The sequence below is a fragment of the Aquila chrysaetos genome, chromosome 8 (assembly GCF_900496995.4).
Source record: "Aquila chrysaetos chrysaetos chromosome 8, bAquChr1.4, whole genome shotgun sequence".
Lineage (NCBI taxonomy): Eukaryota > Metazoa > Chordata > Aves > Accipitriformes > Accipitridae > Aquila > Aquila chrysaetos.
In genome coordinates, this window is record NC_044011.1 from 27,655,867 (window position 1) to 27,800,045 (window position 144,179).

Below are 144,179 nucleotides of genomic sequence, written 5' to 3' on the forward strand. Positions count from 1 at the left end.
AAACATCCCCGTGGCGCATTTAGCCCAGCCCAAAGCAGCGCATGAGGGCCCAGGGAGAAAAGAAGGGAGAGCAAGAGGGACATCTTGGCCACTGTCATGGCCGCTGGGGCCTCCTGGTGCCGGCACAGTGCCACCAGGCCAGGCTGCCCCCAGGAGTGTCTTCCCCCAGAAATGTGTGAAACACCTGAAAACCACCTAAAAAACACTTGAAGAAACACCTGCCCCCATGCTCCCTGCTACATCTGGGCAAGTATGGCCCATGCCTGAGGCTAGCAGCATTCGCCACTGAAAAACGTAAAATAAATCCATTTTTTTCCTCAGAAACCCCCGAGGTTGCAGGGAGGCGGCTCCGGCAATGGCCCCGTGTTTCCTGGCACCGTTTATTTTTCCCCTCCTTTTCCAGCCAGCTGAATAACAATAAACAGTGTCATTTTGATATGATGTATTTATATTTACATGGTACATTTTAAAGCAATAGCTACACTGATCATACATATTAGAAACAATAAAAAAAGAAGTTAAGAACTAAAATGTACATCATACACTTGTATATATATTTTTTTTTTTTTACACAGAGGTAAAAAGGCTTATAAAAATCAATACAACAGGGTTTTAACTTTTAGTATATAGATACAATAATGATGAGGCTTCAGGCACTTTAATTTGTTAACGTGAGCGATAGCTTGGAAAAAAACAAACCAAAAAACCTTTCCACAACAGAAAAAAAAAAAAATTGGTTAATGTTTTGTTACCACAGATACAAAAATAAAATCTGAATAATTTCTCTCAAATGATTGATGTCAGTATTGCAAAGCTGACTGGGAGAACGCTACACACTGTTCAGCAGCAGTGTGGAAATTAAGGAGAAATATTTACAAAAAACACCCATTTCTATCATTGTGCCCTTACACCACTGCCTTCACAAACCAAATAACACACGCAGCAAAATCTACAAGTATTACAAAAACCCAAGAGAAGAGGGAGGAAGGAGGAGGGGAAGAAAAAGGAAAAAAAAAAAAAGAGGGATTTTTTTTTTTTTTTTAAACTTTTATTTCCAGACATACAGAAAGGCTTGGAGTATGTCTACTTTACTTAAATAAATAGGGGCACTTCAAGACCAGACAAAAAGCCGTAAGATCTTTTTGTAGTGTTGTGCTTTATAGAGAGAAGATCTTACAGATGTTTGTTTACATGAAACAACTTTGAGAACAGAAATAAAAGGAAAAGGTTGTTCCATTATTATTTTTTTTTTCCGAGGCTGGCTTGATGTTTACTAGACACCATTGAGAGATTTGTCAACTGCTATTAGGCACAAAATATTTATATTTCATTCAGCAAACCCAGACACATCACCCAGAGTGTAACACTCCATCCCTTTTCCACTATCATTCTTTTCTTTTTTTTTTTTCCCAACCGAAAAAATCCCCAGCAACTGCTACGAATTAAGCCTACCAAACTCTATAGTGTATAAGCACATTGCATACTTAATTCATGGTTGACTAAAAAGCTGTGATTAACTCTCAGAGGAACCGTTGGGACATTCCACCAAGAAAGAATGGCAAGCATTCCTTTTACATTTATTTGGCAAATTAATTAAAAAAAAAAAAAAATTCCTCTCTTTTAAGACTGATGTCAATGTGCAATAGAGGGAGGGAAAGGACATGCGCCCACTGGCAATTTACTGCAGAAAGAAATTATGGCAGGAACAGCAGTGCCAGCTTTGACAAGCCAATCCCTAGCTGCCTCAAAGTATTCAGATTGTACTATGCTAGTTAGAGCTCACTGCGCTAAATTTTTTTTTTTTTAATAAAAATTATTTGGCTATTCCTTGTAATATATTAGAAAAATACTCTTTTTCCAAGCTAATTACAAGCCTTGTACACAAGACAACATGACATTTAAAAAAAAAATAAAAAATTAAAGTAATCTTATCCTGCTGTATGCACCTTATGCATCCACTTGATAAATCTGGGTGGTGAACTGGGGAGGGGAAAGCCAGGGAGACGCTTCGGTCTGGCTCCTGCAAAGACTCACATGCTTAATCCTACACACAGACTCACAGAAATGCTGGATGCATGCACAATACATCAAAACATGTGTAAGCATCTGGAGGATTGGGACCGCAGGTCAGGAAATGGAAGTGGTAGTTAACATCCTGGCTTTTGACTTTAAATACCTGTTTAGATTGCTAAATGTAGTTTCTACTGTGGACGCGTATGTTCTCATGCTCATGTATTATACAGAAAACAAACAAACAAACACAATTTTCCATATAATCCACCACTTAATGCAGCATTTCCCCAGAATTGCCATAATAGTGCTTTTGACATTGCATTGTTAGTAATTCTTTGCATAACAATTTTCCTCATCTGGAACCTTAGTGTTTCATTCACAGATCATTACATGGCTGGCTAATGAAGAAGTTCCCTTTCTTTTGGGCAGAACTCTGAAAACACAGTTTTATTTTTCCAATGTTATTTAGGGAAAAAAGAAAACCCTAAAATTTAAGTTTCCCTTTCAAGTAGTGGTCTGAAATGATTACAGGTAAGGAGAACTACCAGATTCTCAATGGTTATGTGACTATGGTAACTGAACCTTGCTTTCTGTTCACGGAGCTTTATGAACAGAGAAATAATTTAAGATGTTTGCTAAAGGAAATGATGATGGACTCTAGAAGAGAAACTGCAGCTTAGATGGCTATTTTTGCTTTGGAAAACAGAACAAAAACCCCAAAGAAAACTAGTGACAGAAATACTGTGTTGTGGTACAAGTTTGTTACTAGCACACCTTCTATACACACACAATAACTTGATGGCAAGTTAAAATATCTTCCAAGTGATATTTCATTCACTACACCACCAAGTGATATTTCATTCACTACACCACCCCGTTTCTAGAAATGCCAAAGCTTGCTAACATGCTGATGGTACCACACAAGCAGAGGCAAGACGGACACAACCTGGAGATGTTCTACAATCCACCACCTTTTAAAGCAGTTCTTTTCTCAAACTCTTTTTAACTGAAAAAAAAAAAACAAAACAAAAAAACCAAACATGTACAAGACAGTCTTGTTTTGATTACAGATTAATAATACAAAAGTCTATGCTGTAGGTTAGTTAGTTAGAACACTTGATGAGCAAATCAATGCAGTGTGAGCCCCAGACGACCGAATGTAAAGTGATCCAAACTGGATGCTGTTGGGCACAGTGGCTGCATCAAAATAAGAGATCTCAATGCTCCAAAACCAACGTGTTCCTTGAACTACAGGAAAAACGTAACACTTTGAATGCATCTGTAGTCATCCAGCAGCTTTGTGTTTTCCACCACAGCACCTGCACATGACCCCACAGTGGTAACAAGCCCGAAGCGGCAAGTAACAGCACATACATGGAGCAATGAAAGACAAGGCGATAAGGGCCATCCACCGGAGGCAAAACATTTCATCACTGGTGTCACACGAGCAAGGATCTGTATAGTCTCCTTCTGGATCGGACATACAGTGATAGAGCATAGTGTCTGCGCACCACATACAGCTCACTCGATGGATGCAAGTCTTGACACGGTCTGGAGCATCCTGGCATTGACCCCGTTTGTTCTCCTCATGGTTGAACATGTCCCTGCAGTACACGCACCGTGACCTCTCACCATCTTCCTTCCGCCTGGGCTTGAATTTGACAGGTTGAGTCTTTATCACAGCACCCTTGATATCTTCACCCAGGTCGAAGTCCGAGTTGTCTACATAAGGATAAGTGTATTCGTGTTTTGAGGCCTCACTTTTGGCAAAACGTACGTAGGAGTCCATGTCGTCAGGATCAAAGTTCTTTCCTCGTGCTGGGGCATGGCGATAGTCCTCATATCCAGTCATCCAAATCTTTTCCCGAGGATTGATGCGCACTATCTCCTCATCATCGTCCGGAAAGTTGACGTGCCGGTAGGATCGCGGTACTGACTGTGGAAGTAGGGATGGAGACGAAGAGGGAGAAAAGATAAATAAGCTCACTTTGCTATCAGCAATCACTGTTTCCTAAGCAGAGAAAAGCCCTTCACTGTGACCCATCACAGAGTTTCAGCCTTTGGCTCAGGAATGAGTACAACTGTCACAGACCTACAATGGTCTGTGTGCACATGGTACAACATAACACATTAAATCACATTAAATCACAGTGTAAAACCTTTTTTTTTTTATAATTGGAAGCCATTTAAAGCTAACTGAGAAGGAAAGGGAGAGAAAGGAAGGGGGGTCTTTCAAGGATGTGGGGGGAAAACCAAACACCAGTCTTAGCTATGGCAGACACAGCCCTTTAGGTGGCCACACTGGGAAGAAATCTTACTTGTTCTAGATGGTAGTGGTCAGAGCTATAATGGTCGTGAAGGTGTCCACGAGTGCAAATTCTTCGATGTTCGCAGGATGCAGGAGAAGCCAGACTTCGCACAGGCTGTTCCCTTTTTTGAGAGGAGTTAGAGGAGCTATCTGTAGCATTCTGTTTTAAATGGAAAGGGGGGAAAAAAATCATCATACATTCAGCTGTTACTGCACATGGTATTAAAAGAGATGTTTTGCCACTCACTGACTTTACGCACACCTGCAATATTGGCAACACCTGACAGCAGGCAGCTTCATAAAGTTTCACATAAAATACTTGAAAGAGGCAGATCTGTTGCCAGGCCATAAAAGCTGTCGCCACACACATGGAAAAATAATATGCCACAGCCTACCCGTGACATATTCACCAACACCACTCCTATTCACTTGGCATGTTATTTGTTATACTGGGCATTGCAGGATGATGAGCGTTCACACTAGAAGCTAACTCTGAAGAGCAAAGTTAAACTCCGTCAAATGATGCAATCATGTAAGTCCCATGGGCAGACTCAGACAAAGCATCAGTGTGTCCAGGCTGTACCCCACTAGTTACCCAGGCTACAAAAATACTGGCAATTTTGTTAACCTGTAGGCGTCCCATTAAGCCAAAAACTCCTTTACACGTTCTTCTCCAAACACTCACCGAATTCCAGTTCATCACAGGCTACTTGAATAATCAGCTTTCCTTTAAAAACTTCAGGGTTTTTTTTTTTTTTCCTCAGTTTGTCACTAATCTCTAATGTGCAATGAATGTTGCTTGTGTTTCTATACATTCCTGGCTCATGGTGAGCACTTTCTTTAGGTTAATTAGTTACATCATTACACAACAATGATCATGAAAGGGTGAAATATCACACAATAACATGCTGTTGTCAATACCCGCAGCTTCTTAATATATGTATTTCACCTCCTGGAGAAACACAGTGGTGTACCAGTCTTAGGCATCCTCTCACCATAGCCCTTCCTTGGCTAAAATAGTTTCCATACAATTTCTAGACATTCAGGATTTTGCTGATTAATTCTTTTCATAGATTGCTTGGGCTTTTTCATATTACCATGAATATCAGAGGACAGCTGTTAAGTGCACTAACAGATCAGGAGCAGGAAAAATGAGCCTCCATGCACAACGATCAGAAGAGCTGTAACACTGCACGTGCCAAAAATATTGGTGCTTTGAACTAAGAAAAATCTCCATCCCCCCCGCAACTAACAAGCTGTGCTGCACCTATGACAAGTCCAAGGGAAAGGTTTCCATTTGCCACAACAGTTAGCTAGAGACACAACCTCAAGAGTGGAGGAAAAAAGTTGTATCGATAGCGGGAGAAGACTGGTTTTACTTGAAAAGCCTTCTCTCCTTGTCAAGAATGCACTCTTTAAATATTATTTTCCAATGAATCGTACTAGACACGTCTCTTACTCCAAGAATACAAGAACACTCATTGTGGGTATTTGTTTATTCTGAAAACAGTGCTCTGCAAGACTCTGTCCAAAGGTGAGCACACCTTAAAGTATTACAACACAAAATAGGTGTTGATCCTCTTCAACCTGTATAGCACTTAAAAGCCCTGAACGCCCAACTTACTTTGTTGAAAGCAAATATACAGATCTCTTTGCAGTGTGATGTAAAGCCAGGCTGGGTTATCTGAGAGGTACAACAAGCAGGATGAGTTTTGAAGGGCTGACCCACCCATTAGGAACAGAGTTTTAATGGCATGAGTTTGTTTTGGTTGGTTTTTTTTAAACAAGTACCTAGAAGCAGAACAACTCTTAAGATGGTTAACACCACCTCTAAAATGTAACTGCACGGATATTCAGGCTCTTTTTAAAAAGTGGTTTCTTCAGCCCAGTCTTCGTAACTTACTAGACAAAGGCACTTCAAATCTGGGGTTTAAACCCTTCAAAGCTAATTCTCGTGCCTGTAACTTCAGGTCCTACCATATCTAGCATGTTTTGGGGAGATTTCAAAAGAAAAGGAGCAGCTTCTACAAGCAAGTACTTTGTAACAACATTGAGCTTCCAATCTATTTGGAAAACCTGAGAAAAATTAGGATTTAGTTACAACAGCCGCCTCATACGAGTACCTTTTTGCAGTGCTGTATGCGGTGCAGGCCCAGATGCCAAGCTGTAATTTAAGCTTCTCAGAACAACAACAGAAAGGCACACACCCCATGGTCTGGGCAGCTTCAGCCTGCAGCATGCTCTCAAAGTTAAACTTTGACTGACATGAACCAAAAAGAAGGCAGGGCGTTAACATGGTGCCGTGCCAGCCAGCAGGACCCTTCACCTTCACTGGAACCACAGCCAAGCCCTGCTGGGGCAAGCCTTTCGTGTATTATGCTCCGAAAACGTCATGGGTGCTCATGGTCAAAATAACAAAGCCTGGGAAAACTACCCAACTGGAGGAGTTTGCACATACTGGCTTGCAACCCCCTTACCCTCCTAGATGAAAATAAAAATCCCAAACTGGATATAACTGCTAGATAATCTCGGTGGGGCAGCTGGGAGCTATAACCAGCCCTCCAAGCAGCATGCTATTTGCTGCCTTTCGGGGAAGGCAGTATTTCTGCAATAGGCAATTGGAAAAGAGGCTGTAGTGATTTTTATCTTGCCTGATTCTTATCTACCCTTGCTTTCCTCCACACCTTATTCTCCTTCAGACCCAGCAGGGCAACTGAGCCTCTCTTCCACATGTGTTGACATGGCTACAAAACCTGTTTGCAGCATACCAGAAAGGCTGTGGCTCTGGCCTTTGCTTTCACCTTATTAAAAATTGCTGCATTTCCACGTTCAATGTCCTCAGATTAGAGGGGCGGTTTGCCAACACAAACACTTAACCTAAGCGCCCAGAAAGGGAGAAAGCAAGCTATCCGAGACTAGGTCTCTGCTCACTCATCTGTAAAAAAAGTTCATGCTGCCTCCTGGTTGGTGACGCTGGTTGACAAACGCAGCGTCTGCAGGGTTACCTTGCTGACCATTGGCTGGGATAAGCACTGTTACTTTCCAACAAGGTCCCCCATCAAAGCTTCAAACTTCTGTAGAAGAGAGAAGGCTCTTGACACATAGGAATGAATGGTTTGAAGATTGGGAAAAAAGGTAGGAAATACCCCCCTCCTGAGCAGAAGGTCACCAATGAACCCCACAGACTCCACCTGTGCTGGTGAGTGTAGTCATCAATGATCTGAAGAGAGAGGTGAACAAGATGACACAGTTTTCTGATGAAACTTAAGTTATTCAAGGGAGTAAAAATGAAAGCTGATCCTGAAAACTTGCTTAAGAATCTCATAAGGCTGAGAGACTGGATGAATAAAAAAAAACAAACAAAAAAAACTACATAAAATTTTATCCCTAAAGTGGAAAGTGACAGAGACACCTTGATCTGACATGTACAATGATGCACTCTGAGCCAGCTATTGCTGCTCAAGAAAGAGGTCTTGGGGTTAAAACAGACAGCCCTGTGACAGTGTCAGCTTGGTGGCTCAGCAACAGATAAAAAAAAAAAAAGCAGCAGCAACAAAGATGATCATCAAGGCATTGCATGTATCTGCTGTGCTTTCCCAGTCTGTCTGCAGTTCTGGCCTCCCCTCCACCCTGTGTCCATAAGGGTACTGTCACCATGGCAAGCTCACAGAGCCACGGTCAGGACAATCGAGGACACGGGTTGGTTTCTCAACAACAACTAACTAAATAGCCTGGGTCTCTCCATTCTGGAAAAGAGATGATGGAAGGGACCGTGAACATGGGAAGAGAAGTAGTATTGAATTGTGAGTCCCATGGGAACATGAGTAGGAAAAGATTACTCTTCTGGTATCCCTCAGAAGAGAAGATCGCAAGGCATTCACTGGAATAGGCTTAGGTAAGATTCAAACAGAAAGAGGTACTTCTGACAGAGCCCATAGTTAAAACGTGGTTCAAAAAGCCATATGGAAACCCTCAGAGGAAACTAAGTGATCGAGGATCAAAGGCATGATGATGCTCAGGCCTTCAAAAGCATACTGTTCTCTTAGTACCACTCCACTGGGAGTGAACCTGGACTTGGTGACTGGCAAAAATCAGGCACGTTCTCAAAGAAAAGGCATTCTCATCTTCAGCCAAATGCCACTACAAACAAATGATGGCAAGACTTTGTCAGTGATGGAAGCAGGGAACAACTTATGTCCCCCATGACAAGACTGGGTCTTGGCTGGGATTTTCTACCACCAACATAGCAGTGAAAATTTTGGGGAGGATAGTGGAGGGGGGAAACATGAGAGGGTTGTTGCCGGTCACCCAAATACAACACACTTGCCTACAGGAATGTATCTAGAAAGGACATAGTGTCCAGAGTCAGGCTATTTCACTGATGGAAAAACATGTCCCAAACCATTGAGTCACTGGTCTGTCAGAGAAACACTGTCTTTCTCTAAAGCCTGTTGAAACCAGTCCAGCTCCAGTATTTGTTTCTGAGGGGAAACTATTGAAAACATGCCCAGTAGCCACATAAGAGAAATGAACCCAAAATTGAAGTTATTGGAACAGGGAGTCTGCTAAGAAACTCTGTTTCAACACGCCCTCAAATACTTAATTAGAGAAATTTGTACCACACGTACTAGAGCTTTGCTATTGCTATGGCGGTCGCAAAGTCTTGTGGTTTCACTGCCTGGATAACAAAATCATTAATCATGACCATAATAGTAATTTTATAAAACCTGTGCAACACATTTCCTTTTGCAAGTGAGCACACATATTGCATGTTTGATATGGCTGTTTTGAGAAACAACACCAGGCTTCTACATGCTGTGATCATCTAAAAAAAAAAAAAAAAAAAAAAGTGTCCCTGTTTCCCCCCTCAGACTTTCAGAAGTGACTCATTAAATTAAAAAAACCCTGGTAATTAGTAAAGAAGATTATGTTAATCATTTACTGCAGTTTACTTCTCATTGAAATGGATTTGTTACACAAGAATGGCCAGCTAATCAGGTGCCTAAGTAATATTGTGAGATAAGCATCTATTATCAAAAACAATGAGAAAAAGAAGCCTTCTCCGGCTCCTGAACTGGACTGATCACCTTGCCTTTAATGGCTTTACAGAATAGGTTCACCCCATGTGATGCAACATCCAAGGGTGACTACAAAACAGAAGATTTGTCTCAAAATTATGAAGCAATACAATCTGTGGCAGCTTGTCAGAAATCGGTTGTCAGAGGGAAATTATGGAACTCTGTCACTTGTAACTTCCAGAAGTGCTCTCAGCTAGCTAAAGCATTTGCAAGTTTGCTGTCAAAAATAACTGTGGGTCAAGCAAGACAATGTTTTTTTTCTCCCTCTAGGATTTTAATGGTTACATGAGGTGGTAAGGACAAGGGGGAATAGAAGTATCATGATGTTAACAAGTACTTTTGCAAGTAATGGTCCTAAAGGAATCGAAACCCCATGTCAGCCTGGCCTTTGCAAAGCACAAGCCCTCTACAAACCAATCTGCTCTCTACTGCCACGCTCCTCTTTGCTCAGCTGCCATGGCTGTGCAAGCCCGCTCACTGCATCACCCATATTTGAGGGGGACTGTCAACATGCAGCATGGAAACACAAAACTCAATGGGGGCTCAAGGTCTCATCTTTACCAAGGCAGCCTTCTGCAACAGCCAAGCCTCCTCGCAGTGGCTCCTGTGTTCACTTCAGGAAGCCTAGACATGTTAAAGAGGAGCTCATCACCATCTCGTCATCTGAAAAGACGTGCCCATCGTCCCCAGGAGAAGAAACCCAGCACCCTCACCAATTCATGGCTTGAGGATAAGCCTGGAAAAATGACAGCCAGAAAGCTGCATCCTCCCGCCACAGCCTGACCACCTCCGGCTGAGACCCGCACAATGAGCTCCCTGCAGGCAGCCAGAGCCCTTTGTTTGTGTGCTCTGCCCAGGTGCGATCCCTTGGGAGACCTGGCACAAGCCAGGTCTTCTTCACTTGGCCCTTTTCATTCACTGGAATAAGGGAAAACACAGCTGTGCTATCAATACGGAAAGGAAAAATGATAAAGTCGGCGAAACGGCACAGCAAGCAAGCAATACTGAGCTAAGCGTCAATCTGAAGTGTATCTGCAGAGCCTCCGCTGTTTATGAACTTCACAAAGAGGAAGTCTGAGAGTTATTTCGGACACATGGCAAAGAAACTTCCACCTCTCCAAAGAAATTAAGATAAAATATAGTCTCCCAGAACTCCCTCAGCTTAATCTTGCCATAACAAGTCCTTCTTTTCCCATCCAACTTTTTTTTTTTAAAAGCCTAAAGAGATATAGCACTTTTGAATTTCACAAAAAGGGGAACAGCAAAAATCCTAATTTTTGTCTCAAAACGCCTTTTTCTCTCTTTTCAAGAAAATTAGAAGAGGAAACAGTTGACATTTTCCATCCACCTCTAAGTGTGCCCTGTATACACAGGACAGCCCACTTCAAAGGGGGCTTAGATTATCTAAGTATTAAGAAAAAGGTTCAGTGTGAAAAATCTCTTAAGATTTGAGACTCCTGTCTCCCGAGCACAAGCTTTTAATTTGTCATGGCAAGATAAAGCCACAGAAGAAAATGCTTTTGTCAAATTTCTGTTTGTTTCCTATCACTGAAGACAAGACAAAAATTCTATTGAAAAAAATTGCTTCTGTACATTTTTGAAACTTTTTGACACTCTCATCCGCTGAGGACTGCTGGAGCTGAATCTACTTCTATTCCCTAGCAGAGAGTCTGAAGGAAAAGCTTCATGTTAGATCATACTCTAGTACAGTTCAAAGACAAATTGGCTGCACACAACCATAACAATAAGCATGGATTCAGATTTTTCTAAAACCAGAACAGGGCTATAATTTCTCAAATGTTTGGACTGTTTCCTAGTCACCACTTACACAAATACCAATATAAAGTACAGAAAGCTAGCTAGTTTTACTGCCACCTTTTTTATTTTTAAGTTTTGTGGTTATAGCTTTTAGTGCCAGAAGGATGCTGGTAGCTCTGCTGTCTTAAGTCAGCAAAACTTAGGCAATATTTACAAGGATTTGGTGCACAAGATCATCTCTGTAAAGCTAATGCTAAACCTGCTTCTGGCATCATCGGTCAGTTCTGCATGGACCACAGATGTGGCTTAACAGCTCACTTTGAGGAGTAAAAAGAATATATGAGAATCAGACATGGTTAAATGATACAGCAAAGACTCAGATGTGGTAAGGGGGAAACCTCAGTGAGACTTCCCTGTTTCACTACTTGCCAGTGATACAAGGTGTCAGACACAGCTCTGCAAAAGCAGGCATCTGCACAGATACAAAGAGAAATGCCTGCAAAAGTCAGAGGAGGACTGAAGTAAGACAGTACCCCATTTTGCTTGGACTCAGCCCAGGACCAGAGGCTGTGAGTGGGTCCACGCAACATTTCCTTCCCATATGACATCCCTCACCTTGCCTGTACTGCACCACTGGGCTACAGCACCGCTTCAATGGAAGGAAAAATCTGTGCATCAGGGTCTTATAAGGGAAAACAACGTCAAACCACAAGCCCCAGTTACTGCGGCTGCTCCCCAGGCAGCACAGCAATCCCACTGTAGGTAGAGTGGCAAGAGTGGGATGGCTCTGCCTACTCATGAGGCACTCGTGTCCTCATCGATCTGGAGAGTGTCTCCTTACCAGGACTCCTAGGTTTCCTTCTTCATTCCTGTAACTCCTCCTGCCTGTAGCCTGACTGGATTTCTCCATGCTGAGATGAGCTACATCGCTTCAGCAGGATCTTTTTACCTAAACCTGGGAACTGTTTAAACCAACCAATTGCTTAAAACCATCTAGGGACAGAGGCAGGCTTTTCCTTTTTGCATAAAGGGCTCCGTTAATCTGTTTATGCCTTGGAAATGACATCTTGGTACAGACTACAGGATTGTCAGGATGATCAGCTGCCCAATATTTGTGTTCGTACAGCTCTGCGAAGATTAGCAAAGCCTCCCTCCTCTAACAAGTAATATTAGCCACGTTACCACAGCTGTCCTCTGCTAAAGCCATGAGAGACAGCCACCAAGGTCCGTACTGCTGCGGGGAGGCGATGGTCCCTGCTTCTCCCTCCCGCCGGTCCCATCACCTGCTCTGTGCACATGCTTGAGTGGAGAACCACAGGAATCCAGCCCAAAATCATTTTTGTATCAGCTCCCTGATGCCAGCTGACCACCCGTAGAAGGTTGTGCCTTGATGGCACAGGAGGGTCTCCAAGCAAAGCAGGGGGCAGAGACAGTGGGGTCTGGAGAGGGAGGTGGTTGCCAGCTCCACTTTTAAAGTCTGTCTTTGACCTGCTTGTCATCAGCATAGTCACAATTAATTTGGAAAGCGCTAGCTCCTAATTTTAAGATGCTAACAGGGAATTTAGCACATCCAATGCTGCTGAAAAGCTTTCCTTTCAGAAGACGGGTAGGGATGCTAGGAACTAAAGGAGCGAAGCTCAGCTGGGGGTTGTTAAACACTGGACACGCACGGGGATGGGAAGAGCCTGCGCTGCTGCTGAGCACAGCTGGGAACACATGGCTCCACATAACTCACCACTGAATCTCAGCTCTTCTATATAGAAGTTTTCAAGGGCGAGGGGGGAGAAAAAATGCTAATGAAAATTAGATTAGCTAAGCTAAAAGAATCGGTGCACTCAATCAATCATTAATGTCTTTGCTATGTACAAATTCAACACTTCAGCCTCTAAATTCAGCAGTGCGCTCCTCCTATATAATACACCAGGTTACAAATAGAGGGGAAAAAAGTTAAATGCAAACTTCCTACAGCAGGCTGACAGCATATTTTAAAAAGTCAGTTAGGGGTCATTTATTCACACAGTTATGAGCATCCACGTTATTTTAGCTGGAATTCATCACCAAAATAGAATCCAACAGCTGATACAAACTTTTAAAATACCCTCTTCACATGCACTGCAAATATGTCAGGGTCTGCTTAAAAATGCAATGGTACTCATTTACTTCTGTCTTCCCTTCTCCTTTTGCAGACAGAACCAGAGACAGATGAACTGCTTCCTATAATCACTTCTGATTTAATTTTCATAAAATATTTACGAGATAAGAGGCGAGCAGACCTTTGGCAAAACACATCAGGCAGGTGAGGGAAGGAAACAGGGCTATTTAGATGCAGTTTTTTATAATGCATTTCTGTACTGGGCAGAGGTCCATTTTGACTCTGGACGCTTGTATTCTGTTGTTCATCCTCAGTTACTACCAAACACATGCCTGGGGGTAGAGGGAACATCATCCTGCAGTATTTTGTCAGTCAGAAGGTTGGTTTTCTTTTTTTCTTTAAAGGGGTGAAAGGGGGAGCCTGCCACTTTAAAGAAAAATCATTCTTGAAGCCTCATGTAAAAGCACGTTTCATTGTTTAGCTTTACCAAACTCCTCCTTTTCCTTTCCAAACTCTCCAAAAAAAGAACTGCCCCCCCCCCCAGCCTAAAAACCCCAACATCTAAGAGGATGCAACCAAATTATGGTTAGATTGGCAAAACTCGGGTGCACACTCCAAGCGGCCTGAACTCTTTGTGTTTTGGTTTTTTTCTTTTCTTTTCTACCTGTTACATGAGACAACAGATTCAAACCAGACTTGCCAGTGTTTAAACAGCACGTGGAAATTACAGGGTCTCTCATGAACAGCACGGCAACATAGTCATTTACCCTGCAGTTCCGACTCAGCCCCCTTCACATCACTGCCAAGACGGATGCTCCAGCTCGGCACCAGGAGCCAAATGCTTTCCCCCCTCTAAATTATGCAGAGGCTGGGATGCTGGGGCCGAGCACAGCTTTGCCGGCTCACTCCAGACCCACATCCCTCTGGCCCCACCAGCGCTGCCGGGTCATGTGCCGGGCGGCAATTCCCTAATCCTTTCTGCCACAGCACGGGAAGTTGTCAATCATCACTCTGTCCCCCTGGCCAAGGCTGCCTCTTTCCAACTGTGTTTACACCCCACGCGGGGTCTGCTCCGCCTGTCACCTTCAGAGGTGGCGTCCAGGGCTGGGCGAGACACCTCAAATCCAGCCCACGTCCCCGGTGCCTCCTCCCATGAGTGCCCCAGCACAAAGCATTTTGTTCGAACACAGCAGGCAGACAGGTTGCAGATTACAAATAGAGCTGCTTGCTGAAAGTGACTTCCTTAGGTTGCATATTAAAATAATGGAAAAGGCCATTTTCTGTCTTTGTGAAATTTTCAAGCACCCCACGGCCAAATGAAAGGACTATACGCTTCAAAGGCTAACTACATAGCCCAGATTAAAGAAGGAACCTAATGGAAAACCATAGTAATATCAACTATGTATTTTCAAGGTAAAAGCATAACATTTGGCCATAACACACCCCCATTGACACTGCCTCAGCTATCTTGTCGTCTCCTTGTCTCAACTGAAGGATAAATTTCGCAGTAGCAACGTGAACGAGGAAAATGCCATAAATACTAAGCCTGGCTCAGCCCGAGTGCAAGAACCACCTTACTTGTACCACTGGCACAAGCACAGCAAAGGTCTCCAGTGAAGCTGTCTTGCAGAAGGTGGCATGATGAATATTAGCAGAGTGGCTGAGGTTTTTTGCCACCCGCTTAGCCAGCCATGCTTACGGTTTCCCTTGAGCCAGCACTTCTGCTTCTCCAGCCCTACACTGAGCTGGCTCAAGGAGCTAAACCACCGGAAAAGTATTTGCTTTCTTTTATAGGGCTAGTTTTTGGTTCACTTCCCCAGGCTGGCTCAGCGCGGGGTCAGCTGTGCTGGTAAAAGGGTGACGGCAGGAGCCCCTCTCCGCTCTGCTGGCTCTCAGCGGCTTTGACGCTAACGATGCATCAGTCAAGTTGCATCCCTCGGCTGTGGTTTCATATATGGTGTTAAAATAACCCCTGCAACCCCATTCCTGCTCCCCCACGCCAGCTCTGCTCTTGGCATGGCTATGCTGCAAAAGCAAGGTAGGGAGAACCGAGCTGGCTGGAAAATAACTTGCTTTTCACAGGCATCTTGCCTCAAATCAGGTCCCCCTTACATAATGCCGAAGAAATGCCCAGGGAACCACAGCTGAACAAAAGCAAGGCCAAAATGAGAAGGCCACAAACCCAGCCTGCAAAGCTCTGTTGACAAGCTGAGGTAGGCAAAACCGCCACACTGCAAACACAGAAAAGACGAGCTGTACTTGCAAACGCTCCTCCTGGCTGAGGGCAAGGGATCAGAGCTACGCAAGGGAAACAGCAAGGGGCACAGTGACTGCTTTTGGGAAGGAATAGCAAAGCCCACCTTCAGCAAGGGGTCCCAGGGATGGCTTCGTTGGCTGCCAGCAATTCCAGCTCCACCTCTGGATGCTCACCCTGCTGCATCCCCCCTTTATCTGGGCTGCTGCTATTGCCTGCAGGGCCATGCACTAAGTCCAACCAGTAACCTGATCCAGGTTAAAAAATAATCCTTAAAAAAAAGTGAAAGAAGAAGAAAAAATCTCTTCCCCCCCATTTTACTGTACATTAAGAAAGGGCAATTTCATCTTGGCTATGTTTTGTTTCTGACACATTTGTGCCTTAAAACACACAAATGCACTAAAGCATTGAGCTCCAGACGAATTAAAAGGGAACACACTTATAAACAGCTTCATGCTTTAACTCATCACATAGTTTAAGTACATTACTACACAGCCACATTCTTTTTTTCAGAAGACAAACACGCAGCTAGCTGATTGCAAGTAAGAAATGGTGCTACAATGCACTCAGATCACGAATTCATCAGCTAGAAACTACAGCTAGGGAAGCAGCAGTCAATTCACCTTTGGACAAGGAATCCTACAGGCAGGTTTGCTGGTGACACTTCTCATCCCAAAGCCTCAGGTGACTGTGTATTACAAGAAAACAGGCTTTCAGTCATCTGAAGATTACTTAAATGAATGCAAGTGTGATTATACATAACAAAATAATTAAAGACAATATGAAACCAAAAGAGCTGGCACACTAAAATATGCTACCATATCATCATTTAAGCACAGGGAAAGGGGAAAACAGGTGTTAAAAAGAGAAAGAAAGAAAAAAAACCTAACAAAAATCTCCTTTGTACTGCTGGGGCAAACCGAACAAAACTCGATACTTAACTGGTGCACAAATTACAACACTTACAAGTTCTGGCAAGATACAGCTATAAGGAAACTTCCATCACAGCAGAAGATCAAATTTCAGTTTCCTGCAGGATATATCCCAATCCCAGCACAGGGCCAACTGTATTTGTATGTGGGAACAGTACAGAGCCAGAAAATACACTACAAAAACGGTCTTGAGAGGAAGAATTGTGACAAGAGAAATTGCTTACCCTCAGCAAAGTAGCTCAACACATGCAAGTCGTTGCTATAATTAGCTACATAAAAACCACATGACAGCGAGACTTGGATGATCTGATAGCAATACAGGTATTTTCTGCTTAATAATTTGTTACTGAATGACAGATGCTCCTCGCCTTGTCTTCACACAGACGCCCCAAACGCCCCAAGCTCTTAGGAGGCTGATATTTGCAGGAAAGGACCGCTTCCCATATTTGGGCTAATGTGAACAAATTAAAAAAATCACATCCTTTCTTTTGGGTCTTGTTTTGTGACAGCAAACACTTTTCTGCCTCCTCCACAAAGTGCACATGGGTACCCGTGACTGACCAAATTTCCGACCATGTTCCCATCGTCTCCCTGCCAGCGCAGCGGTGACTGCCGGACCCTTGGGAAGTGCTGCAGTACTGGTTGGGTGATCCTGTCCTTGCCAGGGACTCAGGATTTTGAAGACTGTGTGGTAAGACAACCAGACTGATAGTTTGGTTTAAAAAAGGGGAAAGAAAAAAAAAAAAAAACAAAAGAGAGAAGGTTTTACTGTTTGAAAGCTTTAGACTGAAACAGTGCCAAAGCAACTGAAGTTCAGTGCATTTGGGAATTCTGTTAAACTGTATATTCCTGATCTGCAGCAAGAAAAGCCTGCTTTGCCCACCAGAGATTGACCCAAAAGCAAAAAAAATAATGATAAATACAACAAAGCAATACATAAATTGTGCAAGACCTCTACTTCCCCCTCCTTTCTTTTAAAGAAAGCAAATAAACCTTCAAATCTACCCCATGGTTCTCTCTCCTATCAGTTCCCCTTAGCTCTGCACTTCACTTACATCTTGTGAATCTGTGATATACACAAGAATAAATAGATTTTATGTTCTGTGCACCTCCACACCACAGTAATTTTCATATTTCCTCCTGTCCAGATGACAGGCTGTGAGCAAGCAAGGGCAATCTATAGGCTGAAGTAGACAGTAATTGCTGCTACAGTTTTGAAGGACTTAAAGAAAAGAGGAGCTGACATCCCAGATGACAGCAGTGATACCTCTGTCTCAGTGACAACTGTATTAAATTATCAGTGAGTATAGCTTGCTCGTATTGGTAGAAAGAGTAAGAAAATAAATGGGTTAATTTCCAGCATCACTTAAAAGAAACAGGAGGTCCTGAAGGAAAGGGAGAAACGCAACACTATAAAAAAACCTGACAGCCAGAGGAAAACTTTCCACTTCACTTTCCCTACTGAAAAATCTCTTTGAGCATCATTATCCATTCCCACTGAGTGGCATAAATTTGTTGTGGGCAGAGTTAACCTGAAGAAAGACAAGGAATAAAAGGAATAAAAAGAAGATAGCCTTAAAATAGCTGGATATTCAGGACCTTTTCACTGTTGCAGCATCATCTCTCCTGCCTCCTGAACCGTGGCATAAAAGCAGGAAGAATGTCACCAAGAAGCTTATACACCCTGGTATTAATGGGAGGAAGGAAAAAAAAAACCAAAACAAACTACAGGTAAACCAGTGACTTCAGACTCCAGGACTACCTCGGTAGTCAGTCTGCTGGAACAAATCAAGGCAAATTTCACAGCACTGAAGTGCAAAGAGCAAAAGCCATGTTCAGACATGACAAGCAATTGCTAAGTTGGTGTTGCAGTGACTGTTGAAGTGTAGGACGGGGATGCCCAGAGCACTGCGTATAACTTGAGACACCCAACTATAAAAAAACATGAATAAATCTTAGTCCAGTTCATTACTCAAAGCCAGGAAAGGCTTTTTTTTTTTTTTTTTTTTTTTTTTTTTTTTTTTTTTTTTTTTTTTTTGAGGGAGGGATTTGAGCCTGCTGGTTTCTGTGTGTGAATTTCTCTCTTCTTGGCAAGTACTTTTTTTTCTTTTAAAATCTGAATTAGAATAGCTGTGGTTTACAATGCAAGCCCAAAATCCAGACATCAGAGGATGTGGCTAGCAGCAGTGAACCCTTTGACTGTACATGCACAGCACAGCTGGCTGCTGAGCAAGAAGAATAACATAGGTAAGGCCATCTAGTCCTATCACTGTGACAATCCTCTAATTGCTTTGCTCAGCCTCAGAGAGCAAACAAGGTGGATTTGCTTGCGGTGACAACCTAAGCACCGCACCCCACCACCCCCATAAAGAGCTCTGCTCCTCCAAAAGGCGTTTTTCCTTTCTGTTACTTTATCTTAGCTTTAAGAGAAAGGAAATTGCAGGCTCTTGCTGCTCCTCAATCCCTGAGCACAACTTGTGAAAGAAATAAATCTTGCAACTCAGTGCTTCTCTACTCTCGGCAACATCATTTTCCATGGAGGGGTGGGACGAGAGATGCTCCAGCATCACACGGAACTTACAAATATATTCCAAAGGAATTGGACTGGGTTTCTACATGTCTACTTTAAAGAAAAAGAGCTACAGTCATTCTTTAAAAGAACTATCTGAACGTGAAATGACCAAGCCAGCAAGAAAAATTAGATTTAGTGTTTATCTAACTAACATAAATCTTATAAATTTTAATAGTGAGGCTGTAACACGCTTGAGGCCCACATGGGAGATAAAAGTAGGGAAAAGGTTTCATGAAAAGGCAGCAGGGAGAAATCTGGTTTTTTAATTAGGAAACCAGAAGAGATGCAAGGAGGACTGTAACATTAACATCTGCCACAATCTGCACTGCTACAGCACAGAATGGGTAATTGTGTCTGTCTCAAACGACTGTGAGCAGCGTCCAAGCCACATAACAAAGTTCCCAACTCGAACATCCCCAAGCACAGGAGTACATGTTCATACTGAGAAAAAGGCACGAGTGGTGCAAGATCACTCGAAACACACAACTTTGTAGTGAAAACATGAGTCTGAAGACTTCTGCTGGAAGCCCAGTGTGAATCCTAGCACCAGGACCCTGCACAGAGAAGAAAAGTGGCAGCAGCAAGATCTGTCCACATCACCTTAGTGAAGCTGGAGAATATTTTCCCTGTCTTGTCATTGAGGAACCAAGGCAAGCAGGCTTTTAGCCAGGAGTCTGCAAGAGAAGCAATGGATTGAGTCTAGGTGTCTTGAAATGCAACCCTGTAGCTTGGCCGTGCACCTACAGATCGTGCCTGCTCTACCTGCAAAATTCTGCAGGTTTCATTTTGAACAAAACCTAGGATTTTTTAAAATTATTATTGATTACATGAAACAGCTATGATTGTAACATGCATATAAAACTTAGTAAGGTTGGGTTTTGTTGTTTTCTCCCTCATATTCCCACTAACCCAGAAGGGGACTGCAGTCCATTTTTAGGTTCACAAACCAGAACTAACACAGGAGCTGTTGCTCCTCCTGCCAGTGGGTGTCTTTTCTTTAGCACTAAAGCAGGCACAGGTCTGTGGATTTATCTGAAAAACACATGCGCAGCATTTCAGCTGAACCAGTCATAAGGTTTCAGCACGAACACCTCTGCTTTTTCAGATGGGTTGCTAAAAGAGACCATTTCAGGCACTCTGCAGACTCTGGAAGACATTGACCTTTCTTTCCTTGGACTCAATTCACATTTTTCACTTCATGGTCATGTGGGATTGTTATCTGCAATTGAAAGTAAAAGTGTAGATTAAGGAAAAAATTTTGCACAAGAACTCAATTATATGGCAAAATCTGTGGCTGAGGAATTACAGAACATATTCGGTCCTTATTAAACATTATTTCTGAAATGAATCTTAATTAAAGAAGGCTGAAGATGCAGGATGGATGGATGAAGACAAACAGAGCAATCTCAGACCGTTGCAAAGACAATGTTTCCCCCAGTGGAGACAGAACGGATGGCTAGTCTTACTCAGATTGCATCTCTTGAGAGGACGATTTATAATGTACAAGACAGGAGAAATTTATTTGCTAACATATGGAAAACATTTATGGGCTCTACTGAGAATCTGGAATTAAAGAAACACAACTACATATTGTTAAAACTTCTAAATGGAGATTTCATTTAAGAAATAAGCATATTCCCCTCAAGTCAGTGACATTTATTTCTATATACTTTTGCTTTCTGCCCTGTTAGGTATGCATTTCAGAACAGAGGTTTGTATTGATTTGTCTAGTTGCTGTAGGTCTAATCCACAGGAAAATTATTAGATGGCAAAGTCCCGTTTTTAAAGATACAACCCATGCTTCAGAACAATGGATGAAGAGCATACGCCGTAGGGATGGCGCAAGGTACTGCTTCCCAAGTTATGGTCTTGGCACTGCAAGTTACAGTGATGGGAGGAGATAAGGCTACTGACACCAGCAATGCTTCCCAAGCAAATGTTCACGTGTCCGCAGCTGCAGATAATTCACCCCCTTAAAAACAAAAACCCCCACCTTCTAGTACAAGAAAATGATCCTCCATTAAGACACGCAAGATCGTAGCCTGAGGGAGAGCTCTACCTCTGGGGCAAACCTTCTCTTCCCCATGTAAATAATTTGCTGGATGCCCAGAAGGGTTGCATGCTGGCTGATGAATAAACAGAATGGATGATGTATGAGTTGCACACACAAAAACATGCCCAAAGTCATCATCCCATGGAGCAGTACTGAAGTTAACAAGATCAGGGACAGTATAAAAGCCCTGTGTCAATCAATATCCAACAGTTGTTATCAGGGTCAATGCTTGTATGTAAGGAGGGTGGCTGTTTTAAAGCCGGTACCATTACATCGGTGCAAACATCAGTGCTGACGTGCAAGATAAAGTTGGGGTGGCTGCCTACAAAGCAGCGTAAGAAATGTGAACTTTTGGACCACTGTGGTTGAACAGATTGAAACATCTTCAAGGAGAGGCAGGACCTTGGGCCAAATATTTGAGGCAGCAGTGTAGCAGCGACGGCTGGGATTTTCAGAGACGGGTAAATGACTGATTAAATGACTCAATCATGCAGATGCTTTTGAAAATTCTGCCACACGCAGTTAAGTTTATTCATGCATGTGTGGGAGAGGGGGAGTACTGTGAAGATTTTAATAACTACCTTAGGAAATAAAAAAGAACAAATGTACTTTCTCTTTAAAACAGAGCGGAAAAAAAAAAAAAAAAAAAACCAAACCCAAAAAATCCACTGCCGTGGCTAGGGAAAAGAGTTTACAGGAAAGTTGTAAAGAAGTTTTGTGTGCAAGGATGACCAAATGGACTATGATACACAAGTCAAAAAGAACTGCAAAGAAAGAATGAAACAGAAGGTTAATAATAAAACATATCACAGCCCTATCAATTTCTCCCAGACTAAAACCCCTCCATGCTTCAGTCTGTTATTTCTGCCTTATGCAGACTTCATACTCCACCATCACCTACCAGATAAACGGGAAGTTGAGAGCTTCAAAGAGCTTAAGGACTGCATGAGAAGGACAGACTTCATCCCATGAAAGCAAAAAAGAAGTAATGGGGAGGAAGATGCTCCTAAAGCCTTATTTTTGGAGTATGACAACACACCTGCCCTGATGTGACAGCTTGACCAACAGCACCATGCAAGCTACCACCATCAGTGAAGTCCCTCTCACACTCTGGAGATCACACAACATGTGGAGAGCGCTGCCAGGCAGGGCACAACTTGAGGTGTGAATGTCTCCCTGGATCCCAACAAGGTGCCGACTGCAGCTGAGGTTTCCCTCCTTGCTAATGCTATCAAGTAGCTTGTTCCTCCTTTTCCGCCAAGCACCCTAACCATAAATATCTGTATGGCAGGGGGTTATCTGTCACCTCCCTGGGGTCAAGTAGGGGGGAAAATCTCTTGCAGTTTTGGCTCTTCCCTTTGAATGCAGGAGTTTGAGTGATTTTGATGCAGCTGGGGCACCATTCATCCAACTTTCCCAATGTAAAGCAACACCCACTTAAAGGCACAACTTCTTCCTCCCAGTAAAAAGCACCCTACGAGTTTAAAAATCAACACTCAACCACAAGACTGAGCTTGTGGAGAAATGCAGGAGCACTCCCAGGTCCCTAAATGTCAGCCAGTTGGCTTTTAGCAAAAATGTCCTTTCCCATTTCCACAGGCTACTTTTCACTGCTTTAACACTGAGTATTTCCATGTCTAACCCAGCGAGAGCTGGCACACATCCGCCCAAGGTACATTTTGATGGCCATCCCCTTTCTGACAAGCACAGAAGAGCCACACGCATGTCCAGCATGACCATCCATCCCAGCAAGGCTCACCTGGTGAATTTGGGGACAAAACAGCACAAATCAGGAAACGGCTCTGGCTCCAGCAGTGCCTCCCCCTGGGTCCATCCCATCCCAGTGCCTATAAATCACTTCTGGCAGGTAGTTGGGAAGCAGCTGCTAATGATAGTTTTGCTGCGGAGCGCAGGAAGTCACCTTTTAACCCTGCCTGCTGTTGTTTGTCTCCCGGAGCCGTGACAAAAGGACAGATGCGGACAACATGCCAGCCGTCGGGAGGATCTGGTCAAAACACAGCAGGGAACCTGCCCTGGTCCCATACCAGCAAAACATCACCCTCAAAAACATGTTTTGGCTTTGCATGCTTCCCGGTGCCCATTTTCAAACAGCTTGATGCCTGCCCTCAGTTTTTCCTCATTCACCCTAAAGATGCAGTGAAGTATCTCAAAGATGACTTTGAGTTTGCCGCTGCTGCGCTGAGGACATCCCACCTTCCGCCCTTCTGCCATCCAGGCCCCACCTGCACCGCGGGACAAGCAGGGCATTTATAATACAACTAACGCATGTATGCATGTGCGTGGGGGTTCGCGATTGGAGCTAAGCAAATAAATTTAATAAAGTATTCGTTGTGAGCATCTTGTTTTCAGTCCATGGAATATCCATGACTGGATTAAAATTTCATGTGACAATTATTTTTTTTCCCTTCTCTTTTAAAATGCGTAAGTATAGCAAGGACAGCAGCTTCTTCTGCTTCAGAAAAGCTCCAAAACACATTTTAGACATTACCACAAATTAAATACAAGCAACTCACTCCTACTTAAGTCACTGCTGGTTAGGTAGATGGCATGCTACTGTGCCTTCCTCCAGCTGAAAAACACTTGTTTGAACTTTCTACATTTCTTGCATAAGCAAAACACTTAAAAGTTGGCTTTTGTTAACAACTGCAATTCAAAATCTTATTTCCTTGAGTATGCACCTGAGTAGCAGCCACCCACTTGAGTCTGTGGGAAGCTTCTTAAGGACAGAAAGAGAGGTATTAAGAGGCATGTGCACCACTCAGGCCAAGACATAGGAAATTTGAGAGTTATTATTCACTCACTTCTAGCCCTGACAACACCTGCTCTGCCATGCTTTTCACATGGCGACAGGAGGCCAATAGAAACCCAAAGCTTTACCTTCTGTAGAGGATATACTTCCACCAAATAAAACACACCCACTGGCCAAACATGGAGATGGCTGGAAGCCAACCCCGAGGCATAAAAAGAAAACCCTTTCCAACTTGACCATGTAAACCGGAGCATAAAGGAGAACAACCTCAGGCGACATGTACTTACAGTGAAGACATCATCATCGCCGACCTCAGCCTCATTGTGAAGCGTTGACGAGGATGTTGTAGACCCTAGGAAAAAAAAACCAAACCAACAGCTTTTTAAACACATGACATTTCTATACAACTTTTTTTTTTATTAGGCTGGTAAACATTTGGATTCTCACAACTTCATGTTGTACATGTGTAAAAGAGGGGCTCAAATTAAGGAAGAAAAAATCATCTCCTGGTAGCTGGGTTGGAAAGGTAAAATCTGAAAGTGTTTCTTGACACGCAACTGCATGGCTGCCAATGCTAATTAACTATGTTAAAAATAGCAGTTAACATTTCCAATTACAGAAGACTTTCATTTCTGAAGAACGGTAAAACTACATACTAATCAGTACTCAAGACCAGATCCTCAGCTGTCAAGAAACCCTATATGAGTTATTCTTCATGTATTTCCTAAATCTGGGGGGGAAATTACTTTTTATTTAAAAAAAAATAAACATCACTTTGACAATGAAGAATTAGATTGGGTTTTTTTCTTCTTCTAGCTTCAGAAGTTGTTATATATTGTAGAGGTCTTCTCTGTTATCAGCTGTTTCTCAGAGAATCACCTTGCCTGATGTAAGCAAAGTATTTGAAAGGAGCTGAAATGTGTAAATACCATGGACAAGAGCAAAATACTGGGGTGCAGTTCTCATTAATTACATGGTAATCATCTGGAAAAGTGGGAAATCACATTGAAAAAAAAAATTTCCTCCAACCTCTTTCCCCACCCTGTGGGTGTCCCCCTCCAGAGCCGCTTGAGAGCCTGGTCAGCACCTGACATCGCAGAGGGGCAGCGGGGAGCGTGGCACACGTCACTGCTGGACTTGGCAGTAAATTCATGCTGTGGCTAAAAGGGGGTGACCCCTTTCCCTATCCCCAGCCAAGGATCCCGGACCCCCTTCCCAGGTGGCTTCACCTACCATGAGGCTGCCAAAGAGGGTGGGTGCAGAAAGGTGCTCTGGTGGGGGGAGAAACCCCAAGCCAAAGGCATTTTTTTTTTTTGATGTAAGCCCACTGTTATACTGAATTAGGGCCACATCACATCCCTAACTAAAATAGTTGAAGGGTTTGTACCACCTTCATTCTGGAAATTTTTAAAAATAATGTGCTTTATATAATGCTATCCGCACCAGCCCTGGCTGCTCTCAGTTGCCTCATCACGAAGATGTGCAGAGCTAAGTGTGAAAGCCCACTTAAAACATTAAGTAACATGAAAACATTTGTGCCATTTGCTACATTAGCTTTAAAAGTAAAAAATCTAGACGCTCTACAGAGCTGCATAGGATTGCCATACTTGTGCACAAGACTTCTATACTTCTGATGCTACAAGGAACAAAGTATCGGTTAAATATTAATAATAAAGCTGCAATTTCACGAAGTGAAGTTTCGAATGCACATAGTTGTGCTTAATATTACCTGCTAAATTTGATCAACTATGTGAACAAAAAATGTATGATAAATGAAATCCACTGCCCAACGCTGTGTGTGCACGAGCCAGTTACTGCTTTTCTTTCAGAAAGCCTTATTTGGAAGTTGAGGAACACATTCATGAGGATCAGTCTGTGCTGTTAATGGGGTAAACGTAGATTTGCTGATTTTGAAGTATCTGAGATACAGCAGAACTTGATTTTAAATACCTCCACTGTAAAATGGATCAGAAAGAGCAGAACAGGAGTTGCCACATACCAGCATCTCCAAAGTACTACTCAATACAGCCGAGTTATTATCTCTTGAAAGTTTGCACAATCCCATGCCACTTATATAAAACATCACTTTTATGACTCAAAATGCTTCCCAGTTTTAGCAAGCAAGAAGAAGAAAAAGGAAGGCCTAGCTGTAACTTGTTCACATTAATGGCACAGGAAAAAGCAAATGAATAACTAGTTGAGAAGATCCTTCCTCTAACTGATGAGGTATTTACCAGGAGAGAACCCTGGGGGATTAATTCTCCCCCAGTATCTACCATTTCCATGTTAATGCAAGGACAGGGCATCCAGAACGTTAAGCTGTCTTATGGAGCTAATGTCCTCAAAAAGAATACACATATGTATATATATTTGAGCTAGTAACCTCAAAAAAAATAATACCATGTGTATATAAAAACATCCCAGTCACAGCAGGTGAGAAGGAGAAAGGCTTTGGACCACTATGTCCCTACATAAAGTGGCATGGTTAAAAAAAATTAAGCAAAAAACCCATGAGTAATCAAATTTCATTAAAATAAAGTACTATTGAATTCTAGCTGTATTATGATTGCCTGATTGCAATGAAACGCAAAAAGGAAAAATTTATGACAACTTCAAAGCACAGGCAATTCAAATGCATTTTTTACAGTATTAAAAAAAAAACAAGAAACACAACAAAGTCTTCAAGAACTACCATTCAACTATGCGGACGCAGACAAAACTAATTACTGCAAAAAAACCAAAAACAAAACTAAGTTTTATTCAACTCCAGGCAGAAATTTGTACTATGATTTAACAAAGACTCAGTAAGATGAGATTCGGCTGCATATAAAGAAGAGCCTGGGCTGTTTGAATTACTATTGCTAGCGTGAAACCAAAGCCTATCAAAAAAAGCAGTAATAACAGACTCAATGATAATTAAAGGGGGGAAGTCTGGACAGACCAGGTCAGATAGGATTGGAACATACTTGGACTGAAATCCCTTCTTGCCTTAACAGATGAGAAAACTCAGTTCTTAAAAGCTGAGGCTTGCTCAGCACAGGGAAAGCACCCGGCTACACTTGGACACGTGCACAAGAGATGTCCAAGCCCAAGAATTGATTTTAAACCCATCCCTCTTCCCAGCTCCATGACTCAAAACCCGTTCCCAACTCTTCCAAGGGTTGGAGTGACTGCCACCACGCGTTGCGGTACCTTCAATGAGGTCCTCGATGGCTTTCCTCACTCCTCTGTCGAAGGCTCGAGCATCGGCAGGGCTTTGAAAAGTGAGCCCGAACTTTCTGTTGTCGACTTTCCAGTGGTGAAAGGTGGGGTTTGCCTTCGTGTACACCAGGTCCTTCTTCACAAAGCACTCCAGCACCACCTGGGAGGGCGCAAGCCCCAGAAGAGGAGCAAAGTCACTTTTCCCACCCCAAGGACACAGACGGCACCGTCTCAGCCCAGACCCAAAAGCAAGCCAAGTCATGTCTCGTGTAGGGAAACATCCTTCCCTACCAAACTATGACTAATAAACACCAGACACTGTAATTGTTCTCATAACCACTGCACATTCATCTTTTGGTTGTGCTTTGAGTAGGCGCTTGCTTCCTACCCCAGGAGCCTATTTCGGACCCAGATCCAGCATAGCACAGGTTACAGATAGCAGGGGCTCAGGTGGAGGGAGAACCTCTTCCCTCAATAATTTTGCTCAACAGAAATTTTATCCACCAGCAGCAGATTTAGGAGGTGCTGTAACACTCCCCTCACCTTTTTTTTCCTCCCTCATACCCAGCCAGGCACTCATCTCAAGCTCTCCTGTGCCAAAAACCATCTCTAGAGTGATGCTCAGGGAGAACAGGAATGGCTTGTTAGTCTTACTCCGTCCCCCAACACCATAAGCACAGCTCCCAAATAGTGTCAAAAAAACCATCCTAAGCAAAATAGTATTGCAAAAGAAAAACTGTACTTGAAACAGCTTTAAAATACCAGTCTTCTTGAAAGCAAGATAATTTCTGACTCAATGTTGCCCAAATACTGAGTTAGCAGAGCCTGTGCAGGTAGCATTATTTTTAAGCTAGCCCATCTCTTCACAAGAGTGAATATCACAAGAATCAAATATATAGAAACAACATAAAATATAACACCTAAAACAGACCCTAGAAATAGGGAAAAGGGTTTATTAATTTGATTTGTGCAGGTAAAGAGAGTTCCTTTTTAGATAAACAGCTACCAGGAGAAACTGAGTGCGTCAATTCATAAGAGACAACTTGTCTTCATATTCTCACCCTGCTTGTTCAAACCTTGAACGGCACGCAGCATAAATAATTCATGGCCGTTTTAAAGGCTTGCACTCCATTACTCAGTGCAATGTGACTGGCTTCATGGGTTCTTTACACTTCAATTCACTTCTCACTCTGCCAGGTCTTAGAAAAAAACCACAGGCCCTTTTTCAATCATCAAAGGGGGTCTTTGCACATGGATGTTGAAAATTTACCTGCTCCTTCCAGGTGGCAGCACGCCAATCTAGATAGCAAAAGATGGCAATTCTAGATGAGGATGGGTTTGATTTTTCCATTCTGGTACTATCTGCACATGCCTGTTTTTTATGTTTTAAAAAAAACTTGCACAAGAATACAATAGCAATAGATTTGGGATAATTCTCATTATAAGAACAGACAAAAGTTGAATTAGGGTCTATTACCAGTTTGTCTTTCTGCCTTTCACCATGGATTAGAAATCCACTTCTTCCATTGCCCTCTGGGTACGTGACCTTGCAGACGCCAACTCTACTGAGACCGCCTCCTTCTTGCGGCAACCATCCCCCACTGGAGTCATCTCGGGTCATAACCACAGCTTTGACTCGCACAATGTAGCTGTCACTGCAATGGTAACAAAACAAAAACAAAACCTTTTGTGAGCATCACACAGTCTCATCAGAGCATTTTCCTTGAGGGCGGTATTTAGACAGCTCTGATCTGGCCCCAACACAGTTTCTGCCCAGGATGGCAGTCCATCTCCGTGACGGATAGCCTTGACCACTCAAGCCACCACAGGAAAGAGACCCATCAAAGAGCAAGGAATGAACCCATTGGGTTTCCAGATTTCAACATACAGAACAACAACCCATGGTCTCGGACACTCTTTCCCTCGTGCAGCTGAGGACAGGGAGCAAGAGAGCGGGGTGAGCCAAGCAGCACCCCAAGGCCACCAACCACAGGGGATGCATTGGGGCATCAGGTCTCCAAAGTGTTGGAAGAACATGTGGAGCTCAAATAACCCATGAACAAGGTGGTTTAAGGTTTTTGTGATCAAATTAGTGAAGTGGGCTTTGGAAGATGACACTCAAATTCCTTCGTAACTGGGACACCCTTATGGGAAAAAAAAACACAAGCGTGGCTCCAGATGGTACCTCAGACAAAAGGAGATGGGGACCACCTCAGCTCAGGTCATCAGGACCACACCATGTCCTTAAAACAGCTCCACCAGCATTTCAAGGGGCGTTCAAAGGCGTCACATCATAACCTCACAAGAAGCTATTCTGGAAGTGCCTGAGATTTGGGGATAATCCAGGTGCCCATTGCAAGGGGTCAAAAAAAGAGCCCCACAGCAGGAGACTCTGCTCACCCAGGCCTCATCCCAGGGTTTCCACAGAGCTGCTGCTCCAGGATTTGCTGAGGACATCACCAGGGAGGGTGTCATTAGGGAGCAGAAAGGCCACTACAGGATGTAGGCAAAAGCCATGCACCTTGCATGGGACACACAACAGACTCCAACCTAAAACAGGTTATCCCCACCCCGGAGCTGCTGGGCAATACCCAAGTTAGCTTTTCTGTCCTCACGCTGCTGCTGAGTCCTGGCTCAGTGCAACCCATCATGTGTTAGACATCGATTAACCCAGGGACTGCTCAGGAACAGCGCTGACAGCCGTGACGCCCTCACAGGGAGGTCACCAAGGCACAGCTACACGTCAACCACGCATGACCATGGCACTGTCGGCTGCAGAGCTGCTGAGACACCCGCCAGTGCCCGCAAAGGTGCCGCAGGACACTCAAACCTGGACAAAACTGGGAACATCAACAGGGGCCAAGAAAAAGGATGCGCAAAGAAAATCGCCCAGGAATTGTCCATCTCCAGGCCACCAGGTGAGCTCACCAGGAGGAGGAAGCTGAACCCGCAGAGGGCTCCAAGAGGAGGCCTTTCAAAGTGACAGGTATCATCCTTTAGAGAAAGAAATTCCTCCTGAAGGAAAGCTCTGTATCTGGACATTTTCCCAGCACTCTGTACAACATGACAAGAGAACAGGCCCTTTCTATCCAAAATTACAAGCAGTGGTAGTTTTCTTCATCGTGCACCACCTAAAACTACCTCTTGTTTTCAGGCATAATTTTTGCATCACTTTTGTAATCCAACTGCTAATACTTGAAGTCTGAGTTCCCCTTTTTCTAATACAACCAGATTTTATTTAATACCTAAGTGAGCAGACTCACAGATCCTACTTGAAGGCAGTTTTGAGGACAGACCAAGGAAGGCATCGAGCATCTTCTGGACAGAGGTGCCTGGGACCAGCTAATCTCTTCTGCAGCTAGACATATCTTGCAAAACACACACTGCGATTTTTCTGTTCACTGGCTTTATTTTATGGATACACCAGCTTTCCCACTGGACCTGCACGATGAAGGCAGTACACAGACACTTAACGTTCATCCCCTATTGCTCTGAGGACTTTGCACTAGCTGATAAAAAGCTTTTCAGCATACTTAGATACATGGCCTGTACCACAGCTGACACATGCAAAGCATTCACAGAACTGAGAAACAACATTTTTAAGAATATTTTCGCTTGTCCTTAAAGCAGCATCCTGGTACAGGAAACAGGGCAAGCGTGTCTATAAACAGATCCAGTTACCTTTTTATCTTTTGATGAAAATGCATTTCTAGATTTTACCAGTAACAACTTCAACCTCTCAGCTTCCTGACAGTCAGAATTAAGCAAAATACTTCAGCTAATTTCCTACTGTGCAAAAATTAAGCTGCTTCCATCCAAGACAATTTAGTTTTCTCCTTTGTAACTTTCCCATATGGGCTATAAGGATTAGCAATTGACAGATAAAGAAAAGGATCCTTTCTGGACTTCTTTTTAACTCTTCTCACTTCTGGGGAACTCCCATTAAATTTCAAGCTCTCTTCTGAAGTCAGAACTGCTCAATAAGACCTTCCTTCCTATCCTCCCGCAAAAGTCAACCACACAAACTACTGCTTCTCCTTCCACACTTGGAATTGCCGCTGGAAATACAGCTCCCTGAGGGATTTACTGTTTACTTTTATGGCAGCAGCCTAAGCCTTCAGCTGTCCCAAAAGTACTGTCGTCTTCAGTTACTTTCCTGCAGGAATCATCAAGTTAAAGGAAAATTAAGAAAGCAGCTACTACTCAGTACTTTGTGATTTCTACCAATTATCTGTGTGTTTCCATCACCTCTTGGTGATTTCTCTAGGCTTATAATTACATTTGAATACTAGTGGATGCCTACACATTAAATTTAGGTCCCCTGACTACTATCCCTGCCCATTATACTCACATTCTGGTGGGACACAGAGCCGTACAATTTTCATCTTTATATCCACACTGATACTGTGACCTATGGCGCTTACAACCTCTGCTGCCACAGCCACTGATTTCACCCACGTGCCAAGAGAACACCACATAAACTTCATTTTTCCCATCTTGAAGAGCTACCTCCTTAAATATATCAAGCCAGAAAACCTAGTTTCCACCCCACTACCATGGCAAGAAGACCTCTGCTCCGCTATTAGAAAAGGGCCTTGTCCAGCAGAAGGGTTCACCTTTGGCAAGGTAGGCAGGCCTCTGGCTTCGTTAATGTAATCCCTTGGCACGCTTTCCTGCACGATCAAAAGTCTCCAGTGACACTGCAGTTCCTGGAGAGCCCTGTCTCCATTCCCACTGAGCTCCAGCCACAGGTGCATGTTTCCCAACATGCAACCTATGCCAAGGGACATAGGAAAAAGAAAGAAAAGAAATAAGGAAAGGAGGTGGTTAAGGGTTTTTAGGGCTTGACATCTTGGTTTAGTCACTAGACTAGGACTCAGAAGCTGCACATTGAATTTTCAAGGCTACATACTGCTTCCTTCAGTTTTCTGTCAAAATCTTGCCTGCCATTTCCATCCACAAGCCTAGAATAGGCAATGCTTCTTTCCCTCATGCCAGTGTTGATAAATGCTTGGGAGGTACTCAAATATTTCTGGTCCGTATAAGGACCTTGCTTCCTTAGTATAAAAGCTGTTTATTTTCTTTGCTATTTAATTTTACGCGACTGCACCGAGGCTCCGGCTGGTTGCAAGCATTCAAAATCCTCAGGAGCAAAGGAGAGATCTGCAAATCACATGTGCACATCACTGCTGAAACCTTGGTGCACTGAAGCAGCAAAACAACCATGTTCAAGTCATGCACCTGCAATTTTATCATGGCAACTGTGCAATTTGACTATTCCAGGAGAAATGGTTAATAAGGTATGTGAAAATATTTAGTCCATTCCCATTAATGAGATACTGATTGCCACTGAGATTAGATTACGCATGCCTTTCATATAGTTAAAAAAGAAACAGCTAAAAAAACACCCCTGCACTAAGCCTTAGTTCCCTCATTTTGTTGGCTTCTTAAAACTTTAAGACCACTCTAATTGTTGGGTTTACAGCCTACGCGCTACGTGTTTCATGCAAACTATTCTTAATTATGTTCTTAAATGGAATACTTTTCTGTCTTAACCCTACAGATTTGTCTTCAACAGCCTTAAAAGCTTGAGAAGAAAGTATCTGCAGGGATTACCCAGCTGCATGGCAGCCAGCCAGCATGTTCGAGGGCTGCTTCAGGTTGTTCGCCTGCCCCACCCTGAGCAAAAAACCATAATGAACTTGGGGAGTAAAGGTAGCGCAGAAAACCACGTGCTGTTTTTATTGGAAGGAAGAGAGCCATTTAAAAATTGTAGCTTGTGGGTGTGCATACATATCTTTATAAAAAAAAAAATTTAAAAAGTGTGTGTGTGTGTGTATAATTGCTACTCTGAAGGATATTGAGAATTTTTCTAAACAAGAAGTGACTGCACGATTACCTTTGCAATAACTGAACCATGGTTGCATTACCTATAGCCTAACTTTTACAAAGCATTTGTGTCTAAGAGAAAAGTGACATTTAAGGTGGATAAAAAAGTGCTTTCTTCCAGCATGCACAAGCCGCATCGTTATGCCCAGCCAACACCATCCAGCCACATCACTTACAGCAACCGCACCACAGTGAAACCAGTGGGGAACAAAGCCCTGAGTTGTCTTGTATGCCTGGTGTGGGCTTACAGCTGCAATCCCGCATCCAGGACTAAACAGCAAATAATTCCTTTGTTAGTTAAGGCTTTAATTTTTCCAGTGTCTTTGTAAAAGGAGGGTCGAAGTACACAGCTCCCTTCCACTAGCCGCTCTTCTTTTCCACTTTGTTTAAAACGCAGCAACTGCAAATACCATGAGATGTTTAAAAATCCCAAGGGGTGGTGGTGGGGAAAGTAGTCCAACCCACCACATTTACTCCTTTCTTTTGAGTCACATTTAGCATCTAAAACACTTTCCAGACACGTTCCATAATTCAGTAATACTTCTTCCTCTAGCCAGCCTAGTTGACCATAATATAAACTTACAAACTTCCATGCTAATGCAGCCATACAGCACTTCAGTATTTTCCTCCCTTCTCGACCTTGCAGCTTACAGGGCCAGGAGAGATTCACATCTCAGACAGAAAGGTAATTGCATATAACAGGTTTCAAAATTATGGACTTCTGTTTTTAACGCATTGACATTCCCAGATCCCAGATTTCAGGGAAGAGCCAAAAGGACAGCAGGAGGCTACAAATGCAACAGCAGCAGAGGTCGGGCTGTTTAGCACGGATCCATGCAAATTTAACTTTACACTTACTGGGGCATAACCTGTCTTTAGCTGAGCTGGATGTATTTCACTGTGCTCTTACTTCGTCCGACAGCTGGAGTTTTAAAGCCATCCTGTTCTGCCCAGGTGATCGCTGGAAATTACATTGCAAGGATCCTTGCTCGAGTTCATCCCACAGTGCCAGAAAGCAGTGGCAGTTTAATGGAAGTCATGAAAAACTGCTATTTTTGAAGTCCCACTTTCTTGATCTGATGCTTGGTTCGCGAACCTTCTAGCAAGGGTGAAGTACCTGCAGATTATAACCAGTATTCTTCAAAACCCTAACTTTTCACTTTGTTAGAAAGAAAACTTCTGCGTGCACAGAGTCACAGCAAAATAAAGTTGATATTTTGATACCATTTAGATTTCCAGTAGGTTTGATGCTTTTTCATTAAATATAAGCAAGAAAAAATACCCATCTGCACCCCCCTGGTCAGAGCCAACGTTAAAATGGAGCCTGTAGAAAATCATGGAATACCTCGCAAAAGTTTTCCTTGCCCTCACCTCTGCATCACACCAGGAACACAGAACCACTGGACCTGTAACCCATCTCTAATATATCAAATTTGCAACCTATATTCTTCTGTCTTTCAAATCCAATACTGCCAGAATAAAGGCATCTGGGAAATTTTGGTTTCCACCCAGTCGGAGTAACTACAAGACAGTTCTATCTCCACATGCCTTGCTCCAGAGATGCTGGCCAAGTCCTGCAATATCCCTGTCCTGGAGCACTTAATCTTAAACCATTATTAACCTTACAAGCTCAGTTTCAGGACATTTCTCTCTGTCTCAACAAAATGAGATAACTTTGTTGGCATTTAGCGTTTCCTCCCAGCTTCCCCCTGAAAACGGAAAGGAGTTTTCTCTTCCAACTCCCTAGTTCATGCCTGGCTGCTGAACTGAGTTTGGCAGCGTGTGTTCAGCTTGTATGCTGACCATTTCAGGGAAAAAAAGGGGGGAAAAAAAAAAATTAACTCCAAGAACACTGTTAGCCACAGCAACACAGAAGGTGGAAAAGGAAAATCCTGCCCCAAAGGAAGCGCTCATGCAGGATTTGGAAATCACTGCCAGTAAGTTATAAGACATGCACAGTCCTACCTGCACATCCCATAAAGCACCCCAGAGAAGTAGTTTTGCACGAAGGTTATTCAATGCTGGGGATTTTCCTGCTGGCTGAGTGCTGCCCAAAATCTTGTGTGCAGTAAAAAAACCCAATCCAGCAGGGTGATCACTCCGATGGACTGTGAGGGTCCTAGATGCAGCAGGGATGCTCAAAGGCTCAAGTGCCTTCAACCCTCAAAAGCTTGTCTTCCTATACGACACATGGCGTCACGCAAGGAACACAGCTCCAGGAGGCTGGAGCAAACCCCAAGTACCATCTTTTGATTTTATTTTTCGTTCCTTGATGCCCTTCTGGGTCTAGAGTAGCCCCAAAGGCAGAATAAAGAAGGGCCAGGTCCTCCACAGCCGGTGCCCAGCCAGCCTGGGTTTGTTTCCAGCGTTGCAGCTCATCTGAAAATCCTCCACAGGAAAGATTAATAGCAGTTTTGTTTGTTTGTTTTTTCAGAAGGAAAGGGACTTCTGAAAAAACCAAGACACCTGCAACAATCCAGCCAGCCGCCTCCACATCTCCCTTGAACGCCGAGGCAATGATGAACAAAGGAACCCTTTCAACAAAATGTTTGTTAAACATTTAAAGCTGATTTTATTGAGTTTACGAGAAACAGCTCTATCCTAACTTGCTCAAATGGGATTTCATAATCCTGTAATTATTTCAAATCCTTCCAGGAAGTACACGGAAAACTAATTTTTTAATATATATATATATTTATATATAAAAATATACATACATAATATATATGATGTAGATATGAAATTTTTTCTGTATATTCATATCTTTTATACATGTATGATTTTTTCTTTTTTTAAATGACACACAGAAAAGCATCAGCTTCTGCTGTGAGAGTAACTCTCGCAGTGCATTTTTACAATGCAACATGCCAACTAATTTGGATGCACCAAACTAGGGGACAAGAGCAATTTTCTGCTGCAGATCTGGCCCTTGGCCCTCACTCCTTATGGATCTGGTGTTAAAAACCATCAGGGTTTGGCGCAGGCAGGGTAACACAAGTGCTATTCACACAGCTATAGGGTTGGGTGTTTTAGCCCTGCACAAGCTAAACCCGTTTTTTCAGCCAGCATAACCTCTCCTCTTGTGCCAGCCTTGCCCAGCTATCCCCAGAAAGTGCCATACACATGAGCAAAACCCCAAATGAACCAGCAAGCGGCTTTTTAGGGGAAAAAAATCAGGCTTGCAAACATGCTGATGTGCAAGTGAAGATCCACTGAGACAGCTCAAGTGCACGGATTTTAAGGGCTATCCCCAGAAATTAGCTTACTACACAAACAATATTGAATTAAAATGAAAGTCTAACTGCATCAGGGACATATTAATTTACTACTCATGGCCATATTGAAGAATCTGTGTAAAATATATTGTTGAAGCTGTGTTAAAGCTATCGAAACCCACAGCAAAAGTTGTTACAAAGACACCCCCAAAATCACTTTTTTCTACAAGACAGCCATGACACCACTGGGATGCATGCTTACGACAAAACTTTTAATGAGCAACCATTTAATAAAACCTCTTCAAAAAAATCAGTGAACCTCCTTCTCACTGGCGAATTGAATTACCTCAGGACCAGCCTCCTTGCAGCTTTCCATTGTGACTGCTTTCTCAGTGATTGCAAATTACAGGTTTGGTGTTTATTAAAAAAAAAAAAAAAAAACAAACCAACAAAACCCAAACCAGAACAACCCCCCCCCCCCCCGCCCCAGCCAAAAAACTTGTATTCAAAATTGTTTAATGGATCAATTCTGCAACAAATCGTTATAGCTGCACATGTCAGTATGTCTTGGAAAGTTGTAAGGAACACCAAAACAAAAAATTCAGTTTAATAAGATAATGCATTTAAATAATTTACCCTGCAGGTCATGAAGCTAGCATGCAGTACAGGCAAGAGTTGCACACTCAAGTCCTCCTATTTTTGTGCAAGGGTACAAAATATTAACAGATCTCAAGGAAAGCTAATTAATACTATCATTTACTGTAATGAGAAAGGAACTTGTTATTGCATGACAGATGGTATTTGTTTTATATCACATGCAAGAGATAAGCAAAAATCACATAAAAGCTTAGCCAGCCAAACAGGTAGTTACTTGAGATCTGCATCCTGAATTGATTTCCACTTCCTCCCTGCCCCCCCCGCCTCCCCCAAAAGCCACAATCAAGTTCTATGTTAATTTTTTTCTAACATACTTACCATAAACGCTGTTACTGTTATCCTATGTTAGCTAATGAATGGTGGTATTTAGCAAAAATAAGAAAACTAAAAAGCACAGGAATGGTATTCCAGCTTTCTAAGTTTTATCGCCCTCCTTATTTTGTAAAATGAAACTAGAGATTTTATACCACTCGCCAAAAATTAGAGAGGAATGTAATGGAGAAATCTATTCAATTCACAAGACGACGCTGTTTCCACATGACTCTCTTCTCCCTCCAATGAGTTTCTGCTGTCACGTCGTAGACCGCTGTGATGCCCATGATGACACCAAATGCGCTGGCCAGACGAGGTATCCCATTACTCCCATATAACATCACGTTTTGCAGATTAAGTGCTACCCGTCCTAATGCAGCCGTATTATGGTGGGAGTGAAAATAACGCAAGGTGTGCTTATCTTCAGCTACAGAATCAATGATATTCCGGACATAAAAATAAATTATTATGTATATGCATACGCAATATTTCTGACAAAAATGAAATTTACGAAGCAAAGAAAAAAACCCCAACACCAAAACCCCTTGCTCACCCTAAGCAATTTGCATTTTCCCCCACTCTCCTCCATTCTGATGAGTGTAGAATGCAACTATATTTATCCCCCTGTAAACAACCTCCGTGACACCTACGATACAACTACAAAGGCTAGACAGTATTTTGAAAACATAAAATAAAAATTCTGTGAGTCAATTCAAGCTGAATCTATTTCAGTGGAGGGGCGAGAGAATAAGCAGGGTAACTGTGGTCTAAATCTAAAATGTTTTTATCTTTTGCCAGGTAAATGCATTAAAAAAAAAACAAACCAGAATAAAAGACGACATTCTTAACTACATCAAAACCAGCATGCACATTGAGTTTGCCTTCCACCTCTCTTTAACACCCCCCACCCCAAAAAGTGTCCATGGAGAGGGACATCAAGGGAAGCAGCTTCCCAAGCAGCATCTATTTTCCTCTCAGTATTTAAGAGAGGGTGCACGTTAAACCATTACTTCTGAAAAAAATAATATGTAACCATAAAAGAAAGCCTGTGTTTCACAGAAGTCATACATATTCACTGATAAATTATATGCTGATTTAGAAAAGATTCAGAAGAGCTCTGGGGGCAGATGGGGGGAGGCGAAAGAAAAAAAAAACAACCAAGAGTAAAAAATAGGAAATTATACACAGCGAGAGCACACACACATACCTGCTGGGGGATGCCATTTCCTCTACATTTTACACCCCGATTGCTCCGTTTTACCATCATTGCCACCACGAGCCTCCCGATCGGCGTTGGCTGCCCCGCGTCCCAGCTGGCTGCTGCCGAGCGGCTTCCCCCCATGCGTGATTCAGTCTCCTTGAGGGATGTGCTGCATTGTACCGGGTGAGTCATCCCAGAGGTATTCTGCATATTACAGCCCTGGCCGGACCATTACTCATTCCCAACATCCTCCCGGCTCGCAGAGCACCAGCGCACGCACGGACCAAAGATCCTTGCTTCCCCACCCCGGTTATAGGCTGGAAAAAAATTAAAATAATTACAATACAACCACCGTAAACTAATAACGGGGGTGTTTAGCAGCGGCTGACGGAGCAAACGAGCTGCCGAGAGGTTGCACCAGACCGGCGGGCACGTCACCTGCTCACCCAGGACTGCAAACAGGTCCAAAGTTGAAAGCGGGCGTCATCTTCTCCGGTAACACTGACTGCACTTTATTCCCCAAAAGCTGCTAACGCAGCGCTGGGACCAAGGGTCCAAACAACTCAACAGGCTTGGGGGAAGCACTCACCCTCCAGACGTGCCTGCCTCCATCGCAGCTTTTAACAGGATTTTAAATACTTCCCGTTTGCAACAAGTTGGTATTTATAAATATCAGCTATAGGTCCTTGTATACCATAGCTTTGCAGGCAGCCCATGCAACTGAAGTGCCAACACAGCAACATCCCTACACAGGAGCTTAGTTTCGGGCAGTTGGTTTCAAGTGCTCCCTTGCTGCTCGAAAACTTGCATAACCACTTTAACTCCTTACTCAGCCAGTGTGTCCCCTCCCCAAAGTTATATGATCATCCCTAAATGCCCTTTCATTTTTTTAAAAGCTGAAATGTTGCTCAAGAACTGCCTCAGCACCAACAAGAATAAAAATTGTGACATTGGGGCTCTGAAAGCAGCTTCTAAAAATACTTGCCCAGTTTCTGAACTAATCTACGCTGATGATTAGGCAGAAGGGGGGAAGAAAGCTAATTTAAGTGTTTCCAGGCTCAGCTGCTTCTGCCTTCCTTAAATCCATACTGTTTTAACCTCGGTTTGGGGCAAAAATCCCTTTTTCCCAGGACAGAGAACGGTGGCTGAGGTGATGCTGCCTGAAAGCATCCTTTAGGAAAGCTGCGTCCCCATTTTACAGACATAATAACGTAAAATCACACACACTCTTGAAAACTTCAAGCTTAGACCATGGAAACACCGAGCTCAAGACCACCAAGGCTTGAATGCAGCTTCAGTGTGTAGACACCAGGCTTCACGGAGGATGCTGAGGACATCCTGAGTTGCCAGGACAGAAGCATTTGTTCCTTGCTTCTCTCCAGCATCCAGCGAGCACGTGTGCAGGTGTAGCTGCAGGCACCTTTTTGCAGCTTGGCTGGATTTTGTCACGACAATGGAATCAAGCTACACTCCAAAGCCACGCTGAAGGTAACAGACAGCATTTTAAGTTTGTTACAGTGGGATCATGTGACAGCTGCTTTTACCCTATTTCAATATACAACATAAAAAGGTCCTTAATTTAATGGGCAAAGGGTATTCTGTTTTGGTAGAAGTGCATTTGCGAGCACTGGGTAACTCACTAGCCAGTCAGAGCATCGTGCTATCCAAGTAATTAATTTTTTCTTTTTAATTTTAATTGCACATCCCCAGTCCACAACTCATCCTCCCAGATGCACCAGGATTTGCTGCCTTGCTTTCCTCTTCAAGCTCTGCAGCAGCGCTGCTTTTACCCTCAAATGCTTAACACAGCGCCCATCAGCTTTGTCCTCAGCTGTCTCCAGCAAGAAGTCAGCACACAAGTCCAAAGCAACGTCAGCCAGAAAAATTAAAGAAAGATGCCTGGCCCTTTTTGCGGCAAGTCCAGTTTCTAAAGTTTTTCTCCCAAGGGACAGAGGAAGATGAAATTAACCTCCCAGTGTAAAACAAAACTATCTTTGAATAAGCTGTGTTGTAATCATGTTTTTGAAACAACAACTTGAGCGGTTACATCTCCCCAAAGCTTCCCTGTTTTCTTGCCTTCCCACTGCTCCGCAGACCAGCCTGCCACTGGTCCTCTTAGAAACTCAAAGCACAGCACATGGCGAGACTTGGGACTGAGCACCAACATAAGGTGGCTTACGGAGGAGCAGCATTAACAAACATGATTACAGCATTACACATCAAAAGATGGGTTTACACGGAAAAGCCATCACACTGTAAAGCTAACACAATTTTGCAGCTGCCGCAGGGTAGCTCTCGGCTCACGTTGCTGGGTTGAGGAATGACTTGGGTATTTTCTGCAAAGTCACCTGTCTGCTGGTGTGCCAGGATCAGGGGCAGGTAGGGAGAAACACTCCACGTGTGAAAATCCAAGACACAGAAAAGCCCTCTGTTATAAATGTTACAGCATGCTCAGTCTATATGGATGCAAATAAAGCCCTGGCTGCCTGTCTACACCGAGAAGTTGTTGCATCAGTCAAGAAGAACCACCACCACCTAATTCAGTTCGCTTCAAGCCCTGCTCCCAAGGGTTTTCTCCAAAGGGAAGCGGATATCAAGTCACCGGATAGTTCTGAGCATCAGCTGAATCACTGGTTGGGTTCTCGCTTTTGCAAATGTTCTTTAAACTTAAGGCTAAGCTAACAAACCTCAGTGCCTGGGTTGGCAATGCTGCCACGCTTTTTTGTTTTTTTTAATCATTATTATTTTTCCCCTTACATGCTGCCCGGTCCAGTACACCTTAGCACACCCATCCCTACTAACTTGGTGCTACAGTGAAATATCCTCCAACGCTTTTGTGCATTTCCTAGCTTGGACTGGTGAGCGGCTGCTCTAATACACAAACGTTTTCCCCAGTTTCCAGTGGGATGCACGCTGCTACAGGGTTTTGCTATTAGAAATCTAAAGTAAACATTGCAACTGGAGAGCCAACAAGGCAGTGGATCTGCTTTCCGCTGCCTGCTGGCCAATTACAAGCACGGTTCAAAGAGCCGAGGCTGTGGTCAGAGCAAGAGGAGCCCTTTTTCACTGTAGCTGCTGGAGTATTTGTGATTAACAGAATGAAATTCAGTCACCTTGTTAATGCCAGTCATATTAATGGACGGAACTTCTGCAGCAAATATTAACACAGCGCACAGGACCAAGCGCTGACAGCTTGTGAACCAGGCTAAAAGATGTTTCAGCACATAATTTTTGTGCAGCAAAGGCTTCCAAGTATCTGCAGCCCCAGGTCCATATAGGACACTCTGAAACTTGTAATGTCTCATCATCTGGGAATGCCAGCCAACCTACCTTAGGTGTACCATTCAGGATTTGCTATAGCAATATTACCTAAACATTGCTTACTGTGCCTTGTGAGGGGTAAAGAAGGTTGCTTTTCCCCATTTTTGTTTTAATTAAAAAAACAAAACAAAACAAAACCCCAACCCAAACAAAAGACTTTATAGACATGGTCAGTGTAGCTTTTTGTCCAACACTTCAGAGACACCCATTTCATTCATGCTGCCCTTGTTGCCCATAAAGTTTTCTTGAATACAGCATTCATTCAAGTGGCGCTGTAGGGAAGAGCTGGAAGTATAGCAGAAATAGGAAAAAGGGCAGAAAAGCTGATCCTTAGGAATGACTTCAAACCTTTTATGATGTGCTTGGCACTGCTGAATATTCAGGAACACTGAAATGCTCCTCCCTACCTACCATTAACATGCTTTCCCTATTTTCGAGGAAACTGGAATAAGGCTCTGCCATGCTGCACACCTCTGCCAGCACAAAAGCAAGGTATTATTAAAAGTACAGCTGAATAGCCCTTCAGCTGTTGAGGAGTCTGCTGGGGGATAGATGGTGCATAAAAGCCCACGTGGGAGCAGTTCTGGTCACGGCACAGCTAGACTCTGCTTATGCATTTCTCAACATTGACTTCACCCAGATCTTAAGCATCACTGAGCATGATGCTTTCCTAACACAAATGCACCCCAAGTACTCCAGTAAAACTAAGGAAAGAGGAAAGCTGCAGTATTTAATCTCTCATAGACATCATCTGATCTGAAACAGAGAGGATCCATCACTTTTTCTTTTTGCAGTTGGCTCCGGCAAGCTGCAAGCCACCAGCATGGTGGGAGCATCTTGCCATTAACGCCCAGCAGCAATTGCTTTGCAGCTCAGGGCCCAGGCTGGAAGGCCATCGTCCCAGCTGGACTAGTGCAGGCGTCCCTTTGGCACCAGATCATTACATATAGTACAATCCCAGGTCCTAGCGAAGGCACAAACTATTTATACATTACAGAGATGTTAAACGAGCATGGCAAGTTGGAGGCAGCATTTTTTGCCATTTCAAAGCATGCAAACCAAGGCAACTCTTTATGTATCAGTTTAAAAAATTCATCTCTAGGTGACTGACAGCTTGCAACAACCATTTTTCTTTTCTGGGTGTTTTAAAGCTTAGGCCTTGGACAGACATGTCATTCTCATAGATGAATGGACCTTTGTACATATGGATGACAATAAAAAACGACCCCAGCATAGATGGGTATTTCCATCCAGGATACAGAAAGGTTCTGGGTGGAGGCCATGTGGATTTAATTTTCCTGCAGACAGATCAAAGGAAAGCTGCTGAGAGCATCTTACTTGACTCCAAATAAACATCCATGACCAGAAAAGAGGTTACACAAATGACATGCACCAAGCTCCTCTGCGCCAGAAAAGCCTCATATGCTCTTCTTCTAATTAAACCCTTCCTCCATAGCTCCTAATTGATACCTGGACAAACAGCTGTAATAATACTCCAGGAAGTCTAACCCTGTACTTTGCTTTACTTGTGTGACATGGACTTGATCATCACAGGGCAGCCGCAAATTTTCATTTTCTTGATAAAAAAACGGTAACAAAAAAGCTAGTAAAAACTCAAGACCTTCCTCCTCCCTTTTTTCAAGCTTAGATACTTAGCTCAAAGGAGAGGTGCATTTGATGTCCTGCCTCTCACGGTTTGCATCTGAATTCGTGTTTTTCTTGCGCCAGTATTGGTATCTCCTAGACTGGCCAGACAGCAGAGCTCAACTGCTTTTTTCCAAGTGGTCTGTCCAAAGAACTCGCCTCTACGAGCCAAAATCAATCACTGCCACAGATGGATTCATACCTCTGACCCCCTGAGAAAACTGATCACTCACAACACAGCTTGAAGAACTTGACTTGGCTGGTTGTTCCTAAATCAAACTTTTGTTTCATTTCAGCTTTAATCTAGATTGCCTGGTCTAACAGAGGCTTTATTCCAGTTTATCTGCAAAAGATCTCAAGTGATGAAGAATCCACAACATCCCTAAAAAAATATATAATTTTTTTTTTTAAGTGTGAATCTGCTTTTAACTTCTAACAACTGCATCTTTGCTTTCCCCTTCTGTAGGATAAAATTTTTTCCCATGCACGTATTCTCAGACAAATTATGTGTACCCCAGACCGCATATATCCAGTTTCTCATCCCTAATTTCTTCTTTCTAGATTTCAAATCATCTTTGCTGCTCTTTCTGAGGGTTGGCGCTATCTTTCGCAAAGCCCTCATGCCAGGACTCAATACTGCATGCTAAAAGCACCTGCAAAGGCAGCAAGATACAGCAGACCAAGAGGCAAGCACCACGATACGATAAACTTTAGCCACCTATGTTTCTAAATCCACTGAAAACTTCCCATTTTGCTGGGGACTGACTTAAGCTAACCAGCTTAAATTTTCAAAATCACTTTGCTTCTCCTGCATGTGTTAGTAAAACATTATCTTGCCCTTAAAATGTATCTTGTCCAGCACTTTCCAGTGCTCTTGGGAACAAGCTGCTATTTTATAGACTTAAAAGGAAGATGGTTAATGCTTATGATGCTGCTTTCGTTTTCAGTAGTGTGGGAATTACTTTATTGTTAATTTAGGATAGTGACCCTCACAGTCTGCCTCTTTTGGAACACAGAAATGATACGGGGCAGGCTTCCCCCCTTGCATAGAGTACTGCAAGCTTCGCCATGCCTGCCCTGTATTAGGACATCCAGCATTCAGCTTCCTGATGTTATTATTTAAGTCCTATAGCAGTCAGAGATTTCTCACCAATACCTTTGGTTTCCTCCAGCCAACTGTGCGCATCTCCCGACCTCTACTTTGTTCTCTCTGCAGCCAGGTTTCCTGTTTACATCTTTGCCATCGCTTCCCTTGCAAAGCCGAAGGGCTTTGGAAAAAGCACAAACAAACAAGCGTTTCCTCAAGCTGCAGGCAGTTGCATGCCTCTCTTCCTGCCACGGTCCTTCACCCGGTCACAAAAGTGTCACTTGCATTTAATGGCTTATATTTCCTGCGCTCTGTTTTAATAGGCAGATCTTTTAAATGCTAGAAGATACGGTGGTGTGAAGTGCGTGCTGAATACATTGCTGGCAAGAGCAATTTTGTTCACATACGGCAGAGAAGTCGATCAGGGGAGATCACCTCAGGGTCATCCTATATTCTTATTCTGACAGGTAAGGACAAGTTGTTCAACACACTGCACTTTCGTGTTTTCATGCCAATTCCTTCCAAAAAGCTTAAGTTTTGGGTACATCTGCCTAGGGACAGGTGGAGTCGTCTGGCATATCTGAAGTGGACTGAAGCCTCCCACGGTCTTTCCTTTTAGCAGCAAAGATGGTGAAGGAGCTTCTCATCCTGTTCCCATCAGAGTTTTTGGTGCACTCAGTATCAACTGGGAGCTATAATCTCAAATATTCCAGGTTCGTCAGGGAATACCAGAACATCAATGCCTCACACAAGACCAAAAAAACTGCCAAGCTTAGAAAATATCTAGTAAGAGCTTATGCAAGTCTATTCATTTGACAGGCCACAACACTGCTTAAAAACATCAAAAAACAAATACTGAAGAACAGCAACATTATCTTCTTGCTGAAGATCTGTGTGAAGAAAGGATTTACCTTTTACCTATGGGCAAAGCCCCGTCTATTCTGTACGTTGCCCACCTCCAATAAATTAAGGTAATGTCTAGAAGGGAGGAAGAAGATATACTCTGATTTTTTTTTTCCCAACTTCCCACTTGTTTTTCACTGTTTCAAGCTGTGTTACAACCACTCTACGCACGTTCAGCGAATGATAGTGGAACCGCAAGTGTTTATCTCAATCCAAAATGGCTTTTTTTTTCCCCCTCCCCTTAAACTCAGATTTAACCAGGGTTTTAATTCCTGCTTACCAAGGATGAAAAATCGACAGGAGGTACACACTTATCCTTCGACGCCCCATCTACGAACTTGGTTTTCTTTTTCCTTAAGGTGGTTTCATTCAGTTATGAGTCTCTGACTTCCTTCCTTCGGATTTACCTGCCTCTGCTGCTATGTCCACTAGTGTCTTGGAGCAAGAGAAATTTTGGAAAGGAAGAGCCTTGGTCTGAAGACGGGTCTCCACTGCATTTGTGCAAAGGGAGGGGAGCTCCGTGCCCAGCACTCCAGTGGGATGTTTTGGCTCCCAGACAAGACGGCAGCAGAAGTGCAATATGCCAAGACTGCCCTGCAAGGCCTTGTTGTCCACTAGAAATTAATATTCAGAGAAAAAAGTGATGGCATTTCAGCATGCTAAGGGAAAGAAATATGCACGTGTTGCCCAAAAGCAAGCTGAATATGAGCTTTGCTAAACAATTTGCACCATGATGGGAAATCACAAGCTGTCAAGTCCAAAAAAAACCCCCAAACCAAACCCAATACCCCCCCAAGCCTTTCTGAGTCTGATCAAGTGCTATTTCCAATATTAATTTGCAAGGTGGGGCAAGGAGCAATTAAAAATTTTATGCCTTGAAGGACCCACAAGCTATTTCTTTGTCCAGGGATGTCTTTTTATTAATTCTAGCACCACGATGAGCCAGGTGCCCAACCCATGTCTCCTCCACCATGGGGACAGCCCTGGAGGAGCCACCAGGTCAAGACTGTGAAGAATGCTGTGGATATCGATGCAATCCACCACGTGCCGCGGAAACCCATGGTGGTGCCAGCACGAGCATTGAATTACAGGCAGTGTAACAGACCCAGCTTCAGTGGATTCAGTGATGGAATCAGATGATGACAGCTCCATCCAAAATAGAAAGCCAAGGTGGAAAGCCAGCTACTCGTCCCAATCCAGCGCTCTCCCTTGGAGAGCATACCATCAGTTCTGAGGTAGAAGGGAGAAATCATATCCTCACTTCAGCCAGTCCAGATGTGCTTTGGCTGTAATGACTCCATGGAGAACCTGGGAGTTGAGTCCCCATCCACCATCCACATGCATGCACGTTTTAGGAGGAATATATTTAAATTCATGTATTTAATGCATGTATTTAAAAACCAAGCTGAGATTAGCTAAAAGTAACAGAAGTTAGTAACGTAGTGGCTGAAAAGATTGCATTCATCCTGTTATAACAAGGCATCACAAGAGCTGGACATAGAAAACAGGCACTTCTCTGCTGACTAATGGCCAATGCTCACCTTGCCAATAAATTAGGTGGAAATCTGCGGCCGTCTCAAAATGAGCTCTAGACATAGCAGCATCCCTCTTCTAGAAGTCTAGGTAACACTTGGACAGGAGACCTCCAGATGCACTTACAAGCAAATAAGTGAAGTTTAGCTGAAACAATGCCTTGCCAAAACCAACATAAAGACAGTGACCTCTGGAATTTAGGGCTACTTGCAGATGTCCTAAAGGATGCCATCGACTAAGTCATACAAAAGGTACTTTAACCCCTGGCAGTGATTCATCTAGATATTTTTTTCTAGCAAAAAGCCTTATTACTGAGGGAGAGTTTCCTATTATTTGCAGGAAAATTCAGAAGAGAACAAGTAGATACTAATTTGTTAAAGAGACAGATAAACATGTACAGGAAATACTTCTATGAAGGTCCTGATCCTCTGAAGATTAATAATCTACAGTACTGGAGACAAAACCATGACACTGAGGAAATAAGCGAACTATAAAAACAGGAAGAAGTGGAAGTTTATTTTTTTTATGTTATTTTGAGGGAATATTTGTTTTTCTAAAGCCTAAGATACCAGCAAAAGCCTCCATCTGCAGGTCACACTATTCTCTATACAAAAACAGCTGCAGAGAGTTTCCTCATTCAGGTCCCCAGAGCTGTCAGCCCAGGGAGGCCATCCTGCACATTACAGGTTAGCTGCCTCCCTAGCCAACATTGTTACTTGGCTTTCACCTCATTTAAAGTCATTACAAGTCCCTGAAAGGGCTGTCACAGCGTGGACAATGTTCTGTAGGTGATACCAGTAAATCAAGTTATTTTGCTGCATTTCCCCCCACAGCCACAGGATGAAGGCACTCCCTCCAGATAGGTATTTCAGTATATTTACTGTAATACTTGATATTAAGGTAGTACTTGTTGGAAATGAAGGGTTTTGCCACAAACAGAAACTATCAAGAAAAGCTGTTCTGGACTCTCCTGCCTTAGTTTTTGTTCAAATGAAAATAAAACTACCACCGCTGTGAATTACAGACCCTCCAAGGATGCAGCAGGGATGTGCTGAGGCCAACCACCGCTTCTGCAGCGACTTGGTGGCACAGCTATTTTCAGATCTTTGTAAGTCACCAAAGCTGAACAGACACCGGAGGCACTAACCTCTTCTTCCATCTCAGAAACGTCTATTGCTAGCTCACGGTGGCATCACAAGGAGCCGTCAGACTCATGTCATCTCTTACACATAAGTTAGCTTACTTAAGTGAGTCAGTCTGAGGCTCAGTGCTGCCCAGGGGTCTTCTGCTATTAAAGGAAGTGGGGAGAGTAGGGGACAGGGACACCACATCAATTTGTCCTCATCCAGGAACTTTTTGAAGCAACTTCTCCACCCCCTTCTCGCAAAAGCCTGCAAGAAATTTAGATCATTCCCATTGCAACCAATGCTACGTACGTGTAGTAAATGCCACCCTAAGAGCTGAATTAGGCTTACAACTCTCTGCAGAATTCCCAGAGCACGGAAACCCATCAGTACAGAAATTAACCTGAAAAAAGGTTTAAATATTTATGCTTCTAGTATGTTCTCATCACTTCGCTCTTTAGTACCATATATAGTTGTATTGTTTTTGTCCACTGGAAGTGATGCCTTCGAACTAGGGCATTCATCGCTTAGGAAATACAATTAAATTTCCACGTTAGTTAGCAGATGTTAGTTAACTGGGGGGGGGGGGGGGGGGGGGGGGAAATGATCTACATTAAAAAAAAAACCAAGTGCAATACTATCAACCCAGCTTTCCACTTGGATTTGACCTCTACCACAACTACAATTAAGACCTAGATGCTATTTGCACACTTACTGCATGAACATTTGTATATATATACACAAATATCTATATATTGTATTAAATACTAAGCATTTGCTATTTGTCTGACACAGAATATACCAAGCCACATGTTTTCTTGTTTTGTATGAGGACAGCAACCGACTGTAACAACAATATGGTCAATTACATTGCAGTAAAATCAGACAAGCAAAGATCTCAGACTGAAACAATTTAAAATTTCAGTTCACACAAATTATTCCTGTTTAGAGAAATGCCGATGCTGCTGCACTGGCATAGTGCACATGGACGTGCTCCCTGATGACAAGGGATAAGCAAAGGTCTATGCTCAAATGCCCACCTGAGCCAGCCAGGCTAGCTAGTGGGTATCTGCCTTATGCCAATTCACATTCCCTTTTCAAGTGATTACTTACATTAAAATCATACTGAATTGCTGCAGATCTAAGTAGACCAGCTGTTAATCTTTTCTTATTTTTCTTTTTGTCTCCCACGTGTGTTAGTGTACAAGAGTTTGCGTGACAAAATGTTTTACGCCACCTCGTAGCTCCTCGCATTAACTGATGTTATTGGTAATTAAAAAACTCGCAACAATTACAAGCAGAAATTGCAAAATAATTAACAGACACAGACGGAGCCCTTGAGCACCGGCTTCTAGGAAATCACTATCAAGAGCACTGTTACAGTTCACGCTCTCCAGCTAACTAAGTATTTGAGGCAGCAATGACAAGCTGCACCCATATACAGCTCTCACCAAGGTTCCCCATGCTTCACACCCTGAAATGTCACCCTGAAATGACATGCATATATTCTGGCTTCACCCCTTCTTTGCTCTAGACAAAGATGAACGAACAAGCTACCAAAAAACCCTGGACAATACTTCCAGAAAAATACCAAACTTTCACTCCCACCATTAAGGTAGTTCATCAAGTGTGAGCCAATTAGCAAAATACAACAGTCTATTTTTCTCCACTGTCTGCCAATAGCCAACAGATAGCTTCAAAAGTCATTCATTGGCTCTTCAAGTCCCTTTCTTGAAAGTGTAAAAATAGTATGAAGTAACAAAAAAGCACAGTAAAATGATGGGTGCCTTGTCCGAAGCAGCCTTCCAAGCATTGGCAGCCCTGGTTACAGAGCACACAGTGCACAAGGACATCTGCAAGCCAGCTGATGCTGAAAGCGTTGGACCTCTCTTCTTCTGGGGCATCTCATGGCTTCTTGGCTTTGCAGAGCCCTGGCTGCATGGGGCGTTTTTGCCTTATCCATTAAAACAACCAGTGTCTGAGGTCCATGGGTAGGTACTTCAACAAGTCAGAGACGCATGCCAATGACATCAGAAATAAAATAAAAAATAATAATAAAAAAATCAAGCAGCTTTAAAAATTTCCATGGCGCTTACAGACTGTGGAGTCTCCTGCCAACCAAGGTAGCAATGGGGAGGGCTGGGCTTTGGTGCCAGGGCCCCTAGATGCCCATCATGCCTATGATGAGCAGCTGTTGCCAGTATGGAGGATGGTACGGGGACTATTCCAAAAATCCCACTCCTGGATAGCACTCAGACTTCCTCGTGACCCTCTGCCAAGCAAGTGGCATTGCAAGCTCAAAGTGGCTCCTCACTTGCTTTCCTGAAACACTGCTATGAAATCGGCACGGACGGCTCCTATGAGGCCGTTTCGAAATAGCAGATTTTATTAACTTTAACCTGCTAACAGCTGACAACGCAATAACCCACATCCATAGGCTACTGAAGGTGCTACATCCCATTTAGATTTGTAGGGCTAAAATTAAGCTTTTCCTTTGATATGGAATAATTTTTGCTCAGTGCCCCAATGCTTGTTTGAGCAGGCTTTCTATTTACCTGGGGCAAGCATGCTCTTCAAGTTTAATTAGGTCATATCCCAGGCTGAAGAATTTAATAGTTAATTGAACCATCATGCCAACCTATAGTGTGCTCTGCATGTGTCTCATGCCTCGTGTAGTGGAAGGCCATGGGTGGGAGAGTAGCTTGGGGTGGGGAGAAGGTTTAATTTTAGCCAAAAGGAAGAACACATTCAGCACACTGTCTAGCTAAAGAAATAAAATAAAAATCCACTCTGCCACAGTCCTGCTCCATGACATGGGCAGACTAATTTATGCACGAGCCATAACACAGAGGAGTGCTAAATGGCAAAAAAGCGTTCACAAAACTACAGCTACAGCCATAGACAACGTAAGCCAAGAGTGGTTTGCTACGCAACACAGGAAGAAAGCCTGAACAATGCTTGAAGCTACCAAAGCCTTGAAGCTACCATGCATGTCTGCACTGACACGCTGAGGGAACACATCGCAAACTTCATCCTTGAGCCGTTGTGACCGAAGTCATGGCCTTGCAGAGGCTCCTGGTTGCGCTCAGGCAGGAGACTGTATCTTCAAGCTACCTCCCAGTTACCAAACACATGGGAAATACCTTCTTATATAAACAGGTTTCTTGGAAGCTTACACATCCCCGTGCCAGGTTGTTGTGTGTTTTTGTAAAAAAAACCCACAAAGACCAATCTCAGAGAGACTTTTTCCACATCTGTCAGCACATAGTTGATCGGAGGGAAGACAGTAACCGTCTTCTGACCTTTACAACAAAGAACTCTTGACAAAATTAAGGTTATCCTGCAGAGGGAAGTTACCACATACAGAAGCAAATATCTTCCTTAAGCACAAAAGAGGTTATTATATTTAGCATTTTAATTAGATCATGAATGACAAAGCTCCATTGCTACAAAAGTAGTTCCCGTCTTTGGGATGTTCCAAAATAAAATGAATATACAGAAACTGGATTTTAGCCTTTTAGGTACTTCCTTCCCCATATTTCAGGTCTACAGTTTTCAGAAGTTAAATATAAAACAGCAAAAAACTGCACAACCTGTGAACACGCACAACCCTTTCCATTTCTTTTATTCAATTAAGCAAAGAAACTCTTGCACAGGAGCAGTCGTGTTCCCTGCAACGCAGCACCTTCCAATGAACCACATCTTCCCCTCTCTCCAGTGTTAAGTTTTCTCTGGGTTTTAAAAATTAACCTTTGCTGTCAAGGGAGTTTCTAAATCCCCTTTATGAATTATACAGCAAGAAAAGCTTGAACCAGGTGCTCAACAAGGCACATTCCTATTGGAGCCATCCAAGGAAAACCCTGCTTGGTTTTCTGCCATCTCACCAACCTAGGGAGCTGCAAGGGCAGCTCAGGCAATCTATAGGTAGGACCTTCCTGGACCTTTTATTATGCATCCTCTAGAAAAGGATTTTAAACTTCTGGAGGTTTTTTCTGTCCAAAATTTGAAGCTAAACATCAAATCAGCAAAACACCCCAATGGATTACTTCCTTTCATTGATGAAGACTCACCATTTTCAAGTGTCTTGAAATGCATGACATAACAGGAAAATTTACTGATGGATTGAAAAAAACCTTTCTGCATTTTCTGTACTTGTTGCAAGAGACCTTGAGCACAGCTTTAGGCACCGCACAGTTTTCTCCTAACACAACACCACTTCTGTAAAATGCAGCACAGCTCCCTTAATCATTTGCTTTGCACCGTGGACTTCCACGCCGCGCACCTTTCCTTGCCAACCACAGCCATCCGTCATGCTTCAGTCACCCCTCCCTGGCTATTTACTTAAGGCTGGGTACAGCCAGGAATTCCTTCGCGTGACAAAGCGTCCAAACATGCTTTTACATGGTGCATTTTGATGCTGGAGAGTGCACTCAAGGAGTTTCCCTTTTCTATCCTGAGGAGCTGGTTTTACTCAGAAGTTCAGGGAACAGCAGAAGTTTCTTGCTGACAAGTCACATGCAGAATTACAGGAACAAGCATGAGCATTTATTCCTTCCACCTAAGAAAACAACAGCTTAAAAGAGTGGTTGGGTACTAGTTGTTGGGAGCCTCTTTCAATTAAAGAACATGCAAAACCCAGAGCATCCCTCTCTCTTAGGCTATTTTGCAAACAGGGGCTCGGTGTGACCTTGTGCTCCCCACCACTTCACAGAAGAAAGCAGAATCGTGTTTTCCTCTGCAAACATCACAGCAACTCAGCACTGCCAAGCAAATGCATACAACTGCTGTTGTTGTACCTCCAGAGTCACCTGAAGCTGCACTGGCTTCATGTATCTGGGTGACGTGGAGCGAGCAAGGCAAGGAGGATGAACCTTCGGCACGCACACTTAAACTAGCGGTTGGGGTTGAAGCCAAAAGCACATCCCCTGCTACCCTGTCACGCTGCTGGGCATCTGCACTCTGCCAGAATCCAGAAAGTAGATGTGATGCTAGGCTTAATGGGTGAGAAAAAAAGCCAGGTGCTCCGTACCTGATTAGAAACACAGCTCTGAACAATAAGCCAAGGAAGATGCACACCATCTGACAGTGAAAGACGCTGTCTGCAGACACGAAGAAGACTCAGTTCTACTGGTCTAAGAAGAATACAGTCACCACCTTCCTGTGCCCCTTGTATGAAGGGGTGACCCAACTGGCCCAGGTTCATGTTGTGGCAGTTTATAAAACCACAAACTGGAATGAACCAGTACAAAAAAGTAAGTATTTTTTCTGCTGACCCATCACCAATTAAGTCAACAAATTTCTCTGCCACCCCATCCTTCCCTTCTCTCCCCACTGCTCCTATTACACGCAGGGATGCTTACTTCCATATACACTGCAAAAAAATCCAGTACTAACTGTACTCAAAAACAATGTTGGTAGCTATTTACCAAGTATATTTTAATGCATCCTAATATTTGGACTGTCACTTTCATAAAAAGATGAGAGAGGATGTGAAGCATCTCTCTTTGATTCTCGGTTTACAGCTGAAGGCCAGCTAACATTAACCATCTGAAGAGACAACCTCTTTCAGCACAGGCATGTTCCCTGCAACCACCAGTAGCAGTTTTCAGCTAGATCCCTGGAAGTCCATTGAATGAGTCCTTTATAACATTAATTGCAACAAACAGTGTATGTTACATATTGTCTCCAACTGTTCCACAGGCAACTGGTCAGACACGGCAGATCCAGAAGCCTCATGCAAAGCAGCTGGGGTTTTCCACCCTTGCTTACAGGGCAGGGGTTGGACAAATGCAGCACCTGGCTGCTTTAAACATCTACACCATGAGTAGGTAGCCAGGGCTCACCACCGGTGACCCAAGGAGGACGATCATCTGGAGAAGGTCCAACTGAGGATGCTCATTTCTAGTCCCACCAGTCTTAAGCTTTCTTTAACTTCTAATTAACTTCTTTCTCTACCATTCATACCCCAAGCACAGAAATCAGAGCAAATTTTTCCTTCTTAAAACATGTATAGTGAAGAACTACTTGCAGTTGAGTATTTTCAGAAGGGTACCAGACTCACGTAGAACCACAACCTGGTAAATGGTCTTGTGAAAAATTATTCCTCCTATTCCTGCAGCAGAGAGGAAGCAGAAGAGGGAAATAGTCTAGTAATATTTAACTGTTTTTTCTTGATGCAAAGTTTGCACAAAAGTTGTCTTTTACTGAAATCTCAAAATTCAAGTGCTGGAACAAAGGACACATTTTCCTCTGTATCATCTTATCCCAAATCAACACACAAACCTTAGATACATTTGTAATCCAAAGAGAACTCAATTGCAAAAGCACCTAGTGATTTTATTGCTTAAATCACTGCAGAACTTGTAGTGTGTTTTGTCCAACACAGGCAAAACCAAAGCAGCAAGTGCTTTCCTGCTCACTGCTATTCCCCTTTGGTTTTGTTTTTTTTAAGTCAGCGCTGAGAAAGCAAATTAAGCTTCCGACTCTCAACTGCTATAATCGCATGAGTTACACAGCACTGACTCCAGAAGTTTATATATTTTCTTTTTAAAACATGAATGGGAAAGCATACACAAACACCCTTCTTTCCCCATCCCTTCCTTCCCATAAAGAGGAGTGTTTGTTTTTTTATTCGACCTTATGAAAGGTTGGGGAAGCTATTCCACCAATATTCTGATAAAGGTAGCCCACACTTCCTCAGAGACATAGTAAAGGGAAGGAGGAAAAAAAAAACCCACACCCAAACACCCCCACCAGCAACAAAGCTGCTAGAAATATTTTTAAATGACTTTTGTATAGAACAGCCAATTATATCAACAAATTAACCCAGTTTACAGTTCACCTAGAGCTCTCCTGAACAAGAGAATACAGAGCTACATGGATGCAGAGGCACTGAACACCACAGAATTTGGGTGCTCCATAGCCAAACCCTCGCATCCGAGATAAAAACGCCTCAGATGGAGCTTTTTGTGTTTCAATTTATAGATCTTTATGATCACCATTTCTAAAATAATCCATGCAGCTGCTAACTTTAGGGAAGTCTTTTTTGTTGCTTATGGGGGTTTGGGGTGGGGGCTTTTCCGCATGCCCTGGAAATTTATTTCAGGGATTTTGTTTAAAGGCATGCATGCAGAACCAAATCAAATGAGTGGCTGGTGGCAGACTTCATTAAGCCATAATTTTTTTTTCATTCATAGGCTGTGATTTTGAAGGGCTCCTTAACCGCTTGCTGGGGGAGGATCGGCACAGCTGAGGTCAACAGGCGCACCAACCGCTAGCTCCACACCCCAAAACTGGGAGACCCCAGCTAGATCTTGGCCTCTGGGTACACAAGCATTTCTGGGACCTAATAATAAAACTGGGAGAGAAACAAGAAGATTTTTAACATGCAAACACAGGAGAGAAGTTGTGTAAAAACATCACTGTACCACAAGCACACATATTTTAACATCATCCAGCCCAGCATCATGCAAGATGGTCATGGCATTCCCAGGACCAACAAACTCTTTTGGAGTTCAATCCAAGGCATCAAAATAAGCCTACTTTTGCCTCCCCTTTATCTGCTGTCTGTTAATCATTTCTATACATACCACATATGTATAAGCACAACTTTTAGGTGGGGGAAGACCCCCCCCCCCCGCCATGCACATCAGGTCAAACAGATAATATCACCTACCCTCCTTCTGCCTCGGCCCACCCACACCAAGCCATGCAACTCTGCGTTTGGAAGGCTTTTAACCAAAAATGGCCACTTATCCAGACGAACTGATCTGGGAAGGTTTATGACTTCTGGGTAAGGGCAAGGGAGATGCAGACTTTTTTAATAACTAATAAAGGACAGACAGACCTGATAAACAGCTCAAAAAAGTTGATATTTATCATACAACTTGTTTTAGGAGCTACTGTAAAGAGGCACATCGTTGACCTGATAAGATCTTCCAAACCAGTAGAGTTTATGAATACATAGGCATAGGGGGAAATGGTTTATTTGGGCTCTAAGGTTCTTCCTGTAGGATTCAGTGTTTATAAAGGGTATTTCTAGAACTTCCTGACTGCATTTGTGAGACCATGCTCTCCGTATGCCTCCAGCTCCTCTCCACACCAGCCTGCCTGTCTGCAACATTTATATCCAGTGCCTTAGAAGTACAGAGAAGCTACAGATGCTTCACGAGAATTCCCACAGTTCAGCAGGACTGAGCTCCAAGTCACTAAGGTGGACAAGATACAGGAAAATTACAGTTCTTCTGGATGTGTTTTTCCCTAGAAAAATCTGCAAGTTATCCTTGTCTACATAACCCATAATGCTGTTTGGGTTTTTAACTGCATCTTTAAAATGCATTTAGTCCCCTTTCTCCCTCTTTCCTAACACTCCCTCTTTAAATTTTTATTTTATTTATTGTTTTTAACCAAGCTAGCTAACTTTCTACATTTCAGTTCCTTCCGACAACAAGCAGCAGCTCATCTCCAGCACTGCTTAATAACTTTCCAGCCATTCAACATTTGGGCTCTCATGCAGTATTACAATACCGAAATGCTAAATACTTGCAGAATAAAAAAAAAAACAAAACAGGAATTTTTTCTCTTAAGCAGCTCTAGTGTTTTAATTGTAGTGCAGCCTTCTATTGTTTTTAAACACAGAAAACAAGCTCTGCACTAAGTTCTTCCTCTAGTTCAACTAAACATCTGATGCCTTTTTAAAAACACAAAGTCATTCAAGCAACACCAAGTATCGGAATTACTATTTTACAAAATTCTATACCATTTCCTAACCTTTCTATCTTTACGGCCACCAAACTGCATACATCCAGTAACAACATGTAAAGCAATGACAGGCTGCAACCAGCTTAACACCTCCCATGCCAAGTTTCAGTCAAGGATGAATTATGTTGGCAGTGCTGTAAATCTCCAGCGATAAAGTTTTTGCTGTAATTTCACCAGTATTTTAAAAAAAAAGCACAAGCATGCTCCACTGAAGTATCAGTGGCTTTTCTGTAATTTATACACACATACTTTAAATACATGGAGTGTAACAAGCTCTGAAATGCAGGGATTTACGCTGCGGTCTAACAGGGTAGCTGTACCCTGGTTCTCCATCCCCACCAAGGCAGTGGGGGTTTTAATAAAAGTTAAAAAAATAAAAATAAAAAGTAAAATAAATCAGTGCTAAGGAATCAGGCACCTTGGGTTTTAGGAAATGTGATCAAATAAGGTGGCTGCATTGCCAAAACCATGGAGAAGGTGGTAGAAGGCAGGTCTAGCACCCACTTTCAGCAACGTGCTCTCCCATGCATGCAGCTCTTCCAACGGGCAACCTGGCAGCAGACGAGGGTGAATTTCTCAGCTTGCTGGCACCGTGAGGACCCACTGCATTGGGCATCTAAGACAAAATTAGGCATTCATCTCCCCGTCGTGCTGCTGCACTTCTGTCCTCACAGCCCTACCCATGCAGTACGGATGAACGATGGAGAGATGCAAAGGTCCAAGAGTTACAGGAAACGTGCTATTGAACAAAAACTAAGTTAAACAGCTGAAAAAACTCTGAACGTGCTTTGAATGAGTCAAGGTGATACTTTCAGATCTCTACATAATTTTTAAGAACCAGACTGTTTGTAAATAGCCTGCAACCCCAGCCCCAGAAGCCCTGCAGCAGCAGCCGAGTCTACTCGCCAGCTCTGCTGATGCCTTCCAGCAGCTCTTTACAGCATCCCTTCGATTTTTGGAAAACAAAAAAAAGTAGCTCTCCAGTATTAACACCTGGATACTTTTTCCTCTTCCCAGCTCTCAGAGATCTTATAAGGACCCCACGAACAACCATGCTCCTGGCACCCCAGCCCAGAGGCAGGGTGATGGCCTGTAGGGGAAGAAGGATGCGCACGACGAGCCAGCCGGGCTGCCGCTTGCTACCGGGACATGAACCCAGCTATTCACACCCCCCCTTGCCTCATTTTGTCCCAACTTCGAGGCAAAGCGCATGCTTCCCTATATGCTGCAACTTGAAGCGTTAGTAACCTTATATCAGCTTGGGGGCATACCTTTCCACTCATAAAACCACGTAAACAGCCAGCTTGCCTTCCAAGTGCTTAAAAACCCAGGCGGGAGTGTTTGGACATGTCAGCGGAAGAAATGCAGCGAGCAAAGGTGAGTTGAGTTCTCAGCTTTCAGCGAGCGCAAGCATGTGATGGAGCAGGCAAGCACGATGGCTATCTTTTTGGGCAGCATCCCCCTCACCTTGGGGATCTGCTTAGGGTGCTACGGGTGCAGAAAAATGAGTGTTGCCCATATTTAAAGGGAGGAACCCCCCACCTAGAAACAGATATACACAAGGCTATGGGAGAGCCTTCTTTCACCTCATGTTCCCTCCCTTAAAAATGCATTCTACCACCAGTATGTAAATCAGTAAAAAAATGAAAAGCATAAATGGTCTAGAGACTCAAGAAGAAAAAAAATATTACACAGATGTGCTTTAGCTCAGATGCTAATTGCTGCTAGTGGCATCAACTAATCCTAAGCATGGACTTAATTCCTATAAAACCACATCATTTAAGAAATATTGTCTTTCCGCAGGCAAAGGGAGGACGAGGAAGGAGCTGGTAGGCGAGACCGTGGTGCTGCAACAGGCTCTGGTATTTAGGGAAGAAGCTTCATGATTTCCCTCAGCGTTTTGAAACTCTGACTGCTGTGCAAACACCTTCAGTATATTTCAGCTATTGCAAAGGAAACCAATCTTGCTCCTAACTACTCACCAAACAAGCAAGCAATGCTAAACATTTTAATGTACAGAGCAGGGAGGGAAGCTGCCTAGTCCTCAGACCCACTTTTAACTAGCAAAAAAACAAGTAATGGGAGTATCCAAACAGGACGTATGTATAATGCAATTAAAAAAAAAAAAATAATCTAAGCATTTCCAGACCTCCTCAGGACTTGAGTGCATGTGCAGAACACGCTCCTGTCCTTGCACGGCAGTGCAGGTCCTTACAAGCAGAGAGACATGTTTCCCATATGCTAGATCAAAAGACATATCAGGTTTTACAACACATCTCCCAGCGCCGTCAATGCAAGTCTCACAAAGAGGAACAGCAGAGGTGTAACAGTGACCAACTCAACATTCCCATTAAAAAAAACCAAGGGGGGGGAGGGGGGTGTGGAAAGTGGTTGCTCTCAACAAGAGACACACATTTTTGTTGCTACAGAGAGAGATGTACACAGGTAACAAGTCCTAATGTTACTTTTGAAAAGCCATTTAATACACATGCAAACAAACAAAAAAATCCATTTAATTGTTTAGGTAGTTCACTAAAGATGCTATTTTTGGCTTGCATTTTTCTTAGTTTCTGTAGCACCTTGGACAAAAAGCACTAGCTAGCAAGGAAGGAGCTCCACCACCATGGTAGTCTTCAGCCACGAAATGCTTTTCTCCTCACTAGGCACCGCTGCCAAAGTCCAAGTACTTTGTGGATGTGGGCAACTCCACAATCTCACTTTTGAAAACACCACAGTTGGGGAAATCAAGTAATTTTGTTAGAAAGCCCTGTAACCCCTCCGCCCCATGCCTGCCAGTAAGAAGTTTACTTCCTAGCTGGAAGAGCCATCAGCTATTGGGCTCAGCTGATACACTCAAGATCTCTCCTCTGATTACAGCACATGCAGGAGTTGAGAACAAAGGGGAGGAAAAAAAAAACAAAAAAAAAACCACCCAAAACATAGTCCTTGAAGTGTGAGTTGCAAGCAAAGAAAGTCAAAGAAGAAAGTTATTCAGAGAGCCTAAGAACAAGAAGACTGGAGACAAAAATAATAATTTGGGTTAAATCTCATTTAGAACTATTGCAACAGGTAGAACCTGCTAGCTGTTGGCAGAAAGCTCTTTAACAGCCTTGAAAGAATACTTTGTAATGCTGCTTTTGATAAACCACAGCTTACTTTTAAGGTGAAGCATCTACTTCTACTGCATGAGGCAGACAGTGTTGCGCTCCAATGGCTACAGCAGGTGCATGTTATGGGAGACCACCTTCCCCTGATGCTAGAAAGAAGATAACTGCCAGCAGAGTTTGGTTTGCACCAGGAGTTGCAGTGATGGCATAAGTCCTGCTTCCAGACAAGAGCAACATGAGAAGAAATAAAATAAGCAAGAGGCAAAAAACTCAACCCACCCAAGAGTGCAGGAAAAAGGAAACGAAAGAGTGCAAAACAAGAAGCGAAACGGAGAAAGCAGGCAGGAAAGTGCAGAAACCCAGCAGAAGGAGGGAACAGCCCCTCGTTGGCTCTGCGCGGAGAGCTGCTCCCAACCTCAGCCAGAGGCAAAGCCACGTCTCCTGTGCCAAAGAGCCGGCCAGCGGGCGCCGGGGCAAGCCCGCTTCCCTGGGTACGATGGGTACGGGGCAGGGGAGGGAGGAACTACCGGTGACTTTGCTAAAGGAAGGACAGAGATGACGGAGTGAAGACATCCTCCTGGACTTAAAGAAGATGATCTTCCTCTGCCCACACAACACTTGTTTGACATCAAGCTGGAGCAGGAAAAGAGGTGAGGAGCATCGCTATGATATTTGCGGGTACCAACACCAGTGGTCACACCCGTATGATAAAAACCCCCAAAACAACTGCACCAGCGGGCAGAAGCACAGTATTTGGGCATTGCTTTGCTATTCTATTCTTGCTGCATTAGCAGGGCTCGCCCCCTCGCCCTGGCTCCGTTTCTGCAACCCAGCACCCTCGACTCACCAAGCAGAGGGGACCAGCGGACAGACAGCCTTGCCACGCAAGGAAACGAAGCATGAGAAACTACGCAGGCAAACCCAACCTTTACTCTGAAAAGCTGATGCAAAACCAAAGGTGAGGGTTAGGCACAAAGGGAAGGCATCATGAAGGCAGCCGGTGCAGCCCAGCTGCGTTTCTCTGCAGCTTCAGAGGGTCAGGTTTTCAGTACTGTGCAAGCACCAGAAAAATAAATTATTAAAGGAAATTTGACAAGGAAAGGGGGGGACACGGGTAGGGAAAAGGGAAGGAAGGAAAAGAAAACTCACAAAATCTTGGCAGAAAGCCAATAGGTAAGAAACAAACAAACAAAAAAAGCATTAGAAACCATCAGCTGAGTTTACCCACAGCCAAGGTAGGAAGAAAGTGTCAGTGCAAGCAAGGTGCTGGGAGATGCTGCACTGCTCTGCTCTGCTCACTGGCAGGCTTGGAGAAGCTCTCTCTTACCAGTGCTGGGATTTATTTACTTGACAACAGCTTCTCACTTGCTTTTGGTAGTCCACAGAAATGGGGACTGCTGCAGCTTGCATCTGCTGTCAATCAACTCCACAGTCTATTTGTGCATTTTTTAGTCAACGGACCTTTTTTATTTTCTTTCTTTTCAAATTTCTGCACTGCTTCAGAAGTGCAAGTCCTCCAAAAATTAAATGCTCCACTTAGCAAAGAGGGCATATATCAAAAACGCAGTCTCCAGAGCTGTACTTTTAATTTTACTGATCTCTGAGCCCTCTCTACTCCTGCACATCTCTTGCGAGAAGGATTACCTTCTACTATTAAAAAAGGGGAAGGAAAAAAAACCAAAACACAACACATTTTTCAATGAATTTGTTGTAGGGAGCATTTCCTATGGCCAAAGTTGGTCCTAACAGCAGACACAGCAAGAGGTGCACCTTTGCCAATGACCCACGAGATCTCGACTTCTGGAGAAACAGGGTGCTGCCATTCAATGGGCTGGATCAACATGCAACATCACTTGTGTCAGGATGCGGCCAACTGCCTGCACCCTTTCGGTACTCAAACTTTCCAAGCACGTCCCTCCCAGGTTTAATACCTCTGGAGGATCATTTATTCTTATTCTGCTGTAGGGAAGGAAATTGAATTTATCGATTCCTCAAGCATGCCAGAGAGTGTAAGAAAGCAAAAGGAGGGATTGAAACCAATAGTTAAGTTGTGCTTCATTCCTGAGCTCCTATTTTCCAGCCTGGTCCAGAAGAAGAAGGACAATTACGATCATCTCCCTGCGGTTTGGTGGCCAACAGGAAACAATTTTGTGGTTTAAATCCAGCTACCAGCAAACTGAGTCCACGTTAAGAGTGAGCCTTGCCGCACAATGTACTTTTGTTTGCAGCCTCCGGATTTAATTAAACGGGCAGATAAAGCCTACCTTTTAACCCATGCTCGAGGGTGCGCCCCAGCGAGATAAAGACCAGGCTGCAAAAACAGGTCAAAGATGATCCCATTGCTGGTGCAGCATCTGCACCATGCTTGAACACCGTCCCACCGCCACCGTCCCACCACACATCCTGCCAAGGACAGCCTCGCCAAAAAAACTCACTTTCTGGCCCAAAGCTGGGTTCTTTAGGTTTTTCCTCTTCAATACAGGATCAGGGTAATCCAAGGGCTGCCCGTGGCCATAGCGTGGACTAACGTGCTGAGAAACTCAAGTCCAGCTCCCTCTTGCTAGTGGCCCTCTTCCAACAGGTTTCCCTTCCAGTTGTCCAACCAAACACCCTCTCCATATGTCTTCCACCTACAGCTCCTTTCCAAGGCATTTCCAAGACAGAAGTAGAAAGGGTAAATCCCTTTTTTCCCACTCCTTCATCCAACAGAGCTATTATTCCCATATAAACAGCAACTTCTCCCAGTAACTGAACAAAGCAGCTACTTACATGTCACATTTTAAACAGGCATGTTTTCAGGCCAAGAAATAAACAGTTATATTTTGGCAATCCTTCATTTCCTGTCCTATTTGTGAGCAATAATGTCATGACATACAGCATGTCCCATGCCTTCCTCCCCAGCTTAAGCTTGCAGCAAAAAAATCTAGCTGAATGAGCTGCTTATGATACCTACAGAAAAATCATCAGTATTGGGCAAAAGCGTGGTGAAAACGAAGAAAAAAGAAAAAGGAAGAAAGAAATTATTTTTTCAGCGTAAGGGGCAAACTGCAATATTGATGGACTCAGTATTCAGAGCAAGCATCAGTGGTCCCTGCTTGGCAATGGAGGGAAGCAGGATTTTGGGACCAGTGAAAGGACGAAGGAGCGTGAGTCAACTTTAATTTTCCTTCCCTGGACTGGGAAAAATGCATCACCCCAAAGCATCGGTACGATCTCACGCCGTATTTTGCTGTCCCGGACAATGCCACAGCAACCCTCTACACCGCCTGAGACATATCCCACTTAACCCAGCTCATTAAAAACCTCCGGGAGATCAGTCCCGCTTGCGAACACTTGGCACGTGCGCTCCGGGCTCGCTGGAATAAATCAAGCGCGTGTTTGCCGAGCGTCGGGGACACCCCGGGGACGCAGCCGCTGCCTGGCTCGGCGAAGGCGTCGCGGCTCCATCCCAAGCAGTGAAAGGCTGCGGACCAACACTTCCTCGTTCTCTGACCTTTTCCATTTAATTACTTCCTGTGACTTTCTTGGAACCGTGCATCGGAACGAGCAGGCGGCAGCCCCCGGGCATAACCGAATCGCTTTACGGGTTCAGCTCCATCCTCCTACTTACAAGCGGAAAGACGCCAGCAGCCCACCCGGGAGCTGCTGGCCGCGGAGAGGGTCACCGAGGCTCGCCGCAGGCCGCTGCCCCTCTCCCGGGTGCAGGCTGCGCTGCCCAAAACTCTCCCACCGCTTACGCTCAGCGCCGCAGCTTCGTGCCTCTTGATTTATTACCGGGCATCCCTGTTTCCCCCCCGCCCTGCAACGTGCAAAGGAGAAGCGCAGCGGCGACGGGGGGGGGCGGAAGGAGGGAAGCAGAAATAAAGGCCGGGAAGCAGAAAGAGGCCCCCGCTTTGCAATGACAAATTGACCTCTAAGTATCGATCTGAAATGGTGCAGTCCTGAAGGGACCAATGAGTTTCCAGCATCCTAAGCCCTGTTTTTTTTCCCCTCCTTGGTTTTATAAATTGTTTCAAAACTCAAAATCTTACCGAGCTGTTCTCAAGGAATTAAAAAAAAAAGCCAAAAACAGGGGGGCAAACCCTCATAATTTAGTTGAAGAGGGTTATTTTAAAATGCATCCTATCCCGACAGTGGTCCTTTTTTTGTAATCTGGCTGTTAACATTTGCTCACAGTGCACTCAGTGAAACGAGAATAGCTATGCAAATTAAAGCCAGATATCTAGGGCAAATAGCATGCTATACTACCATTGTTCTGACAGCTTGAGAAAACTTATCAGGAGACCCTGTCCTTATTTCTTTTAACACCATATATATTGAGGGGGAAGGGGGAAAAAAAAAAAAAAATCACTTCACCCACCACCAAAATGAAAAACAACCCATGAGTCACCAGCTTCAGCGACGCTATCAATCAATGCAAGGCTGGAAGCAAAGAGCTTACAGAGGAAACCATGGCTTACCTAAAACACCTTACCATGCCCTGCAAGGTGAAGGCCTGGACTAAACTGCGACGAGCCCAACGGCAGCCTCCAAAACAGCTGCTTGGTATGTGCACCGGGGCAAGGACCATGGTGCATCAGTTACCCTATAAGCCAATACATCCAGCCACTGAGAAGACAGCTAACACTGGCCTGGGAAGTGGGCTGAGCACCAGCTCCCTGTAGCCACCAGCGCTCCCCATCTCCCAAGGGACCAAAGCACAATGTTGCTGGCTTGACCAGTGACCCCAGGAGAAGTGGCGTGACCCGAGAACTTCCCTCCTAGCCCAGGTAGGACGTACACGAAACCCATTAGCTGAAGCCTCCCTCAGCATGGCAGTGCGGTGGCACGTGGAAGAAGAATTGACTCCAAAACAAACTGCAGCCTACAATTAAGGAAAAAAAAAAAACCAAAACCAAAACCAACCATCAGAGCCAAGAGCTTGCTGTTTTACACTGACACTCACCTCCGCACCAAGCCCTGCAGGGAAACGCGTTCAGAGCAACGTCTTCCTGCAAGACGAAGATTGGCGAACACCAGCTTTCATCTACTGAATTGAGTTAGGTCTGCCCCTGCGCGCTCAAACCCAGAGACAGGGACCACCTCTCCTCTTCTTGTCCAATTTGAGAAATGAAACCAAAAAAACCAAACCAAGAACCGGCGGGTTTTTATTGGAAACGAGTTGGCCGCATTTTTCCAGCCTGCTAGGTCATGGCAATCCGCGAGAGAGAAACTCAACTTCTTTTTTTTTTTTTTTTTTGTTGGAAGAACCATACCAACTTCAAAATAACCACAATTTCAGAAGCTACATATAAACACATATTTATAGTCTCTTCATTAAGAAGTGCCAAAATAACAATTCCTCTTAACACACACGTTGCAGGCAGAAGCCATTTCCTTCACCACTCACATTTCTCCAGTAAATCGCCTTAAAATAAGTTTGACGTTACAAAGGTATAAGAGCAGCACATGCCGCCAATTATCATTTTTTCAGACTCCAAAAACCGAGCCGAAAAGTTGCACAATTCTGACGCCGCTTTATAAGCCCTGAGAGAAGTCATTTTAAAGCACGGTACATCCTATGGCGCTTGGCACAAAACCAGTCCTGCACGCAAGTGAGTCATTTCTCTTGACTGTCAAAACCCAGAAAGAGATAGCCAGGAACAATGTTTGGGCCAGCCCGGCTTGTAAAAGCCCTTCCTGTAATACCTTTACCTTTTATTTTGGGGAAAAAAATGTAAAAAAAGGAAAAGAGCACTGTCAGGCATTTTGAAAGCCTTGGTGCGGCCTCTCGGGGGGGTTTATTTGTGGGGAGGTTGCGGGGATGCCTTTGCGGGGGGTGGGTGCAGCAGGCACCCGCAGCCCACCGGGGGGAGGGGTACGGGGGGGGGAGGGGGTGGCGGTGAATGGGGAGGCCGCCGGTGACCGGGTTTATGAATGCGGCGTCATGTGACGGCGGCGGCGGCCGCCCTCCTATTCACAAAACGGCGGCGGCCGGGGCGGGGATCCGCGACGTGCCCCCCCCCCTCCCCGCTTCCCGATTTCCCCCCCCCGCAACGTCGGGGGTGCAGGGCGGGGGAAAGGGAGCGCACCGCCGCACCGCTCCCCCCCCCCTCCGCTTCCGCTGCAGGCCGCCCCCGCCGGGCGCCCCGACCCCCCCAGCCGGGGCGGGGAGAGGTGGCGGCCAGGGGTGTCCGGGGGTTCGCACCCCGCCGGCCCCGCGCCTCCCGGGGGTTTTTATGAATGAAAAGGCGGTATGCAAATGAGCGCGGCCCGGGGGGGAGCGCGAAATGGCGGATGCGCGGGCGGGCAGCGCGCACACGTACGCGCGTGTCCGTGTCCCTCTGTCCGACCGCGGTCCGTGTGTGTGTGTGTGCGCGCGCGTTGGGGGGGGGGGGGGGGGTGTGAGGGATCCGCACCGGCTCCCGCCGGGGCAACAAAGGGTGGCCCCCGCCCGCCCGCCGCCCCCGCCCGGCCCCGCTCACTCGTCAGGGTAGGCTTCCTCGGTCATCTTCTCCCCGTCTAGGCTCATCCCTCGCCGCGGGCGGCCGGGCTGCGCCTCCGCATCTTCCTGCGCTTCACATGGCGGGGGAGGCCGCGCCGCGGCGGGCCGGGGCTGGCGGCCGCGCCGGGCCCGACGGCGCGGGAGCGCGGGCGGCAGCGGGGGGGGAGGGGGGAGGCGGGGGGGGCTACGGCCGCGCTCGTCGCCGGGCGGCGGCGGCCGGGGGCGGAGGAGGAGGAGGAGAGGCGGCGGTCAGCGCGCCGCGGGGGCGCGGCGGGGCGCGGCGGCGGCGGCGGCGGCGCGGGGTCCGGGCCCGGGGGAGCAGCGCAGCGCCCGGGGGCAGGCGGCGGCGCCGGGCCAGCCCCATGGCCGCGCTCACGCCATGGCGGGGCGCCGCGGGTGGCGGCGGAGCGGGGAGGGAGGGGGGGAGCCCCGGCAGGAAGCGGCGGCGCTGCCGAGCGGCCGCGGCCGCCGGGAGCGGGCAGGGCAGCGCCGGACCCGGGCGGGAGGGAGGGAGGGAGCCGCGGCGGCGGCGGCGAGGAAGGAGGAGACGCGCCTGCCAGTGGCGCCTCCCCCGCGACGGCCGCGGCCCGCCCCGGCCCGGCCCACCGAGCCCCCGCGGCGCAGCGCCCGGGGTGCGGCCGCCGCCGCGCTCGCCTCCGCCCGCCGGCGCCGCCCCCCGCGCCGCAGCCCCCGCGCCCCGCCCGCCGCCGCCGCCGCTCGCTCGGCTCGGCTCGGCGCGATTCGGCTCGGTCAGGCTCGGCTCCGCTCGGCGCGATTCGGCTGGGTCCGGCTCGGCTCTCGGCTCACCTCAGCTTGTCTCGGCTGGGTTCAGCCTCACCCAGCTCCGCTCCGTCCTGTTCAGCCTGACCTAGTAAGGCCCGGCTCAGCCCGATCTAGCCCATCTCAGTCCTGCCAAGCCTAGCTCGCCTCAGCCTGACCTTGCCCAGCTCGGCTGGGTTCAGCCCGACCCAACCTAGCCTGGCTCGGTTCTGTTCGGCCCAAGCCAGCCTGGCTCGGCACAGCTCCTTGTCGTGGCCGACAAGGCCCTCGGCAAGGATTTACGGCCCCGTAGGCGATGAGTGCAATGCCGTGTGCGCAGCGAGGGGTTTAACAGCCTCTTGGTAGAAGAAGAGCTCAGGGAGGCAGCTTTGCCCCCACAGAGCCGAGTCCTGAGGCGACGGGGCTCCTCTGCCCGTACAGCAGGGCTTTTCTCACCACCCTTGCTTGCATTCTTCCCGCCCCATCTTGCCTTCTGCAAGAGCTCACATCAACCCCTGGAGCCACGCTCGGCAACGCTATGGGGTGAGCGCAGGCGTGCTGGTAGCATCACGCAGCTTTTTTTGTAGGTCAGTGTAAATGTTTTTTGCTACAATGAACAGTGCTGTAACAGTAAACACTCTCCCAGCTTGTGGTGTGGCCATAGCTACACTGTGACATCTGCCCTGGAAACTTGCTTGGTCCACAGAGGAGGGGGTGACAGGAGCTGACTTCTGAAAAGAAAGTTTGGCCCATGAAGTTGAATAACCAGCAGTGAGTTTTGGTTTTGCTTTCTCCATCAGATCCTCTGTGACCAGGCAATCCTGGGAGAAGAAATCTGTCTGTCCCACCCAAGCACATCACCTTGCCCTTCTGGCCTCCGCAGGCTCCTCAGCTGCAGCATCTCTTTCCCATTGCGACTAGGGAGATGTCCCATCTCTGCTCTCACTGCGTAGGGATATTCAGACCCTGTATGGTTGTGATTCCTAAGGAAGCCACTTACCGATTTATCTTTCAAGTCTAGACTATGGGATTTAGTCTTGAAGAGGCGTTCAGATTTTGGGGTGGGAATTGTGTTTACGCTCTGTTGGGTTTCAGTTTCTGAGTGCTGTAAATTTTCTTTTCAGGAACAGAAGTGGAAACTTGGAGAAAAATCTGTGGACTGCTAGTAATGCGATGGAGGCAAGAGCTGATGAAAGCTTTGAGGTCTTCTTTATGGGAGGTTGCCCCCAGGGAGAAGGAGCATGTCCTTTGGAGACGATAGCAGAATCTGCAGCTTTGGTGGCATTACAGTATTATAGTAACGTACTTGTCATTGCTAGAGGTTTGGGTGTAACACCAGATACCGTGTGAGAGCACAAGCCCGCTTCCCTCCCCTTGGCAGCCTGTGGCGTGCTCGTTCAGGTGGCAGTGCTGCCTTTCTCCCCATCCCCTTCCCACCCATTCGTTCCTCTGCAAAGCACAGTTTGACACCCCCTTGGCTGTGCTAATGCATCCCCCCGTTGGGGAGTTACACTGCTGGATCTGCTAAATGGTCCCAGCTAATAATACCCCCAATACCTCTTTATTTTGGAAAGTTATTCAAGGATCCAGCTTGCAGAATGGCATGATAAACATCTTGGCAAAGCTGAGCTGGCAGCGAAAGGAAGTGTCAGGGCAGGAGTAAGCGGTTGGGGGCAAGGAAATGGCAGGAACGTCTTCAGCTGCTGTACAATAAAAGACCAGATGTAATGATTTGACACACTTCCACCCATCCTGTGTCGGTTTTTTTTTCCCCCAAACGATGCTGAGATTGCACAGACGTCTAACATCCTTAAAATCTTCCATGCCAAAAATTTCCGTGGTCAGCAGGAGCATCGATGCACATGAAGTGGGGAGCGTGGCATTTAGCAATTGGCTACTACAGAACTAGAATAAGGGGAGAGTTATGGCCATGTGAAAAACCCAGGGTGCAATCATGTAATTAAAAGGCCATTGTAATGCATATACCTCTGAGGAGGACTGGGTATTAATCACTGCCTGATTAATGCCTGGCAGCTTGACTGTATGATCTGGGTGTATTTTTATGTACTTGTGTATGCATATATTTGCCCTAATGGCGAGAAGCAAACGTGTCTGAGGCTTGGAAGCTGAAGTTTTACTCGATCTAGTTTCTTGAGTCATTTCCTGTGGATCTGCGAGATCTCATATTTGATCTCTGCTTTCACTGTCCTGCTAATTTGGAAGCTAAGCTATTTATTCTTTGAACACTCTCTCTCACTGCACAACCCTCTTACTATTACTTTCATACCGATAAATATTGAATTTTATTTTTCTAATATTTAGGTTACAGTGCCAGTTCTTGTGAGTAGCGCTTTCAAGATGACTGACTTTTCTGAATGAAAAGGCTCTCAGAGGTGCAATTTCTGTTTGTGCATTGTACTGTTTATATACAAAGCTTCTGCTTACACACAGAATAGCGCTTCCCTGTGATGCGATTGTTACGATACCTAGAATTAATTAGCCATTGGTGGCAGAGCTTCAAGACAGCAGCTTCTGCGTACTACCGATTTGCATCCTATGACTATTCTATGTTTTATATTCAAAAGGAACGTTTATTTTGCAGCGTAATACTTTAGCCATTGGAGAGAACCTAGTGTATGGACCTTGTTTCTGCTTGGACTGAAAATGGACTTCTCTGAGTGCTGTTACACCTTTAGCTAGCACTTATTTGGGGTGAGAAGCACTGGAATTTGAAGCAACAGAGTTTAGGATGACATTTACTGCAGGCTTGCAACGTAGCCTCCTACCTTCACCTGCTCTTGCTTTTAAAACCGGTACCTTTGAGCTGAAATCTTCCACGCTGTTGATTTAGGAACCTAAATATGAATGTCGGTACCTTGTTGACTGTGCTAGTTTCAATGACTTTTCCACTGACTCACTTGGTGACTTTGAATGAGTGAGGAGTGGAAGTCAGCATTCCTGAATCATGCCATCCTCCAGACAATTACCCCTCTCCCCGATAATTCTTTTGAGCAGCAATCATATTTTAGAAGCAGCGATTACATCCATGTTTTCCCCCATTATAATCACTCAGAATTTAAGAGCTACAGAAACGATCTGCAACATTTGCAGTCAGCTTGAAAGCTTTCAGAGTTGACACATTTTGGGAGGTCACAGAGTTTGGAAATACTAAGGTTTTTTTTTCAGCAGGACTGGGATTTCAGCATGCGGTTTGGAGAATTGTCGGGAGGATTTCGGGCACCTGCCAGGGGAAGAGGCAGTGGAGGACTCCTCACTTCACAGTCTTCCCAGGATGTCCTTCTGAAGGGCAGTAAGATCAGAGCACGAAAGGAGAAAGGAACCCTCGCTGCCAGATAGGCCGCTTTGCCCAAGATCTGACTATCCCACTGTTTTCTCCATTTCTTGGTTTTTGTAACCATGTGTTTTACTAGGACAGAAAGTGGCAACAAAGCTCATGCAATCTCTTTGCTACTGCATGCATGCGCCTTTGTACAACTTTGAGATGCTGGGGCTGCTGGCCAGGGGGAAGAAGAGGAAGGGAGGAATGGGGAAGGAGCGTAGAGATCTCCAAAATAACCCAGTGCTTAGCAGTACAAAAAAAGTAAATGGCTGTTTAGAGGAGCAGCTCAGTGCTTTCCACTGAAAGCAGAGGTAGAGCAGGAGCTCAGCCCTTTCTGGACACCACGGGCGACAGCAATGTCCTGACGGCTGGGAAGGCATTGACCAGCACATGCAGTCAGCCATGAGTCACATGTATGGGACAAACCTGGTTTCATTCGTGGCTGTATTCACGAAACCATGTGCTCTCTTTCACCCTCTCCCAAAATAAAAGCAAGGTTTATTGAAATGAGGGGATTGTGAGGAAAAGGGGGCTTTTCCAAACCCTTGCTTTTCTACTGGGCACTCTGATGTCCTCTTAATATGCAGCAGTATGTGATTTATAGCCCTCCTGACATGATGGTTTGGTGTTTCCTTTGTGTGCATAACTTCCTTTTGATATAAAGGGATGATAACAAACCTAAATTGCAATCTCACAAGCACATGACACATTGTCTTTGTGGTGCAGACAGCAGGAAAATGCTCTGATCTTGAGTTCAGCACTTCAGACTGCCACACCCCCCCCCCCCCCCCCCCCAAATTTCACCTTGGTGACAGGGTGGCATTAGCAGGTTTATTGAGACAGCACCATTGGCATGGGCGATTCCTTCAGACCTAGTGATGCAGGATGACATTTTTGGGGAGTCCTGCTAGAGCTGAGTTCCCGGCATGGACTCAACAAGAGATGGGTGCAGAGCTGCTTCTTGAACTTCTTGCATACCTTTTTTTGCTGAATGCTTGGAAGGAAAAACTGCTACAAAACCTTCACATATCACCTTCGGTTCCCCAGTAGTGCTTTGCTTCTGTGCATTCCCGGCTCAGAGCACACCCTGGCCCATTGGATCACAAAATAAGTGTGCACAAACTCTGCCAGTGTCACAGATGCACTGGCAACCTCAGGATTAGTCCTAAAGCTGGGCTACTTTTGGCAAGAGGGAAGGGCTGCTCTCCTCTCAAGATGCCTTTCCACCCTTGAGAGGTTTCTGCATTTTTGATACAGCTGTTTCCAGGGCCTCATGGGAGCTGAATAAACAGATGTCAAATAATCTGGTTTTACTTCAGGGACCACAAAAGTGGATGGATCTGGGAAAAACATTGGAGCTGTGCACACCTTTTTCTCCCCTCCTTGGGGATTATTTGAATTAGGCTTGAACCCTTAAGTGTATTTTAAGAAAGTCACCTTCCGATACCCAAACTTCACTCGATGAACAGTGTTCCTCCCTTTCTCGCACAGTTAATGGGAGACCGTCCCTTCTGAACACCCGTATCTCCTTTATTGCAAAGCTCTTTGGTCGGCCTCAGGATGAATTGTTGACTACTTACTTTGGCAAAACCAGTTTTTGTGGCTTGACCTGCTTTTCTCACCTAGTGTCTTGCTGTGAGTAGAGGGTCCTAGTTCAGTATCTGAGCAATTATAATTGTGGGTTTACCCAGTCCCCGGCCCAGCCGTGGCAAAAACCCCCAGGTCCTGATCAATACCTGTATTGATCAGGAAAGACTTCTGGAGTTAAATTAAGCTTTTGAAATATGGAAATGAGGACATGGCTGGGTCATGCGTTTAGTGGCGTACGGTACGCAGGAGAAACGAGTGGAACAAGTGTTGTATGTACCCTGCCTGTATCCTCCTTAACCAAGCCCTCGGCTTCAGGGCTGCTCAGTGACACTGACCCATGCAGTTCTTTACAGATGCTCTACAATATTTAATTTCAAAGGGTAGCAGTCCACCCTCTTCTCCAGGCAGATATTTCCCCTTGTGTCAACGTCCTCATAACAACTCCAGCTAGGCAAAGCTATAGCACGTGGCATATGAGTGTCCTGGAAGGACTCAGAGGTGGAGAGTTGGAGCTAAAGAAAGTTCATGGTTAACCCCACGCACCACTGGATAGCTTTACCAACGATAAGTTGCAGCACGCAATGAAGAAGCTGGGAGGAGGGTTTAATGGTCCTGCAGAGAGCAACAGTTTAGACAGCCATCCTCCAAGACGTTTGCATTGCTGTTCCCAAGGATTCCCATGGAAAATAATCATACGCTCCTTTTATGTCCTTGTAATCACAAACATATTATGCTTCCCTGCCCACTTCTAAGGAGAAAAGTAATTAGTCACCCCACACAAATCTTTTGGGACCGTACATACAATCCAGTATGTATTCCAGCTCTGTCTAGAAGGGAATGAAGACGCACAGCTCTGTTCTGTGCGTGGTTATTAACAGACGCTGCCATTTGCAGAAACTGGGTACAAGGCCTTTTCACGTGCTTACTGCCAGCCACATCTCCAGCAGCATTTGCTGCCAGGGTTAACAAAGCCCTGAAATGCAAGCCCAGGTTATGAGAACTTCACGCCTGCAAAGCTAAAAGCATGGGCTTGCCTCCCCAGAGCTCACAGCCTGCTCACAAAACTCCCTTGTTTTAGATAGGAGGCTCTCCAGTCTCTTACTGAAAAAAAAAAGGGCTGGTTATTGCTGGGTGCATGTTCTGACCTTAAAAGCTGAAAGTAAAAACAATCCAAGATACGGGGCGTACTGAAGTGGCAGCTTGAAGGGCTTTTTTTGTTCATTCTACGGTTAATACCATCATGCTAAAATTTCAAGCGGGGAGGAGTGGGGCTTAATTTAAGGTTTATTGTGACAAAGAAGAATTATTTAGAAAGTGCTGGAAAACAGCAAATGGAAGACATTCTGGAAAATAAGCTTCATTTCCATAGTCAGGATTACTTGACTTAGGTTGCAGGGACTGTGAAGGAAACCTCCCAGATCCATGGCAGGTAAACATTTGCCTTTGATTCAGTTATTCTCTTTGAGTCTATAAACCCCAGCATTTACACTTAAATGGATGTGCTGAAAGCTGCGTTTAAGAAGAGAATTTCATCCCCTCCTGCATGTACTTTTAACATGAGATAATTGTTTGACTGCAGCTTTACAAAGTATGGCTGGAGGGGTGGTTTGTAGGGAGGCGTTACATGGCCCTGATGATCACTGCCTGATTCAGCCCCACTGAAGGCAGTGGCAGCAGGATCAGGCCATCCAGAAGAGATATTTTATTTTAAATAGCCATTACATACCTTCAGTGGCTTATGGCAAATTCCTGCCTCTTGATTTCACACATTGGAGAGGTCCCATTGACGACGTGGGGAACTCACATGTATGCTAGGACCATGCACATCTTCAGGGTCACACATGTTCAACGTGGGCATGAATCTCTGCAAAATTATGGGCCTCGCTTCAGAAAGGTTTTCAATTGCCCTAAATTTCTGGGGGAACAAGGAACAAGATCCTCAACAGTATCCAGACATCTAGCTTCTTATACATGCCCAACTCGGCAGCACTATCTGGTATTTTAAGCATTTTACCACTTTTTTTTTTTTTTAAACAGGGAGCTAGAGAGCTTATGAAGAAGAGGTTTTGGTGACTGATTATATTTTTTTTAATGCCATCAGTTTTGTCTTCATCAGACCTATCACAGAGTCTGGGCTCTTCCTTTATTTTTCGCTTTCTGCTTCTCTCCCACCAGATCCATTCCTCCCATACAATGTAGTCCAAAACTCATCAAGGGGTGACAGAATTACCCTAACCACATGGCCTGTATACATTACCTTGCATATGACTGCTGCTCCTCGTACCAAAGCCATTGTCACACTACCAGTATTTAATTTATTACTGCCTAAAATGCTCGGGATAACTGTGACATTGAAAAGCTGCTTATAAATTGGTTCCTGCTCAGCTCTAAAGAGATTTGGGTCTTCTCTTTGACACTTCTAAGTCTAAGGAAGTAATAAACGTGAAAGCTCCTACAAGACTTGATCAAAGGCCTGGGAGATGGCAGTCCAAATTTTGGGCCCTTCTCCTCTCTCGGGGTCACAGGCAAACCGCGATAAGTCTTTGTCATCTTGAAAGAAAGATGGACAGCTGTCTTGCTTTAAAATCTTGGGAGGGTGCAAAGCAGAAGTGATTTTCACCTTGCTGTAGCAAGTCAAGGTCAACTCTATCCCCTCTGCAGATGGACTTTACCTCTGCTAGTAATGGGATGAGCAAGGCACCCTTTGAGAAAGGGCACCAGAGCCTGCTGCCTCCTGCTTTCTGAAGAATACTAACAGTGGAAAGGACTTTGTGCCACTGCTATAAAGCTGCCACCAAAATCGCAGCCAGAGCTTTACTTGACCATAAAATCTGCTATACCAGAAAGCAATGGAAGCTTTGCAGTAACTTACTTTGCTGCACACAATTACCCCAAAAGGGGCTTTGACCTTTTAACAATGGCAATTCATTATACAGTATTTTCTCATATTCATTTTCCAAGTATCGGGGCAGATAATCACTGAGGAATATGAGATCTTGAAAAAAGATAATCACCCAGGTAATAAATGATATATTGTGACTTTTGATATAGTTAGTGCATCTGTGTAATCATGTCTGGTCTTATATACTAATTTTTCATTAGTATCCTTCACAGTCGTTTGTAAGGACAGAGAAGAGCTTTTGTCTTCCCTTACAGCAGGAGAAATCACAGCCTGAGGAGATACCCAGGTGTCAGGGGGAGAACTCGGACTCAGGGGCACTTGGGAGTCATCTAGGACAGGAAAACAACATCTACTTGAACTTAATTTCCCATGCTTATTTACATATGTCTAATTGCTTGGCTGTAACTGGTATTTAAATCACTAAGCCCCTCTGTTCCCTTGTAATTTACTATCAGAAAGGACAGAAATAAATTCTAACAAGTTTGTGAGACATACCAGAATTACTCCAAACTTGGGAGAATTTTGGAGTAAAGTTAAATGCTTCAAGCCTAAATACCACACTGCTTATTCTCATGGTTTATATCAGCATGGATTAAAATGAAGTGCTGCTGTGAAGCTGCCCCATCAAACTGAACATGGTTGTAATTGTTCGCCCAGTGGGGCCAGAGTAAAAGTGCTCCAGTGTGCATTTCCACCCTAGGAAAATTCTTTATGCCCCGATTTCCAAGTTTGAAAATAACTCTCTATAGATGAAACACATTTTTCACCCACCAAAGAAGTGTTTTCACCTACAAATACTTTTTGCTGCCTAAACAAGAGCCCTTTCCTTTGCACTTGTGCCAACATGTAACTTGGATAAAGAATTAAACTTAGATTCTTAGTTATAATGCTTCCCCTGACTTTTTTTTTTTAATAATGAGTGTAAGACATATGCCGTCTCTCTTCTGAATTTTAATCTTTCTAATGAAGGTGTGTTTGAAGAAGGCACGCCCTTCAGAAAATGTTTTGTGGTATCGTATTTGTGCCTTTAGTGTTGAGGACCAGCTACCTTTTCAGTTCTAAATGCACTTTTCAGGGTCTTACATCACAGAGGCCTAAATTAAAACACACTTACCATAAAGGGGTGCAGCATATGCATTCATCCTGGAAATTGCACTGCGACATGAAAGATATCCAAACACTATATATAATTTCGAAGATGAGCAAGGCTTGGCCTTTCAGATGTCCCACGCGAGGGAAGCACCCACATCCCGCAAAATTGCAAGCTTCTGAATCATGGAAGTCAGATCATAAAGCCTCTAATTCCCACTGGTTTGAAGACATGTGCAACTGTGAAAATTGAGCCCAGCACTGAATCAGGGGTGGCCGACTGCCTGGAGGATGTGAGCCTGTGCAGGAACCCCTGTGGCCAGGCAGCTGGTGCGACCCAGGGAGCTGCAGAGCTCAGGGATGGGGTAACTCTCCCCTTCTGTCTCCCAGCTCCTCCTCCCTATGGTTTTCAGGCTCAGGGGTCAGGGTCTGGTGGTTCCCCATGGTGTGAAGATTTTGCTTAGTGGTTTGCAGGCTGAGAAGGACTGGTCATGCTCAGTGTAAAGAATTGTTTGTTTAGCTCTAGGTGTCTTTCTCTTAAGACTATTGGAGAAAATTTTTCCTCTCCAGTATGGTGGTATAGACGAGGAGTAATACCACTGGCACCTTTATTTTGGATAAATATACCATGGTGAGACCAGCAGCTGGCCTTTAACATAGCTCCTTGAAGGCATGCAGGTATGGAAACCTTGCCACAGGCTGTGCACCCCTGCAGAACCAGAGTCCTCCTTTCTAGGTTTATATGGGATTGATGCCAAATTCATTCTCCACCTCCATGGCTCCCAGGAGCCACAGGTAGCTTCAGAGAGCCATTGCCTCCATCAGCCTGTGGGTATACAGAGGGACCCCCAAACTCCAGCCGGACTGAGACATCCTCTTCTGCCTCTATTCAACAGCAGTCTTTACTCGTAACTCACTGTTGGGGGGAAAGATTTTGCAATCCGTTTCAACTATCAGATATTGGCAATCCCTCTCCTAGAGTATCGCGGCTGCAGAGTATCCTGGGCTAATTTAGGAGGCGCAGTGCTCTCCTGTGTCTACACATCGCAGTAAATGTTATTCAGCCGCCTGTGGGGTTACTGGGCTCGACACAAATGTGCTAGCCAAGCTCACAAGGAAAAGGATATATGGGAATATTCACCACCAGAAGACACTGTCTCCCTTAACATTTTCATCTGCAAAACAATGGTTTACAGAGAGTTTTGAACTGGAAGGTATTGTTGGCCTTTTTCCTTTTCCTCTTTTGACTTTTGTTTCCTGTAGGAGAGTCTCTGGAATTACTTAACATTGTCATTGAGTCCTAGGGATTCCCCTCCCTGTTCTCTTCCAGTTGTGCTACATCTCCCAAGTTGCCTGCGATGTGAAATTGCTGAGGGAAGACATTTCTGTTTAAACTGGAAGCCATGAATACAAGAGCTGCTCCTCCCAAAGGAAATGTTGCTGTTCTTTTTACTTCCATGTCCTCGAATAAATCTTAAATCTTTGCTCCGTACCCGGGTAGGTCCACTTGGGACTTCCCAGTTTCCTATAAATTCTGATTTACTCACTTGCTGAGCCCATGGAACCAGATACTAAATCCGTCTGACTGAAAAAAAAAAGAACAATAAAACCCTAATTGAAATATTTTGCTGAAAAATGTCACAGCATAGTGATTTTTGAAACAAAAGCCCAAGAAATATTTTTTGCTTTTCTAAACTAGGAAAAAAATGCATGTGTATACCCCTTTGGTTGGAGTGGAGCTGGAAAAGTCTGATATGTCATATGCAGTGCCAGCTTCAGCGAAAGGAGAGCCGGGCTTTGTCTTTTTATGTGTATTTGTGTGTCTTTGTTAGCAATACTGTAGAGTCAGTCTTGGGAAGTTTTGTCATGATGTTAAGGATAAGGCAGCTATTTCAGGCACTAAGGTGGTTCCTTTGGAAGGGTTGAAATCTGGCTGCCTGCCTTCAAGTGCCCCTGAATTCCCCTATAACCTCAGTCAAACCGCAGGGTCTGCACCCTGCTTCTCTCTGACTCAGGGCAACCAGATGTCCAAGGCTTGGGTCCATCTTGGCATCCTAACAAGCATCTTTGGAATATTGTTTTGTCCTGATTTTTTTTTTTCTGGATATGTTTTTTCTGCCAGCAAGCCCTTCTTAATCTGCAATGAACTCACCTTATTCCATGCCAACAAGACAGGACTCTCCCGTGCAGGAGACACATGCCTGACCCATGTCACCACCCTCCCCAACTCTTCCTCCCTTCACTGCTCCTTTCTCCCTTCAGAGTCATCACCCACCTAAGCGCCTCGTAACTTCAGTGCATTTATACCCCTGCTCTCCCAGATCTCAAGGGATAAATTCACTGTCGATCCCCCCCAGAGGGATCATTCTCATGTGTTCAGTGTCTTTAAGGGTGCAACGCGCAGGACCACGATGCAGGATTCCCTGGCTGAAACCCAGAAGCCACGTTCCCCTCCACCACGTGAAAATGAAAGTAAGCTTGGCCACAGCGAAACCACAGAGCAGCAGTGGAGCCTCGTGTGTTTGGGGAGACAGTGTAAGGCACCCAAAGCTTTACTTCGGATTTTCAGGGAGTACGAAATGCATGGATTTGTCCATCAGTGGGACCTCCAGAAGGACAAAATATCACTGGGATCCCCGCTATGAAAAGCTGCCCTAAGGTTCGTGTCACAGGATTTCCGCAAGCTTGTGCTTATCTTCTAGACAAATCTCCCAGGGAGGAAAAGTCAGACACACATACAGGTACAGTGAGCACAGCTGTCTGTTGTGGGGCTGTAAGGAACCGCCGGAAACCCGCGGAGGAAGATGAAAAAAAAAAAAAAAGTGAAAAGGGGAAAGGGGGGGAGGGAAGAAGCTGTTTTTCTCAAAGCTTGGCTGCCCTCGCAAGCAGAGTAACATCCCAGAAGAGACACATGCATTAGGCAGGTTTAGACCAGTATTCTGTAGATGCTGAAATAGAGGAAAAGAAATTCTGCTGCACCACAGTGCAGTGGTTAATGTGCTATTTTCAGGAGAGTGTACCCGTAAGCAGGCACAGCAGCTTGCTGTGGTGATAAAGCTCGTTTCTGCTCTGGAGTCAGGGAAACTGAGCCATGGGAGCAAATGGACTTGCCAAAGCCACACAGTAAGTGTGACAGAGTTAGAAAGAAGATTAAATATGAACAGATTCCCCTTACCCTGCCTGCTTCACACACTCATGCAAAGACTGTATCTGCATTGAGCATTTTAGATGCTCCTGAAACTCGTGAGTGAGGTGGCCTGGATAATACTGACTCACTTATGTGGAAGTTAAGATGGAGTAAAAATGAGGCACCTGAGGGTTCGGTTTGCCCCAAAGGAGCGGAGCTTTGTTGCTCACTCTGTGTTTGCCCATGCACTGCATGGCAGGGAGGCACAAAGCAGAGAATATTCCCTCTGGAAAGACCTGGGAAAATAATAGCTGCCTCAGTTCAGGGGCTGAGCTGGAAAATGGAGAGAAAAAGAACTGGATTGGGTCAAAGTAAAAGAAATGGTCGTTTTTCCTTTTTTTTGTTTGGGGGAAATGAGAAAAACCCCAACATGTTATTTTGGGTCAACCCGAATCACATTTTGAATGTAATGTTTTGTTTTGAGGTTAGTTACCCCTCTTGCTTCTCACACTTTCTTTTATTTCAGGTCTCTTTTGAGTGGAAAATGCCACTTCAAAATAGCAAATCAAAGGGTTGTGTTTAAGAGGCATTGAAATGAAATGCTGTGGCATTTTCAAAACAAACCATTCCTTTCACGAAATGTAGATATGTATGTCCTTTCCCCCTATATTTTGAGTACAGTTGAAACTGTTTGCCATGTTTCATTCATTTTGGAAGCTCCAAAATTGCATGTTTTGGGTTTGTCTGTTTTTTCCTAGACATTTTTTGGGGTTTTTTGGCCTCATTCAATCCCTGCTGAGCAATTGCTTCTGCAGAAACAAGAAAAGGGAGGCGTGTAACCTGGGGAATGGGGGGGTCACAGCTCATGTTAGCTAAAGGCTCTGGGAGCGCTTCCAACTCCTGGTTGTGTCTTCAGGGCACAGGATGAGGCTCACAACAGCGCCTGGGGCAGAGCCCAGGCTATGGCTGAAGGCAAGACTGCCCTCTTATTTCCCAGCAAAGCTATTGAAGAAGCAGCAGTGAGGAAAGAGTTGAGGCAACAGGGGATGGATGCGTGCAGCTTTACGGCACTTGGTTTTAAATGCCTATGCGGCTGGATGGTTGGTTAGATTGCCAGCACCACCCTTTCATCCCAATAACTCCAGGTTTTCTCAGTTTGCTGGCAGATTGTATAGAGGTAGATGTGTAGGGTCATGCGAGAGGCATTGGGGGCTACTTTTATCTATATGCACCCCATCCCTTGTGAGGCTCTGCAGGGCTCTCTCCTTCAGCAGGTTTGCCCCGTTAGGGCTACGGGTGTGGAGGTGCATTTGGAGCTACCTCCCTGCTCAAGCCAGGGGCTTGCTTGCTCACCAGCGGGCAGGCTAGGGACGTACGGAGGAGCAAAATGCCTTGTGCTCACTCCAGATAAGAGAGGTGATGCTGATAGGCATGAGAGAAACATCCCAAGCAACTGAAGCAGAAATGTGGTTTGCAGCTCAAGTGTTTGCCCGACTTGTTGGCACTCTCTGGCAGGGGCAGGCAGAAGCTGGTCCAAGGGAACCATGGCTGCACTACGATGTCCGGCAGACAGTCAGGTCCTAAAGGTTCTCTTTCCAGCCGTACCATCTAATGTGAAGGTAGCAGCCCTTTAAAACCAGATGTATGGTAACTGGCAGCTTAGGTGATGGGCATTTCCTTCCAGACCAACAAATAACGCTGTGTGCTCCAACTAGCAGGGGACAGAAATTCTGAATTCAAGCCATCCTAAGTTAGCAAACTCTTTTCCTGATTTTCCCAGAGCTGGCCAGCTGTGGCCTTCTGTGGTTGCTCCAGAATGCAATGTTTTGTAATGAAGTGGTGGGGTCTCAGCAGGCCTTATTCTGTCACTGGAACAATGGACCACGGACTTTCTTTATATCCTGAAGGGCATCAAATAATAAGAGCAAGAAAAGTTGTCCAGCTGTGCTTCATCTGGACTAGTTTTCTCTTTTCATTTTTTCAGTCAGCCTTAGTAGACAGTGTGGCTGCCTAGTTCACATATCTTCCAAGGAAGATACCTAAAACGTAAATAGAAAACTGGATTTAAGAAGTGGCATGTGTCTAGCATGAAGAAGTAAGAATTGACCCTGCTGGAATAACCTTCCTGTTGTTGGGATTGTATTAGCGAGGAATTTGGTCTACTACTTGGCAGCTCTGTGCACAAGCTGAATGGTGGCATCGTTGGCAGTTGTTATTAACATGTAGAAATTAATTCCTAACCTTAGTCACCTCAGGTGATTTACGCCTGAAAAGATCACATAGCTTGGTAAATTTGGGAAGGATAAGTAAAGGAATACCAACACAAACTGCCTTCTGTCTGGCAAGGACTAGGGTTACTCAGGTTTCTTGGCAGTGCTGGGCTATTCACTACTTCAGTTTAACCCCCTGCAAAGTCCATGTAGAGGTGAAGAATTGCAGGCAAAACCCACTGGCTGGTCCCCCGGCTCAGAGGAGCGCCCGGAGGTGGCTGTCATGCCTTGCTGAGGCTCAAGGTGTCACAGAGAAGGAAGCCAAAGCATCCGGCAGGCTGCTGCTGGCCTGCGGGGGGTGTGCCTGGGAAGGTGCAGGAGGATGTTTGCTGCTCACAGCCTGTCTCCAGTTGCTTGTCACAGCAAGGTGAAAATGAGCCCGATAAGTGGCTTAAAGAGCAGGTTTTGAAGGGAGCAGGTTGAGGGACCTGCAGGGACAGTGGTGGTGGGAGCAACACGGCCAGCACAGCTGCAGCTGGAGGAGGACGCGTATCTCCACCCGTATCCTCCCGATGGGAAGGGACTGCCTGGGAGGCAAAGCCCATCTCAGCAGGGACCTGGGGAAATAGGTGGTGATGAAATGATTCCCCTGCACCCATTGAAGCACATCAAGCAGGCTGCATGGGGAACAGCTCATATGTTAAGCCCATCACACTTGCTATCGGATTTTTTGTTGTTGTTGTTGAAACCACTACAGAGAGCAGCACGTTTTCAGGAGCCCGGCTCCAGCAAGCAAACTTCCCTGTGGCTTCCTGATGGCTTGGGGAGGATTCGTGGCTGGGGATGCTTTACCTCTTCTGTGCCAACTCGACTGGAGCCATGTCTCAAGATGGTTCTTTGATATCCTATACAAAGGATTGTTCCTCATGGTGTTTTTGTCATGAAATAATATGCTTCTGCAAAGTTTAATCTGATTAAAATACAAAGAATTAGGATGGGGGACTGGATACGTGCAAAGTAGTATTTATGTATCTGTTTCTTCTGTTAATAGATAGGCCTGCCATTCCCACAAAAACTTAAGCATGCACTTAATGTTCCCGGTGGCTAATCCCATGAAAATCTACTCCTAGCATATAGTCAAGCACACACGTACATCTGTATAAGGCATGAACTGCACGGCCCTAATACTGATGTGCTGACTTAGGGCTGTTGCGTTGTGAATGTTTGCATGTCTGGAGCGTCTCATCAGACTCAGGGATGCATAAACCCTCACTGTCTGGATCTACAAGGTATTAAGTAGGACTTGGAAAACGGAGGGCTGGCAGGGAGAGGCAAGATGTTACATTTAACGATGTGAAATAATGGTAGAAGCCAGGCACAGGATCATTAAATAATGGCTTTGGTTGTCCATTATTTACTTCAGCCTTCCTTCTGCCTCCGTGAAACACTGACTCCTGTGCCGTCTGTCTAGCAATGGCACAGTTGCCATCACTTTTTTCAAATGGACACTTTTGTTTAATATTTCGAAAGCAGGCCTAAAACGTACACAGGTATCAGTGTTAGGCAGAGGGGGAGAAAGCTCAGAGATAATGCAGTATATGCACATAGTAAGGCATGCGCCTTATCTTTCAGTAAAATTGGGGAATTACTATCAGTGCCGCAACAGCATTCTCAATTACTGCAACAACTTACAGCCTTTGATACAAGACCACCAGAATTTTTGTCTGCTATCTGATAAAAAGCCAACTGTACCAAAGCAGCAAAGAGATTAAAAGCAAAACAATTAAAGGAAATGGGGGTGGGGGGGGAGATGACACACGGACATGACACCAACAAATGAAAAATTACAGGCTAGAATTTGAATTATATGATGTATTTTATACTGAAAGCTCTCAGCTTATATTACAGTACCATCTTGAAGGCAGATCCATTGTCCATGTGAGACTGGAATGACACACCGGTGTCTAGGTACTGCTGTGCAATTATGGGATCTCTAGAGCACCTGTGATTGTGAATCCTTCCTTCTTGCAAGGACCCCATAGATTTGGATACTTGGCGAGATGTGCTGGGTTTGGCTTTCAATTTAACCTGAAGCAAAAATCAGCTTGAGGCTGCCAGATTGTGCCTGGTTTCAGATCAAACCCCTGTGAAAGTAGTGAATTGAGTATGGTTTCCACTCAAAACCATAAATTGGTCTTGATTTGCTTGAAACTTTGCCCGTTTTTTTTTGTTTTTTTTTTTTTCAAACTTGGCCTGTGTTCTAGGTTTGTAACAAAACCTAAAACAAACACCACTGGGTTTCAGGTTTAGTTGTGAAAGTTTAACACAGAAACCATTTTCCTCCGGGGGAAGGGGGGATGCTGGCCTGTCTGCTAAGACTGAGGTTCGTTTTTTATTCTTTTGAGAATGACAGTGACAGTTTGTAATTTCTACCTTGGAAGCAGCTGGAGAAGAGGCTTTGGCTCAACATCTGATCTGAAGGACAGAACGGAGGAGGGCGACCATCACGTCCCTGTCTGGATCTCCAGCCTGGTTTTCCTATTGCTGTTAGCAATGGGGAGTGCTTTAGTGCAGAGAAGCCCTGCTGTCTCGCTGCTATGCCATTTAGCTCAGACCAGCGCAGCTCTGAATCAGGGTCAGCATTTGATAGCATGGAGGCCAAAGATAGCAGGAGGACAGATTTTTGCCTGGCACATGGTAAGATCAGCAACTGGGAACCATGCCACCACAAAAGAAGGAGCTGTAAGAAATTTCAGCTTCCAGCTCACGCTGAATTCCCGTCTCACCAGGAGTGAGGCTTGTCATGTAAGAAAGCAAGATACCATCCATTAATTGCTGGCAGCATTTTGTCTTTCTGGAACACAGGAGCTTCCGATTCCTCTTGTGTTTCTCCCAGCAAGCTGAGCCTCACGTTTTGGAAAGAAAGTCCAAGCTGGCATGCTACCCTTGCTCCAGTCTGCATGGCAGGGAAATCAGGACTCCAGCACTTTCCCATTAGCCTAGTGCTCCATGTGCCATGTCATGCGGTGTGAAACAGAGTTGTGGGTTTTTTTTAAAACAAGATTACTACTGTGCACAAGGTCAAAAACTACAGGAGTTACTGTTCACCATGCTAAAAAGTTGCTGCTGTCTCTGATGAGCACAGATATGCTGTGTGGTCCTTAAGCTTTTGACCCAGAGGCGTGAATGCTAACACCAGAGCCCTCTTGGTGTGCCTGGCTATAATCACAGGAAGCTCATTCATTACTCAGGTCCTGAAGATATGGAAGTCTTGGTAATCAGTTTGGATGGGAGGGGTAAATTAATCATTTCCTTTTACACTTGTTGATAGAGCAATTCATTCTGTCATGAGAAAGTTTGGAAGTGGGGGGAGTTTCGTTAAACCCTGAGTGAGTGAAACCTGAGATTTCAATCAGATGTTGTGGTCCAGCTTTGCTGCTGCTTTTCTCTTTAGTATTACTTCCCCTGTCTCCTCACAACATGGCCTTTTTCAGGGCTAAGCTACACTTCCCACAGCTGTCCTTTTGAGATAACTGGGATGGTAGATAACTTTCATCCAGGGAATGGACTGGGAACCTAGGGAACCATCTGCTGTCCCCATTCAGGGGACCCGATGAGGTCCTGGAGAAAAATGCCCAAGGCAATACAGCTACTATTGTCTCCAGCCACCGGCAGCAAAAGCAGATTAGAGACCTCCCATGGAAAGTAGGAAAGGAGTGTCCTGGGCAGTTGGGACAAATCCTTTCTGTCTCTGTCTGGCCTGTTGGGCACTGCTGAACTCTCCTGACTTGCTGTTACAAAAGGATCTGAAATAACACTCCTTTGGCTGCTGCTCTGGACTAGCTTCATGCGACGGGGGAAGTAGTGCCCATCTCCAGCACTCTGTGTCCTTCTCCTGGCAGCGTCTGACTCTTGCAGGGATATTCTAGCATCTCCAGAGGCAGCTGCTGAAATATTTTTGAGCATAGAATTGGAAAATAAGGAGAACTGATGCTGGGGCTGGGGTTTTTGTTTTGGTTTGGTTTGTTTGGGGTTGGGTTTTTTGCTACATCAGGCTTTAAATTGCTAATTCTAACAATAATGTTTCAAATCATAGTCCAGTAATACCACCATGTGTTTTAGGGATACTGCTATCATGGTGGTTTTAGATGCTTGTCTAGGTCCTACCAATTTTGATGGGGTATGTACATAAGGGACCTTCATGCTACTTCATAACACTGAGGTCTGAAACCAGCGATCACTAGCAAAACGTTATGCGTCAAATCCATTTAAACATACTACATCATTTAGAAACAGTAGTTGTCACAGGAAATGAACCTTTGCATGGCTGTTGTATTAGAAGAACTTGCTGCTTATTTTGCCTACTTGCTTACCTGTCTGCTGCAATCTCATTGTGCTAAGTACAGACCTTTTCAAAGCTCCTTAGAGTGGCTATTTGGTAGGGTGGGACCGGATGTTATTTAAATTAGAACAGGGAAAAAAAAGAGCAATTAGTGTTTCCTGAGATCACAGAATCACCTCTCAGTTGCACCAGTGGGAGATAAAGCTTGTTAGTTAATTGGAAGGGCTGAACTCCCAAGGCACCAGATGCCATTGCATTTAGAGGCTGCAAAAGAAGACAGAACTGTGCACTACAGGAGTTTTTAGTCTGCCAGGATTGCATGAGTGTGGCTGCACTTTCCATTTACAAAACACAGCTATTATTGTTTTTATTAAGTTAGTACAGATGTGAAATGGTCTTTTTAGACCTTTTCTCTTCAAAGCACTGGTGCTGCTTTATCTGTATTGAGGCAGTGAAAATGTTATATGCTACCAACCCAGCTGTGCACCAGGTTAGTTTATGGAGCTGACAAAGGGGTTTTAAGTTAATCCCACTGATTTGGGAGTGCTCTGATACAGAGCTGACCTCTAGCTTCATGTTGACGACAGGCAGCAGAGAGTGGTCCCATCAAAGGAACTTGGTACTTAGGTGTCTTTAAGCTCCTTCTCACTCAGGTTGTATTGGTATGATGCTTTGGATATTTATAGTTAAAGCTGTCAGTGGGCAAAACACCACCCCGGGGTTGCAGAGACCTTGCCAAATCAGGTAGTACCAGCTGGACCGAGCTTGAAGTGACGAAATGTTGGCTATGCAAACGCCTGTCGGTTGGGCGTTGGTAACCCCGCTGCGTGCCAGGACCTATTGCTGTAAGGCAGTAGCTGCAGCTGCTCCTTTGTCAGTCGATGGCCAAAACCTGTCTTGATTATGCCAAACCATTTGGTTTCTGCTCTTGCTCTGGTTCCTCATGTCTCTAGTGTAGCTTTTGCTCTTCAGCTCCTGCTCTCTGCCTTGTATTCCTGGGTGCTGGTGGCTATCAGTGCAAGCGGCAGTCTTGTCAGCAGTTCATGTACGGAGCCTGCAATATGGGGGCATTGGAGTGGGGAGGATTTCCCTGCTCTGCCTGGATGAGTCTCGGGGCCTTTCAGTGTGCTGGGGGGTCCAAAAGGGTTTTCAAGAGTTGCCTTCCTGGGAAGCTCTTGTCATAAAGATAGACCTTACTCTGGCATTACAATGCTTTTGCCTGTGGGATTTTGGCCCTGAAATGAAGGCATTCTTCGCTGCTGTAATTGTACCTATGCAACATTATTACTGACAAAATGATGTAGTTCCACCTTCCCTACCTCCTCATAGCACTGTAATCCAAATTGCTGTGTTGGTAAAACAAATGGCAAAGTTACAGAAGAGAGCTTGAGCTGATATAGTGGAAGATTGCTGCTAGAAGAGGGGACCATATCCCCCCTTTCCCTGTCCACCTCCTTTCTGCCCTTAACCATGACTATTCTGCTTCCCCCTTTGTGCCAGTCTTAAGCCTGTTTGGGATCCTTCAGCTGAATGCACCGAACCAGAGGCTTGAAAAATGAAACCTGAAGTGAAAAAGTGAAAAACCTAAATCCACACACAAAAAAAGGAGATTTTTTGACCACAGTGGTCAGCAGAGAGTGGAGTCCAGCACATGGGAAGGGAAGGGACAGAACGCAGAGTGAAAATGAGAGCTGCGGTGAGGATGGGAATGGGGTAAGGAAGAAAAGAGAAAGGAAGGAGGAAGAGGAGAGCAATGAGTTGTTATTTAAGCCCATCCATTTGGTGGGTCTTCACCTTCTTCCTGTAGGCCCAGTCTCAAGGTGAGACATGTCCTCTGCCTTGCATCTTTGGCAGAAACCTTTGCCATGTGTTTGCAAATGGGTTTGGCAGCAGCAATGACAGCCACAGCACCTGCCTGTGTGCAGAAACATGGGATGCACACGAGGGTTCGGGACCCCCTGCTCTGGACATCTGGATTAAGCTGTTGGCCTCAGCTTACTGAGCACCGCTGCTGGACTCATTCGTGCACAAAGACCTGGGAAGAAGCAGAGAGTTAAGCTCTGAGGCAGGGAGGAAATGAGCTGAAATGAATGTAAGAAGCACTGTTTTCAGGCTGCAAGACATGTAATAGCTAACCTGAACAAAAGCTCTCTATCCCAGCAAGGTGTTAATTATATGCCTTGTCTTTCTGGATATGTGCGAACAGGGTCTCTTTGCCCACTGGGAACAATAGGTGTAATTATTATTTAGTTGGAAAGAGAGGAAACCCAGCTGCCTTTAATGCACAGGATCAAATGAAGGCCAATAAAGTGTATGCACACGTGGCCTGCACTCTGTGGCTTAGCGTAACCTACAGAGTTTGCCAGTGTAATTCTAGGGTGTGGAAAGAAATCAACTCCCCCACTGCTGGCAAGGCACTGGTGTAGACAGAGCTATGCTGACAGATGAGTGTTTCTGACAGTTTAGCGTGTCTGGGTACGTAGGTGGTGTTGCCGTGGGCTGAAATTCCCTTTGGTGGCACAAGCTGTGTCTCTGCTAGAAGGTTCAATCCATGCCACTCCATGGCACTACCTTTCACAGGACAGGCAAGGACAATTACACTTTTGTTGTTGTTGTTGTTATTGCAAGATATCTCCTAGTCCAGGACAATGTTTTTCATGTGTTAGTTTGCTAACGTTCCAGACATATTATGGGGTACAGCATACATTTGTAACAGTTGAGGTCTGTGTTTCAGTCTCTGGCTAAGGAGTGCCATAGGGGAATGAAATCTCTGAGGCTGAAGCAGGAAAGTATTTATGCCAGAAAGTGATGCAGAACTGCTCAGGTCTGCTGGAGGGAGGCAGAAGGCTGCATCATGAGGACCTTGCAGAGACAGAGGACAACCCACTCAAGCCTGTGTATATAACACCCTCTCTCCCACCATTCCAGAGCTAAATTAGAAGATAAATCTCAAAAGCCATCATAAGACTGTCCAGGTAGGGCCTGATACTGCTCTGTTGCCAGCAGTATCTGTTCAATTCTCCCAGTGTAGGACATTCCCTATGCAGAACAATCCCGTGGCACAAAGCTGCCCAGCTCTCCTCCCTGTGACAAACCCTAGATGCTGCTCACCACCTCTTCAGCACACTCTTGTTATAGTGTATTCCTCCAGCCTGCTCATTTGCTCCTTCACTTTGGAAACCAGAGAATTTTCCCCCTCCTGGCTGAGCACACAAAGTGTGGACCATTATGTCAAAATCCACACTGGCTCTGATTTCAAGAGTTGACTGTCATCAAGCATCAGTGTCACCAGGGAGCTTTCTGCTAGGTATGGTCCAGACAACTGTTTGGACCGATCTTGTTAATGACTTATGTGCAGCTGTAGAACAACATGGAAACCTTCTCTGCCAGAATGCTAGAGGAATTTCTAGGTTTAACCCTCCATGGAGTATGCTAGGCTTTGAATGTGAATAAAAAGGTGTCTTCTGGTAAATGAGATTAATTTTATTAGGAGGGAAAATGGAAGAAAGTTAGCATTAAATTTGTTCACAAGTACAGTAAACGTTGGTTGGAAAAAAGCATAAAGACCACCTTATGGATAGCTTAAACAACCATGCCTAGCCGAAATCTGAGAGTGCAAACATAAAGCACAGATCTTTCTACTACCTCCTCAAAGCGTAAGGACTGGGCAAAGAGATGCTTTGATGAAAGTTTCTTTCCCTCTGCTAAATGCATGCTTTTCCTGAAGAGGTGCCATGTATAAAGAAGAAATCATGCTAAAGGCGTAATTTTGTTTTCCAAGTCAATGTTTCATTTGCCTCCTCTTAGAATATACATTTCTTTGCTTATGATCTTGGCATGGCTGTACATATTTTCTATTCTCTTCAGGGGTGGTTTGCTTTGTTGTCATAGCAATGCCTTCTAACTCCTGCACTCACCAGTTTCTTTTCAGGTTCCTGCAGGCTGCAACCAGTCCCTCATTGTGATGATCACATCTCCTAGCAGCTTTAATGCCTCTTTTTTTATCTCCTAACTATAGGCACATTCAGTAGCATGATTGCAAAGAATTCTGGCCCAAACAGGTTTTCAGCTTGAAGTTAAAAAGAAAAAAAAGAAAAAAGGCAATAACATTGTTTGTATCTGTATGGGGTTTTCATTGTTCTACTGATGATCTAATATTTCAAATTTTTTATTCATTCATCTTCTTAGCTTTTCTTGGACATGATCTATAATTGCCTTGGTGATCTGGCTATCAGAGATGAGGTGCAGCAGGCTCATCAATGTTGCTTGAGGACTGTTTTTCCCTAGGTCATGATCACAATGGCAATGTGAGGCTGGGACCAGGCCAGCTCAAACAAAATTGTCCCCTTTTCCTGTGCAGTCTCGCTCAACAGCTTTCCTTCTACAAAGCTCCACTTCTAGAGGCTCATCGCCTCCCCTTGTGTCCAGCTCCACCTTGAACGGCTGGTGATGCAGAGCTCTTCAGCTGTTCACTGCTAAGCCAGGCAAGAAAAAGTTAAAACTACAGGAGTGAGGGAGGCTAGACAAGCTTCTTAAACTCCCTGCCCTCATCCAGGGCTCTCTTTTAGTATGAAGTAAATCATCCCAGCCATGGGATATTGCTGGACATGAGCAAAGTGGGATGGGGTAAGAACTTAACTTTGCACTGAACCTTTGGGCCCAGCTTTGTTGTGGGGTTCCCTGTCCTTGAACAGGTCCATCCCTCCATCCTGCATGTCAGCACACCCAGGGCAAAAAGGAGAATACACTCTTTCTGCCTCATGTGGGAGGGCAAAATCAGTCTAAGCCCATCTAGGCTTGGGTACCCCCATGGAAGGAATGATGACAGATACTACATAGGGAGAGCATAGACTTTGTCATTTCTGCTGTCTGTGGCAGACCACAGCAGGGACAACTGTGGGTTTGAAGGTACTGCTCAGCAGCTGCCCTGAACTAAGGCAGGGATGCTACTTTGAGCAACATACCTAGATTTAAATTGAAGTCTGACCTCCTTGTATTACACATCCGGTGTGTTCTGCAGCTGCTGGTTTTATATGTATATGAGAAACGCTTTCACAGGATGGGGTGATTCTACTGTCTTCCACTGCACAGCCCTTTCTCATTTTGTTGATGCAAGCCGTGTATCTGAGAGGATACATGAGGCTTCCAAAGTAGCGAGCCAAAGGAGCTGTAGCCTATACGCTCACCCCCAAATATTTTCTTGAGACGGATTATTACAGGCTTGCGTTCCACCCTTACCACACAAAATACAAATCACAGAACAGAGATGGCTCCTGCTCCAAAGAGCCTTGTTCATCGCACAGTGGCTGTATGAGGTTGCTGGCTAATATTTTGTTGCTGTTGGAATTAGTTTCAATATGAATCAATACCATTTTTTTTAGCACGATAGGCACATACGCTATACAATTGAAAGCAATTTGAAGGGAACTTGCACTTTAATGAAACTCCTCTTGGGTTTCAGCTCCAAAGCAACTATCAGGCAGGATCATTAGTTATTTGCTGTCTTCGTAAACATTACATTCAGTTTGGATTGTTGTTGTTTTTTAAATCAAAGATGTTTGATTTTTTTTTCTTTTTTGCCAAAGTAGGAATATTTATCTTTGAATCCTCCAACAGCTTTGGAATGCAGCCTCCACACAGACTTTAATAGCAAAACCCACTTCTTCTGACTCAGGAACCATTTGATGAAATGTCTAGAGAAGCAAAAAGCAGCAACAAAAAAAGCTTTACACAGATGCTTCCCTGTGACTAACAGAACGTCCACCCAAAGCGGAGAGAGTATAAGTACGTTTGTCATATGTGGGTGTATTTTTCCCATACGTTCATTTTTAAAGCTATGCAGTAGAGCACTATAAAATTATAGTTTTACAAATAAGCATTATTTGACCGTCACTGGGCTGAGCTGATGACTCACTCTGTGACCTCCATGCAAGTCATTTGATTTTCTTGTTCCTCAGTAAGACTAACTGGGAAACAGGCTGGGGAAAAAAAAAAAAAAAAAGACAAACCCAGAAGACATTCCTGACAATATGTTCCCTACCTAAGCTTTGTGTGTTGACTGGAAACACAACATTGGAAATAAGAGCTTTACAGCTGTTGGTTTGTTGTCTGTGCCCAGCCCTGTAGGAATTGTGGGTGGCCAGTGTCTCTGAAAAGCATGCTCTAAATATGGGTTGTGGTGTCTGACCTATTCTAAAACATTAGCAGCAGAAGACTTGCAGTCAGCTGCCAATATCATTATAGTGTCCCACCAATATCATTATAGTCTCCCATTGTCATTGTGGTGTGAGCTGGGTCTTTTAGCAATATAAATGTACCATCTCCAGATGCACTTGGAAACATTAGCCTTATAATACAGACCTTACAGGCTTCCGCATGTCTCTAGACGTCCCTGTCCTTGTAGTTTACTTTCTGATACCAGGTTTCTCTTTGACCTGAAAGCTACATATTTGCACACAAACACCTCTTTTATTAAAATAGTCTCATTATGTCCAGAAAGCAGCGTAGCTGTGTAGTGTTTCCAGGGCCCAAACTATTAATTCATCCAACTCATGCAGCATTACCAGCATTTTGACCACTTCCTCACTGTTCAAAAGTTGTGGGGCCAATCTCAAAGAATTACCAGGTCACTCTGGTTTTAAAGACCCAGTGTTTGCTAGCCAAATCTGGGTGCCTTTTCTGGCTTTTCTTTAAAGTACATCTATGTTATATTTTTGAAGTCTTCTTTGCAGAGGATAGCAAGAAGGAGAAAATAACTTTAATGACACTGAGGACTGTATGCAGTCTCCCGGCTCCAGGAGCTGGGGCTTAAAGGGTGAGGCTTGGAAAGGCCTGTCTGTTTTGCCTCTGTCTTTGTTTTACATATGTTTCTAGTTTATTTTCCTGTTGCTGTTCACTGCTTTTTTGTTTTGCTTTCACTATGCTTTTCCCTCAGTGTCCACCTAAGGGGCCTTGATCTGTTTTGAGGAGGACACAGCAGTTATCTTAAAAAGAAATCTCATTAACTTTATTTCAACTCCTTCTTTCTGGTTGTCAGTTATACGAACCCCTCCTTCCAACCTGCCATCTAGTGTAATTGCTACCTAGGAACAGCAATGTTAAGCTTTCCATACATACAGAGTGACTTATTAGGTGTCAACTCTGAAGCATCTATACCATATCTTGAAGGCACAAGCTTGCTTCAGAGCTGACTCATGACTGACAAACCAAATCTACTGGATTTAAGTGCCACAGCCAAAGAAATAATTGCCCTTTGTTTGCATTGCCTGTCCATCGGGTGCTTGCATTTCTGCAGCAGGGTTGGAGAGTGGGTCTTATTTCTTTCTGTCTTTAGGCTCAGTTCATGCTCTGTCATTTAGATCATGCACCTGATGAGGATAGGATGATGATGCCAGGGTGAGCGAAGCCAATGTTTCCCTATGCAGCTGTGCTGCTAGCAGGATTATTTTGCTGGCCCCGATGCTCTAGCTGTCCTTGTCCTTGTTCAGTGTGGTCGGCTGCCTGGGACAAGACAGGGGTCCGGGATGTGGGATGTGCGAGACCTGCAAAAGGATCCGTGTGATGGACAAGCCTGCCGAGCAATGGAGCTTATGAAGCGCTAGTGAAATCAGCGCCAGGAGGGTGACTCTCTCTTCTGAGCATGTAAGCTGCTGAAGCTGAGTCACAGTCCCAGCCATTTGGAAGGATGGGGGGCTGGAATGAAATATAGCAACAATTAACAAAAGAGAAATGTACTGAATAAGAGCCTCCTCCATTTCATTTTCCTTATGGATGTTATTGATTCATCACTCTAGCAGTCCTGGCTCCCACCCAGGATGCAAAGGGCATAATATAGCTTGTTTGGAGGCAGTGGCTATGGAAGATAAGGAGTATTCTGGTTCAGTATTTTGTACAGGAAATCTTCTCGTACATGTCCTACCCAAATTGCTTATGTAGAACAGCAAAATGTATCATGGGGAAAGAATTGTGCCAGTTTGGATTACTGTGCTATTTGAAGGTGGCTATTACCAAATGGGTAGTATCAATCACTGCGAGTAGTTGTTCTGGGAGCAGCTGATGCAGTGAAAGCTGCTTCCTATGTGTCTTCATCCTATGCCTCTGTATACACAACCCTATAAGTACAGCTTCAGCCAATGACTTGCACAGCCCCACACCACCTCCAGTTCCCCCCATCATATAAGTCCCACCTGCTTTCCTATGCCACAGCAACAGCTAGCCAAGCAGCAGACACTTGCAGTGGGAAAGCTCAAGTAACCATGGTATAGGCTGGCTGGTGTGTGTGCATGCTGCTGGGTCACCCCATGAGCCAAAGGGGTAACTGTGGAACTACATGGTCTTTTGTAAAACAAGGGCATTCATTTGGGTATCTCTTCTCAGGCCAGTGCTGATTTTCATTAAGCTCAGTGAGGTTGCAAAGATATTATTTTCCTACCTCTCTGCCAAATTTAGCTGGAATTGGCCCACAGGTTTAAAAGCATTTGAATGGGGGAGGAGGGTGGGAAAGGAGAGGAAAGCAGACAGCAGGATCACATAAGCCTCATTTCATTAGGAAGCCAGGCTAAAAAAAGAGAGTTTAACTTCTAGCTATTAAATTTTTTTGATTTGTCTTGAATACTTAGCTATACAAAGAGAGCTGTTTTTTATCCAGACCAGTTAATAAATAGGTGTCATAGCTGGATATGTTTGAGAGATGTTTTTCTGTTACCTATGTGAGTGAAAGGAAAAAGGAAGAAATCTTGATGCTTATATATTTGGAAGGGGAAAGTGGAGGAGTAGCAGTGATTATGAGCAAACAGAGGGGGCAATGCTGACCATATACAGTTAAAATCATTTTTACCATGGTAACAAAAAATAACCTTCCCTAGAATGCACTTGAATCTACAGAAACTTTGTTAGCAAAGATAGTGATGAAGTATGTCTGGTTTAGAACGCAATTCATAGCAGCTCCAATGAAATTCTTAATAAAGTATGATACTTCCCTCTTAAAAATCACTTTTTGAAAGTGGAAGCTGTTAAACTCTTTTAATCTTCACTTCCAATGGTTGCCAGCAAAATCTGATCCAGGGAGTCAATTAGAAATGATTCTCCTGTGCTCCAGGTTTAATTATCTCCTTGTTGCGCATTGAATCACTACGTAACTCTTCTCTCTAACTTCCTGCACAGAGTTTAGGATTGTTAAATCTTCTTTTCCAGAGGTACCAAACAAACACTGGATTGTGCAAAGCTAGTACCATTGTGCCTGTCTTGTAATAATGAGCATGGTCTTGAAAAGGAAGGGGGATGCTTGGATTTAAATGCAGTCTTAGGGGAAACTTTCCCCCCCCAGCAGTTACGGTTTGCTGGTGAATATAATTATGCATAAGCAGAAACTTTGCTTGGTTCTTGTGTGGAAGAAGCTATGTATGAAAAAAATAGTGAACCTAAACTCTAGAGTCTGTGTCTTACTACTCTAAGCCAGCTGTCTGAAAGGAAATGGTCAAAATCTTGTCAATTGTTAAGAAAGAATTTGTTTACCAGATGTTCATAATAATCCTGTGAATATAAAATTAAAAAAAAGGGAAATCTGACTCCTTACTGAGGACCAGGGCTTGTCACTCCTGTTTCATTGACATCAGCAGTACTCCTCATGTCACAGAGGGCAAATATTTTCTGAGAGCAGATTCCTGTTCTGAACCTTCCTACGTCATTTACGTACACACCATCATTACAGGATTGCTCAGAGGTTGCTGCGGGTGACATCTTTCTTCCTGTCTCCCCCACACTTATGCTCACATGTATGCGAGCCTCTCAGACTCACAACCGGAGTACTAACGCATGTGGTCTGGGCTGGATCTAGATGTTATGTATGACAGGGATAGGAGGCCTCCTCCAGGATCACCAAAACATCTTTAGTGAAAGGTTAGTGGTATGTTTGAAAAGGGTCATTCAGCTTGGGAAGACCCCGGAGAGTGACAGCCCAGGACACTCATTCTCTTCTCCATCTGGTTGGACCTACGGAAAGATAATACCACTGTCACTTTGATGGAGTTGTCCATCTAGCATCCACTACGGGCTTCAAGGAAAATCTGCTGGCTGTGCTCAGCCCACCAATTCAGACTGTTTGAACCAGCCTGTCCGACTGTGCCTGAAGTGGATTAGGTAGCACTTAGATAAGGTGATCCCACCTACAGTGTTAGGAAGGTGGTAACCCTCTAGCAGGCAGCAGCTGACAAGTAAGTGGGAGGTGGATGCATCTTCAGCAGGGCAGCTGTTTGCATCCCGGCCAGGTTTTTTAGTCCTAACTTGTAACTGCCTTCCAGGAGTCAATCGAAGAGGAGTGGAGGCTGCTGAGCCTTGCCAGTGACCCATTTTAGGATCAAGTTGTCGCATTTAGTCATTTTTGGAGGGATGCTCAGTCCAGATGGGGGGATTTAGAAAAGATGGTAGCTTTACCTCAACACCGAGTCACCGTAAGACGCTGCTCCACACTCCTAGCAACAGGAAATACCAGGCATCCCCTTAGACTGCTGGATTTGTTTTTTTTTTTCACTGCTCAGAAGACACAGTGAAAAGTAAGTTGGGCTAAAGGACAGTGGTGTCACAGGAGCAGAGCAGAGTGAACTGGCCATGGAAAGGAAGAGTTTTGTAAAGCAGAGGAGTGAGGCCCCTGAAGGGCCTCCCAGAGCTGGAGCCTCCCGTCCCCTGGGTGCAAAGAGGGCAGCTGGTCCGAAGCCAGCGCTCTGCGGCTTTGCAGGAGGACGCACCGCTGCGGGGGGCAGACAGCCCGCGCCTCAGGAGGCCCTTTTGGTCCCCAAACCCAGTGCCTACACTCTCCCTTTTTCGGCGAGCGGGACGGAGGCCTTGGAGCTGGGCGGGGGACGCCAGGGAAGAGGCAGCAGATCTGCGGGGCAGAGAGGAGGCCGCCGGCGAGACCCGAAAGCCGTCTCCCCCCTCGGCCTTAGAAGGGGGCGGCGGGGCGGCCCTCGAGCGGCTCCGCGACATGGCGGCCGCTCGCCCGGCGGCCCATTTCCCCGCCAGCCAGGCGCCGTCGCCGCCAGCTGGAGGCCGGCAGGTCTCGGGCGGCGCCGGTGAGCACCCCCGCGACCCCGCCGCCGCCGCCGCCGCCGCCTCTCCCAGCCTCCCCGCCGGTGAAGCGGCGGCGGGGCTCCGGCCCTGCGGGGCTCCCGGGCCGCCCCGCCGGCCCCGGCCCTGCCTGAGGGGAGGGCGACATCTTGTGGCGAGGCGGGAGGCGGGCGCCAGGCGGAGGCGCGTGGCGCGGCCGTCGGGGCGGCGTTTAGGTCGGGCCCCTCACGGCGAGTGTCGACGGCTGAGGGAGGTCTGTCGCCCCGAGTCCCGTCGTCGTCCGTCATGGCACCCGCCCCTGCCTCTACTTGAAGGGTTTTCTGCGGTGGCTCCCCGCTCTGCTCGGCTGGAAGAGGTAATTCTGAGCCGCCGGTGGAAATGGGTTTCCGCAGCCGGGCATCCCTACCTGGAGGTGGCTGCGCTTCAGCTAAGGCCCTCTGCGCCGGCCTGCAGCAGGCACCCAGGCAGCTAGCATGTGTCGCTGTGGCTTGTGCTGGGCCTGGCACATGGTTTAATGTTTCTGAGGATGGACGTCCCTTTACTGTAAAGGGAGTAGGAGTGGAAATCTGGCTGGCGTTGGCACAGCAGCATGGGTATGTAGAACTACAGCCTCAAGAGTGGGAGCTCTGACACGTTGTCTGTCGTTCCACTTGTGATGCAGTGGGAGACAAGAAAGAGGTGGCAAATTGATGAGCGACTGCAGTGCGGCTCCCGTTAGGGAGGGAGAAGCAGCGCTCTGAAATTACCTGATTGGGACAAGTTGTTCAAAGCCTTTCCCCAGCATTTCCTACACAAGGTGGTTTCACTCAAGTCTAGTATGAAATTGCACTAGCTTTTCTTCATGCAGAAGTGGATCCCTGTTGCATCTTAGTGTCGTTAGTTGCATAAGGAAGAATGATTTGTGGCAGAGTGTCCTCCAGTGTTGTTACATCCCACCAGGCTTCCACATGGATTCCACATGAAACCACAATGTGAGGGCCCACAAGTAAACAGATTGGTTATCAACTGCTGTTCCAGTCCTCCTTGTGATAGAGGTAAGGCTAACGGAAGCTGGTGGTGGACTGCAGATTAGGAAACCTTGTTTATAGTCCTCTTTCCGCTACTGAGTGGTGAAAGGACCTTGGATAAATCATATCACCTGGTAAGGCCTTGGCTTTCCCATCTGTAAAGCTAATAGCAGTCCCTTACAAAGCACTCCAAAACCTTTCGAAGAGAATAATAGGGCTTCTCATTACTGAATTGTTCCATAGTCTAAGAAGCCTTATTTTTTAACAGCTGTTTCCAATTGGTTCTTTAAGATTCAGTAAATTCATTAATTTGCAAAGATGATTGCTTTTCTTTTTGTTTCAGTGTTGAGATAGCAACATGTATTTTCTTTCAGGGAGGGGGCGGTTTGTGCAGTTTTGCTGTTCTACATATTTGCGGTTTACTAAGATGGATAAATACACAGATGGCTCATTCTGATATAAGATTGCAAGTTTTACAGGCTATGAATTAATCCTGCACATAAATATTTTAAACATTTCTGCTTTTTTGTGTGTATGTGAAAATAGCTGCTTTACAAACAGTCTTTTGTATCAGAGTCCATCTCCATTCCAAATAGCACTACTTCCTGTGAAATATTGTCACTCCCTTTCTTCATCTATATATTGTTATATAACAAAATGCATGCCTATATAGGGAGATCTGTCCTGCACAGGTGCTGTAAGCACCACTACTTCCCACTAAAAACCATAGGAGCAAGGCTGATGGTCCTGGGCAGCCTGCTCTAGGTAATCCTACTTGAGCAGGGGGGTTGGATAAGATGACCTCCATAGGTCCCTTCCAACCCCAACCATTACATGATTCTGTGATACCTCTGAAAGTCAGGCCATGCATTGGCCTGGCTTTTCCATGCCAGGGCTGAGAATATTAGTCTGGGAAAACAGGACTATCTTTTTGCTCTACCCAGGCATGTTACGCTCAGGGGAATTTGAGAATACCTGTTGACTGACAAGAGGCAAGTCACAAGCTTTGCTCCTGTTTTCATCCCCAAAAGAGGCATATAGACACAAAAGTACTTGGCACAAGTACTGAGATCATGCAGTGCATTCAGTTTGTCTAGTCCCCATGTGCCAGAAGGAAGTCACTGCCGTAGAACAGATTCATTTGCCTTACAAGGATCAAAGAAATGGGCTGGGATAAAGTTCCCCAAATAAGGAATAGTGTAGGAATGATGGTAGGATTTTTATCCTTGTTCCATCATCTGTGGATAACTTGCTGACGCAACCTCTGCAGTAGCAATGGGACTCATATCTTTGAATCCCTGCACATTGTGCCCTCCTTTCACATACCTTGGTCTCACACTTCCATGACTCAGTGCCCTATTCACTCCTGTTTTGTGAGAGAGAGTGCTGATTAGCCGGATTTGTTACCCGCCCTCACTCTAGCTTGAAATGTGAGTCCAGTTGGGTCTCTGATCTTTAAGAAGACCTGCTCCTTGCTGATCATTTAATAGTTTTAATAAACTGATTTGCAGGGGGGCTATTTTTGTATTGTGATCATCGTCCTGTGACACAGGTCCAGCCAGGAACACGCCCTTGTACTCTGAGGTTCCAGAGAAGAAAGAAAGAGAGATGTCCACAGAGGCATGCTCACTGTAACAGAAGAACTTCAAAGCTGCTGAATCCTAGAAGGGATCACAGCTGCCCTGTGGGAATGCATCTTCACATAATGCAGAATTAGTCTGCGAAACGCATTGCTGCTAGATTATATTGGGACCAAAACTCAGCAAGAGACATAGAGAAGAAATCCTCTTTGTCTGCCTAATTAAGATAACCAGTTTCGTAGTAGTTTATGCTAACTGTGGTTTTTGAAAAAGATACAAAACCTGATGGAATCAAGGTGAAGTCCAAATACAAGGATGGTGAACAGATTATTGTTGATCTCTAGCATCCTGTATCTTTCTCCAAGATAACTACTGCTGTCTGCTTCCCGAGCTGGAATTGGGTAAGGTTCAGTAAGAAAGTTCCTAGGTGGGATTGGGGGTTGTTCAGTTGTCTGCATAAAAGGAGCTGGTAAAGTCAGTCAATCAGCCAGTTCAATCATACATCTCTCAATAGTTGCTAATCATTAGCACTGACAATAGAGTAATCAAAGAACTAATGGGCTTGGGGGTGGACTTACCTTTTGCCTTTTGGATAGCTTTCTCTAGCAGCATAGTGCAGCTTCTGATCAGATAAGGGTTGAGTGGAGAGACTAGCCACTAGCATTGGAGCATTTTGCTTTGCTGTTTGAAATTCTGCATAGCTAGGCAGTAATAGACAACTACTGTGAATGACCCCCAAAACAAGGATCCAGTGGCTGTCTGGTTTGCACTGGGGTGAAACCTGCTCTAAAAGCACTGTTGCCATCATTAGCACATTTGACAGGGAGATAATGCTGGGGAAGACTTTCCACTCTCCTTGTGAGGAGTTTTGCTGTTATCCTCCAAGAGATTATGAATGGTCCAGTCTGTTAGTCTTTTAGTCCCTTCTGTGTCCTATGTTAATGGGTATTTCCAGGGACCCCACAACTTCGGAAAGATGCTCTGTTCTCCCTTTTATAGGGAATGGAATGATTTTCCTTAATTGTTCCCAGTCAGTCCGTCTCATTCTTCTTGGGGGTTCTGGATCTATTCCCTTGACAGCTTCTTGTCAGGCTGCTGTTTCTGAGAATGCTCCGCCTTCCCTGGGCTGTAGTCTTTTATTCCAACCACTGCTAATCTGTACACAGATAGTGGCAGAACATGAAGTAGCTGCTCAACACATTAACTCCCTGGTGGCTGGATAAGTATGGGGCTTGAACACAGCATTCTGCTCCTCAAAGAATATGAAACTATGGAACTTCCTATTTTCTTCTGGGTGGTCTCTCTGGAAAGGAAGCACTTTGGTAAAGACTAAAAGAAAACCTGATTTTAAGGAATTGCCTGAGGAATGTAAGTTCCCGTAGAAGAGAACAGAACACAGTTTCAGTCTCAAGTCTCAGCTATTGAGTTACTTCAGGGAGAAATTAGTTGACTACATGAATAAACATATATAGCATAATAGAGCAAAAATAGCAATCCTGCAAATGGCCATCCTTCATTCTGCATCATGTTTTTTCTTCTTTGTGCTTAACAGGAAAAGTTGAGCAAATCTCACAGGAGTGGCAGAGATTAGCTTCATCAGCTAGGACATTTTCATGGGAAAGGTTTTAAGAAATGATCATGGAAAAGGATTTAGGAAATGCCTTATTTCCCAGGCACGGATGTATGTAGCTGCGTGCTCTCCTCCATATTCCACTGGAACTAACCCATCCCAAATCCTAGAGCATCACCACAGTGGAGGAAGATCTTCAGCTATTTCACACTAGCATAGCTACATCAAGATTGATTCATGGCTGTTGAGGATAAGGGCCACGGTGCTTGGTAATCTGCATCTGACTTGGTTTATGCATTTAATTGTTATGAAGGCTTTTGGAAGCCATCCTTAGTTCCCTTAGGTATTTCAATGTGATCATGATTTTTTCCCCAGTGCAATTGTATATATCTAAAAGTTCCACTGCCAAGAAGAACAAGAAAGATGAGGCCTATTTTCCCCATTCTTTGATCTCTAATAAATTGGAGCCAGTAAATTATATCTGCTAGCAATTCTTGTGTGTATCATATCTCTCAGGAAACCACACTGAGACTTCTATAACAGTTTAAGGAGAAAAGTATGCTGAAATTAGCCTTACATTGTCTGTATTTGATCAGGGAATATATGGCCTAAAATTTATTTATATTTTAGTAAAAATATCAGTGGCTTTTCAGATCCCAAAGCAAAAGAAAGAGATAATAGAATAATCGGAAGAAAACATGTGAGCTGGTTTTGTTCTCTGTCTGTGTGTGTGTATGTTTATAGGCAGAACCAACAAGGTGATGCTGATCCAGATTGACGTGTGGCTCTGTTATTGCAGAAGCCGAAGGCCTTCTTTCAATGAGGGGAAAAACAAAGACAAATTCCACAAAACCTGATACTGCGGGGAGAATTCATTTTCAGGATACAGAGACTTTGGGGTGGTAATGTCTGGTGCTTAGGCAGGGTGAAAAACTTGCAAGAGATACTGCAGAAAGTCACATATAAGTGCCTCTCTATATCTTTGGCCAGTTGTCTACAACTGACTTTGTAGCAATGTGTATATAGGGAAAATAAAAAGATTGGACCTTGGAGAGGATGCTCTGTTTGTGTGTATATATGTATTTATACACACACACACACGCATGCACACTCACACATACGTACAGTTATCTACATACAAATGGACCGAGCACATACATGTTTATGAAAGAAAGTTTGCCTTATCAAAACGCTCGAACAACTTTGATGGAGATTGAGTGTCTTGGGCCAGGATTGGTAAAAGATGCCTAAAGAGGAATGAGAGTTGGATTTCAGAAGTGCCTGTATGTGGAATCCCCAGATTTTATTTGCCTACATATCTTGGTCATTTAAAAAAGTGCTGGGTACCTACATCTTTTGGGCTGTAGAAAATAACTGCATTTTTCCCCTGTCCCAGAAAATCTGCCATTGAATCCAGGTGCAATGAGTAGTAGGGGAGGCCTCGCAGTGTCCAGTACCTATGCTGGGATGTTTTGTTCTTCTTTGGGCTTAACACGAAAAGTTGAGCAACCCACACAGGAGTGGCAGAGACCTTCTGGCCATCAGAGCCATCATGGCTCACTGTTGTGGTTGGTCTTGCCAACTCTCGGTGTGAATTACGGGAAAGGGAACCACTGTGTTGGCTCTGGAGCTGAAGGGTGGCACAAAAATGATAACTGCAAGAGCTACAACCTCTATGAGCTTTCAGTTCCTTATCACCCTACTCAAGGAACTTGCTGTTTCTGCTTAAGTAAGACTTGTAGCTTTAGGAGAAATAATCGTGTATATCTTGGCAACAGCTAAGACTTCCCCTGAGGTCTCAGTTATACAAGGCCCTGTTGCTTCACACACAGCATTGTGCTTGTGTTGGAGTGTTAGGGCTTGAGTATTCTCTAGGTTGCAGTCACTAGATGGCAACATGATCACACAGAGAGGCAGGTTTCCTATTCCCTTCCTTGGAAGACACACTCTCTGTGGACAGACTGAGAAGACCTGAAGACTGCATTCAACTTCCTTGATGCGTCGAAGCTTTCTAAGATGGCAGTCAGTGAATACAGCCTTATAGGACATGTGCTGTGTCAGACACAGTGTCTGCAAGTTACTTCATTTTGCCAAATTCTTACTGTGTTCGAAGGGTCCCATCATCTTCCTTTAGGGATTTGTAGTGAAAAGAAACTCAAGTCAAATAATTTTTTTCATGGTGGTTCTCAGCACAATATTGTTAAAACTTAATTTTCAACTTTCTGTTTAAATGTATGCATGTCTGTGTGCACATGAGTGCATTTATACCACAATTTTTATCTTGCGCCCAGCTATTTAGAAGAGCAGTCCTTCTGGGCATCAAGACAAATAGGATTCAAGTCTTCCTGTAGGCTGTTGATACTGCGTTGCCGAGTTCTAGCTTAGCTCAGTGGGAAGGTGGACAGCAACCCTGGCACATCTCATTTTCACTTGCAGGTCAGCATTTCTTCCAGAGTCGGGGCATCCTGTTTGCTGGAAGAGCTGCACAGTCTCAGATCCTGCTAAGTGAACATTATGGGTTAGCAATGGCCATTGCTGATGGTGGAAATATGTAATCCACAGAGTGACACAAAACTGCCATCATGATTATGCAAAGGTTTCCATAACAACTAACAATTTTCATCTGCATTAGTCTTGTTCCCATCCTTCCCCAAGCAATGGGGTCAGAATATTTAACTGCAATGTTCAGTGATAATGAAATTAATACATTGAGGCTCCTAAAATAACTCATGTCTTTATGCAAGATTAGCATTATTTATTTGGCTGAAAGCATTGGTGCCTCTGTTTTAAGATGTGTCAGAGAATTTATCAATTTTTTTTTGAGTACTACATACCTCCTAAACACTTAGATGTGTCTCCACTTTCCAAAAGAATCATCAAGTGAATGAACATTCATTAGCTGTGTGTTTACAGTAAGTGCATCACAAAATATTGGCAGGGTCTGGACATTTGTGTGCCAGCTGACTTGGGAACCTTTGGTGGTTGAGTGTTTCAGAGTGATTGAGATTGATGGGAAATGATTTCAGGGGCAGGACTCCTGTCTGAGTCTGTTATCAGCTGTAGGAGCAATATCTTCCAAAGGTGAATTAGTCACTAAGTGCAGATAACTTCTCTGTGCTGATATCCTGCCATCAACCTGCAGTGTTTTTTAAAGAAAAATGTCATTCATATTGTGCAATGGAACACACTGTTTTCTCTCTGCTAAGTTGTTTGCCTGAGACGTTTCTGCAACTTCAGTGCAGACAAAAGACATACTTGGTTGCCTGGCCTTCAGTGGGTAGTGTAAGTACAAAACAGTTACTGCTCTCAAACTTAAGCAGGTGTATTGTTCCAGGTATGTGAGAAATCTTATACTTAACAGGCCAACCATTCTCTTACACAGCTGCACATGAGCTTCTCATTCAGCAAAGCACTTCTTTCTGCATCTAATTAAAAGCATCTGCATACATTCTCTTGAAATCATGTCCTTAAGCATTTGGTCCTTAAAGACCTGTGAAATTGAATCAGTTTGGTTGGGAGTAATTTTATATTGCAGATCATTTGTTTCTTAGTTTACTGTGATGAGGTCACAAGAACCTGCTTAGGAGCTGAAGGGATCTGATGGAGGCAATACATCTGTTTTAATATGCTCCACCAGTGGGCCACAACTGAGAAAGGTCAGGAAAAAACAGCCACCTAGGTGAAGACTCTGCTGCCTGAGCTAGTGGCAGTGAGTGAATTTCTGTTGTTTTTCCTGGTCACACCATTTTGAACTACTGACGTGCACAAACATTTCCTGGTGCACTGTCCTCAACCAAAGACATCATCTTCATGTGCAGCCTGACAGAAAGACCCTTTGCAGGGGATAGATCCCCAGCCGTATCACTTGCTTACCTTCCAGCGATACATTCATCCTCAGCTGACACTTACTTCTTCCACAGTGACTGTGAAACATGAGGGAGCATAAGGAGACATAAAGGCATGTGAAAATATAGTCTATCTTCCTGCTTCTAGGAGGATATATTTAGGGTTGCTGCAATGGAGAATTCATTCAAACACTATCTTCTCTTGCTCTCCTGAGCAGCATCCCATGTTTCACCCTGAAAATTGTTTCCTATGCCAGCCATTCTTTGGGAGGAAGAACTACCACCTGTAATACAGCTGCTATAGTTAGTCAATGTGCTGTTATTGCCTGTTCAAGTTATTTGATCTTTTTTTCTGACATCTTCACTCTGAATCACCTTATTCTTGACTCCAGCTAACAATAATAGGAATTAGTAATGGAGAAATGAGCTCGTTACCCCTCATACTTTCCTGTGCCTCCCAGGCACAATACTAACTTGGTAAATCAGTTGGAACCTTGTGCAGGAGGGCAGAGTTAAAACCTGAGCCAGAAGTCCCTATTTTTATTTTACTTCATTTATTTAACGTTTCATTATAGCCCCGTAGGGGTGTGTGGCTGATAGGAAGCGTAAATGCACGGAGCCAGATTCTCCTTGGAGGGCTCAATTCTGCACGAAGTGTTCAACAGCTGCATGACCACAATATCTGCCTGGAGTAATCCCACTGCAATAAATGGAATTACCTGGATGGTGTAAATAAGAGCAGATTCTAGCCCCGAGGCTACTTGCAGTTATTTTGATTTTTATTGCTGGCCAACATATGAATCTTCTTTTTTTTTCCCCAATAGCCTGCCAATGAAATAACACTGTTGTCATAGTTCTGATGTTTTCCTGTCTTAATTAATTGAAATTATTATTAAAATTCAGTGGTCATCCAGACAATGCCAAGGTATTTGGGAAGCCTTTTTACCCCATTTTAATTGTTGTCAGCGCTGTCCAAGGTATATGCTATAAATGGGAAAAAGAGTGAGTGGTCTCCTTCATATAAATCTCATACTGAAGAAGCTTGCCTGATGCTCCAAATAATAATAATAAAAAATCATGGCTATTTGTTTATATCATGTAAGGGTCTCAGAATTCATCATGTGTGCTGACCAGACCTCCTCTAAAAGGAAATAGTAATGCGTCGTCTGCATTTGCTAATGCATCTCTTTTTAGCTAGATTCAAAGCCTGAAAATGATTCTCAGCTGTAAGGATGTGTCTCTGTGACACGAACTCAATCTTTCTGGGTGTTGCATTTATTAGAGGAATTGCTCAGTAGACTGCAAGAATGACTGCAGGAGCTTTTCCAAAGTAACTTAGGGGAAAATCTTCAGTACATTCTGTATTTATTCAGAGAACACAAGTGAACACAGGAGAACATTTTATTTTGTCATTCTCTTGTGCTGTCAGGTACATGCAGTGTACAGTGTGAAGGAGGAATATATTTGTATTTTAGAGCTGAATGTTCCAGAAGTATTTTACCAGGGATAGTTTAAATTTTGCTCATGATTTTGGTGATATGAAAGCAAAGGAACATCCTGGCCCCAAATGGGCTTATTTCAGAAATGTGAACAGGAAGAAGACTGGGCCCTAGGTTTCAGCTAGCTGTTCTTAACCTGTACTTCAGTGTTTGCATGCTTATGTGTCTTTCCATTAAACTAGCAGGATGCTCCAAGGTAAGCTAAATTCAAAATGCCGAGGGATTCTGTAATTTTTTGGTAAGTGTGCATTTCATGGGTAATAAGCTTTCCTCAGGCTTTCATTTTTGTCTGTGAAGGTGCTTCACCCAAAAGGGAGCCCTGCTAGTACTGTGTGGAAATCAGCTTCACAGCTTGTTGGTGCTGGGCACTTCAGGCAGGCTTTTTGTGTGTGAGGAGCTGATCTGCTTATGGCCTACACAGCTACTCCTAACTTACTGTGCTGATGTAAGAAAGGCACAGGTTTGGTGCTGCCAGTCAGCAAGGATGATGCTCAAGCTGCTTGCCTCGGTTTCCCCATTGAGGGCATGACAATTTCTTTGTCCTGTAGAGGCTATGTGAAGTTGTTCAGTATTTGTAAAGCACTGTGGGGAGGCACATGCCCACCCTTACCAGGCATAGGAGCATTTAAAGGTGCTCAGTCTGCCTAGGAGTCCTATGCAGCATGAGGAGGCTGGGCTATAAAAAGATGCTCAGTTGGAGTGGAGTGGGAGAGCTGTGCCCTTGTGGGAAGGAGGGTTCTGGAGTTTGGGCCCTGTGTTCAAAGTGCAGCAGGATCCTGAGGTTATGTCATCATTTAACTCCAGCCAGCAACCAGGCACCATGCAGCTGCTTGCTCACTCCTCCCTCCTCCCAGTGGGATGGGGAGGAGAATAAAAAAAAAAGTAAAACTCACGGGTTGAGATAAGAACGATTTAATAACTAAAGTAAAATAAAATATAATGCTAACAACAATAATAATAGTAAAATATAATAATAATGATAATAATAATAATAATTATAATGAAAAGGATTATTTAAAAAACAAAAAGAAAGAAATAAAACCCAAGAAAAGACAAGTGATGCACAATGCAATTGCTCACCACTTGCTGACCGATGCCCGAGCAGTGATCCACGCTTCCCAGCCAACTCCCCCAGTTTATATATTGAGCATGATGTTCTATGGTATGGAATATCCCTATGGCTAGTTTGGGTCAGCTGTCCTGGCTGGCCATGCTTCCTCCCAGCTTCTTGTGCACCTGCTTGCTGGCAGAGTATGGGAAACTGAAAAATCCTTAACTTAGGATAAGCGGTACTTAGCAACAACTAAAACATCAGTGTGTTATCAACATTATTCTCACACTAAATCCAAAACACACTGTACCAGCTACTAAGAAGAAAATTAACTCTATCCCAGCTGAAACCAGGACAGGTTACCAGGCAGCAGAAGCTGGTCTCTGAAGGGTGAGTGAGCTGTTGTTAACTCCACTGGCTGTGTTGGGAGCCGATGAGAATGGGCTTGGTAGTGGGCAGGGCGTGTGTGAGGAGGAAGCAGTGGGTGTTTTCCCCGCAGGTCCTCCAGGTGAAGCTGTGGTGCTCCTTGAGCAGATGAAGCTATGTGCAGGATGTTGTCAGGGTTCTGTGAGTGGCTGTCTGGGTTGTGGGTTATACCTGGGCTATGGATGTGGGGTGTCCTGAGCTTGCTCTATGCAGACACATAGGGCGTGTTGGCTCAGATGCAGGAGTAAGTGAGAATAGTTATATATCTTTCAGGAGCAGCTTGATGCCAGAAGTGGTGGCATTGCTATTAAGCAGCCCTTGAGCAGTTAGCTGACAGATCTGGTGCCTCTAGAAGTGGGAGCACAGGCAGAGGGCAGCCTGCCCCTGTGTCAATGGGGCTGAAAGGTCTGATTCAGCATTGACTGTACTGGACCTGATCTATGTCTATGTACTGTCATTTTACTTGAGCTACTGTAGACCCACTGGCACAGTGCATTGTCAATGGTTCCAGTAGCTGGCTTGGGACTGGTGCTGTTGTAGGGGTCAGGAGGCCTGATGGATCTGCACTGGATCTGTGTGGTCAGTTCGTCTGCTGTGTGCTCCCTGATGTACCCCTTATTTCTCATGTTATCTGGCATTCGCCATTGCTGGGTGTTTCTTAGGGGAGATATACTCATCCTTTGTTACTCTAGCTATGTAAATTTTATTGTATATTGCAATATGTAACTATAAAGATTACACAACCTTTCTTCCTACTTTAAAATAGTAACCCTCTACCATTAAGCTGCTTAGAAAAACCATAACTTTTCATGGCAGATCTTTTCCTAAAGAAACCTCAGTTATTTCTAAGACGTGTTCTTTTAAAGTTGTCAAGATCTAGGGCAATATTAAATAAATACAAACAAATGTATACTCTATTTAATACTTGGGTGTCTGGTTGTATACTTAAGTAACCTTATGAAATATACATGTGGAAAGGCAAATTGACTTTGACATGTTAAACATGTTGGATAAAAGCTTATCGGGGGCTGTAAAGAGTTCTGGTAATAGCAGTGGGTAGTATTATGAATAATCAGTCCTGTTTCTAGATAGCAGCTTCATTGTTAGGCAGAATAAATGATTTTGCTCTGAAATTTAATACTGTTGCTGCACTTTCTTCATATATCTCTCTATATATCTATATATATCTCACATTGATTGAAAGCTCTGATGAATTTTAGTTGATCCCCCCACATGGTAAAAATTTACAATGGTATGAAAGTTATGAGAGAACACTTTTACTTAAAGGAAAGGTCCGAATGATAAATTAATTAATTGACAGGCAGATGAAAATAAGTCTTCTGGTCATCTGAAAAATGATATGCTATAAACGCAACTGTAGTGGCTTTTAGCAAATGCCAAACTAATGTGAAAAAATGACTTTGGGCTAACTTCTTGCAGCTCTGCAAATACAGAATGCAGGCTCCACCATTTTGCTTCCTCTTAGCTTAAGGATAGAGTTTAATCCATCTAGAAAGAGGGTACCAGAGTTTGCAGTCCTTCTCTTGGTTTCCAGTGCAAGTTTAGGCTCTTGTCGTGCAATCCCACAGGAGCTTCCATGCTCTTGTGAACACACACAAAGTCATACATGCCTGTAGGAGACTCAGAAACCCATAAGTGCTTCTGTGTCATCCACTTCTTCCAGTGCCTGTTGGTGGCAGTCACATCCTGGTCCCAGGCTCTGATTGCTTGAGCAAGGAAGGAATTTCCCAGATGTCATGACAAAGCTAGGAAAAGTAATTTAGCTTGCCTCTGTCACAAGTCCCAGCCTCTAACAGGAGTTGGGATGACTGAAGTCCGTAGTCCATAGACCTGGAGATGGCAAAGCTGGAACAGCCTCAGGGAAGAAGGTTGGCAGACAGAAGGGACGCAGGAAGGGGATTTATACTGCTGCCATTCCTGCTGCTAGCATTTTTTTAGAAGACAATGTCGTTTTACAGAAACCTTCTACCTCTGCCTTTCTTCCTGGAGACAGTATCCCACTCTTATTGATCTGTATGATACTGTGATGCTGCCTCTACTACTGCTCTGTGCATATTTTTGATCATCTGCAGGTTTTTTTAACTCTTTGGACAGAAGGTGTCGAGAATATTGTCTCTTCCAGCTGAGAGGAAGAAGATAAAAATTTCTTTCTTCCTTTCCATTATAACTCTTCCTTTCTTTCTGTCCACCAAGTTTCAAACATTTCTAGGTACTCTGTTTTTCTAGCTCCCCTCATGTCTGTTTTTTGCCATCTACAAACTCTGGCTTGTTTTTAATTCTATTTTCCTTATCATTTGAGGACAAGACTGGACACAACCAAAATTCCCCGTGGCATCCCCTGACACACATCCTCCCCACTCTCTGCTTGTAATCCTTTGTTTATTGTATTTCAGCCAATTCTCAATTAAAGATCATGTGACAGTGTTTATATTCAAACTGAATGCAATTAATAAGTGTCAAGACATCATGAAATGCTGTGTGAGTTGTGTGCTAAAAGACAAATGTTCTATATCTAGGCCTTTTCCTTCAGGCACTAATTACATAATATATGTTTGAAAGGGTTGAATCTGTCAGTCAAGCCATCGCTCTGAAAATCCATGTTGAAATTCATATGGCAACACTCATCAAAACACTTAAACATGTGCTTAAGTCTTTTCTGTGTTCAATCAAGTACATAAGCATGTGCTTAAGATTTGGGTCTCCAGGCAGACCCATTGAAATTAATAAGAGAAATGTTTTTCATCTCTATGCACCAGATCTCCATCTTGCTACCAGGAAAACTGAAGCCTTCATTTACCAAGAGCAGAGTCATTCTGAATCTGACACTTCAATAGATATTTAGTGCACTTATCTAAAGCACTGGAGTTCTTTAAAATAATACTTAGGAATGAAGATTCTTTTCTCTCTTTTAGAATTAGTTAAGGTCCTTTAGTGTGAGTAATAGGACTCATCTACAAACGCTTACCAGTGGCTCTGCTTCACATCCATGAATATTTGTGGGAGTCTTTTCCATGGGTCTCAAGTAGTTAATGGTGAGGTCTGTGTGGTGTCTACTTAAAGTACATGGCCTTTTGGATCTCATGAGCTGGAAAACAGGAAGCCCTGAGCAATAGCATGTCCTTTGTCACTCATACTTCTGACATTGCAAATTTGCAGAGGACTCCTTAATTCCCAGAAGTATTTGGGCACTTACCTGGGAGCAAAGTATCAAAGGACCTTTGGATGTTGCCTGTATTGCAAGCAAAGGGCAGCCTTGAGGCACTCAAGACCAAACCTATCATCTCCTCTAGGGGTAGTTAGGCTTGGTAGTGCACCTGGCCAAGACCTTGGTTAGATAGGCTGCCTCTGACACAGCTGTGTAGCTGGTGGGCAGTTTGGTGGCAGTGTCCAGAACATCCTGCACTTTTGCAGAGACTGCCCTTTCATTGTTCACAGAAGAGCAATGGCTTCCTGGCTGTAACAGCTACAAACTGACTTACATGCTTTTCTTGACCTGAAACTAATGTTTCTTTTCCTCCAAAAAACCTGCAGGCTAGAAACAGCCAACACTTTTCTGGGAGAAAAGAGTAATAAAAACAATAGGTTAAAATAGGTAGAAATAAATTTATGTGTTCTAGATGGAAGAAATGGAAAAGGGAGCTTGACTGGGACAAAAGCTCAGGTTTCCAGTGAAGTCAACTAATCACAGCTCTTGAAGACCAGTGGAGCTACAAGTCCTGAGCAGTTCTGGGAACTGGTATTAAGAATACCAGTTTGAACATGGTGGCCCACATCTGGAACACCTGTAATTCTTTAAGCTAAACTACTATTATAGGACAACTACTCTGAAATCTTAACTCCTGTTCTGTCAAGACTGACTTGCATGCTTCTCCAAACAGCAAAATTAATCCATTTAAAGGCAATGGGCACTACTTGGCCAGCCAACACAGCCTTGACTACTATTAGAATGAAGCTGTAGGAATTTGCTTCTACTTTCCAGTAGTTCAGTATTTCTGCCAAAGGGTAGAGGGCACCAAAAATGTGTAACAGATAAAAATGAAAGCAAGTTCTAGATCCTCCTGCTAGTCCTTTCCAGGGACTGTCCATATTTCCCCCAGGGTGCTGGCATTATAGTGCTGAAAGAATGGATGGTTTAAAGCCTGAGGGAGTGCAGGTTTGCATCCTGCAGAAGCCCTTTACTAAAACTCTGAGAGGAAAAGGTATTCATGTAGTACAGTGCTATGCTGTGACCAGATGGGAGTGAAAGTGCTCCATGAGAGTTCAGGAACCCATCAGTTGAGACCAAAATACGATTGTGAAACAGGAAGACAAAATCCAAAGCAACATTTCAGAATGAGATGACAGGGCTCAGTTAGTTTGGAGTGACCTTTAACATAAATTAAGGGTAAACCAATTGTGATTGTTGGTGTAAAATCTAGTGGGTGAGTCCACATCTTGGTTCCTTGCCCCACTGCTGGCTATTGTAGCCTCATATGAGGGAGTAGAGTTTGACCCAAGGCCTATGTTAGCCAAGGTAAGCCTTTCTGAGAGCTCTGAGCAGGGCCATTCCTGGCTTTGCAGTCTCTGCTACTGCCTCAGCATGCTCAGAAGAGATGTTGTTATGTTCAGTTGAGTGCTGTTAGCAGCAAGGCTGGAGGGCAAACTACCAAAACCCTTATGGCTGGGAAATAGGCTGTCAGTTGGCAAAGGCTCATGAATACGTGCAATTTTCAGCATTGGTTGAATCTGCACTGTTTGAAGGCAGGCCCATCTCATGTGATGGTGAGTAACCCAATACGATTTTACTGGCAAGTGGTGACTCGATGCCAGCATTATGAATTACCCAGGGCAAAGCAAGGTCAAGTATTCGGGTAACACAGGTGTTCTTAAATAATCCATGGACCATGAGTAGCTTTTGTGATTTCTCACCTGCTTCCCCTCCCCCTTATTTTTCTGTTGTTTTCATACTTCGCACAAGATCTCCCAGGTTCCAGGCTTAGTTCTGGGAAACTGGAAACAGCCTTCTCTATCATGCACAAGTAGACTTGTCAGTGGAATGTCAAAATGGATCAGCAAGTTGTGTTCTCATTCTTCTTAATCACAAGAACCTACTGTATTTCACAGCTTTTCATTCTTGAATGTTTGTAGCCATCCTAACAGAAGGTACTATAATTAGCAAGGAACACATAGGTGGCTTCCTTTTTTTTGGTGCAGCAGCAAATAATAAATGCAATCTAGTGTCTAAATCAGTACAACCTCCACCAAGAACAGGACACATGCAAGGAAACCCAGCCAAGTGGCATCATTCCTGAAGCAACCATGTTGCAACAAGTTGCACCTTACTTAATCTATCCCATTGGGCCAACTCTTTTGTTCTGAGGAGATGGCATGTTCTTGCATTCAGTTGTTGACCTGGCTGACTTTTATCAAACAGCTTCTCTTCAGACTCTGGAATGAACACTATTCAAATCACTTGAAATCAATTTACTGTCAAGATAAGTGAAAAATAACTATGTTAATGAACTCATGGGGGATGTGATGTGGTCATCTTAAGGCCTGGATAAAATTCTGTCCATGCTTAGTTGCTGAGCTGAAGTTTTGTGGATGTCCTCACTCCTGAAAGGAGGGAAGGCATGTTGACATAATGCCTGACAGGAGGCATTTTGGAGGCCACCATTCTGTCCAAAACACACTGTGAAAGTTTATGGGTTCAGGGCCTAAGACTTGATCTGACAAGGTGGACTGAATGTTGAGGCAATGCATGCAAAGAAGAAATCCTTCTTCCATATCCCAACACTGAATTTCAAGATCAGTTGTAAAGTTAATCCTATGGGCCTTATGTTTTCCTATTGCAAAACCTCTGCTCCATGGTGGTCTACCTTGGTCTCCAGAGCCCTCCCATATCTTCACATTCTTCTCTCAACATGCGTTTGGGCTAATTCCATCATTAAGCAAAAATCAGGATTTGGGCAGAGTGAAAGACTGTAAAATCATCTGTGGGAACATGGGGTGAAATGACAGCCAGAGAGATGCTTCCACTGCCTTCATGGTTTTTTTTTAATAATGTGTTGTTCAGCCTTTATAGAGTTCATCAGACCTAAAAGCAGTTACTGAGTTCTGAGAAGGAAATGTTGGTTTTTGTTGAATTGTAATGGGAAATGGAGCTGCTGTACAGCCTAGGAAGGGGAGCTGGGGCAGGTAGAGAAAGAGGGGTAACATCTTAATTTGAATAATTTCTTGGAATCCTTTCTATTCCACAGGGAAGAGTGGAAAGTGTGAAACTTTCATGTGTTCCTTATAGGAGTTAAGGACTTACCATGCTTACTCTTCCTGTTTCTCTTCATCTTCTTCCCCTTCCTCCCTCCTTTTCCTTCTGTGCTATCGCATGAGTCAGAGTGGGTGTATCACATGTAATTAGTCCAGATTGCTGTTCATGTTGGAACAGCTACCTTGCAGAACTATCTTTCATCATGAAAAATCTGTCAACTGAACGACCTGCAGCAGATAGCTGGGTGACCTATTCCACTTGAGAGACTACTGTGCAGTTTGATGCTTGTTGGATTAGGAAGTGTGACCACAGTAATTAGCAGGAAGTTTCTGGATCTGGATACAGCACGTTAAATGCAGGCTGGCCCTTAGAAAAGTCTGACCTTGGAAAATGAGAGTGGGCAGGCTGGGCTGGGGTGCAGAGATGAGACAGGCAGGAGAGGATGTGAGAGAGATGGATTTGATGTCGCAGAGCTTGTCACAGGCTAAGGCTGGGCATGCTTTTTTCAGAGGCTGCAAAAAGAATTGCTTGCAGCTCTATGAGAGAGAAGGGTATGAGTTAAAACAGATTGACTTTCCTCCTCCAGCACACACGTGCTCCTTAAATACCAGGGGAGTACAAAGGGAGCAAGTCTTTAAAAAAAGATTTGTTCTATAGACTGCAAAGATGTGCGATTACTAGCAGTCACACAATTTATGGGAGGCAAATGTGCATGTGGGGCTTTTATGAAGTGCAAGTAAAGCAAAAAGATAGAGGGAAGGAAAAGGCATGCTCTCCAAATGCCCATCTTTTCTATCAACAAATGTTGCCTTAGAGGCAAAAGCTTGGGTGTTTCTTTTTCCCTTGGTGTTCTGTGTGCTTGTATTAGTCACACCCATTTATTTTTGGCATAATTCATGCACTATTTGAAACTTGGCAAGAGTAGGGATGTTATGGCCAACAGTCAGTCTTGCTTCAGGAGTTTCTATGAATATGAATGCCTGAAGTTCACATAAGCTTACTCTGTTGCTATAGGAACAGATTTGTTGTGAAATCCTTGTATTTTAAAGGCTAGATTCTGTAAATTAACTTCATCTTCAGTAGGATGTGTGATGCTAGTGATTTCTACATGTATTGTTTTCAGTGAAGTTGCAAATGTTAGGAGAATGGATAAATTTGAGGATTTGATGAAATTAGATTTAATCACAAACAATTCTAGCACTTAAGATCAAAGTAAACTAGTTTTATGTCCCATCAGGAGAGGGGCTGAGTGCCCTCAACTCTAGCAGGGTTCAGAAGGAGTTGAAGGTTCTGAGTAACACAGCTCAAGATGCTGCAGAATGGTGCCTTACACATAAACAGTGCAGACCCTGCAGAGCATCCAGCACCTACAGGGATGCGTTCAGTTGTAAAACAACAGGATAGGAAGTGTCTGATAGAAACAGAATATTCAAAATCTGCTAGACTTATTTTTTTTCTTTAAGGGGAATATTAAAATATGTTTTTGTTTTTCTGCTTGCTCAGGGGTGTTTGAGTCTCAGTTGACAATGAGCCCTGTCCAGGCAAACCTCTGCACTGAAGTCCATATGTTCTGTGTGGAAACAGGGGTCATTGCAGGTTCAGGGTCTTACTGCCTCTTCGTGAAGGGCCATCAAATACACATAATAAACTAACTTGGGAGTGGAGAGGAAGTAGGAGCTATTTTTTTTTCTTCCTGCTGTTTTCTTTCAGTTGGACTAATCATGGTGTAATGTAACTGTAATCGGTTAACAACACCCTCTGCCCCCCTGGCCCCCCCCCTGCAAATAAGCTTTCAGATAGATGAGATCCTTTTTAAAGAGATAGCAGAGCCTGATTTCCAGTTTGTCTATAAGTCCCTGTGCCTCCCAGTGCTTGCAATTGTTGAAGTAAATGGAACCCCATGCAGTGTGCAAAGCTAAACCTGTGTTTGAGCCTTTGCAGGATCCAGGTCCAGAAACGGCTCACACCAAGCATCTAAAAAGGGAAATGAACGCCAAATTAATGGCTTTTCTTATTCTTTGACTTGGGTGCCTCTGGTATTTCAAGGGCTTAGAGGTTTATGGGATGCTGGGTCATTCTCATTCTGCTAACGGGAGTGTAAGAGAGAAGGGGGCAAGTCCCTGCAGGCCAAATGACCTTTTAGCAGTAGCTTAAGGGGATAGTTCTCTTTATGGAAGAGGGCTGACTTGCAAAACTGTATTTTTATACAAAGCTGTTTTCGGTTAGACCAGTACATAAAAGTATCTGAAACACAAAACTTTGATTTTGTGGTTGCAGTCTTTAAATATTTATAAATGACCAAAATCCTTTTAAGATTCGTTTCGCCTCTACTTAAAAACTGCTCCCCCAATTCCTGTCAGGTTTCACTTTTTATGCTGATTTTGCAGTCAGGGATAAAGTAAAGATGTGAGATTTTGGGGTGGGAAAAAAGAGGGTGCTGGGGGCAAGAGGATAGGCTTAAGAGTCTCTGAAAACTTTTTTTTTTTTAAATGTATCTTTGCTGGAGGTTTTGCAATAACCATGTACAATAAGCAGTGTGCAATCTTGCAGAAGCAATTATCTGATTTCCCTTTTAGAGTACAAAGTAAACCTATTGGCATATTCAACAATAGTCCAAATTACCAGTGACATTTTTTTCATTGCTATAGTCTAAAACAGGATGGTGGGTTGGAATAATCTTGTCTTTTGTAAGGATTGCTGCTTTTCTTATAGTAAAGGGTGGACATGAACTACATTTTAAGGGCAATCAGAAGCTTTCTGACTACAAGATGGGCACCTGATAACTAAAGAAATATATGAATGAAGCAGAGTATGTGCATTTCCTAATTCATACAAAGAAAGACTGTTGAACAGTTTCACAGGGCACATTTGGAGCTAGAAAGGGAAATGATAGATGAATCAGAGTCACTGCTGGTGGTTTTGCTTGCCATCTCCGAGATCAGTGAATATGCATGTCTGTACTGCAGAGCCACAGTGTGGTGCAGAGCTCAGAGCTCGCCTTAGGTACACATAGCTTGCTGGAGCCACCCTAGGACTCTCCTCCTTTCCTTCTGTCCATCTACCTGCATCTAGTTAAGCTGTGACCCGTCAGCTGACACAGGCATACCTCCTGGGCTTAGCAAGTATCAAGTTCACTGGCCACTGCCTGTGGGGACAGTTCTTCTGTACTAGGTCCATACTGCTTTGTTACATCTTTCCCATGGAAAGATGTTTCCCTCCTTTTCCATTCATGTGCAGTGAATCTGTTCAGGAGACTGATCTGTCTGAAACTTAATCACTTCTTTTTTCTCTGTTTGGTGTAGGTTATTTTCAGCTGTGCTGGCTCCTTAAATGGACCCACATTGTATGACCTCTAATAACAGTGCAAGGAAGGAGACTGGATTATGTGACTTGTGTTACAGAGATGAAGATGGGATCAAAACAGGCTCGAGCTCGAGCTACTGTGGAACCTTACCCTCAGGCTTGGATGCTTGAAAAGGGAGAGAACTTAGAAAAGGAAGGGTAAGGTTGCAAATAGAGTTGAGTTCTTCATGTAAAGGCATGGGGAATTTAAGTCATCAGGTAGAGAGACAACCCACACATTGCTGGGGTCTTGGCTCAAGAAAGGTAGGTTATGTTTTAGAAGTGGGAGCGGGTAGTGAGGGTTTGGGAGGGCAATCTTGTTTCAGGCTGGCTCTGGCTGAGTTACTGAGCTGGCTTCTCCTTAAGGTTAGGTTAGCTTGCACAGAGACCTGAAGTATCATAGCGAGTATGCTTTGACACCCAACCTGTCTAAGTCACAGTTCCCAGCCAGAAATGTCCCTCAGAGTGCCAGAGAGATGGATAAAATGAAAGGATTTCAGCGTTGTTCTTTTTTAAGTGGTGTCCAGTTGCTGTGTTCTTGGTGCACAAAGTTGGAGATCAAGATGAGTCTAATATAGAAGGTCTTACACAAGGCTGTCTTTAGTCTGCCTGGTGTGTGGCTACCAGCCTCTGGGTGCAGGTAGAAGACAGGTACTGAAACTTGGAGAGGCATTCCAAGGCATCCTTTGCAGCTCTGACTGCTTGTGTGAGTTGGCTGAGAGCTATACCTCACTGTGCTTCCAGAGCAGGACCATTTGCTGCTTTTAGACAGTACCAGAGAAGATTAGTAGTTCAGCCCTTTGCTGGGACAGACTGTTCCACATTATGTTGTGTCCGTTAGGTTTCCACACAGACAGAGAAACCATTGGCTTTCCGAGGCACAGATCTTGGCCTTCCCTTGAAATGTCTTGATAGGCAGCCTGACTACATGCACTCAAAGATGGGGGGTGGCATATGAGACTTCTGGCTCCCTTAAAGGAAACAAACACAATGAGGTTTCAGTATAATGACAAATTACTATCAGGATCAGGAGGTAGGTAATGCTCTGCATATTATAATGTGGTGTAAGTAGCTCTACTGGCTCCTATCTCTGGCTTATTTTGACATTTTCTGGCAAAGCAACACTGTGATTCCCCCCTCCTTCTTCCCCTTCCCCATTATTTGCTTTGTGTGTTTAATTGGCAAATTGGAGCAAGTGTGGCAGCTTGGAAGGTTGTTTTGCCCGAAGCTTGGCTTTCTAACAAACAGCTGGTCCCAGCTCCAGGTCCAGATAGTTTGTTCTGGACACTTGAAGGAAATGCATACTTTGCAAGTGGTCCATTGAATGTCACTGTGATGCTCTGCAGAAATTCAGCTCTAATGAGGTTTGTCTGTTTGCAAACAAGATGAATAGAAAACAGTTTGGAATTGTCAAATTTTTTCTTTCTTTCCAGTTTGGGATGCTGACATCATCTCTTATTCTAACTTAATTTCTTAAGCACAGAGGTATCTTGTCCTCACTCACTCCTTTGGATGACCAGGGAAATAATATCAGTTTAAGTGGCTTGCTAGATTTAGCTTATTGGTTTCTTTCTTTTTCTTTGGGACAGAGAAAGCTCCACGGAAAAATACTGCTGGCTCACCTGTTTTAGGATATGCTATGTCTGTAAAGAGTGGTATTACACAGGACTTGCCGTCACTGGACTTCTAGTGTTATCCCTCATTATACCTAATTATCCTCTGGGAGAGAGATGAAAAGGCTTCACTAAGGTTTTGCAAAAAAAAAAGTAGCTGAGCAGTAAGAGGTACTGGATCCCCTTGTGCTGCTGTCCTACTCACTGAGCAAGATGAAGCAGCAGTACAAGGAGTAACTGAAAAGAAGTGGTGATCAAGAGCAAATGGACTGCAAACACAATGCCCATAATTAGTGAGACAAGTTTTTTTTCACATGACTGTTATTGCTAATGAGAAGAGTTGTTTTTCGCCACTTCTTGAATTGTAAGTTTTAAGGGGGAGTAGAAGCAGCTAAAAAGTACTAATCAATGAGCAAAGGGAGAGAGATGTTGTCTCTCTTAGGTGGTACAGGCTTGTTTTGTTTCTGGGTTCAGACTTCCTGAATCAAATTCGGGGCTGATACTGGCAGGGCAGAAGAGGCATGAAAACAAAAACAGAGCCAGCAACTGAAGTAGCACAGGGAAGGAACCAGTTACCCATAGCTGGCCTCTAAACACTGCAGGGAGGTGGCTGCAGGAGTTGTGGGGCAAGGAGTGTGACCTCTGGAGATTCCAGGTAGAGCTACTGCTACTCTCAGTTAAGAAAGGTGCTATCCCACATGTGCCTTTCCAAGGTAGGTAGTTACGCTGACTGAAGGAGTCTCTCTCCTCTTAGCTTCCCATCAATTTAATACCTGTGGGCCCAATGATAGGGGTCTAATTCCTTTCCTTCCCTTCCCATCTGCTGTCTGAACTGTATGCATGGTCACTGCCTGAACTGCTAAGTCCAAACAAGCCCACTTAACTTAAGTAGTCTTCACTGTTCAGTTAAGTGATTGTTAACAAGCCTTGCCCTTTTAACTTGGGTCAGTTTTACTAGGACTTGCTGCTGGTTTATTTAGCCTGACTTGTTTAGACCAGAACTTAACAGTTGCATGACCTGCCCACTCTTACTGTCTTTTAGCAGAGGTGGAAGGGTGGGCAGTGACTGAGGTGGGTCCTCTGTGACCAGAAGAGAATATATGAAAGCAGTGGAAGTTACATTGCTCTTCTTAAAAGTGTCGGCGTTAAGGGTGTGTATGGATTTACTTTTGTTAGTTTACAAAATAAATACCACATCTAAAATAATTAAATCAGGAAAAAGAGTGTCAATCAGTTTTGGGAATAATATATTTAATCATGTTGTCTGACCTGTGGTAAATAGGCATGCACAAGCACTTAGTCCCTGAGCTGGTAATGTACTTTGAACATAGCTAAGTTCTGCTGTTGAAAGTTAAGCCAATTCAGATGAGTCCATCCCCCCTGCCCCCGCCTTAGACCCTGTGTCCATGTGTGGGCAATTACCAGAGCTCAGCTGATGCTCATGTCTTGAAAGTGTGTCTGATGCCTGAAGCTCTCTCATCATATGAAAATTGGGAAAAATCTGTGGCAGGCAAGCTGCCTTTTTGCTGTGCTTAATAGCAGGCCTCAATCCTAATGGATACTGGTTGGTATCACTGGAGTATGAAGATAGTATGCTACATCCCTTTGAAGTTCCATTTACTGCCCTCCTGGAAGCATGGGGAACTGTGGCCATGAATGACATCTAGCCCATGGTGCATTTTGCAGAGCAAGGGTACATTTCTTCTCGTCCTTGTTGCAAGGAGACAAGAGTTCCTGGTGACTACCCTCCCCCAGCCTATCCAATAATAGAAACCTGTTTCTAACTTAAAAAGACTGCTGGAAGATTTTCTGTCATGGGATTTCAAATTTTCCATTTGCCCAAGAGCAGGATCCCTCCAAATTCTTCACTGGTGAAACCTGAGCCACAATATGAGCAGAGAACTGTATCACTTGGAAATCTGATGCTGGAGAAGTCCATCTTGACCAATAGACCTGGTAAGGAGTGGCCTGTGTTGTCATATTCTGCACACAACTTTATAAAATAGTACTTAAAATTCTTTACAACCTCAAGAGCACTTTGCAAGCATCAACTAATCCTGGTAGTGACTCCCCTTGTTGTGAGATACTAAAATAAGTGGTATTATTCTCAACTTAAAACTAAGAAGATGACCTTAATGTAGTTAAGTGGGTTAACTCTAGGCCACCCAATGCATATACAAACATTGGCTCCTGCCTCTGTATTTGACCACACCCTTAAAGCTGGGATTTCAGCCTGCAGCTTGGACCGTGTAAGTAGGGCAGGTGAGAGACCATGACTGGAGGGAAAGTCAGAGCACTGCAGGGGCCGTTTTGCGATACAAAAAGAGTCACAGTCCCATTAAATACCACTGTGTCCTGGTTAGGTAACAGAAAGCAAAGGTCTCCAGCCAAGCCTGTGTTCATGTCTAACTGCTTTGAAGAAATAAAAACCCACTGTATCCTGCTATACAATAAGCCTCCAGCTGGACTCTACGTAGGTAAATGCTATTCCACATCAGCCCAGAAATTTGGGCTCAGTGTGGATTCAGTTCTTTCCCCATAGAAGCCAGATGAAATGAAATCTCTGGCTTCAGGTTGGCTCAAGGTCTGTGTCTTTTGGGGCTGAATCACAGCTTCAGTCATTAGAAAAACTCTTTTTGAATGAAGTGTTTCAGTGACACCATCTCTTTCTGGAGTCAGTGTAAAAATATAAGAGAAAACAAACCAACTTCGACTCCTGATTCTGGTTGCATTTTTTTCCCCCAGAGGATGGAAGAATCTGGGCACATCAGCTGTCTGGCCTGGAAGCAACTGGCAATGTTTCAAATACATGGACATCTTTCCAGTTTTCGAAGAAGCTGTGTGTGGGTTGGAAAGAGAGCTGACTGCCTCCAACTGACAGATGAGCTTTGGAAATTCTGCCCTTGTTTTTAGATATTTTCAAATATTTGGAGAACAATATTAAAATAAATGACTGACAAAATGATGATTACACTTTCCAATATTTCCATCGTTGCACAATAAGGACAGCACATGAAGAAAGAGCTGAAAGTTACATTATCATTGTAGGAGCAGCAAAAGTGTCAACATTGATTTAAGAACAAAGTCACACAGACGATTTTATTTGTTCCTGATCCTCCTCTGTGATACTTCAGTCTGTTTACACAGCGTTACCCAGACTGACATTTCCTATGTGTGTCCAAATTAGTTTAATTTAAAATTGCAATGCATATTGAAGACAGAGAATTACAGCTCATATGCAGTAATCTTCCAGAAATTCACCATTGCTACTGATTAGCTTTTATTAACACCACTAACAACTGAATTCAAACAGAATGTTATTTCAGATCACATTAAACTGATGATGAGTGCAACATTTCTATTGTTTGGAGCTGACACAGATCCACTGGAAAAATGATTCCCTGTGAGGTACAGATGGATTTTTCAGCAAATCAGAACACAAAATGTGTTTGTTTTAGGCTCTATATTCTAGACCAAGAAAATACCCTGAACTGTGTCACATTGTCTTTTAAAAAGGTATGTTTCCAAAATCAGGGGGGAAAAGTATTCTGGATAATAAATAAATCCTTTCAGCTTCAAAGAGTCCACTGTGGTAAGGATGAATGAAAACACAGAGTTTAGGAATATGAGGAAAGTGGTTTAAGTAACAAGACTGAATTGCAAAGCCCATCAAAGCCATTAAGGCATAAACCAACAGATTTTAAAAAGTGAGAGTTGAAGATTATTTAGCATGGTGTGGAGGCTTTGCAGAACCCATTTCAAATGAGGATGGAACAAAAGAATGAGCAATTGCAGCTTTAGGGGAGATTTATTTCAGTGGAAGGGAAAACACTTGCTCTCTGATACCAATTAACCAACAAGAGGACAGCGTCACAAGCCCCCGATATTAAAAATGTAAATCCCAAGCCCAAGGGTGCCTGAAATGCAGGTCATACAATTTGAGGAGAGAATGCATAAAGAGATAACGAGACTTGTATTCAGACCACATCGGCTGCCTGATTATCTCCTTGCCTTCTGCCTATTCTGCTAGCTTACAATAGGAGAGTGTCAGGAGAGAGGAGCAGGAGGCTCCACGGGTGAACAGGATCACCTTGGGAAGTGGGCTGAAGTTGATCAACTGTATGCCACAAAGGTTAGCTAAACAGAAGATTAAAACCTGATATGGTCCTGGGAGGCAAACAGGTGAGGGAGAAGCAACATAAAGGAATTGTGGCACAGTTTTTGTACCCTACGACCCTGGGGCTTTGTGTGGGGCTTTAAATCAGTGGTTCCCAACAGAGGGCATGACAGGAGTCTTTTGGAGCCTCTTGGAGAGTTAGGTTGCATTTGCTTAGTCTCACAAGGGGTCATGACCTCAGCTGAGACCATGATATCCAGAAGGAGGGTTTCAGGGTGTCATGAGCAGCATGGGAATCCCATTGCAGATGTGTGGTTTGCAACTCAAAAGACAGCATGAGCTAGATGGAGCACAAGGATTCTGGCTGGGAAACTTTGGACCAGCTGCTTGCCATGTTCAAGGGGGCTCTGGACTTGAGTGGGACAGCTAAGCTAAGCATCTTTATTAGCACTGATGCAATTAGGGCCCACGTTGTCCCCCTGAGGATCTGCCTGAACTGAAAAGCTGGATCTGGAATCTCTCAGGCCTTGGGCTTGAGTCCAAGCAAGGCAACATGGGCTATTTTGATAATACCAGCTCATTTCCATGCTGTTAGGGCAAGAGGTGAATGGTGATGGGTAGATGAGCTGAGGTTCTAGCAGTAGGAGAATCATATCCTTATTGACCACAGGTTACCTGGGTTTAGTGTTAAAGGTAAAAGGCTTTTAATGTATTTTCTGTGTAATTGCTGTGGTTGATAGTAACAATCTGATGCTAGAGGAGAAGGGACTATGTTGCAAACTCCAGAATATAGCCTCAAACACAAGACTGTACTGCTATAAAAGAACCCTGGATCATGGAAACGCTATTTTTTATGACCGTAGGTGTTTCTTCATTATATTAAGTGGACATGTTGCCACAAGACAGGGCTGCCTTTGATTTATGGTAAAGAGATTGTGGTTGGAATTAAATGAAAATTCATAGGAAAATGAATCTAAATAAGAATAATTGAACAGATTCATGGTTCATTTGCGCTTATATTCATCATGCCTATTGTCTGAAGAAATACACTTATTTAAAGCAAAATGACAGATTATAATTTACTGACTTTGCATTCATGACATCACTGTATTGTCTATTCCATAATCAGAAATGTTAAGCCTGAGCAGTAATTTTTGTAAAATACTATTGTAGAGTTATAAATGTCATTAAACAATAGACTGAGGTAGTGCCTTGTAACTTCAATCTCTGTATTAAAAAAACTACATGGAATAAAAGTATTCTATTTAAAACCAAAGCCTTGGCACTGTCTTTTCCATTGCTGTTATGCAGTAAGTCGTTTAATTTACATCTATTTTCCACTTGTTTTAGACTCTCATCTATAACTTTTATTTCTTCTTTACATTTTAAAAGTCGTCTTCTCCAGTTCTAGTAGAACATAATTGAAAGGTCCACAGCCCTTCCTTGGGAAACGTTAGAAGTGGATTTACAATGCTGCTGGGCAATCTGAAGTTTGTAAGAGCAGAAGCTGTAGCGGAGGAGGAAGCAGATGCTTTGGTTCAGAAAGCTTGGCTGATAAGACTTTGTTGGGTCGTAATAATTGCATTTACCTTTCAAAAAAGAATTGGGTATTTTTGCGGACCCCATAGCAATTTAATTTCTAGGAACATAATTTTTGCTGCTTTTGGACTTTGAGCAGATTCTATTCCGTATTATAACATACCATGTAAAAGCTAACCAGAACTGGGATCTTCACTGTTTGAATCATACCTCTCCCCCATCAAAAGTAATGCTGTGCATTAGCAGTGTGCCTCAAGGACACTTTGACCATGGCGAAAACTGAAGCAGGGAGTTCAGTTAGCAGCTCAAGGAGGTTTGTTAGAGGAAAATCAGATACTTCAGTCCTGTTTCCTACATTCTCCCCAGAGTGATGATGAGATGACAGAGCTTTGAGTGGCAGATCAAGTGTTTAATGATCTCCGTTTAAAGCTTGTAGTTTGCCTTTCTTTTCCGAAAGTGCTTCTCCTTTAGAAACTTTTGAAACGTTTTACATGCTGTTGAAAGCTTAGGCTATTCTCCATACTGGCCACTAGAGAGAGCAAGCGGCCAAGGTAATGCTTTGCTTGAGTACTGTAAAATGTTTCTGAGTTGAAAAGAATACAGTGGCCCCCCCCCTCCCCCGGACCAATCTATCAAATGCCATTAGATGCCCTGTCCATTTTTACATCTTTTCTCTTTCCTAATACAGAGGTGTGGCTTGGAGGCTTGATCCCAAATAATTAAATCTTCCTATCTCACCCATCAAAGCTGAGCAATTGATACCAATACATACATTCCCCTCTGACGGAACAGTAAATTTCAGTTGTTGCAATGCTCTTAGTACAGCCCATTGTTCCTGTGGGCAGACCTTACGTTAGATCTTAGCAGTTTTGCTGGAGAGATGTGAGGATTTTGCTAGTGGTCTGCGATATTTCCCAAAACGTGGTAGAAGGAATGCCTACATTTCTGCTGGCGCTGAGGTAACACGCATAGGTTTTTAAAGATTTCTGCAGTAGTTGCACTTGCTCCTGTTATTACATATGTGATAAGCTTCTGTTGTTCGCACTCAATACTGGACGAGGGTTAAAGGGGAGTCCTTTCAGTAGGGCTAATATGCTTCAGAGGTGGATGTTCTTGTTCTTACTGACAGGCCGCTAATCAAGAAGCTGAAGAAATGGGGTGAGAAGTTTAAGGGAAACCTTCACTCATTGAAATCTTAACCCAGACTTTAATATCCAGCTGGGATCTCTTCTTATCACAGAAACCACATTTTACAAATTATTTACCCTAGCAAATAACCAGGCAGGCATGTTAAGAATGGCTGTAGCGCCACACAAGAGTGGGCTGTGAAACAAAGGAACTTGCCAGTGCCTGAGATCCTGTCTCAAAATTGTAATTGCTTAGGGAAAGTGATTCTCTACTTCATAAAATGTTATGTACTGCAAAGTGAGTGACTCATCAATATGGGGATATTACCACTAACTCTTAATGCAACTCTCCCCTCTAAGGGCAGAAAAGCTGGGGCCTGATTCTGTTCCCATTAGAAATTATGGGAGTTTTGTAGATGATTTCAATGGAGACTGGATCAGACCTTGGTTATTTTTATGGGCTAAATGTCCTATGCATTCAGGGCTTATGCCATTACAAAGACTTATGTTTGTAATAAGAGACATATTGCTTTGGATATAAATACAGCCACGAGTATCAAATAAAAAAATAATATTTAAGCACATTGAGCCAAATTTTTCCCTGTTGTAACTCCAAAAACTTAATAGAATTACACCAGGGATAGCATAGGAGTAGCATAGCAATATAAGTAATTGGTAACGGAATAAGCTTTTAATTGTCCTAATCTAACCCCTTGTCCCTCACTTCCAAATTTACTGATAGCAAATATGAGTATTCAGAAAACCAGCCACCCCATTTGCTGTAAAGGGAATACACTGGTATGACTATGACTAATACAATGTGACATGACAGAAGACTCATTATGGGTCCTCATGCATGGGAAACCCAAAAATCAGTTGTTATTAAATATGTGCATATGTTTTAGGAGATTTTCCTGTCATGTGTTTTGCAGTGTCCCACTTTATGACTTCCATTCCTACAGTCTCTGAGCAGCCCTGTTTGCCCTCACAAATACCCTTTGAAGTCCTGTGTTTCTTATTGTGCAAGTGAGGAGTTTAAGCACAAAGAAAGACGAGGATGGGATTCACAGAGGACCTCACCCTAAAGGTGTAAGTCCAGGGAGGGGAAGTCCCAAAACTTACATGAGCTGCTGAACGGAAAGTCTCTTAGAGCCCATGTGCAGGAAAAGCAAGGCATGGAGATGTAGTAGAATCCAGGTCAGCTGAATATGGTCTGTGTGAGTCCAGGCAGAGAGCTGAGGGAACAGGGGGGACTGGTCCTACCTGATGTTTTACAGACTCCAGAGCACCGGTCTCCCCAGTCCAACAGTAAAACAGTCTCAAATATTTTGTCCTTAAACGTGAGCAGCCCATGGATTTGAGAATACAGGTGAGTCTCTGTTCATCTACTTCAATTCTGAACAGACCTCAACATTTTCTGTGTGGAGGAGTTGTTTTTAAAGCCAACTGCCTGTGTTTTTTGCTTATCTGTAAAGACAGTGTGTGCCAGGAATTTAAAGCTATATATACAGAAATGGTAAAATCCTCGCATGAGTCATGAAAGTTAAGGTACAGAGGGCAGTTCTGAAATTTTAAAAAAGCCAGTCTGTCTTGTTTTGAGGGCTCAGTGGAGTTTGAGTATGACATCAACTTTGCTAAGCTGCTGTCTCCTCTCCCTGGAGGAGAATGTTATGTCTCCATCCAGATACTGGCATATCCCTATTTTTATGCCATCTATGCCAGAGTTACAAAGTTTTAGTCAAGCATGATGAGACATGACAGGGCACACTTTATTGAATAATAATGCCTGCCTAAGTGCATTTTCCATCTGCATTTAAATTCAATGCATTTGAAGTAAAGCAGCAATTCCAAAACATGTTTTTGTGTGTCTACAGCAATGGGTACCTCATTACTGTTTACATGTTATGCAGATTAAGGAACAAGAACCAAAAGTATTAATATTAGAAAAATACCTAACTGCTGCAGAAATCAGTCTTCAGCAGAAACTATGATAACTTTATATTTGGAGGGAATTTTTTTCTTAGTGTTTTCCCTCCCTTCTTTATTTTTAAAGCATTTATATTATTTAAAATGGATCTTTATATACTAGAGGTCTTTAGGAACCTGCAGGAGACGAAAGCCTGTAGCAGCCCTTCCGATACTGACAGTTTAAACCTAAGAAGCTCTGACATTACTGGGAATCCTTTTGAAGTGGCTGCAGCTTGAGGAAAATCCAGCTGTTCCAGAAAAGGAGACTTTTCAATTAAACAACATCTTCCTTTCGATCAAAGACAGATTTTTAAAGACTTTTAAATTGGCTTTATACTGTTGGTATTAAGCAAGGACTGGATTTCACCTCTTGCCTTTCAGGGCTGGAGAGCTGAGCCCCACTTGGGCTTTATGCCAGGTGGTTAGCAGACTGGAACCAGAGGGATGGGTTATTTCTTTTAATGGAGGAAAAGGAATTGGCAGCAGGAGTGAGCTTATTAAATTGTCTCGGTCTGCTTTTATTAATGCATTTGCAGAGTCGGCAGGTAGACTCACAACTGAGAGAATTTCACCAGCAAAACAGCCTGCTTCTAGCATGGGCTCTCTCATGGTGTTTCCAAGCTCCTGGCTGAGCTTAATGCTCCCTTCTTCCTGCCAGGTACAGAGGCCCTTTTATTTTCTGACCCCAAATTTGGTTTCTGTCTTCCAACTCACTTGCAGCTCCATGTGTGTTTTACTATGTTGCAAAACCATTAACGTTTCTACTGTAGGCAGCTGAGCCTACTCCTCTCTTTACACATCCACTGTCTATTGAGGAACCATTTAAAAAGAGGTAGTGCACCTCTGAGCCACCTTTTTGTTGATATTTCCATATCTGCCTTGAAGGTATCTACATAAATGTTACCATAGAGGAGCATTTACATTGAGCTGCTTCTTCCTTGTAACCAAAGAATAGAAAGATTTTTCCTTGCATTTTCTCCCTACTCCTTACCCCCTATTTTGCTTATACCCATTTGTCTCCTTCCTTCTCTGCTGTGATACTCTGTATTATATTTTCCACCAAGCCTCCAAAGGAGGCAATACCACCAATCCTTTTCTTTAGCCTCTGTTCCGAAAAACAGAGTTCATGTGCAATATACAGCCAGAAAGGGAGGGCATATGAGAAAGATGGGTTCCCCCTACAGCTTAGGACACTGGAATTAATAAACATCTTTTTTTCTTTGCTGTTGTCCCTCTCTGTGGTAGCTTGAGGGTATTTCACTTTGGATGTGCTATGCAACGTTTTAGAGGCTAGTTGTTGAATTGGATGTAGTGAGATTTAATAGTGACTGAGTGAGTAGTAGTAGTGACTAAATGATTCATTGAGCTTGGGTACTGACATAGGGTACCAAAAAGGTCAGCTCTTTGTCTGAAGCCTCTTCTAACCACAATGCATAACAGGATTTTCTGGGAAGATCAGATTCTGTTTCTCCTGTGCTTGGTGCTGGGCTTCTTATCTCTGTGTATCCTCAGGGAGAGCTGATCCCACAAATGCTTTACAACTAAAGAATTGCTCCTGAACTGAATACGGAAGGCTGTTTCCTGCCATGTAACAGAGGAACAGGGTCCTCCCTCCCTTCTGCCTTGCAGACCTCTAAACCCAACAAAGGAGAAGCTATCACTTTACAAGCAGATAAAGTGTCTTCCTTTTCAGACAGTGGCACAACCCATTGGGTCCATTTTATAGCTGAATCTGGGCTACTGGCCCTTTTAATTTGCAATGAAGTTTACTGAACAGTTTGCGTAGGTACTAAGTTCCATCTCAAACTGAGACTTCAGCCTTGTTAGTCTTTCCCTTAGGTTTTTGGCAAGAAAGTTTGTCAGAAGACTGGGCATCTCAGAGAAGTTTGTTATGTGCCATGCATTTTTGATTTTTTGGTAGCTCCAATTTACTACGGAGTCTGGAGTGGGGAAAGCTAATCTGAATTTGCCTGGATCCACAGGAGTGCTCATGGGGATGCTTATCTGCTGTGGTCCAAGATGGTACAAGCAGTTCCTTCAGCATTATGGATAGTTCTGTAGTCTTATGGATAGTTTTGTGATCCTTGTATGACAGCCATCAATAAATCATCTCAGCTGCAGGGTTCTTGGGAGCCTTACATTAGCATGTATCCACCATAGTTTCCCAATTGTCTTTTGTGTTTTGCCTTCCTTCCTATTGAATGACCATTTTCCTAGCCCTCGCCTATGAGGACCTCACCTTCATAAGCTTTGGTTCCCACAAAGCAGGAGACACAGAAGAAAAAGATCTTGGGGAAATTCTGGAAAGTTACCTATCCAGAACTGAGTCAGGATCTTTTTGATTTGAGAAAGACTTTTTACCTCCTGTTAGAGGGAGATCAGGATCTCAGTTTTACACCAGATCTCAGTTTGCACCAATGGAAGGATCTGGTAGCACTGCTGTATGCCCAGGGTACATCAGCAATGGAACAGGACAGTCCACAATGCTCTTGCAGAAATTAAGAATGCGCTGAATTAAGAAGGTACTTTAATCCCTGTTTTGCCTTAGCTGCAGACTTTGGCAGGATGGTTTGTCAGTGCACAGTTGCTGATGATATTTATTGCATCTGACTGCACTTCAATGAGCAGAGAACTTCCTGCTGTCCCCCTACCCCCACACACTTCTCCCCATCCTCTGACTTGATGATCCCATGGGTTTGAAGCTCATCTGTGGAAGTAATTTTTTTCTAGTGGGATGCTTGTCAGATCCTGTCAGCTACAAATTGCTCTACTGAAGGTGCAGAAATAGAAATCCTTACCTGTTACTTGTGATAGTGGGCTTTTTTCCTCTCTGAATCTCAGGACAATCATTTGCAGCAATTCTGCCAATGACTCTCAGTGTGATTTAACATACTGGCTGTTTTTTAGGTCTTTTATCTGCACCATCAGCTGGCACCAGCTGATTTGGAAGGTGTGTTATACTGCCCAGTGCATTGGTAGCAATGAAGTGTGCTGTTTAAGGTGAAAGTCATCAGAGTGAATTGAGGAGAAAGACACAGAAGCTTCATTACCATGGTAAGAGGGTTACTATATTAAACAGGTTTCCACTTAATTTTTCTGCTTATTCTGTGTCCCAAACTGTGGTATCTAGTCATTTATTTTTCCTTGGGGTGACTTTCAGCAGAGATATAACCTGGTGCAGCACACGCATGAAAGTCTGTTTGGTCAGCTTGCATCGCGAAGTGAGTGGCAGAAGGTCTCCATGAACATGGAGGAATCCAGAAGAAATGTGTTTGCTTATGGCCAATATACACAAATTCAAAGCCTTCACTGGGGGTTTGCAGCACTCCATGAAGTGTCTGACACACCAAATGCATGTGCTAGAAATCACCAAACTTTTGTTCTTGCACACAATCCTGGCAGCATAGCTGGCAATGCAGCTGGTATTTGTCTTACATGTGCAGAAGTGTGAGGAGGTAGAGAGAGAAGACTCCGCTGAGGGCAAAAAAAAGGCTTTGGAAAAAAGTTACGATTATCCTTGTGTTGGATATTAAAAAAGACAGGCAAAAAATTTAGTTAGACTTATTCACAAGGGCATATTCCTTTTTGTAGGCTCTTATGATAAGTAGGAAATATAAAAAAAAAAAAGATGTGAAAACCACCCTAAAGCTTTATATTGCTTTCAGGTACTTCTGTAGGTCTTCCTGCGAACAGGTCTGCTCTGGATTTGGCTTTGCTTCTTTTCAGTTCTTAGGTAACAGAGGCACATCCGATTCAGATGTTAAGGCCTGGAAACCCATTCATAGGTAAAAATGCATGCTTATTGCAAAGAGACCAACACCAGCCCTTGTAGTGAGAGTGTTGCTCACTTAATACTGCTGCTGTTGTATCCAAGGCTTTCCAAGCAGCTGCGAGAGCTGAAAACAATCCAGATGTTTTTTCCCAGTGTTATAACTCTGCCTGCAAAAGGGATCATATGCATTGTCCCTAATGCATTAAAGGTAAAGCCAGATTGGTAGGTTTAACCCGGGATTGTTAACCAATGACCAGTTTATTGATTATTGGGTTAGCAAATGATAGTTGAAAATGAATCAAACTTCTCTAGAAGTGTGTCAGGGGGCCACTTTCAGGCAAGGTGATGTCATCCCTTGAGGACACACAGAAAATACCCTGGGGAATGAGTTTGCAGTTAATGTCTTTCCTCCTTTCCTGCCCAGGGGAGTTTCATGGCTGTTTGTACCCAGGAACTCCTTGGATGGCAAAGGGCTAGTGAGGTCAATGTTTGAAGCTTGCTTCACCAAGGTGTTTTCAGGCTTGGAGTGCTGCTGAATTGAGATAGCTGGTGAGTAGGGTAGGCTGAATATATATGTGTTCACGTGCTAATACTGGGGGTGGGGCTTGGAGGCAAGGTGGGTGTGGCAGCAGATATGAGAAATTGCATATTATATTAAGTAATGAGAGAAGGAGAGTAGAGATGGATCTAGTTGTTTCAAGCTCACAATGGAACAGGAAGGCAAGGCTCAAACACAGCCACTGGTAGTAACTGGAAGACAAAATGAACAATGCTAGCTTAAACAGATGATTTGAGCTGAGCAATTTGTCTTTGCTGGATGCAGATTTGGGGAGAGCTTTCATGATGAGCCTTTTTGCCAGTGGATGTATACAGGTTGGACTCACTTCAGACAAGTGAGTAACAGACACTCTGTGATGAGAATGTCCCCAGATGGCACAGCCAGCTCTGGAAGAGGGTGCTTGCTGCAAACTGGTGGAGTTTGTGCTGGATTGTGCTGTCATGAAAAATCTGCTGATCCCTGTGCTTCCCACCCCCAGCAATCTGAAGTGAGGCATGTTGGAAGAATATAGCGATGTGGACCTGACTGTAACAGACAGAGACCCAGGTCACAGAGAGATCAAGTGCCTGGCCCAAGACTGCAGGGAACAGTCTGACTTGGGAACTTGCATATAACAATGGCATGTTGCATTCTGTTCCCATTTCCAAATGAGTTTAAGTATAGCCTGGGGTTGGTGCATGCTCCATACACATAAAGCAAGTTTATAGTGACATGACAGAGGCAGGAATAATGGCAGTGAGGCTCATAGGTGGTGAAACACTTAAAATTTTTCAGCCGTACATAATGAGGGGAAAAAAGGGAATCCTTGTTACTGGTCTTGGAATAGCTGAAGAACCATCACAGCCCCAAGCTGCAAAGTATGAAGTACAGGAAAGATGAAGATACAGCCCTTGCTGTATTTCTTAGTTTGCTTTGCTTCTGCTAACCATATGGGCTGTGTGTTGGAAGAATTATTCACCCTGAATAAGTGGGAGGGATGAGTGGGTTTTTGGAGAACTAAGAACTAAGGATGGGGAGGAGGGATTTGCTCTCTATACCCCAGTCAGCCTGAGGGGCTGACCTAGGACTCTGTCCTAGAGGTAGGCATTACCTGTACAAGTGGAAGTGCCCCCAGAGGGTTGGACCACAGATTTCTCGGAAGATGGGCCCTTCCCCTTGATTTCTTACTATACTCTTGTGCTTGTGGAAGTGCAGAACTATACTGGAGGGCCTCTGAGAAGCTGAAAACGTTTCCCTACCCATGAACTTGATCTACAAACCATCTGTATATCCTTACCAATGGATATCAGGTGAGTCAGGTGTCCAAGGCCCACCTCTGAACTGAATTCCTTTAGACTTCATCTGTACTACTGAGGTAAATATGGAAACGCTAAGAGGGATGAAGCACAATACTCTTAAATGCACTAGTAATGGAGTAAAATAATGTGTGTGTATGAAATATTTTAGAAGGCACAATATCATGGCTTTTATCCTTTCCCTTGTTGTATAATGGTGTTTGTGGTTACTTATTCAGCCATCACTGCAGTTTTTGCTTTGGGAATATAATCACCTACTAATGCAATTTATTGCCTCGTATATTTCTCTGCCAAGAACATTATCCCTTAAATAGAGGCTTTGTAATAATAACCTCTAATTTCCACAACTTCATTGTTAATTTCCACAATTTCTACCTCACAAGTATTAAAACTCTAAGCTCTCCATGAGTCCCAAGATTGTTTCAGCTTAATGACAGTAAATACAGTATTTTCTTCCTAGAGATTTTAGTCCTTCAAAGGACATGAGTCCTTGTGTCTCTGCTCAGTACCATTTGAGGTAGTAACTGGGATCCCAGTAACTGGGATCTCTGTGAGGTCAAGTCTTCATTAGGTGTCACATAGCAGAACAGAAGCGAGACAACTCAGCATGTGTTTATGTAGACACCAGAGGGCTGAAGCAACCTGAGCGATACTGGTATCTGTATGTGCTGGGGGGGCTGACCCTGTGCAGTGGCAGATCCTCTGCCTTTTTCTAGTTCATTTCCTCAAATTATTTCTTCACCAGTCTTTGAGGATAAAGGTAAATAGGGAGACTTTGCGGAGCTGGTTTTTTATGTCCCAGAGGAAATACAACACTTCTTCATGTGGCTTTTTCACATCTTGTCTCTATGATTGTTTTACCCTAGAATCCATTTATTTATTATCACTTTTCATGCCAGAGCCAGAGAGGATGCCAGCCCAACACTGTCATCAGCTGTACAGCCAGCCTTGTTTTCCTGAATCACTCATAGGATGTTGTTCTGTCCATCTCTAAATATTGCCAAGATAGTGTCTGTCTTGTTTGTTCTGAGAAACCCCAGGAGGTTCCCTTACAGGGTGAGGTAAGTGAAATGCCTGCAGGATCCCCAAAACTTCCAGTGATTTTCTGCAATATTTTGACATTTCAGTTACTGCAACAGAAATGTTTTGCTCTTTGTCACAGGACGCAGCTTGCATAAACAGGTTGGGATGCAGTCACACCCTCCATGGTAGAAAAGCCATGTGGCAGGGAGTTAAAGGGATGTATGCCTCTCTCTTTGAGTCAGTGTCTCACACAGACCTGCTGAAGGCCTATTATTGAGAAGATTAGAAAATGGAGATTCATCTTTTCCACTTCATTGCAGGTCTTGCTATTTCCAGAGAGAGAAGAATGGGTGTTTGGTCTCCCGAAGAAATTCCAGCATGGATTATTGCATTCTGCCTGACTACTGAAACCACAAAAATTTATGACCGGGGGAGAAAATTTTCCAGTCCAGTCCCAAGAGACCCTGGACATGAGTGATATCTCTCATTGCTAACATTTTTAAGCCCTTCTGGTTCCTGGGACAGGTCCCAGGTCCCTGCTCCTGCCTTCTTTTCTCTGCTTTATACACCTGACCCTTGTGAGTGAGACATCAACTCCTTGCTTTCTGAAATGGAAATTGGTTCACTGGATATTGTCACACCTCCCAATACTATGTGGGCAAATGCGCAGAAACAGCTGGTATTGGCAGAATATGGGACTAATGTGCTTTCTTTTTTCTGCTTAATTATCTTATTTAGTTTTACAGATGCCATTTGATAGCCTCATTCTGTCCTGAACTGGCCTTGTTTCAGTGGGTGGGCTTCTGACCGGTCTATAGTGTGTGCAGCTTGTAAACCATTTGGAGATCCTTCAGTGTGAAAGGCACTTTATGATACAAGCCAGGGTTTTCCAAGCTGTGGCATGCATATCACAAGCCACTTCAACGTCATTTGCCCAGAGCAGCGGCTGCCAATACCAAATCTGTTACTTGCCACCACTGATGGTCATGGTATGTAGCAACTCCTGTACTGCTCCCCAGAAAAGAGCTCCCTAAAAAGAACAAAAATCCCACATCCGAATCTTTTTGTAAGCCACTGATGTTTTCCCTAGATTATAGTTCAGTTAAATATGGTATGAAATGAAAAACACAGTGTAATAATTTGTTTCTTCAGTGCATCTCTCCAGGATCTGTGTTCTTTGTGACTGCTCCAAAAATTTGATTTTGTCCCAGTTTTATATATTGGTTATAATGGTCAAAATTCTGTCTTTCTTTTAAAGTAGAACAATCTACTGATTCAGGGCAACTGCATGGATGAAGATGAGGTTAGTTTTTCCCCAGTGAGATTATAATTTGTTTCTCTAAGTCATGAGTTATTAATTGTCCTAAAAATTATTCCTTCTACTGTGCAAAAGGAAAAATAAAATGGAGCTGAAATATGCTGGATCATAGCAAAATTCATTGGAAATAATTTTCTTTTAAATAAGTTGCATATGTGCTTCCCTGTTTAGTATTCACAATGTACGGCAGAGACGCTTTCAGAAATGAACTCATTTTAAAAAGAGATAGATTTACACACACTACAATGAAAGCAGTCACTGGCAGTATTGTATACCATATCAAATCAGTGACTGTTGTTACATATTTGAAGTTAATTTGACACTGAAGTAAACAAATCAAAGTGTGTTTATAGAATAATTAGACCATATTCTTAGTATTGTGGCTATGAAACTTTGTCACTGCTGTTGAAGTACTCTGTGGTTTTATTTGGTTTGTTTACAGAATTCCCTAGCAACACAAAGAAAACTGTCAGAATTACATAATTGTAGTGGTAAAACCTGTCTTTGCATAATAGTCACAGACCAGCAATATAAATCATAACCAGTGGTGTTGCTTGGATTCATATTTATGATTCTGGAAGCATAGGCAGATACATTTGTGAGTTAAAAAGAGTTTGAAAAAAATTGCAAGGATTTATTTTATCCAGCTGAAAATAAAAAAACCAGCAACAGGCTCAAACTTTTTGTCAATATTCTATGTATTTTTCTACAACATAGAAACACAATACTTTTGTATAAATAACCATTAATTCATGGACATATTACCACATACATTTTCTCACCTGATGTTTTCCAGTCATATTATCTGATAGCAATGTAAAGTTCTTTTTACATCCAACCTCTTCCTGAAAATGTGCATATAACTGTGCTTGAAGAAATGATAAAGAGTCTAGGCTGTCACAAAGCTGAGGATATACCTTTTTTAGGTTTCTAAGTCAGGTGAAGAGACCATCCGTTGTTTTAATTCTTCTCTTTTATGGTTCATGATATCATTCGTCACTTTTGCTGCCTCTCTTGAATGCAAGGCAGCTGCTTTTGGTTAATTTGGGCCTAATCCTGCAAAATGTATTGGTTAGTTCAGTTCGACTTGGGAGTGCTTAGCTTTTCTCAGAAGCAGTTCTCAGAATTATAAAGCTTTCTTCTTCTTCTTATGCATGCATAATAAAATAACAGTGCATGCAAGTCTGGATCTGAAAGTATGTGTTCCTTACCTGTATGGAAAGAGCAACTGTTAAGAGAAACAGAAGTAACAAAAAGAGGCAGAAGAGTAAAGAATTAGCGGTGAAGACCCAGTCTTTTTGAAATCAGTGAGAAGTTTTCCACTAGCTTCAGTGGATTCATGCCCCCACCACAGAGTCTGCTGTGTGAATGGCTGCCTACATTTACTGTATCCTTTGATCTTTTCAGGATACATTTTTCCCCTTTATTTTAGTGAAAGGATACTCGTGGTAAATATTTACTGATGGGAGTTACTCCCCTAAAAAGACATCATTCTCCAGTAAATTACTTCAGAATCACATTCTTGGGTGCCTCAAGTGAAAAAAATGTTTGGATGTTTTGTGTGCTTGAGCGGGGAAGATTTATTTGGAATACAAATTCACTACATGTGAGTTTTCCCTCCTCTGTGCCTTCCTTCTGCGGATCTGGGATCCCTATGTCCCGAGAGTCTATTTTTTTTTCAACACTGGACTTTCTACTCCAGAAAATTATGTGCCCAGCTGTTTGCTCAGATTGTAGGGCTTCATATGTTGACAGTCTGTGGCACAACTTGGTGTCAGCCTGGACTGGACTTTCAGCAAGGAGCCAGAAGCTTTCCCATTCCTTCATAGAGTATCCTTCTCACCATGGGTCAGAACTCCAGGAGGTATCCCAGCACACAGCAAGGGACACAATGCCACTCTTTAAACATTATAGGTCTGATTCTCATTTACCCCAAAGCCATTTCCCACTTGTAGTCAGATGAGGATCCAGGTATCCAGGTGGCTAGTTTTGTTTTAGAGTTTCTCCCGTCTGGATTCCTAGTAATGTAGCATCTGGAGCCTAGCTTTGCTTCAGTTCCTCCCTTGCTAGGAGTTTTGGAAAGCGCATGTCATGTAGTCTTCTCCTAGAGGTGGCAAGTTGCTAGGGTTACAGAGTGATAAACGAAGACAGTAATTAACAAGTGACTTAACTGTCTCTTAACCCTTTCCCTTTTTGGAGAAGAGATGCTATAAAAACAGAACTGGAATCTCCTGTGTTGTTTACTTTGTTTATCAAGATTATATAAAAAAATCAATATCTAATTTTTCTATTACACTTTAGCACTACATCTTCCCAGCCCTTCAGAATCATATCCTATTGATTCTACCTTTAATGACTTTGAAATTTTCAGTGATTTGTTTGTGGAGAATACTGTGCCTGATATAGATTTCCCCATGTTAGTTTAAACGCTGATAGTATACTTGGTGAATTAATGAAATAAAAATAGCTTTGTCAATAAGCAAAAGTGAAGCCACTTCCAACGTTTGTTCTGTAACCACTGCTTTCTGCAACTGCTGCCTACACAAAATTAGTTGGTGGGATTAAAGAATATATTCCTCTTTTATCCCATGTTTGAGTACTTGATCACAGAGGCATAGTTTAATCCAAACATCAATAGCACCTCATCAATTCAGTCAGATGCAGCTGTCAAAGTGGACTTTTGGTTTGTTTAGAGCTTTGCGATTTATCCTTTTTTAAGGTCATAGAATATTTTCTTTGATTTTTGATGCTGAAATCTTTCTTAATCTTCTAAACTTGAGAAACATCTGTTAAGATTTAATGGGGTGACTTTTGTCTTAAAATTGGAGTTCATCTTGCAAATCTTTGGTTTTGAAAAATAGGAGAAAAGTACAAACACATATTCTGTAACAGTTATAAGACCTGCTTGGTCAGCAAGCGATTAAACTAGTTAAAATGGAGCAGCAGGCAGTGCAGTTGTATTCAAGCAGTGTTTCTGTGGACTGTGATTTTAAATTTGTTTTGTTTCACATTGGCATTAGCCATTTCCCTTTACCATAGCACTTAGCTGAGGATCTGACTGGCAGATTTATAAGAGCTTTCAAATAATGAGACAGAGTGATGTAACTGAGTGATGCAGAAGCAGAAAGAAATTTAACCTGCATTCTTAAGCTTTGGAGGTTTGGAGCACTTTGTAAAAATGTAGTAGTTAATATGTTTGGAGGTAAATGGCATCTAAAAATACATGCCCCTAAAAACATACAGACAGCTGTCACGTCTACTGCCTGAATATATTAGTCATTATCCTCATTAACAGATGCAAAATCATCCCTGTTTTCATAATGTAAGCATTTCATATCAGGTAATTTGTAGTACTTTTTAATGGGGCTGGATTCTTCAGCTCCCATGTGAGCTGGTGTTTTGAAGCAGGATTCAACTGAGAACTGCAGGATCAGGTCCAGACATCTTCCTTGTGACCTCTTTCACTTTCTTACCTACTACAGCCTAAGATCATCTTTGCCAGGAATCTAGCACATGGATTTTTTTTTCAAAGAGTAACATTGCCTCATCAGCTTTTTCTGTAGCTGATAGCCATGCATGTCTAATATGTTTGAGGTGAGGTCTTGTCTTCTGTCTTCTTCACTTTCACTTCAGTGGCAGCATTACCTGGATGAAAAACACAGGATGTGGCTTTCTGGATATAAATGCCGTTTTCTTTTTTTTCAGCTTATAGAGAAGAACATGTTGTTCTATAATTGCAGAGACAGCACTGGCACAACTTGCAAACCTCTGCAAAGTACTGCAGAGCTGCCATTCATAAGTACCCAGAGCTAAGTACAGCATGAAAAGCATCAGGGCCTGCCAAGTTTCTTGCCACTTCCTCCTACTTCTGACAAGGTTTTCAATTAGCAGCTTGTAGAGGCCCAGCCTGTGGTCCTATTTTCATGCAGTATGTATAACTTAATTCCCCAGAAGAGGCTGAAACTGCAGAGGGAAGGAAAATACCCATAGGTTTGTAATGTTATATATTGGAAGAAAACAGTTTACCAACAGTGTGATTCTGGGAAGCGGAAAGAAAGGCGGGCACTGGGAATAGGAAGAAACAGCTAGAGTGGGTCTTGAAAGTGACAAAATCTTACTGAATCTTATTTTGTTAAAAAGCATAGGAGCCAAACACTTTTTCTGCCTGCAGTCCTTGTGTAGTCCTTGTGTAAGGTTAACCTTAAACAGCAGTACCTTGAGGAAGATAGATGCACGTTCCAAATTAAGCCCTATGTCTGCCTAAGTGCTCCACACAGCAGATATGCTAAATTCACACTGCTTTATTACATTTGGCAATGTTTCCCAGTGTCTCCATTTAATGCACTCACTGCAAACAGAAGAATCCTAACCTATCGGGCCAAATAATTCATTGGCATAAGTCCTTGTTGTACAGTCCTGTCCCACCAGTGTCTCATAGCAGAGGAGGTCAGGTGAAAGAAATTGCATAATATGAGTACCAAATACAGCCCTTGAAAAGTGGTGCAAAAAAGTCGGGCTGCTGTACTGTTTTTTGGACTTTGGTTCTAGTAATCCAGGATGTGTCTGTGCATGGAGTACACTGTAGCAACACATCAGTGATCTGATAAAAGCACAGGTAATGTTAGGGAGGTCCCCAATGGACATCAGAAGTCTCATAGCCAGGCAGAGAGGAAAAAAGCCCTCCTGAGTCCTTGTGGTCATGTCTTAAAACAGATGTCCACCTGTGAGTTCTTGTAAAAACTGAGTGAGGGAGCATGGCCATGGCATGCTGTCCTTTGGGAGCTGCTACTCAGCATGACTAGAGTGGGTGGTTTCCTCAAAGCCCAGGGTGGAATCACAAGCGGGTTCCTCTGTGTTACGCCAGGATGATCCTGGTCCTTTACTAGCCAAGTGTACATAGAAGTACAAAGGCTTGTGGAGGATGCATTTACCTTTCCCTCCCTGTCTCTTTTCCTCTGCTAAGAGCTCCAGTGGGAACAGACAAGCTGATTTATGGCAAATGTATACACAGCTGCAGTGGAAGCCTTGAAGCAAAACTGGAATAACAGCTACAGCACTGAAAGTGCCAAGAAAGATATGAGCTGTGTGGACAAGAAGTTACATCTGTGACATGTAGGTGTGGCTGCCGCTGTGAAAATTGGCCTAATCCTCAGTGATGGAGCAACCAAAGCTAAGCCTTCACCCATTGCACTGGCATGAGACCCACTAGACAGCTTCACTCACGCTGAACTGTCTGTATCACTGCATATATTCTATTTAAAAAAATGCAGTCCTGAAGGGAAGGAGTAGGATTCCCATTGACTGATTTTAAGGACCCAACCATAGCCAGTTTCCTTGCACCCTGTATAAATGTTGGAGAGGGAGAACGGATTCTCCACAGGGCAATTCAGAGCATCTCCCCTCGTCTCCTGCCTGAAGCTGCTCTCTGGAGAATGCTTCACACAGATAGCTCAGTGAGGTGCTGAGCATGTTTTCTGAGGTGTGGAAACTAGACTCAGCATACTGGGCTCACTCCGTGTACAGGGTAAACATGCCCACTCCACTTATGGAGGGAGAGTTTTGGAGAGGTGCTGCTACAGGGAACAGTACGGCTTGGCAATAAGTTTGTCAGCGCTTTGCCTGTAGTCTTCTAGTAAAAGGACGAGATGTTGTGAATTTCATACATAAAAGGAAAAGTATCACATTTTCCCCAAATTCTTCAGGAAATTACTCTCATATACAACCCCAGAATTTGGCTGCCTTACAGAGACAGAGTGTCATTTGCATGCCATTACCAGGCTGTAAAAGTCTCATGGTGACTGCCTACTATACATTTGCAATCTTTAGGGATCCTGTGAGGGTCACCCCTGAGGTCAGGTTTGTTTAGTCTGTTCCATAACGGTGTAAAGTGGACTTGAATGTGTACTCTGCTCAAATAATACACAATCTGATTGATACTTAAACATCAGTTAGTGTTGTATATATGTTGCAGTTTCTAATGTTCTGGGCAGAGGAGAACCATGTATTTGCTAACAAATTGTTTCTACAAACAACTTGATGTTGCTTTGAAAAGTGAGTCAAAATAGGGAGTGAAATGTACCCTCAAAATTATGATAAGAAAATCTTCATTTTTTTCTTTCCTTGAGAAAACTTACTTTTTCTTTTTTCTAAATCCCTTCTGATCGCTCCCTGTATTTAGAATTCTTCCTCCTGTTTACTTTTAATTCACTCACCACCCATTCGCTGATTGCCTTGCAGTTCAAAAGCCAGGTTCCTTACGTTGCATTGTTCAAAGATGGCTTAATTAAAAATAGATCACGTCTTCTGTGTTGTGCTTAATAAGCATTGTGCTGATTGGCTTCATAGAGGCCTGGATGATATTTCAGCCCTTTACAGATCTTTCAAAAGGAATAATAAAAAGAAAGGGAGGGGAAAAAAACAATGTGAAGTCTTTTTCATCCTTAATATGTCATGATTTAGAAGGCAAGAATTATTACTCAACACAGGCTTAGGTGAATAAAGAGACAGTAGAGAAGAGCTGATATATGAATGACTTTGCTCTATCTCTTCATTTTTAAAATACCGTAAAAGTACTGTTGTGAAGACTAGCCTCACCATATTTTTCTAGTGCTTCTCTTTCAACGGAACTTCCATGATGAAAATATAAATAAATAGTGACATAAAATTATACAGCTCAGCACAAAACTGGTTGAGGCAAAAAGTCCTTATTGCCATTTTTATGGCAGCACCATAAAGTTATAACCAATTAGTTATTAAATTTTCTCCTTTTTTAATTCTGTGTCAGGGACATGGGCTCAGAGAGGTATTCCCTCTCTTTCATCCTTTGTTCGTTTCTGGATCAATTATTATTGTCTGTGATGCAATTTTTCATTTGATTCTTTCTTGCATTAAGAAGTTTAATTGTTTTGCTTTACTTAGTGAAGGAATTGTTACTAGAGGACAAATACAAGAGCATGACTCTTCAGAAGTAAATTGTAATTCTGGGTTAAACCTGGCTGCTGCTGAGGTGGGAATACAATGGAAAAAAAGAAGAAAGCACAGAATATTTTTCCTTCCATTCCAGTAGCCCACAAGGACTCCAAACTTCTCTGCTTCCTCACTATGACACAGAAGCTCACAAGTACCTGGGGACGGGGTTTGTCAGCTCAGAGGCAGCATCAGCATCCACCAACACATCTGGCTTTTTTTGTTCATTTGGTTTTTGGGGGGGTTTTTTTTGAGCCACAGTAGCACAAAATTAGCTGTGTTGTAGTCTAGCAGAGCTGCCTGCTGTGCTTTCGGAAGTGCTATGCACAGGTGCACCAGAAGTGATGATGCTTCCTCTAATATGAGCAGTATGACTAGCTCTGCCTGACAGGAGCTAGCTAAGTACCTTCCTTTACGGTGCAAAAAGGAGCCCAATGCTCTGCTGTTAATTGGCTGCTCCTGGCCAGTTCCAACTGGCCAGGGTCCACCCTGCAGGGGATAAAAACCCTCAGGAGGAGCACCTCTGTTTTGGAAAGAAGGTTTTGGGGGTTATTGTGGAAATTTGTGCTGCTGATCTAGGCTCACTTTGGTGTGGATGGACGCTTCCCGAGATTGGTGCTCTGTGATTTGTTCTCAATAATGAAGCTGCTTTCTGTAAAGGTAGCTCAGGTGTCTCTGGGCTGTGTGTTGTCCTGCAGTGTAGACATGCTCCCTGGAAGAGGCTCTAATGGATTAGAAGGTGAGCAGAATTATGGTCTAGGCCTGCTTTGAGAAAATCTAAGCGTGATAGTTTTCTTGTCCCCTGTGCCTCCTTGTTGTCCTCTCCACCACCTAAAAATTTTGTCAACCAAACAGGCAGAGACCCCTTTCATCAACGCTAGCTAGGTTTATCTTTGGTTAGCACTGCCTCTGCTTGGGACTCTTGGTGTCTTTTTTGCCTTTCTGTCTGTTTCTGGACACAGGCCTTTATAGTCTTTATTCCTTCTAGGATCTGGTTCAGGAGGAGGAGGAGGTTGGATTTGACTCTGAGCTGGCAAATTCTGACTTTTCAGTAACTTTCAAAGCATTCCTGCAGAGAGAGATGACATAGGGAGTCCCCCTGCCAAAAAGTAATCATGCAGAAAATGCAAAATTGAGATCACCATATAGATTATTTTATAATGTGGTCATATGAGAGCAGATGGCATAGAAGCCAGAAACTGAACAGTCAGTGCAACAAACTCTAGATTGTTGCAATTTGATTCACGTAAGGGAGTTGTGTTAGCTTTTTGGCTGTGGTCTTGATGTTCTATTTGGAAATGTATGATGTCATTGTACCAAGCAAATCACAGCAAAAGGCCGCTTGTATTTATGTTGGCTAAAGGTTTAACCAAGTGTACATGGCAGGCTTAATTTATTGCTACTTTAACTTTGTTTAGTCACTGAAGGGCTTTATTTATGCTGGTAAATTCAATTAGTGGCTAACAGTGACCACACAGCTAAAGAAATGGCAAGAGTCATTATCACTAAATCACTTTGTTGCTGAGTTTCCTTAATTAAGCAGGGGAAAAAAAAATTGAATCCCTGGACATTCAATAGAGAATAGGGTGGTAAGAGAGTGATTAAT

The 144,179-nt window shown here is 43.9% G+C and overlaps 1 protein-coding gene and 1 long non-coding RNA gene across 7 annotated transcripts; one reads left to right on the top strand and one right to left on the bottom strand.

The window, feature by feature from the left end:
- Positions 1 to 361: 361 nt before the first annotated feature.
- Positions 362 to 66,435, bottom strand: SPRED2 (sprouty related EVH1 domain containing 2). Of its 6 annotated transcripts, none has more exons than XM_030022814.2 (6): positions 66,249 to 66,435; positions 28,509 to 28,686; positions 27,023 to 27,191; positions 24,118 to 24,182; positions 4,332 to 4,481; positions 362 to 3,949 (listed from the first exon to the last, which is right to left on the bottom strand). In XM_030022814.2, exons 1-6 carry the CDS (start codon positions 66,293 to 66,295, stop codon positions 3,299 to 3,301), a joined length of 1,260 nt encoding a protein of 419 aa, XP_029878674.1. In that variant the 5' UTR covers positions 66,296 to 66,435; the 3' UTR covers positions 362 to 3,298. The 6 variants fall into 6 exon arrangements, with proteins under 6 accessions (XP_029878674.1, XP_029878673.1, XP_029878675.1 ...); XM_030022813.2 differs by lacking the exon at positions 66,249 to 66,435 and adding an exon at positions 45,541 to 45,605; XM_030022815.2 differs by lacking the exon at positions 66,249 to 66,435 and adding an exon at positions 38,312 to 38,614.
- On the top strand, positions 65,770 to 70,491 carry LOC115344861. Its single transcript, XR_003924662.1, has 2 exons — positions 65,770 to 66,017; positions 68,152 to 70,491. It is a non-coding gene; the product is annotated as an uncharacterized LOC115344861 (long non-coding RNA).
- Positions 70,492 to 144,179: the final 73,688 nt, after the last annotated feature.

Bases quoted from the DNA above. Each gene is read 5' to 3' on its own strand.
- SPRED2 (XM_030022813.2), bottom strand. From the start codon at position 45,590: ATGGGGCGTCGAAGGATAAGTGTGTACCTCCTGTCGATTTTTCATCCT. The intron at 27,192-28,508 runs GTAATAGACCCT...GCGCCCTCCCAG, and splicing joins AAAGGCAGAAAGACAAACTG to GTGGTGCTGGAGTGCTTTGT. The intron at 3,950-4,331 runs GTAAGATTTCTT...CTACTTCCACAG, and splicing joins ACCACTACCATCTAGAACAA to TCAGTACCGCGATCCTACCG.